Source organism: Heteronotia binoei, chromosome 4 (assembly GCF_032191835.1).
Source record: "Heteronotia binoei isolate CCM8104 ecotype False Entrance Well chromosome 4, APGP_CSIRO_Hbin_v1, whole genome shotgun sequence".
NCBI classification, from domain to species: Eukaryota; Metazoa; Chordata; class Lepidosauria; order Squamata; family Gekkonidae; genus Heteronotia; species Heteronotia binoei.
This window is the reverse complement of record NC_083226.1, coordinates 147816046-147959669: the sequence shown is the minus strand read 5'-3', so window position 1 is coordinate 147959669 and position 143624 is coordinate 147816046. Positions and strand designations below refer to the sequence as shown.

At 42.0% G+C, this 143624-nt stretch overlaps 7 protein-coding genes across 7 annotated transcripts; 4 read left to right on the top strand and 3 right to left on the bottom strand.

The window, feature by feature from the left end:
- Positions 1-2397: 2397 nt before the first annotated feature.
- Positions 2398-14844, top strand: LOC132570154 (granzyme A-like). Its single transcript, XM_060236586.1, has 5 exons — positions 2398-2458; positions 6904-7048; positions 10036-10177; positions 11776-12024; positions 14674-14844. Exons 1-5 carry the CDS (start codon positions 2398-2400, stop codon positions 14842-14844), a joined length of 768 nt encoding a protein of 255 aa, XP_060092569.1.
- A 4467-nt stretch (positions 14845-19311) lies between these two features.
- LOC132569672 (uncharacterized) lies at positions 19312-29126 on the bottom strand. Its single transcript, XM_060235985.1, has 2 exons — positions 28141-29126; positions 19312-21757 (listed from the first exon to the last, which is right to left on the bottom strand). The coding sequence occupies exons 1-2, from the start codon at positions 28487-28489 to the stop codon at positions 21156-21158; spliced, it is 951 nt and encodes a 316-aa protein (XP_060091968.1). The 5' UTR covers positions 28490-29126; the 3' UTR covers positions 19312-21155.
- A 6114-nt stretch (positions 29127-35240) lies between these two features.
- On the top strand, positions 35241-46413 carry LOC132569673 (granzyme A-like). Its single transcript, XM_060235986.1, has 5 exons — positions 35241-35348; positions 39775-39919; positions 40433-40574; positions 42801-43073; positions 46036-46413. The coding sequence occupies exons 1-5, from the start codon at positions 35288-35290 to the stop codon at positions 46189-46191; spliced, it is 777 nt and encodes a 258-aa protein (XP_060091969.1). The 5' UTR covers positions 35241-35287; the 3' UTR covers positions 46192-46413.
- A 3458-nt stretch (positions 46414-49871) lies between these two features.
- LOC132570000 (granzyme A-like) lies at positions 49872-71317 on the bottom strand. Its single transcript, XM_060236441.1, has 5 exons — positions 71240-71317; positions 64476-64620; positions 57533-57674; positions 51314-51571; positions 49872-50260 (listed from the first exon to the last, which is right to left on the bottom strand). Exons 1-5 carry the CDS (start codon positions 71298-71300, stop codon positions 50105-50107), a joined length of 762 nt encoding a protein of 253 aa, XP_060092424.1. The 5' UTR covers positions 71301-71317; the 3' UTR covers positions 49872-50104.
- Positions 71318-75079: 3762 nt separating this feature from the next.
- On the top strand, positions 75080-83859 carry LOC132569674 (granzyme A-like). The gene is made up of 5 exons (XM_060235987.1): positions 75080-75159; positions 79341-79485; positions 80138-80282; positions 82876-83142; positions 83675-83859. The coding sequence occupies exons 1-5, from the start codon at positions 75099-75101 to the stop codon at positions 83837-83839; spliced, it is 783 nt and encodes a 260-aa protein (XP_060091970.1). The 5' UTR covers positions 75080-75098; the 3' UTR covers positions 83840-83859.
- A 4084-nt stretch (positions 83860-87943) lies between these two features.
- On the bottom strand, positions 87944-126194 carry CDC20B (cell division cycle 20B). The gene is made up of 13 exons (XM_060236440.1): positions 126132-126194; positions 125289-125360; positions 119552-119614; positions 109093-109318; positions 106338-106432; positions 104434-104533; positions 98682-98801; positions 96087-96286; positions 94698-94792; positions 93299-93527; positions 92786-92911; positions 90624-90741; positions 87944-88096 (listed from the first exon to the last, which is right to left on the bottom strand). The coding sequence occupies exons 1-13, from the start codon at positions 126192-126194 to the stop codon at positions 87945-87947; spliced, it is 1659 nt and encodes a 552-aa protein (XP_060092423.1). The 3' UTR covers position 87944.
- GPX8 (glutathione peroxidase 8 (putative)) lies at positions 112339-117189 on the top strand. Its single transcript, XM_060236439.1, has 3 exons — positions 112339-112600; positions 113355-113616; positions 116098-117189. Exons 1-3 carry the CDS (start codon positions 112385-112387, stop codon positions 116259-116261), a joined length of 642 nt encoding a protein of 213 aa, XP_060092422.1. The 5' UTR covers positions 112339-112384; the 3' UTR covers positions 116262-117189.
- Positions 126195-143624: the final 17430 nt, after the last annotated feature.

The following is a 143624-nucleotide window of genomic DNA, read 5'->3' as shown; positions in this document are numbered from 1 at the left end:
GACACTTGACTGTTCTTTAGATGTGCATTAATGAATTCTTATATTATGGTCAAAACATATGCAGCTGAACAAGTGATACATATCCCACATTTATCCAGATACTGGCCCTGGCTTCATTTGTAAATTGAACGCATGTTGGCTCTTTTTATGAACAAATATATGCAGATACAGGCAGAATTTGCATGCATTCACTTTAACATATGAATAAAGCTAGAATGGGTGGCCAATCAACCTGGTTCTACCTGGAGACCATTACCTGGAGACCAAAAAGCTGAGCAGAAGGTAGGGTTGCCAAGTCCAGTTCAAGAAATATCTGGGAACTTTGGGAGTAGAGCCAGGAGACTTTGGGGGTGGAGCCAGGAGCAAAGGTGTGACAAGCATAATTGAATTCCAAAGGGAGTTCTGACCATCACATTTAAAGGGACTGCACACCTTTTAAATGCCTCGCTTCTATAGGAAATAATGAAGGATAGGGACATCTTCTTTTGGGGATCATAGAATTGGACGCCCTGGTCCAATCTTTTTGAAACTTGGGGTATTTTGGGGAGAGGTACTGGATGCTACACTGAAAATGTGGTGCCTCTACCTAAAAAAAACAGCACCCCCAGTAACCCAGATACCCATGGATCAATTCTCCATTATTTTCTATGGGAACAAGTCTCCATAGGGAATAATAGAGTTCCCAGCTGACATTTCCCTCCCCTCCCCCCACTTTCTGATGGCTCTGAAGTGGGGGGAGGGCTTCCAAACCGGGGGACCCCTGCCCCCACCTGGGGATTGGCAGCCCTAGCAGAAGGACAAATAAATTTATTTATTTATTTATTTAAAATAGTAATGCCCTGCTTTATATCTTTAGACTCAAGGTGGCTAACAAAGCAACACCAAGTTGCAAACATGTAAAACCAATATAACCATCCATCAACAAGGTAAAAAAGACAAACAGAATAAAAACAACACATAAGACAAAAACACAGGCAGGCAGGCCAAAATAGTTCACTTTCAACAAAATGTCATTTAAAATGAAGCTGTATTACATTAGATGTCTTCCTGAATGCAGTAATCTTAGAGTGATGGTATAATATTGAAATTTTAAGGAGAAACTGAGGATAGACCACAACAAACAGAAATGTTGAAATAGGAAAGCAGCTCTGGAACCATTTGCCTTTTTCCCACCAAAGTTGCAAGTGACTTTGGACTGCCTTGCCACCTCAAGGGTCCTGCATAGAATCTGACACAACAAGCAACCAGATTAACACAATTAATGCCTTGGTTATGTATTTATTTATTTATTTTGGTAAATTTATATTCCGCCCTTTCCCAGGCAGGCTCAAGGTGGATTACATCCAGGTAAAACTAGTCAAATACAATAAAACCAATAAAATGCAATTAAAACAACAAAACATAGTACTGTATATTTGTATAAATTGGCCCAGAATGTCATACTGTAGAAAGCATTGTGCACTGAGCAAGATCTTCTGTCTCTAGATCAATATCAAGGAAAAAAAAATAAAAGGTGACTGATGTTTAAGGAACGGCAAACTGATGTTCCTGGGACACAGGACAAACCTGACAGGCTTTCTTTTCTCTCTGTCATTAATACTGTTTTTTTCAACATTAGCATAGATGTCAATATTGTAAAGTGAGTTCAGTTAGCTCTTAAGTAAGCAGCAACAGTTTATTGAACTGAGCGAAGGTATGCTGTCCCCCAAGCTATACAGACCTCTAAAGGGCAATGGCAACACCTTGAATTGGGAAGCAAATTGGGAGCCAGTGCAGATGGAACAAGGCTGGAGTGATGTGCTCCCCATTCCAGGTGCAGCACTCTGTACCAACTGGCTCTTTCAGGGAATCTTGAAAGGCTATTATTTAATGTCCACAATGTTATTGCAGTAACTTAATGCTACCAGGGCATGTACAATTTTGCTAAGGTTTTTCTGCCCAGGAAGGGCAACCCAGCCACCACTGCCACCTCTTTATCTAGTTCCCATAAACTGTGATTTTTGCAGCAGTAGCAAATGGCTTAACAGTACAATAAATCTTCCTCTCTCCTCTTCCTCCTTCTCCTCCCTTGGGCAAATTGCTGAATGAGGCAAAGATCTCTCCAGTGTCTCAGGCAGAGGTCTTTCATATCATCTGGTACCAGACACTTGTCACAGGAAATGCTGGAGGCTTGAAATTGGAAATCTATCACTTAGACAGAGCCCCTCCCCTAATCAGATGATACATGTTACCTAATCAGAAATGGGACATTGTTATAGACAGTCCAAAGACCTCTTTGTGGGTGTTTCATGTAAAAATAATGCCCTTAAAAGGGAAAAAAAAACCAATGCCTACTTCCTTCATATTCTCCATATATATGAGGAATATCACTATGGGGTGGAACACAAAGCAGCAGCCATGGGCGTTCTCTTTGTCTTCTCCTTCTCTGCTGCCATCCTTTTCCTTGGAATGAACAGAGGTGAGTGTTGCCTCAGACTGAGGTCTTTTTCTCATTGTCTACCACATAGTGTCTGAAGTACAGCAAGACAGAATGATGAAATGACTGGGCAACCCAAGCTATTTTTTTTCTATTGAGCTTCATTCATTGCATGTTTATCCTGACCTTTCTCCAAGAAGCTCAGAGTGGCAGACATGGAGTTATTCCATTCCACCTCACAAGAAAGGTAAGCTAGGCATGTGAAGCAGCGAGATACTGACTTGCATCTGATTACCAAATAGGTAACATACATGAAGAGGAATTTGAACACTGTGGTTGAGCTACAGTACTCTGTTTGCTGTACAATACCCCTGCAGATATAAATTCTTCTGCATTCTCATTTTTGTGTCTTGCGGTGTCCCTACTGATTCATGGTCTTTTCTGCATATGCCTGCTCCCTCTAGTGGTCCATTCAATATTACATCACTGCATGTCTGGCACTCAAGCAATGAAAATGAAAATGCAAGACCCCAAACATGTGTTTGTATGTTGTGTGTATTTTTGCTCCACATTGAAAATGTGGACTAACAAAACCAATTAATTATTTTCAAGAATTTAAACCAGACCAAAGAGAGGGTATAAAAATACAGCCACAAAACAGCAGGTATAAGTAATCTCACATACTTGTGCCATTTTATTGGTGCTGCATGAGAGGAAATGGAGATATTCCATCTATGTGTGGGCATATTTCATCTAAATATTTCCAAATGAGGGACGGGGTAGAGAGGCTGATAGTGTTTATTTTATTTACAACATTTATATTTTTACCCACCTCAAGAACTCAAAAAAGGCATTGACCCTGCTGCTACCCTTCTGACTAGAGTGATGGGCTCCCAATTGTGCACAGAGAGCATTAAGCATGTTTACCTGAATGCCTGTAGAGTCTATTCAGACTTTCAAAGCAACATTTTGAAGTCAGGGTAGTCCACATGATTCCCCATCTCCCCCCAAAAAAATATTTAAAGAGAAAAAAAACAGGAAAATCACAAAAAGCTTTGCATACAAAGGCCAGAGAAATAAATTTCATGCTGAAATTTCAAGAGGTATAAATTCTTCTCCTGTAATGGAGGAACTCATTTTCCTTCTTTCTGCTTTGGATCAGTATGTTTCTTGTAGAGTGGCACAATTTGCTTTTGTAGCCAAGAAGATATGAGCTAGAGCAGCGTCCAACTATTTTAACCATACATAGTGAAGGTTCTCACATGTTTTTAAAGGTGTTTTTAGTAGTTTTAAACATTATTGTGTTCTTGTTCTTGCTAGATTCATGTGTGTTGGCACCTTTCAGACCAATAAGGTGTTGGAGGTATAAGTCTTGATGAGTCAAAGCTCCCTCCATCAGTTATCAAGGAGTCCCACAAGCATATACCCCCCTTGTCCAAATCTTCTTGGACTGTAAGGATCTACTGGACCCAAATCTAGATGTTTTACTAATGACCAACATGGCTATTCTCTGAAACCATCTTGTTTTTGTTGTAATTGTCCATGTCCCTTTTGTGTCTTTGACCTTATAGAATAAACATTATGCTATTGCTTCAAAAAAAGTTTTTAAATGCTTAGATGTCCAAAAGTTCTCTAAAAGGAATTTATTTTATTTATTTTATTTTATTTATATCCCACTGAAGCAGGCTCTGAATGTTTCAGAGGGTAGCTGTCCCCTCCAAATCTTGTTTGTCTCTGCTGCTACTGGGCTTAAATTAGTTCTTCTCAGCGTTTTCAAAAATTGCCACAGGACTTAGGCAAGCCAAAATTTCCCCAGGTGGCACTCTCTATTCAGATCTTTTATTTTCATTGTAGCTGCTCCTGAAAATTACGTCCACAATATCAGAGTTCCACTTAGGTCTCGATACATTTTTCCTCTCAAGAGTCTACCAACTCTCCATGGGAACAAGCCACCAAGTGCTTTGACACAGGGCCATTAAAATTCACCCTGCCAGGACAGAAGCAAGCAGTGAGGAAGAGCTGAATCCTAAAAAGACAGGTTTCCTGGGTAATTAGGAAGCCAGATCAGGAACTTCAGAAGCTGTCTGTTTTCCAACTCTCCAACTTATAAATCCACATATCATAAACAATGGTTTCCTATACTAGAGAGGCTGGATACTTTATTGGTAGACTTTCAACCTTCAGGTTCACAGTTTACTCATTTCCTTAGAACCAGTTGGTTACTTTGAAACTTGATAACTGAAAGAACTAACTATTTAGGGGGGGGGGATTGATAGAGAACTGTATATGTTGTGTAATAACTCATACTAAGTTTTACGTCACTTTGAAATGTATTTTGATTTCTCATTTGTTTTATGTTATGTGTACTATGGTAAGATTAATAGAAAAAATTAGAAAATAAAATGTATTATTTTTTTAAAAAAAGTTGCCTGTTTTCGATGGGGTTATAGTCTCAGAAAAAAACAAGTTCACAGCTTGGGAGTGCTGCTGGAGAGTGGTCACATTAGGAAAATGGAGGGCTGCCATGGTCTAGATTGCTGTGCCCAGCTTCAGCTGGGTAATTCCCCTGAGTCAGTCAGATCTAGCCTTAGTTACATCTGAACTGGACAATTGCAATGCCCTCTCCTTGAGACTGCTCTTGAAGAGTTTTCAGAAGCTGGAGCTAGTGCAAAATACTGTAGGTAAACTGCTGGTTGGGGGCAGCTATCAGGAATATGTTGACTCAAACATTATAGCAATTACACAGGCTCCCAATCCACTCCTGAGCCCAGTTCAAGGTGTACTTTTTAGTTCTATATGACCTGGGACCAGAATATCTGAAGGGCTGTCTTCTCCCATATGTTCCTGCCTGGGAATTATGATCTCAGGAGAGATGAACTCCTGATGGTCCCACCAGTTAAGGATGCTCATTTGATGAGAAGGTACACAAGAGCAGGTCTTTTCACTGGCAGCCCCATGATTATGGAACAACCTCCTCAGAGAGGTGAACCTGGTTTCCTCACTCTTGATCTTTAGGAGGCAGCTGAAAACTGTTTCTTTCAGACTGCAATGAATTAAAACAGTCCAAAATTTTAATTTTAAGTTTTGGTTGTATATTTTAAAAATTTTAATGTATTTTATTTATATTGTAAGCCCTCTTTGAGTTCCAGAGGAAGAACTAACAAACATTTTAAATAAAATAAACAATACTGCCCACAACATGTCCCTGCTCCACTCTCTGCAGCCACCAGCTGCGCCCCTGCTCCTCTCCCTTTCTGTGTTGCCTTCTCAGAAATTCACAGGCTTGAGGGCACCAGGAGCCCTCAACAGCTCTGAAACTGCTCCTTTTGCTACCAAACCTTTCTGTAATGACATGGCACAGCTCAGCACAGGAACCTTTAAAGAGTTAAGGGGGGAAACAGGATGCAGCAGTGAGTTTCCTCATTTGGAAAGCAGAGCTTAGCTCCATTACCCTTCCGTAGCGGAGACAGAGGGAATCTCCACATGGACACTCCTCTGCAGCCAGTTTGGAGATTCCCCTTTAAACTGGAGAAAAACAGGTCTCCATCTAAAAAAGGAAAACCCCAGGACAGCAACTTAGATTCAGCATAACTTCATGTGGATTTCCCCCTTGCATCATGTGGCTTGCTTTCCATACCAAAGAAAATGCCTTCAAGGATGCAATCAATCACCCCATAGCCATGTGACCCGCAAAGTGAGCTGCTGCAACATCTGGTGCTATGGTGTCTGACAAGACATTTAAACATTCTTACAGCCAGGCCTTGGAGTCAGCAGGAGCTCACAGGAGCACAGCTCCTGAACCTTTCTGAGAGTTCCCCCTCCTCCTCCCCACCTACCTTGTCCATTGATTTGATGTGATTTATTAGATTTATATCCCACTGAAGAAGGCTCAGGGCAGCTGAATAAAAGGTGCAGCTGCATAACAATCCCTGGATTAGGACAGCAAGCAGCCAGCCAGCTACCAGGAGCTTTGCCAAACCTCCAGCAGCCTTCATTAACCGCTGGAGAAGCCCGCACCACCCTTTCTCCACTTCTTATATGATTTTGGACAGCAGGTGGCTTGCTGGCCTTTTGACTGTGGAGGGGGGGGCGGCCAAGGAGAGCCCCAGGTGAGTGAGGCCTGCTTGGATTTCTAGCCAGCCCAAGCAGGCCTCACTCACTCAGGGCTCTCCTTTCTTGTGTCAGGTTGCTTTGCTAATGAGTTATGCTAATGAGCTCCACCACCTATTTTTCTACAAAACAACCCCTGTTTACAGCCACACATACTCCTGGCCACTTCTTTAATCTTCATTTTGTTCCAAATATTTGAACTTAGCCTTAGAAGAATCCAGTGAAATTCCAGTTTTCAGCAGTACTGAAAGGCTTGGAGTAGGTGTGCTTTTTTAAACCTCTTGCACATTTACATTTCCTGTACTGGAACTGACTGATTAACCTGCAGCCCAGAGCACATGAAGCCACTTGATTCACTTGGCTTATTTTTGCTTGAGGTCACTGTGCAGAAATTGTGAGAGGGCGAGAGTCGACTCCACATTCAAGACCCTATATGGCAGCCATAATGAAAGGAAAAATTCACTGGTGCGGAGGAACTTTGATTCGACCAGACTGGGTGCTAACAGCAGCTCATTGCATGATGTAAGTTTGGAGATGTACTTCTGCTTTACACAATTACTTCATGTTGACGCATCTCAAGATACTTTAAACACTATGGGTTTTGAATGATATTTTGGGTTGTTTTAACAGAGGGAGGAGGGAAACGGTGTGAACAGCAGGAACAGACAAAGGGAGAAACAAAGATAGTATAGGGATGGGGGGGCACAATGGCCAAGAGCTGTGGCCCATTGGCAGAGCATCCGGTTTGCCAGCAATTCTAGTTTAAAGGATCAGGAAGTAATGCCCCTGAGAATGTGGAGAGCAGGTGCCAGTAAGAACTGATGATACTGACTGTGACATGCAAGCAGGCCCTGCAAAGTCATGGCAGCAATCAGAGATAGGGTACAGCATGATTGGGAAGTAGGATGATCAGGCTGGAAATGATGTGCCATCAATGCTGGGAATGTGGAGGCTGGTGTGCCGGTTGGAGAGTTTAAAGGCTGGCTGTGGGGGAAGCAGGGAGGGAGGAAACTGCAGGAATCTCAGGAGATGTGGCTGAAGAGTTGGTAGAAGCAGCATTGGGCAGAAGCAATGCAGAATGTGTAGTTGTGGAGAACTGGAGACATCACAAAGGAGGTCAAGCAGGATGCTCAGGAGTGGCTTAATGACATGGGGATTGGCCAGCAGACACACAAAGCAAGGAACGAGAGGACTGAAAAGACAGCACTGGTGTGCCAAAGAGAAACTGGCTGAGCAGAAGACAAGGAAGGACTGGGGAGGAGGGACTGATGAGAATATTGGGAGAGAGAAGCATGAATGTGAGGGTGAGGGACAGAGCAACTGGATGTATGCTGTAGGCCTGCTGTAAAAGGAAGATGGGGAAGGTCTGCATGTACTAGAGTGACTGAGGAGGAAGCAGGGTGGTCCTGTAAATTTGGCAGGAACCCTGGTCTGAGGCCACTGCCAAGGCCACACTGTCCTGAACAGACTAAAGTTCTTCCAGCACAATCCAAGGCAGTTTCGTGTGTGCATCTTGGAAAGGGGATTGGTGATCATGCCTCCCTTCCAAGTCTTCATGCTTTCTCATGCATGTCCAATTTTTCCTTGGGTCATACTTCAGCCTTCATTGACTCACTGCTGAATGCATTAATTGCCAGCTTTTATGTTTTGAGTTGATCTGAAACCTGTGATCTACACTGTGGAATCATGGATGGTTCTTTCACAAAGAGAACTCATTGCTTTATGGTGCAGGCCCGAGATTATGAGCTTACTTGCGGAAGGAATATGGCAGGTGGGGGATGCAATGACATTTCTCCTTGCTTTGGTTGATCAACACTGCAACTCTATGCAGAGTTACTCCACTCTAAGCCTCTTGAATTCATTGGGTTTCGACGGGAATTGTTCAGACAGGAAATGTTTTAAATAAACATGCAAAATCCCTTCTGGTTGCATCCAAAACTCAGTGCCTCTCTGCAACCTCTTCACCAGTGCTGCCAGCCGTGGATGCAGATGGAAGCCAGCCTGACCTGGCTTACAACAGGAGGCCACCTGTTCCTGAAGCACACAAGCTAAGGGAGTGATCTAACCCAGACTAGTTGTGCTGGAGCAGCATATCTCAATCAAGTCCTTAAAAGGGCCTCAGAATGAGCACTGTCTGGGAGAGTCAGCCACATGCCATGGCTAAGTGGTCTCTCCCTCTGCTTCCATGGCACAGTGGCCACTTACCTGGTTCCAGTAGAGTACCTTCAGCAACATTCTGCACACCCTCCCTTTTCAATGCACTATGGGGAAAACAGGGGAGAGGGAATAGCAATGGGATGGGACTTCCTGAATAGAAACTGGGGACAGAATGTGAAGTCAGGACACTCTAGGAAGTTTGAGATTCCCTGATTTCACATTCTGAATGAAAACAGGAAGTGATGTCATGATGCCCCAGAAATGGCCACCTTTGTGGTTTTTACATAGATTTGAAACATTTCTAGAGTATCCTAATGTCACTTCCTTTTTAAACCAGAGACTGGAAATTCATAGTGTCAAGACGTTAGTATTGCCAGGGGTTGCCAGACAATAGCTGGCAACCTAGTCCACAGCCATCTCAAGCAGGATATTCCTCTGTTGCACCAGAAGCTCATGTATAGTGTAGGTGGAGTTTCAGTAGATGATCACTTAACTTCTGACTAGCATGCTGCGTGCTGACTAGTGCTTGTGTCTCATGCAGCAATTAGGTGGACCTCACATTACATGAGATATGACAAGTGCTATTCCTGACACAACATCTGACATTTTCCAGTATTATTGGGAATGGATATGTCAGAGAAATTATCCAGAGCATCCAATACTGCAAACTTTATTGGATCAGAAATATTTGATTGTAGATCTCTAGTAGGAATAACTGTGCATGGGATTGCACTGTAAAGCCCTTAGATAAATATGCTAGCCTGTGTCTATTCATACCAGAGCTGGTAAAGATGTTTTATCCACCAGCAAATGCCCACAGGCACACTACTCATGTGATCATCTGGTATAGGCACACTTGAAAGATAGCAGCCTCCCACACACACACACTCACCATTTCTCCTGGTGGAAATGCGATGGGAGGGAAAGTAGAGAAAACAAATGGACATATGAAGCAGCCCTATACTGAATCTGGCCCTCTGTCCATCAAAGTCAGTCTTGTCTACTCAGACTGGTAGCAACTTCCCAGGGTCTCAAGCAAAGGTCTTTCACATCACCTTCTTCCTTATCCTTTTAACTGCAGATGTTGGGACTAAACCATGACAAGCAGATCCTCTGTCACTGAGGCCCTCCGTGAGCTACGGCCCCTTCACTGCACTACCAGGCTTACTACAAATGTGTAGTCAAGAAAAAAAATTCAGACCAAGAAGATATAATGGCAAAACTCAAAATGCTACAAAACAATGTTCTACTGCAGGGAACTTGTCACAAAAAATATATATAATTACAAATGATAAATGCACTTTGGACAATACATGTTTACTTTTTAAATGTATCTATTTTTATCTTTCCAGAAATGTTGGAGACACAGTTATCCTTGGCGCTCATTCACTGACTAAATATGAGAACCAAAAGCAGGTGTTTCGAGTTGTCAGAGTGATTAATCACAAATATTATAATCCGGAAACATACGTAAATGACATTGCACTTTTGAAGGTACATTATAGAACTGAACATGAATGTCTGGGAGAGGGATCTTGGGCTGGATCCAACTAGTTTCTCTTCTGGTGGAAAAACGGAGAAGGTTGTCCCCTTTGATTACCCAAAGAAAGCAAAGCTTTCTTGTAAGGACAAAAGCATGTGAGATAGGGGATGTAATAACAATTGGGGAAGACTGAGTGCAAAAACTGTCAGGATCCAACTAGGGCCCAGTGTAAGCAAACCAGGACGGCCCAGATTATCACCAGAATAACCCCCCCCCCAAAGTGTTGTTTCTATTGGAAGTTTACTTTGTCTGTATGTAGAAGGCATTACTCATCAGAAGTAAAGTTAGGAGTCCCAAACTTGGTCACCAGTTTCAAAAATAAAGGGAACTGGGACTTCCAGGCCAGATTAGCTTCAGAAACGTTTACCCACGAAAAGCCAGGAAGGGAGAGGCAGCACAGAAAAACAAGGCAGAAGAAACCCCCTCTGTTATTGGAGGTGGATGGGGTGTTAACAACTTCCATGACCTATCACAGCCTGTGTCACGTGATAGTTAAGAGAGTCTGACTAGACTCAGATTCATATCTCCAGCTTGCCACAGAAACTTGCTGGGCGATCTTCAGTCAGTCACATCTTCTCAGCCTAGCCTACCTCACAGGGTTGTTATTCTGAAGGTAAAAAGGAAGAGAGGAGGTAACTGTGAGGTACTTTGGACCCCCACTGGGGAGAAAGGTTTGTCATAATTATAATTTGGGGTACAGTAAGCAAAAAAGTGTGATCTTTGTTGCTGTTTCTCTTCATCCAGTATTTCTGCACCTCTTTTGGCAGGAGGATGAACTACATGTTCAGTATTCAAACTGCCATTAAAAATTGCATATGAAGTAAGTTAACTATGAGGTTGGTGAGCAGAGTGAGCAGGCCCACCTCCAGGACTTCATAGATTAGATTTTAAAAAGCCCTAACAGGGCTTTTTTTGAGCAGGAACGCACAGGAATGCAGTTCTGGCTGGCTTGGTGCTGGGGGGGGGGGTGACCTAATATGCAAATGAGGTCCTGCTGAGCTTTTTCTACAAAAAGTCCTATGGGAAACAATGGTGATATCAGGGGGTGTGGCCTAATATGTAAATGAAAGCTAGCAGTGATAATAGAATGAAGCAAAGAATGAAGCAAAGAATGAAGCACTTGCTTTGGTTTCAAAGAGAAAGCCAACAATTGAAGCTCTTCCTGTGTCAATCACTACCAGCTCCAGGAAAAGAAATGCTAACAGTTTATTCAGATATACCACACTCACTGGGAGTATACCAAACATAACAAATTAAGCCAAGAATCAGAAGAGACTGTAAAATCCAAGAGAATGAAGGAGCAATGTCCTGAATAGTGCTTTGACAATTTAAAAAAATAACCTGAGAGAATGGCAGTCAGTCTCAAGCAGAGATAACACCCCTTTTAAAGCGCATTGAAGTCTGCAGGCTTAGGAGGGACCAATTCCTTTTAGGATTGTGCTGTGAATTAGGTCTGTTCCAAACTGTACGGAACAACTAGCATAGAACAACCAACATCTGGGATTGCCATTTGTTCATAAACAACTATATTTCATTCATATTTCTTCAGCTTAATAGAAGAGCATCGATCACTAGAAGTGTGAACACCATTCAGCTTCCCACAGGTTATGGAGATCTCAGAGCAGGCACACAATGTCAAGTGGCCGGATGGGGAAAAACGGAGACAAACAGGCCATCTGCAGTGCTGCGGGAAATGACTATTACTATTATGGACAGACGCATGTGCAATAATTATTATAATGGTGAAATAACAACTAACCAACTGTGTGCTGGTATCTGGTACGGAGGAACCTGTAGTGTAAGTATATTTATTTCTCAATGTAGGTTTAAGATAAGGGTTTGTTTAACTAGTTAAAATATTTCTGCAGAGGTTTCAATGAGCTTAGACTGGAGTACCTCTGCATAGAATTGCACTCAATCAGTTGCTAATTGGTTTGTCATTGCTGTGATCTATTTACATGATTACTAGCTCCTCCAAATTACCAGTTTTCCATTTTACAATAAATGTCTATCCCTTTTATTTGCAAAGACACATCTCCATGAAAAGGGCCTTGGATTTTGGCTCAGTTCCAGACTAGCCTTTCCACAAACACAAAGATTTCTGCCCATGTAGTACAAGTTTCTCTCTGGCTCCCTCCTGTGGCAGCCTTAAATACTGCTGCAGGGGGGAAGCCCAGGAACAGCATTTGGATTGCTTTCGGGGTTGCAATAGGTGTGGGAGAGAAAAGGTGAGGAAATTACCTTGGGTGGCAACAGTTGAGCCCACCAAAAGACTAGTCAGGATCCAAGCCTTACTTTGTTAGAAATGATATCTGGAAATTGAGAGGAGCAAGTAGATCATGTCAGTAGATAATTATAATGTTATTACCATGTAAGAATCGAACAGCAACTGCCATCTAAAAAACAAACCAAGCCTTTTGGTGACACAGGAGTAAAGGTACCAGCAGGTCCCAAGACTCCTAATACTTAGTTGATGCAACTATATACTAATAGCTAAGTCGGGAAATCTTTGAACACTTAAATCTGGTGCCTGGAGCAGCAAACGGTGAAAAAACAGGGACAGAGAGAAAGACTTAGCAACCAGAAAATGCCAGATATTTGCCTTGATCAAATTAAAACAATGTACTTAATTACACAAACACATGAAAAATATACAAAACGCTAGTAATGTGTATGGCAAGAAAGTAAAAATGTTGTAACATACATACCATTGTTGTAACATACATACCATTGCCAATAAATACAATTGTCAAAAATACATAAACCAAACCACCAGGTTCCAATACAATTCCAGGCTTCCAAGGAATATGTAAGCAATTATCAACACTCAAGAGCAGTATGAATATAAATTCTTCGAACGTGCTTAATGTAGGTTCTCATTTCGATCATTATACTTCCCATTCTGATAAATGTCTTTATCAAGAGATGTACATATAAACAACTTAAGCCTTTACACTGAGGTTCGCAAAACTATGCATCAAGTTCAAAATATGTTAATGTTTTTTATATCTGGAGCCTTGCAGCCTCTGTAACATTCACAACACAGTGGTACATTAATTCTATAATTGTCCTCCGGACTAGGAGAATGTACCAAATTCTGTTGCGAGAATGAGGCAGGGAACTGTGGCATCACACAACTAGACAGAGGCTGCCATGTGGGTCCAATTCTATGAGCCCCAAAAGATGGTGCCCCTATCCTTAATTATTTCCTATGGAAGAAAGGCATTTAAAAAGGCGTGCTGTCCCTTTATATGTGATGGCCAGAACTCCCTTGGAGTTCAATTATGCTTGTCACATCCTTGTTCCTGGCTCCACCCCCAAAGTCTCCTGGCTCTGCCCCCAAAGTCCCCAGATTTTTCTTTAATTGGACTTGGCAACCCAATGTATAGCGGTCAGTGTCAGCCTACTATCTGGAAAAATCTAAATTCAAGGCCCACCCACCCCACCCCCCGCCAATCAAAAGAAAATGTGAATGAAAAATTAAGGAAAATTTGCTGGGTAAACCTGGGGTGGAACATACTCTCAGCCTAAAGCAGATATTTCTCTTCTAAATAGTTCACATGCTTTCCTATTGAGAAAGACTGGAGGACATGAGTACAGTGAAAAAGAGGAGAACCCAATTACAAGCCCAACAAAACTCTCTCTCTCTCTCTCTCTCTCTAGCAAGGCAAAAGGCTCACTAAAACGCCGCTAGTCTTAAAAGCACTCTTCCTAGCTCTCCTGATGGTGGGGACTGGGCAAAGGAAGCTCTGGCTCTTTCTTTCCTTCCCCAGGGCAGAATGGGGAGGAGCCTCAGCCATTTATTAGAAGAAAGAGAGGCTTCTCTCAGTAGCTCTGCAGGGTGATTAATTGAGCCTGGCAAACAAAAACAGCAGCTATAGAGCCAACATCCCTCATTGGCTGAGGATGCTCCTCCCTCCTCCTCCCTTTGGAAAAGGGGAGGGGGAGAGGGAAAGGCTGCTTTGCTACTCTGACTTATCTGGGGAGAAACACAAAACGGCAGGCAAGGGAAAATGAATCAGATGACAGCCAGTCGCTGGAGGGCCTGATTGGAGCCCTTGATCCAGCCCGTGGGCCGTATGTTTGACACCCCTGTCTTAGCCTGTATACCTGATAATGTTTTATCAGTTGGATCTGGTTATGGACTGTAATAAAACTGAATCTGAAAGCCTACTTTTAAGTGTGAAGGAAAATAGTTTTATTACTTTTTCAAATTATTTTTGATCTAATAATGTTGTAAATATCTTTTTCAACTGCCCAAAGCATATTTGGTGAATCACTACAGCACTGAGACGGTCATGGCTGTGCTGTATTTCATATACCACTTCAGTTAAAAATGTTCAGGAAATCATTAAGTGCAAAATCTTCATTTTTATTTTCATTTGGCTGTTGTAACAGCCTGACCGAAGATAATGTTTCATCAAGTGTCTTTCTTTCTTTTCCCCAGGGTGACTCTGGCGGCCCTTTGATATGTCATGGAATACAAAGAGGCATCACTTCTTATGGTTTAGACGAATATTGTGCTGGTCCCAGGCGCACAGCCCCAGATGTCTATATTCAGCTCACAAAGAATTATATCGACTGGATTTACAGTTACATACGGGGTGACTTCAGCTGATCATTACAGTTTATGATTTGCTCCCTATATCACTGGTTATGCAGCACCTTTTTAAAAAGCTTCTTCTTTGGTCTATGCTTATTTCTGTGCCACGTCAAAACTACATTGCATTTCCATAGATGCATAAGGCCTTGTGAGGAAAAAGAGTGGGTCTCGCTAAAGTTTAGGAAAGTACAGTATTCATTCCAAGGCTGGATGACAGTTCTGCTCTAATATTCCAGACAGGCTATGACCTGAACTACTGGACTGCTTGGGACTGTGGGAGAGGAAAGTAAGCAATATCAATAGGTTGTACATGGGTTCAATTTCCAGATCAAATGCGGCAATAAGTGTGCATCCAGTTAACTTCTAGAGATGGAGCCCGAGTCAAACCCAAAATCCTGAAATGACATCTTCATTGACCTCTGTTGTTGCCTTGGAATTAAAAGGATGTGCTAGTTTCAAACAGTACTGTTAATCCCCTCTAAGTGTCATACCCAGGGCAACTGCCCCATCAGGTCAGAAATCTGAAGCATTTTAACCCTCATTCCTTTGATTACAGAATATAAATGAAATAATGAAATAATAAATACAGCTGAAGATGGAAGGGGGCAGATAAATGGTAGGGAGGTTGGTGGATGTGAAGAAGAGGAAGCAGGGAAATGTAAGGATATAGGAGTTGCCAGGAGGATGGAAAGAGGAAACAGTGTGGGGAAGGGGAAACGGGAGGAACATGAGGTGACCCATGCAGGCCCTTGTGGGTTCTCCACTGCACAGCTGGGTCCAGGCTGCTGTTACTGGGCAACTGGGCAAGACTTTTCTCAGACACATGCTGCCAGGAGGAGGGAAAGCTGAAGAAGGGAGGGGACAGATAAAAGTAGGTTACCTGGTCAGTGGGACAGAGAGAAGGATGCAAGGAAAAGGGAGAGAATAAGTGCTTTCAGGGAAGGCAAAGAGGAAATAGTGGGATGGAAGGAAATAAGATGCTCCACACAAGTCCTTGCCAGGTCCCCAGCTTATATTATATAAACTTGAGTTGTCTATATAAACATCCTTTCAAGGGGAAAGCAACATCCTTCAATTACTTTACTTGGCTTCTACCACATTAGGCATGAACTTGATATCTCTGTCCTCACAAAATGAAAAAGGGGCCAAGGCTGATGCTGCTTCCAAAGATGGATAAACATGTAACTATTAACTGTGCCAAACGTTGGTGATAGATCTAACATGATTGACAAAGGTGACTGCCCCTGTTCAGCTTCAGACAAAAATCATGTATAACTATAGCTTTCTCAATTCCAAGGCCTGAAGCCACACTGAAATTGGCCTATGCGCTATCAAAAGACCACTAGACCTGCTCTTCCACCCCACGCTCTACCACCATCCTCCCAAAAAGTAAATTGACAACCAGCATATAACTGGCAACCTCATCTATAGCCAATTTAAATCAAAGGTCTAATAACTGCTTCCTTTGAAAGGTCTAAGGAGAATCCCATCATTCAGCAAAGCATTAACAGTTTTAGCCAATGGCTCCAATACCTCTTCCCAGCATGATTTTGAAGGCCAGGACCTACATGGTTCTAGAGCGCAAGTGGGAGCTCTTGCACTCCCAAGGGCCCTTTCAGCATCCATCAGCAAGATCAACCTGAGTCAGAACAGGAGAGAGGTATCTTATCAGCAAAGAACCATGCAAAAGCATCACAGTTGGGAGTAAATGATTCTCATTTACGGAGTGAGACTTATGTATTATCAAGTCATAAACTATCTTAAACAACTGAGCTGAAAAAGAATCAGTGGATGTAAAATGGTGGAGAAAACCCCTTTCTTCACTACCATCTTATAGGCCTGTAAAAGGGATCTCTGGCATGCGTTGATTCATCCTGACCCTTCTGCCAGTGGTGTTCTAGTAATATCCCACTCTGCTTCACATCCCCCCCTCCCAAGCCAGCCCATCATTCCATGCAACTACAGGGTATTCCAGGGTCACTTGAAATGGCTCTCAAAATCCTCATTGCCTGGAAAAGAACACTATTAATCTTTGAGGATAGGCCATCTGAAATAGTTCTACAGGGAGGAGGCAGCAAGCTCAGCCATGCTTTTAGATCACAGTGATCTAAACATGACATGAGCCAGGCCTCCAGCCACCTATTCAAAGTAAACTGCCCAGCACAGACAAGGTCCATGTTATATCATTTGCCATGTACTGAGTCAATCACAAACAAGAAAACCGCAGTTATCATGGCATCTATGAAATCCTGAGCTTCACCTGATAAGGCAGCCTCAGCACGTATGCTGAAGTCTCCAGGGACAATCATCCTTGGAGTCCTCAACACCAAATTCAAGATCCAAATTTGTTCCATATCGAAACCGTGCCAAGCCACCTCAGAGTAATTTCTTGCCTTTTAAAGATCTTGATAATGAGTTCAACCTCTTATTTTCTGAGCTCATCCTTTCTACGCCCCTCCTGATAGCAACTCCTGGGAGACATATTTTGGGCTGAGAATCTGCATCAAATTGCCAAAACCTCTTCCTTTTTCCTATGCCCCTTCTGTTTTGCTTTATAACAGAGAAAGAAGCCTCTACTGTGCACATTTACAGCAGATCCATGGACTTGCATGTGCTACAGCGACCCCCTCCCATCCAAATATACAGTTAACAATATAGTGTTCTGCTTCCCTCCCCTCTTGGATTTTACTTGCCATCCAGCCACTTCACTATACCATGTACTGAAACTCAGAATTGACAGTTCTCTTCCACATGACTCACACTTTTCTTGTACTCCAGTAATGGGTACATGCTGTTGTACAATCACAAACTTATTACTTGTTTGGGTTCTCTGTGTATTTTTAAAAAAAAATCTTCAGATGCAATACTTCAGAAGGAAGACACAGCCAGACTAAAATCAAGTGTTCAGCTTTATTGACAAGGGATAAGTAAAATGACAAAAATTGTTTACAATTCATGACTTAACAGTTCACCTTATCAGCAGCAGAAATACCCAGTTGGAACCCATCCAGCAAACTCAAGCTGTATGAAAGTTGTGTGTGAAATCTAACCAAGAAAGGGGAATGAGACAAGGGGAAGCTGGTAGGAAGTCCAGAGAGACAGAGTCTCCTAAAGGGTGGGAAAGGGGAAACAAAGAAGGGCCAGAGCTTTATAAGGGAAGGGAGATCACCTTTAATGGAGAAAAGGGCAGAAAGCAAGCTGCAAAAAACCAGACCTTTAGCAGGGGTAACTGGGGAAAAGAGCAGGCAACAGGGAGAATAGAAGCTTTTGAGCAAAGTGATGCCAAAAACATGGAAGGATCAGGGATCAATTGGCAAGGAGAAAGGCTGAGAACAGCTGGGGAGCTTAAAGGGGGTGGGGGGGTGGAGAATGAGAAATACGCTAAGGAAAAGGGGGGAGAGAATGAGAAAGAAGCTAAGGTCCCACTGCATGTCTTTGGCTCACGTCCTGTGGCAACATACTGGAAGCAGTCCTTGTGGGGAAAGCAATTTAAACCTAAATCTCATAGGTTTGGTTCATATGGTTCTAAGAGGAAGGACAAGAGCTGTTATGAGGGTCACTCTGACATTAGTATTAATCTTTCTAAGGGGATGCCTCTTCATCTGGTATTCTCTTACAGGGAATTTTAATGACCCTATCTGATATAACTGGATTTGTGAATGAGTTTCCACAGTCCACAGGTACTGGGCATTCTGGTTTGAGGGGTATGATCTCAGAGGGTCGCAAGCCAAGCATCTGGCAAATGTTTCACACCTCCTTTGGGCAAGGTGATGCAATATGCCTCTGGTCTAATTCAGCTAAACGTCTGATTTAGCATAAAGTACCTTTGGCTTCCCTCTAAAAGGTTTGTGTTGTGCTCTTATAATTGTAACTATTATGACACAGATGCTTTTTTTTTTGCTACCAGCTGTTTTATCTAGGTTAACCCTTGGAATTGTCTCCTTTCTCCCTCCTTTCCTGTCCATGTGGCATAACTGGCTGCAATTCATAGTGCTGTAACCAAACTTCTTGATCCTTCCCCATCATCTGAGTCCACTCAATAAACTACATATCTGATTATATTTCAAGGTGCAACTCCTTTACCCATCCAGCAGCACTTCATCATGCAACTGCATACCTGGATCTTAACCAGCATGAGCAGTCATGCCTGAACAAGATAATTCCCCACGCCCCTCCTCTGACATCACCACCCTATTGTATTCCTGTGGGAAGCTGAGGTGGGGTAAAATGGGAATCTAAAACTGAACCACAAATATCATTCTCGTAGACCAACAGAACACAATAGGCACAGATGCTTATTTTCAGCACCAAAGTCATTGCTCTACATTTGCTATTGGCTTGTGCGTTACTTTTATATCAGCTAATGTTAAAATCCAGTGAGCAGCTCTATGAAAAACACGGAAAGGGAATGAGAAAAAAATGCAGTATGTGGGGGGGGGGGGGAAGGCTCTATTTGTAAAGTATCTTCTCACACACATGAAGTTAGGGAATAAATTTATTTGATTGAACACACAGATTAGGACACAGACAGCAACATCAAAAAGCCTTGAAGGTAGCACACATTTCTTCTGTTTTCATTCACAAAGAAAGCAACTCAGTCACCCACAAAGTTTTCTGCAGCACTGGACACTGAATCATTGGAAGAGCACTAACAAAACTCAAAAATCACAGCTTTTATTATAACAGAGGATTATAATAGAATTAAGCTGCAACAACAAAATGCATAATAAAATTCAAGTCAGGCAAAATTAAGTACATCACTTCTTCAGATGTAGGTAAATCCATGACAGCTAAATCATCCTGAAGAATGGAGGTCCACAAATGTCAAGTCTCTTTAATATGTGCTGATGGCTTCCACAGTACTATTGTTAGATGTCGAAGAAAATTAATCTTTCTCCAGGAGTCTGATTTCTGCAGAGATAGAATCATCCTCAAGCTATCGTCATTACACAGTTAACAACCTGATTCCTCTAAACACCTGTTACAATGTGCTGCCAAAAAACTAAAACTCTATTATTCTGAAACCATACCACTAATTATTTTGAAAAATATAAGCAAAATAACATTTCTTGCTCTTCTGCTGCAGCATCAATTACGGAAACAACAATAGTAGCATAATACCTTTTGGACAAACTGAAAATCACATTAGAGTATCACTGTCCTGTTTCTCAGTTCACATAAAAAAGAGGGCACTAAAGAAACAGAGAGATAGATATTGCTGGCAAAGAACATGACAACACCCTGTCTGCATATGCTAAAAATGCCAAATTATAGCTTCTTTATTTTTTCTAAAGTAGAGAGGGCCGCTGCTTCTTTGGCCTAAAAAAGCTTTGTTACAAATTGAATCTTTTGCAACTTATTCAGTGGAGAAACTCCCACCACTTTAAGATGGTCACATATTGCAAATGAGGCACTACGCTACCTTCCCAGCAGTAATCATTTCTCTCCTTTCTCTCTCCCATTTTTTTTTGTTCACCCTACAGTATGAGGAAAAGCTCCATGGCAAGATAACTTTCTTTGTGACATAAATTTATCTTAAAGCAGCCTCTACTGCTGCTTACTCAGATTTTTCCTAATGGACAAACATAGCCGCCTGCAATTATTGTTGCTATACAGGTGCTATAATCATAAGATGGGATTGACACAATCATCTAAAAACACAGCTTTTTTTGGGGGGGGGGCTAAAACTAAGCACTAATATTGGTTATTCCAATATCTGTAAAGTGGGCAAGCTTACAATGGAACTACAAGCAATAACATAAAACAAAGGAAGAAACAGCACCAAAAGAACTATCAGCTGTTGTATGGCAAAATATTTATGTTCTGCCTATGATGAATATAATAAAGACTCCTGAAGGCATATTTCTCCAAATAATTTATGGCAATAAAATTACAATTCTGCTAGTATGTGACAGAAACAGAACTGTAACCTACAATCTGCTCAAAGGAATGCAGCCACAGCCTACCATGGCCTTGACTACAAAAGAGAGAGAGGATCCACACAAATAAAAAATTCTTAAAAGCCCTGCTTTACTTTTTGAAGATATCAAATATTAAAATAAATTTTCATTGCAGTCTTGACCAGTTTTTCTTCATATATTTCATATAAAATTTAACACAAAAAAAAACCCACTTGCCAGTGTTCTTGCAAGGTATATTAGGTGGACAAACAAAGCCATCCTTGCAGATAACAAGCAGATATCTTCAATATTCCTTTTCCACCCACTGCAATCTCCACAAAACCCAGCACATCAGTGTGCATATAGGACTTGGATGTAATTAAACAGTCTTCAAAAACCTATCATCCACCAAAGGAAATAATAATTTCAGAATTGATCATGGAGCAGATAGGTATTCAAGACTTTTTTTAGGTCAGTTATAAAAATATCAGCTCCTGCAAGAGACAGCGAGCCATCAGGCAAGAACAGCCATTTATTTTCAGCAGTAAGCAATGGATGTGATAAATAGCATTTGCCTGTTTTACTACAATATTCTTCCATTTTGTAGTTGACGTTATTACGTTCAGATTCCATAACTTGTGATGACTCCTCAGATGACTTCCAAACATGTCTTGGTAACAGTGAAGACCAAATTATTACAGCATCAGGCAATGCTCTTTGAAGGATACCCAAGTCATTTTGCATTTTAGTCACAAGTGAACTGCTACTGTCCGTCAACAGATCACTTTCCCCAAGGTGTATGACTATAATAGATGGCACATGGTGTTGATGATACATTTGATGCAGAATGGGTAATAGATCATCCCACATCATTGTAGGGATACCTCGCCAATTCACAAATGCAGTAGAATAAGCAAAGCCCAATCGCAACCCATGACAGTTGAACTGGGCTCTCATCGTTGCTAGCGCAATCACAGCATTTCCACATATCCAGATCTCCTTTTTGGTCGGTTTCTGACTTCCAGTACCTAAAAGTAAAATGCCACACTATGTTGACTACTTCAGTTTGCACTCCACAGAAGTTTCATAATGTTCCACAGAAACAGTTCAATTCTTAAAAGGATCAGAAATATAAACATGTAATGATTTTAATAATCCTAGGTGATTGTGGTCGACATTCCTACAAAACTGAAGTAAAAAAAGAGTAACCAACTGAGCTTTAGAAAGTTGAACTTTATTAATGTGCATTAGAATAAAACCCTTCCAAGTCTGATAAGAAACAATGGGAAGAGCAAATTAGACAACAGGAGGTGGGAGGAATTTGTATCAGATGTGAATGGTGTAGTAGAGCCAAGACTACTAAGTGAAGGTAAGTAGGAGTGAACATGTAAGAATTCCTTTGGTTGCAAGGGCAAAAAAATGAAAGAAGAGTCCAACTGCTCCCTCCGGACCATTGGACCATAAGGAAAGCAAGGGGTTGGTCTGGAGAACTAGCCTATTCCTTCACCAGGCAATAGCATTCACCTATACAGCAGGCAAATACGGCAGGCAGTAGGAGAAGAGCTTTCTTTCTACCAGCCATCTCAAGGTCAATGTGTACATTATTACAGGACATCAATGACCAGCTCCATTTGGAGGGGGGTACAGTAGTTTCTTCTCCCACCCAAAGCCAGCTCTATAATACAGCCCATGTACTATCTAGAGCAGGAGTGGCCAAAGTGTGGCTTCTGAGCCACATGCAGCTCTTTCACGCATATTGTGTGGCTCCTGGAGGTCAAGGAAGAACTTAATGCAGGCTTACTCTCAAGTAAGTGTGCTTAATATCGGGCTCTGAGCACTTACCTATAGATAGGTGACTATTTCCGCCATGTGTGAAACCGGACAGAAGGGGGAAATAGGCAGGCTTGCATTGCAAGCTCTTTTCCTCCACCACAGAGGTTGCCTGGAGAACCAAAGCAGGGAAAGAGAGCGCAAGAGCCGAGGGACCCACTGGAAGGAGAGGTTAGATTAAGGACAGTACAGGATTCCCTCATAGTTTCATAGCTTTTGTAGGAGCTGTGTGTTTTCTAACCTTGGTGTCAAGGCAAAGAGAGATGCATAACGATGCAAATGGTGGTCAGTGATTTATATAGTACATGTGTTTCCTTTTCTCACTGGTGCCAAAAAATAATTCCCCGACTTTTCTCTATGCTGGTCATATGGGGACTGTTATTTCCAGTTTTTGTTATTTCTAAAGTCTCCTTCTAGCATGGTTGTGTTGTAAAGTCCATACATATATATTTTATCTTTCTCTGCAAAGAAAATACTAAGAGTTTTGTAATATTACTGTGTGTAATATTTGTTTATGTCTTTCAGCTCTCGAACATCTGACGTTTGTTCTATATGGCTCTTATGTTAAGCAAGTTTGGCCACCCCTGGTCTAGAGTAGCATCTGCCCACAAAGAAAGATCACCCCCAGCATGCCCATCATTGGGCCAGACCAGAAGTTCAGTGAGACTGAAATATTGAAGTTTTGAACAGTGTTTGACATATATATATTTAACTGTTTGAGAAAGAGGCAAAAACAGTACATCTGAATTCCATTTACATACTTTTTGTTAACATTTGTGCATTTTGAAATTGAAAATTTCAACTACGTGTTCGACCCAAAATGCAAAAAGAAAATAAGTCCTCCTTTCTCACAAGTGAAAATGCACTCCAAGCTATGATTTCCCTGTGTTTGAAAAATAATCACTTTTTGCAACCACATGTAATGAAATGCAAACATTCTGATCATGATTCAGCAGAACACAAGAGTACACAATGACTCACTAGGAAAGAAATAAAATTCCACTTTCATCTGCAATCAAACCAAACTAGTCTCATTCAGAACTGGGAAGAGGATATAAATCAGCAACAGCTGAGTCTGCATAGTGTAGTGATTAAGGTGTCCGATTGGAACTGGGAAGGACCGAAGTTCAAATCCCACTCAGTCATAAAGCTTACTCATTTTCTCTCAGAATAATCTACTTCACAAGGGTGTTGTGAGGACAAAATTAAGGAGGGGAAAAAAACATATGTCAACTTTAGGGGGAATGGTGGTGTAAATGTAAGACACAGGCAGACAACCTAATGAGGAGGGAGATAGGAGGAAAAAAATAAAACTACCATCTGATTGGCTGCTGGCAGGGTTGAGAACATGGGTTGAGTTTCTCCAACTATATCAGTTATGTATATAAAATGCAGCTGCCATACTCTGATTCCCTTTAACTAAATTTAACTGGCAGTCCAGCATAAAGATATTAAGGAGCACAAATCATAGCCATTAATTTAAAATTCTCCAGAGATTTTTATAGAATTGTACTTGTAGCCACACTGTCATTCAATTTCACAGAAGTCTTGAAAGAAAGCAAAAAAATCCAAAACAAATTAGAATACCACTGCTCAGTTTCAGCAAAAGGTATCTGTCTCAAATTAGCAGGTTCCTCCTTTATTTATTATTGGATTTCTAGTCCACCCTTCCCTGCACATGTCACAGAAACTGCCATCAAGTTATTACCTCAAATGCCCGTCTCCCTCAAATGCTGCTCCTGGGAAAAAGAGGCTGACAGTTACAGCATGGTCATCTTGCAGTGAGTGAGGAATCGCTAAAAAGCTACTTCTGAGCTGGGGGCGGGGGAATAGATCTTTGTGCACATTACTGACAATCACATAACAGACCTCCTCTGCATCATGTATATGCACCTATGAAAGTGAAAAAACCCAGCCCCAAGAGTACAATCTGCAAGTCCCTCATGCAAAGCAATTACCTCCTTTTCAGCCTTTCCTATATGTGAAGCAATGTCAGTTGAACAGATGGGCTGGTTTTTTTTTGGGGGGGGGGGGGAGGAGGCCACCTAAGGAAATCTCTTAAAGCTACAACCCAGTTTTCAACAGCTGATTTGAAACACATTAAAAGGAAACACACTGATGTAATAAGGAAACAGGATGGAAACATAGAACTTATAGAGGAGGAAAGCAGTATTTAAAACTTACAAGGATTAGCTTGTCCCTATAACTTCCTTGCCAGGTAGGCTGAGCATTTCAGAGTACATAGTTTATAGCTGCCCAAGGCCTCCTGCTTGCTGCCTTTGCTGGGAAGGAATAGGGCAGAAGGACATGCTGTCTCCCAAAAGCATAAACTAAGGAACTGTTTCCCCAGAATAAGGAAGGTTTTTTCCTCAACACTTCTGGGGTTGTGTGCATAGCTAGTACCAAGTACACAAGGGACAGATAGGCTGCAACACTCTGTAACAAATGTAATAGCAGGCAGTCTGTTAACAGATGGAGGGAAGTTTCCCTACAGCTGGCCATTGTGTGGATGTCTTCCCAGGAGGTGTGTTTGACAAGTCTCCTGGACTGCCATTTAAGTGTCAGATTCTTGAAACTTAAAAGTCTGCAGTATTTTCCAATCAAAGCTAAACCTATTTTGCTATTTTAACAACATAAAATGCATCTTTTATAATTTAGTTAGTATATAAACTGTATTAACTGGAATTTATTGAATGTAAAAATATAAATGTCCAAGTTTCCTACATGCAAGATTGTACATATTCCTAATACTAATGTGAGAGAGGTATAAAATCCTGCATTTATATATGTATATACACACACACACACTTTCATTCCATCACAGGATTTGTTTCAGTGCCAAAACAAAAGATGCTCAGGAGAACAAAAAAAGTGTTTTTTCTCAAAAAATTTCTGGGCCTTTACATTTTTATTTGTAGTGCTGGATTTCAAAAAAATGAGAAGGAACCCTTCCAAATATACTAATCACAGACCATAAGGAAGGGCTCAACAAACCCCATATGCCTCATCACCATAGCACCTAGAAACTTCATTGTGGCACCTAGTATTTTCAGTAATTATTTGACTGTAGTGTCTCAGTGGTCTTCATTAAAAGTACAAAACTTATTTATCACTTCACATTGGAATACGTGTTGGTGTATGGTATAAAAAAGAATGTGCATGAAGTTCTTGTCACTGCTTCCTTGTATGTTACTTTATACCATTCAGTGGCAAAAGATTATTTCATTTCTCAACCTGGTGGCTCCAATACACAACTAAATGGTGCTTTTAAAAAGAATGACATGAGGTTAGAATTAATGATTAACCTTTTGCTGGGATTAAGACAACCATGTCTACCCTGTATTTATTTATATATTACATGACTTTAGCATTTCCTGGCAACCTGTGGAAATAACATTGTACTGCACAGAGGCAGCAGCTAGGAAGGAGTAAGAGATAAAGGTGAGATTCAAGGGTTGGGGGGAGACAGAGAAAGACAGATTGTAGCAGTAGGACAGGGAGAGAAAAAAACGGAAGTGCTATGATGGCTGGGTTACTTTCCTTCTATCTGAATTCTTATTTCAGAGCAACCCATTACATTCTTCCCACCTACCAGCTCCTTTCTATCTTACAGAACACAGTTTCAGACAGAAAAACACAATAGACTATTTTGCTATACAGGGGTGTTAATTAGTATGTACATAATGCTTTCGAATGTTCAAAGCACTTCACATGCATTAGTTTTACAAAGAAGTTAACACAAACCTGAAAAAACTCTATGCCTAAATAATACCTGTTAATTAGAGAAGTGTGCTTGGTATAAAGTGAGCCAAAAAAAAAACCCTTAACAGTATTTATCAGATATTTTCTCAGCCAGTTACCGAATGCGCTACGGATCTGGATATGCAAAAATGGCCATCCTGAAAAATCCCCAAAATATTCAGGATTTTTCAGGGCCACAGGATAGTTGAATCACTAGCTGCACCAGTGGTTTGCAAAAGACTTTTAAAGAATCTCCTTAGTGCCTTTTACACCTTAGCTATGCCATGAATAAACTCCAAAGCAACAAGTTCACCTGGAAGGTATTTAATGCTTTCCCTTTAAACACCTTTTGGGTGAACTCGTCGCTTAATTCACAGCATAGTTAAGGTGCTATGCCACTAATGAACTCCAAAGCAATCCTCTTAAACACCTTCTCTAAGTCTCTCTTTAAACACCTTCTGGGTGAACTTGCTGCTTGTGAGTTCACTTGCAGTGTAGCTAAGTGCCTTCCCTCACCCCGACTCCCCCCCCCCCAAAAAAAATACTACAAGATGGCACACCTTCTTTGGGGGCTCATAGAATTGGACTCCTGGTTCAATCTTTTTGAAACTTGGTAGGAGGGTTGTTGAGGAGAGACATCAGCAACTATGCTGCAAATCTGGTACCTCTACCTCAAGAAACACCCCACCCCCAGGTACTCCTGGATTGATTCTCCATTATAGCCTAGGGAACCGTTGACTATAATAATCCCCACAGGGTATAATGGAGCCAATTCGGATTATTTCCCAAATCCCATTACTACACCGATACTAGGATGAGAGAATATCAGAAAATGCTGATTTTTTCAGGTTCAATATACCCGAACACAAAAAAAGTTGATTTTTTTTGTGCACATCCCTACTGTTAGTCATCATGGCTTCCTTTAATGCATTCAAATTCTCTTGACTTACAATTCTTCAACTTTTCTTAAGATACATCAATGTAATCAGGGAAGAAAAGCACCAGTATTAATTTTACCAGGCAAACAAAAAAAGATGAACTATAGATTCTTGTACAAATGGTATTGATGGGTCAAATCAATGGTCTATTCACCAGTTGTGTACAGAACCACCTGCTTGAAAGAAAGACTAACAATACAAGACTATCAAGTATTTCCTTCATTAATTACTTCCATCTTTAGGGAATGTATTGGCACCCTGATTATGCATTGTCTCACTATCATATCAAATAACAGTACATTAAAAAAAATCTACAGTAACAGTGGCCAACTCCACAGCCTGTGCCAAGTATTCTGGAGGTCAGGAATGTGCCATGTGAAACAGTACATTTTCATTTATCACATGTAGCAACATACCAACAGCAAATTTAGAATCATGTTTGTTTGTTTATTGCCCATCCTCTCTGTGAAGCAGGCTCAGAGCGGCTTATAGGCCATGTAATATTGTGATGAGAAACAGAAGATAAGGGTTTACAAATTCAAAAATTTAATATTCAATTCCATTTAAGCATTTCATAATTTTATATATCACTTTCAAATTCAATCTGCAGTCCTTTGTCTCCATATTTTATGGATAAATGCCTATACTCTCCTTTTCTTCCTCTTTATAATTTTGCTTGGCATGTTGAAGTCAAAGCAAATAAAACCTGCTCACTTACATATGGGTGCACAACTCACTATACTGGAAATGCATACTCTCACAATTACCTTAGCCTCACTACATAGGGAAAAGACACTCTCTAAATATGTTTAAATATATAAACACACTGTAAATATGTTTAAAATGCAGAATAAAAGCATCTGCTTGAGACAGCATACTGGAGCTTCCAATCCACAGCTTACCCTTCACTGGTGATTTGACTGTTACAACAGTATTACACTCCTTGTTTATAACATTCTCTTCTTCCTTTTCTTCTTCATTCTTTTCTTCCACAAGGGGAAGAGAACTTGGAGTTTCTTGGTCAACTTTTCCATCGCCATGCTGCAGGTCCAAGTCCGGCATGGCTTCCGCTGCTGCCATTGCTGCTGGACCAAGCAAGCCGCGTCTACCAGCTGCTACAACTGCCTCCAAGGCTTTCAAAATAGATGGCTTGTTGAAGTCATCATTAGAAACGGGCGGCTCAGGCGCCTTTTTTGCTGGAACCCCACAAAGAATGAGGTTGTTCCTATTACTTCTCTTGGTGGGCTGCATTACTGGAAAAGACTTTTTAAACTATTTTTACCGCAAGAATGAGAAAGCCCCACCTATACTACTACAGCCTCTTACACGCTGCAGTAGTCAAAAAGACTTGGGAGACATGGCTCTGCAGTCTTTACTTTTGAGATGACTGCATCACTGTCCACCCTGGAGAGTCGGGAGCCCAATATCAGAGCCGGTATAACAGACTTTAATGTAGACGGGTAACCTTACCAAGGCACAGGCAATGGTTACTTTGCAGCTAGGGACAGAGCGAAGCACCGCTCTCTTCCCCAGCCCCAAACTTTCTTTGAGAAGAGTTGTTGCAATAACTCTTATTTTGGGGGAAGGTGACTTTACGCGGCCTACTACGGGAGGTATCACTTCTCGACTTCAGCTGTTCTGAAATGGACCACTCAGCAGTAGCCGGTGCTCCGGCTTCGCGCTCAGTTGTCAAGGAAAACAGCAAAAAAGCGACGAGCCGCCGCTCTTGAAACGCATCTTAGAGCGAATCTTCCGTTTCAGACCGCGAGAGATGACCGTTAAATTACAGGGGGGAAGGGGAACCCACCAACCGCCGACTTACTCCAAACCTAGACAGCCGCCGTAGCAAACATATATCCTTCCGGGTCATTCAGGCGAATACGCATGCGTAACTAAGGCTAGTTCCGGATGCGTTCGTCTCCTTTAGCCCTCACATTATCCGGGACTATTAGACGTGGACTATTGCACCCTTCTTAGATCTTCGCTCGCGAAGCCAAGCCGAGAGAGAGATCCGGGCACTTGGAGCATTCTATTCAAGCACATGCGCAATCCATTACTTGTCGATGGACAGATCAGCAACATTTAAAAAAAAGAAAATGGAATAAACCTGTGTTGGTCTTAAACGTGCCGCTAGACTCAAACTTTGTTCTTTTTAAAACCCCAAAACTGCGCACGCGCAATAAAATGTGCTTTTTTTGGAGAGGCAGTTTTTCGGTCAGTAGTTGCCTGAGTGGGAGTCAGGGTAAATAAGTGCTTGTGCGCTATATTTTCGTCGTGTTTCACCCTGAACGTGGTAGATCGAGGATTTGGATCCTACTTCCCATTGTCTCAGTTCTAAAGGCTCCAATAAGCCAGGCAGGAACTAGCAAACGCTATAGCCATGCACGGATACTTTTATGTAATAGCCTTGTTGAGTGTTTACAGCAGTTTTTGGTTTATTTAGTGCCAAGCCTATCCCACAAGTTCATCTTTTAAAAGCACAGGCACTCTGCCAGAGAAAAAAGTTGACAACCTTACAAATCTTGAGATTTATTTTGTAATTATTATTATTGGACAGAGAGCTTGGATCTTCCAGGCCTCCGCTCTCCATGGCCTGAACATTCTTCCCCACCCCACTGGAATGAAAAGAGAAGGGACAGGAAAGTTGGCTCAGCAAAATTTCAGAATTTCACTGTTCAACATGCTTACACAAACCTATTACTTAGAATAAATATATTCTATATATCTACCCATCTTCTATCTATGCATTGTACCTTTCAAATACCAACTAAATAAAATAAAAACCTCTACTGAAGGGCATGAGAGTTAGAGTGACCTTGGGTACCAAACACCCCTGTGTTGGCCCTTCCTGTTAGTCAACTGCAGCAAAACAAAACAGAAGCCCAAAGGCACTTTCCAGACAAACATTTATTCTTGCATGAGTTCTCATGAGCTTCCTCTGAAGCAACGCAAAGAAATGAAATAATTTCTCTCCTTTTAACACAGGATATTACAGAATTTGCAGAAGGGGAGGGGGAAAAGGGAGCAGTTGAGCTAAGAGAAGCCTGGGGTGTTTGCACACCAGGGTGATTTTTCATGGCTCTCTGGTTGCTGATGAGATTTGGTATGAAATCACCCTTGCAATGGAGATTTCGCACAGCCTGTAGTAATCTGGTGGTTTCTATCCATTTTTTAGTTGTGGTTTCTCTTCAACACCTGATATGCATTGACGCTTTCCTTCCTGTGTTGTCACATAACCCTCAGGATTCTCTGTTCATCCTTTAAATTTTTAAGGAGTTTGAGTAATGTTGCATAGAAATAACACAATATCTTTTTTAAAAAAACTTATTTATAGAGACATGTCTGATGAGTTCCTTTTCCTGTTCCAAAAGGCAGGCTGTACTGAGGGTAATTCTCCTCTCAAAACAAGCAAACAAAACACTGCACAAACATGACTAACATTGAGCAGGAATTATTATTATTTCTATCCCCCCCTCCCCTCTGTCAAAAATGCAGTTGATTATTATGTTCATTGTTCTGGTAACAGTCATAACACATGAAAGAATGACTGATTAGCAGCTTTCCACCAAATGCACCAGGGTTTTCCAATGTGGTGCCTATGGGCACCATGGCAACCACTGATACCCACAGCATAAAGGATGTTTACTGAGTGACTGATGGTGTATGCCAGAAAATGTTTTTAAACAAAATATTAATTTTACAAGGCAGCCTGTTAAACTGAGCTAACTCAAGGCAGGCACTCATTCACTTCCAAATTGCCACAACAGTCCTATAAGGTAGATCAGTATTATTGTTATTATTCTCCTATTGCAGATGGGGAAAGGGCAAATTTGAACCTGAGACCTCTCAGATACTTATACATGCTCTTGAGTTCTACATTGCATCAGTTCCACATGACCAACAACATTATTTTTCAGTGCTCGTTATCTTGTAATTCCCAATAGCACCATAGCCTTCTAGATGGATCTTTGTGGGAAGGCCTTCCTGCTCCTAGTTTAATTTGTCTAGTTTACTTCTTCACACATGAAACTCACTGCCACAGGAGTGGCACTACAGGAGGTGGCTGTGGCTACAAGCATCGACAGCTTCAAGAGTGGATTGGATAAACATATGGAGCAGAGGTCCATCAGTGGCTATTGTTGGAACTCTCTGTCTGGGGCAGTGATGCTCTATATTCTTGCTCCTTTTGGGAGGGGCACAGTGGGAGGGCTTCTAGCCCCACTGGTGGACCTCCTGATGGCAGGGGTTTTTGGCCACTGTGTGACACAGAGTGTTGGACTGGATGGGCCATTGGCCTGATCCAACAACATGCCTTTTCTTATTGTTCCACTTCAGACAGCGTGTAGGGAATCATAGAGGGGCAGAGCTTTAGATGACTCCTGTGAGCTCCAAACTCCCTGCAAGTACAAACCCAGCAGACCAGTCAAATAGATGCTGTGGCGTCTTTCTTCCTGAAGTTAGTCTTCTGTGAGAAGATGAAATCCACCTTCCTGCAACCTGAAAGTGTGTGGTCCGTTCGACTACCTCCTGCTAAAGAACATTTGATCCAGGACTGCAGTCCAGCACCTCCTGAGCGGGCTATTTTTGTGCAGTCCTCCTCCTTCATCTCGGAGGAGCAGCCACGGCGAGCGGAGAAGAGGCGGCAGCTGCGCAGCGGCGTCTCCAGCTCCGAGACGGGGCGGCTCGCCATTTCCCCCCTCCGCCCAGCTCCACCCCATTGTCTCCTGGCTCCACCCCCCAAAGTCTCCTGGCTCCACCCCCAAAGTCCCCAGATATTTCTGGGGTTGGACTTGGCAACCCTACTCATCTTGCTTCACAGTTGGGCTATCTCTCAACTTCCCTCTTTCCATATACCCAATCCTTGCACCGAGTCCTTAATCCCCATGTGATAATTTAGAGCATGATTGGTGTGCCTGATGGTTTTTGCTTTGTTTTTGTGCCATTAAATCATAGCTAATTTATGGTGACCCTGTAGGGTTTTCATGGCAAGACACAAATAGAGGTGGTGGTTTGCCATTGCTTGCCCATGTGTAGCAACCCTGGACTACCTCAGTGATTTTCCATTCAAATACTAACCGGGGCCAAGCCTATTTAGTTTCCAAGATCTGATGAGATCAGTTTAGCCTGGGCTATTCAGGTCAGAGCTTTCGCTTTGTTGGCTAGATGACTGGGGAAGGCAATGGCAAACCACCCCATAAAAAGTCTGCCGTGAAAACGTTGTGAAAGCAACGTCACCCCAGAGTCGAAAACGACTGGTGCTTGCACAGGGGACTACCTTTACCTTTTTACCATATCTCTGAATTGCTCTGACTTGGGAGATCACAAAGATGGCCACTACCCTGCTTCACAGGAGGTCCTTAGCGCCCTTGACAGCTTCAGAACATGCAGAAAACCAATAGCCAGGGCTTTTTTTCAGCAGGAACGCACAGGAATGCAGTTCTGGCTGGCTTGGGGTCGGGGTGTGGCCTAATATGTAAATGAGTTCCTGCTGAGCTTTTTCTACAAAAAATCCCTGTGTGAAACAAGGATTATGTAACGGGTGTGGCCTAACATGCAAACGAGTTCCTGCTGGGCTTTTTCTACCAAAAAATCCCTGCCAATAGCTGAATACAAATTCCCATTCTGTGGAATTGCACTGGGTGAATTTCTGCCTGGTACTGCTACAAAATCAAAATTCTGATTTCTTTTATGAGCGCAAAGGATTTGACTGGAACAAGCTCCAAACTCTTAAAAAGAGGAAAACAGATTATTGTGATGTAGGGAGCAATTGGGTAAAGAAGAATTAAGAGAATTTGGAGACAAAAGGTAAGAGAGCTCATTTGTTTAGGGGAGGACTGTGCTCCCTTTGGTGCTCTGCAGGCCACACAAGCCCCTTCCCCTGTCTTCACATGAGAGGTGGTTGCAAAAGAACTACTTCACAGAAAGATTAACGGGAACCAGAGAATTCCTATTCCATCCTGGCCCAACACAGCACTAGACCAGCTCCAGTCTTCCATGATGTCACCCAAAGACTCCACTTCCACCAAAGACTCTTTAGGCTGAGCTGACATCCTGCAAGGACATCCTGCACTGATGCCTAGTGCCAAGAAGTTGGCCTGGGATTGGTTTCTGAACCTGGGCACTTGCTGAAGTAGAGGAAGCAGCATGCTGCTCACTTAGATCATGCTTTCTGACTGTAAATCACTGTGTTGTGGGAACTATAGCTATTTAATGGAAGAGACACAAATATAGACAAACCCATTTGAAAACGGCCTCTTGAGTTGGTTCTAAAGGCTGGGAGCGAATAGGACTTGTAACCTTCAAGATTAATCGGACTTTGGGACCAAGTCTCTTGGAGTAAGATGACATCAAAGTTCTTAAGGTAACTGATAAATTCTGCATCTTTGGATTTATTCCACCAACCAACCACGTTCCACGAGATTATCTTAATATCCAATAATGGAGAAATATTTGAAATTGAAGACACTGAAGAGGATCTTGGGAAAATTGGTTTGGCAAGCAGGGAGAAACAAAAATCGTACCTTCGTTTTCGAGGCCCCTAGAGATATTTTTACTAAGTTCACAGATGAAATTATCCTTAGGCTTGATGGAATTGTCCATAGACGTGGTGGGCGCTGGATGGATTTCAGCAATGACCAGCCTTTCTGAAGGCTGCCTAATTTCAGGTTGGGGGTATGTGGTTAGTGAAATCTCAGATGGAAGAGTAGAAAGTGTATTACCCACTTTTGAGTTTGTTAAAGAAGGGCAAGTGGAAATTGAAGAGTGAGGAGGATCTTGTTGATCTAGGTCGATCAAAGGCACATCTTGAAGCTCTCTCAACTCAATAGAAGAAGTCCCAGGAGAGCTCTTTTACTGCCCACTCTGCTTCAATAAGAGGCTTTCTTTCAACGTCTAGTCTTTTTAAAATGTCTTGTTGATCATAAGTCTGGAGGGATTGGAACTGATCTCTAATATTGTCTTCCAAGATGTTGGTTGCAGAAACAACCTCCATAGATTCATTAAGAGGGTAAGATTGAGGTGACAAATTTGCTGTGGTGGATGAAGTATTCACATTCAAGATGTCACCTGATCTATCTGCAACTGTTAGAGAGTTATCCTGTAGGTCTAGATATTTCTTTCGATGAATCAGGGGTAGAATGATTTAATTCTTAAGGACGTGCGTAGGGAAGATTCCTTTGGATGAGAGATATTTTTTAGATCGCAACAAAAGCTGAGGAATCTGCGCTGACCTAAATGATAAAAGCACCCTCTGTAACTGGGAACAAGCATCAAAGAATTCTATCTCATGTAGATCAATCCAAGCCGTTTCCCCTGGGAATAAAGTTCTTAGATGTCTTTTGGATAGTTGCATAGAGTTCCACAAAGGACCCCTCCCCTTGTAGTTGCAGATGGTTAAACAGATTCTGTTTGGGGTGAGGATAAGTTTATAAAGTTGCTCTCACTCATCGGATGAAGACTTTAATTTGTAACCTATTGTTGACTTTGTTACTTGCTTTGGAAAGGCAGTTTTGGGATAGCTTTTTGGAGATTCCATCTCTCCCAGTTCCTGGAGACTCTTTCCAAAGTAAGAGAGCTGCTTACTGGCATGATCAATTTTGCTATGCAGCAGTTTTAGTTGGTTATAGATGTGTTCTACTGTTATAGCAACAAGGCTGATCAAATCAGATGGGTCATTAGAATTGTTGCACTCAGTGCTGCTTAGAGGACTCAGCACTGCCCCATCCCCATTTTTTTAAATCACATTCTCAAATAGACATATGTTTTAGGATTTTTTTAACTTCTTCCAAACCACACACAAAATGGGGCAGTGTCAAATCTCTACCTCATATTCTGTCATCAGAACATTCTGTCATCAGAAATTATATTTATTTCCAGATAGAGAAATCCTTGTGAATGCTTCATGTGAAAACAATGCCCTTAAAAGGAATAAACCAAAAACCACTTATTTTGTATCACAAAGTCATTTCCTTTATGTTCTAAGACTACTTCCTTTATGTTTCCCACATATATGAGGAACTTCACTGAGGGTACAAACACAAAACAGCAACAATGGACCTTCTCTTTGTCTTGTCCTTCTTCACTGCCATTCTTTTCCTCAGCATGTACACAGGTAAGCACTGCATTATGCAACTAGGGCTGTCCTGGAATGTGTTTGGAAACTTCAGTTGCTGTAGAAAGCTGCAGCATTCCCGTCTTGGCCTATGTACACTGTTTCCCAGTCTGTTTCCTAGCACAATTGAAGGTGCTGGTGCTGAACTTTAAAGCATTGTATGGCTTCAGATCCGATTACCTGAATGATTGCTTACTCCCGATGAGCCTACCAACAGTTACAGTCATCTTTGGAGGTTCTGCTTTAGGTACCCCAAAATATGGGCAGCAACCCAGGACTGGACCTTCTCAGTCATGGCACCAAAACCTTGGAACTCCCTCCCCAGGGAGATTCATCTGTCCCCTTCTATTTTCTTTTTCTGCCAGCAGGTGAAGATATTTCCATTTTGTTTGGCATTCCCTTAGTGATCTCTCCTTCCTGCCCAATGTTTCAATTATGTTCAAGTTTTTGCATGTGTATTTTAACTTTCATTTAAATCATTCTGATAATGTGTTTTTGTTTGGTTTTAATGTTTTAAGATGTGATTTAATTAGTTTGCTGCCTTGGTGGCCCTTATAAGGGCAGGGAGGTGAGATAAAGTATACTTTCTGTTAAATAAATATATAATGTCACAGAGTGGCCAACCAGCTTCCCTCAATGGCCAACAAACAGCACAGAAACCAAGGCTTTCCTTGATGCCACCTCCTAGCACTTGGGTTTCAGAGGCTTACTCAGGTCTTTTATTGCGGAAAAAAAAGATGCTGGAATTCTCAAGGGAAATGAAGGAGAAACACACAGGTGCTCCTCATTAACTTTTAAATATTTTTTGAGAATTTTGTTTTCACAAACAGGTTTTTGAACTCCATTCCACCATGTAACCCTAGAAAAAAAGCCCTGGGCTTTCTGCCTCTGTATATGGAGCTTTCCTTTACTCACCATGGATAGTAGTCACTGATGGGTCTCTTCCTCCATGAATCTTTCTAACCCCTTTTAAAGGCATCTAAACTTATGGCCATGATGACTATGTCCACTGGCAGTGAATTCCATAATTAATATCTGGGCGTAGCCCCAGCATCCCTGTATTTACCAGCAATGAAGGGGAGATGGCCAGCTAGAGTACCACATCTGGTAACAGAATGCATACAACAGAATTTGATCCCATCTATCAAGAAGACAACGACTACAGATTTATACTCCGCCCTTCTCTCTGAATCAGAGACTCAGAGCAGCTTACAATCTCCTGTGTCTTCTCCCCCCACAACAGACACCATGTGAGGTGGGTGTGGCTGAGAGGGCTCTCGCAGCAGCTGCCCTTTCAAGGACAACTCCTGCAATAGCTATGGCTAACCCAAGGCCATTCCAGCAGCTGTAAGTGGAGGAGTGGGTAATCACACCCAGTTCTCTCAGATGAGAGTCCTCACACTTAACCACTACACCAAACTGTCTCAACACAGCTGGGTAGGCTTGTAGAAGCAGCCAATGGATAGCACTCCCTGTACAGAAGTTTCCTTTTAGTGTGGCTGCCCTAGATGTGTCAAAGCTCTACATGGCTCTTGAAATAGTTTAGAAACATGGAGGTCTTCCGGGTTATGTCGCCATGAGCTCAGTGGGGGTCTGCAGAGCTTGTCTCTAGCGGCCCCCCTGAATCAGGCGGTTGGAGAGGTGCCACAGATGTGGCATTTCCTGGGAGACCCTGAAGGGGTTTCCTTTTGGCTTGGGGCTTTGCAAGAAGCCAGGGACATAGCGGCAGCTGTTCCTGTCCTTCTTGTATGCCCCGAAGCTCCGCCACCATGATCGCCATCACGGCAGTAAGAGGTGAACACCCGACCGCTTGTTCGTTTTTCTCCTAACAAGCTTTTGATGCATCGCTTTCCTACCTCAAGCACGGCAATTCTACTCGGCAAATAAGTTTGCTTTCAATACCACTGGCTAATGGGTCATTTTACATAACAACAAATGGGACAGTTCAAAGGAAGGGAAAGAGGTGAATCCCCCCCCCTTTCCTGTGAATGAGGCTTCGAAAAGACAAATAACAACTTTAAGCATTGGCAACAATTTGAATTAGACTGCATATAGATACTCAAATCGCCCCGGATTATAATTAAATATGTGTTAATGTGACTATTATCTGGCTATAATATGGTCTGAAGAAAAAAGAGATATATTTTAGAGAGATTTGTCTTTGCCACCTGAGTGCAACTGAAATGGCAACCATCAAAACACACAGCTGGAGGAGATTTGGAGAGCAGACTAACTGGGTCTCTGAGTTACTTTTCAACTTTGATTAATAGACTGAGTTATTTAGTAGAGAAAAATGGCATTACCACGCAAAATGTTTTATAAAAAAGATATAATGGATACCATAACTTCTCTAAAGCAAGACCTTGGTTAATTAACAGTTGATAAAAAAGCAAATGAGAGCTTTTATGTTGAAAGCTAGCGAAATCTCAAATCTACATGAGCAGAGTGCTAAAGAGATCTTGGTGACGTCTGTGGAATTAGAAACAGAGAGTGATCCGCTGGGAAATGAACAGAAGAAAACCAAAATGGAACCCTATTGTGCAGTTAAAAAGAAGGACCGGAAATTGAGACTGATTGAAATTTTTTCGAGAGGAACAAGTGGTGTAGGATCCTTACTATTTTTACCGAGAGGGATGACTGCACTGAGAGAGAAGGTATATCTCAGCAAAAAAATCAAGATGTGGAAAACTTTCAAGAAGAAGGGCTTTTAAACTGTTTCTCTCTCTGTGGGTAATTGGATATGGAATTCTCAACAAGAACTGACATGCGATTTTCAAAGGCCAAGTGAGATTTTTGGGAGATATTAAGTTGTTCCTCCTAGAGTAATATGGATATAAGAGTTAAAGGACTGAAAAGTTTTGAAAAGAATTTTATATAAATAAATAGTTAACTTGGATTAATTTTTAAGAAGGCAGACAACACAATTATTCTGTAATCTGGTAGATCTGCTTTTAATATGTTTGTTTGGAGAAATTGTTTATACTGAGACAGATAAATTACTATTTTTTTTTCTGTTTATCACTTTTTTATCTCTCTACATTCTATGATATTTTAAATCTGATTTCTTTTTCTTTCCGTTTGAAATAAGTAAGTTAGAAGGATAAAGATATTTGTTTCTTATGCTCATTTTAATGACGGCATTGTTAAAATAACAAGTTAGTCTGTATTTTTAATATGGTTAAGCTTAGCCAGTTAGTTCTGTGTTGAGACTTCTCTTACTTTTTTAAACTTATATGTGCTGAAGAAGAATAGTTTAGACTTGTATTTTAAGTAATAGTTTAGTAAAAAGTGTATAATGAAAGATAAAGATGGTAAAATATAAGGGGGAAATTTAATATTTGCAGATAGAAAGAATTGGGTATTTCATTTGGAGGTAGAAATGTAACTGATATATTTGCATTTTTCTTTGTTTCAGGTCTCCCACTCTGTATCCACCCCCCCTTTAATGCTTCTGTATCTATGCTTATGCTTTTTTATATAGTTAAAATCAATTAAAAATTATAAAATCGAAACAGTTTAGAAACATGGAAATGCTTTTCCTCTCCTAAGATCTACCCAACTTTGTTGGACTTGGAAGTAACTCACTGCTTCCAATGACGAACATCAACTCCTAAGATTTTTCCTTAAACCCAACAGATTTTTTTTTCTTCCAGCTAAAAGAGAAATATCACAAGTAGTAGAATGAGCATGGCATCACGTGGATGGTCCCTTTTAATCCACAGACCTCTCGTTCTCCATATCAGGAATGATGATAATGTGACCCAGTCAACCACGCCTGGGCTGCTGTCTCTCAGGAAATATGCTGCTAGAATGTATGCAGCCTGACAGAATTATGTGGAAATAACATTTTTAAACATTCTTACAGCCACACTGACTCCTTTCAGCAATCTCCATACTGTTTTCAAAGTAAGAGAATTTAAATGGGCCCTAGAAGAAACCAGTGACAGCATCAAATCACTTTAGTAACATCTTAATATACTTTCCTATGTGAACATGTGTTCCTGTGCAAACCTGAGAGCTAGTGTGGTGTAGTGATTAAGAGCAGCAGACTCTAACCTGGAGAACTGGGTTTGATTCCCCACTTCCCCCTCCATGTGATGCCTGCTGGGTGACCTTAGGCCAGTCTCAGAATTCTCTCGGCCCCACCTACCTTACAAAGTGTCTGTTATGGGGAGAACAAAGTTTGAGTCCAGTGGCACCTTTAACACCAACATAGCTTTGTTCAAGGTGTAAGCTTTCTTGTGCAAGCACACTTCCTCAAATTATAAACTGCTTTGAGACTCCCTAGGGTAGAAAAAAGTGGGGTATAAAAACCGGCTCTTCTTCTTCCTGCCCAATGACATTTCCTGTACTGGAGCTGATGATTAATCTGTATCACAGAATGTATGATGAAGCAATTTGGTTAGCTTGGCTTTTGTCTACTTAGGTTACTGTGCAGATATCATTGGAGGGGAACATTCAGCTCGGCACGCAAGACCTTTTATGGCTGCCTTAATGAGAGGAAAGCGTTTCATGTGTGGAGGAACTTTGATCAAAAGAAACTGGGTCCTGACAGCAGGTCATTGCCATGTGTAAGTTTGGAAAAATGTTCTTTCTTTATACAAAGTTCAGGCTAGGGGCGGAGGGCACCCCCAAAGATGTTTTATCAACCAGCTACAATGCTAAGTGTCAATGTAGGGAATTTTTCACACACAAAATACCAACATAGACTGAAAAATGAATTTTGCTTAATATGTATTGGCTCTTCAGATGTATCCAATTTTTGTATCTCTCTTCAGATGTATCCTAACTGGGAGAGCCAGTTTGGTGTGGTGGTTAAGTGTGCAGACTCTTATCTGGGAGAACTGGGTTTGATTCCCCACTCCTCCACTTGCAGCTGCTGGAATGGCCTTGGGTCAGCCATAGCTCTCACAGGGCTGTCCTTGAAAGGGCAGCTTCTGCGAGAGCTCTCTCAGCCCCACCTACCTCACAGGGTCTGTTGTGGGAGAGGAAGGTAACGGAGAAAGTAAGCCACTCTGAGACTCTGAGATTCAGAGTATAGGGTGAGATATAAATCCAATATCAACTTATTTTTATCTTTCCAGAGGCAAGGGAGATGAAGTTGTCCTTGGTGTTCATTCACTGTCGAAACCTGAGAGAGAAAAACAAAACTTTCAGATTACTAACGCGTATGTTCATCCAAAATATGATAAGATAACCAAGGAAAATGACATTATGATTTTGCAGGTAAACTGAACAATGAAATGTTTTCCTTTTGGAGTTTTTTCCCTCAGTCATGTAGGATGCTTTCTCATTAAAAAGGCTATGTGAGTGACCACCATTAAAATGGGAGTGATTGATACAAACCATGAGCACAAGAAACTGACATAAGTGGATCTCCCCACATTTTCCTCTCCCCCCCCCAACAACAGCCCCCTCTTATTCCCCCCCCCCATCAAAATGGAGACTCAGGAGGTACTCATAGTGTGAAAGGAACCAATTTAGAGGACGAATATAGCAGAATCACCCCTTGCTTTTCCTTCACTAGAAGAGAGCTCTTCCAGTTCATTTGTGGTGGTATCAATATTCAATATTCCTAAACTGACGGCTAATTGAATCTTCACAGAATTCTGTCCCTTAGCCACTATGGCTACTAGCCACCAACATACCCATTCCCCATTAATGAAATTCCACTTTAAAGCTGTCTTTGCCTGTGGCCCTCACCACCTCCGCTGGCACCAAATTTCACATTTTAACCATGTGTCATATAGAAAAAGTATTATTTTTGTCTGTCCTGAATCAACTGCCCATCAACTACATTGGAATGTCCTCAAGTTCTAGTATTTGGGGAAAGGGAGAAAAAGTTCTCTGTCCTCACTCTTTGCCCTGTGAATAATTTTGTAAACATCTATCATGTTCTTCCTTTGTCAGCTCTTTTCTGAAATGAAAAGTTCCAGACTCTTCAGCCTTTTCTCACTTGAAAGGTGTTTCAACCCTTTGATCATTTGGGTGGCCCTCGTCTGTACTTTTTCTACCTCTTCAATGTCCTTTTTGAGATTTGGTAACCAGAACTGCTCACGGTATTCCAAATGAGGCCGCACCATACATCTATATAGGGGCATCATAATATCAGCTGTTGTATTTTCAATCACTTTCCTAATAATCCCTAACAAAGTTTCCTTTTGTTACTGGTGCAGCACACTGGGGTGACATTTTCATTGAGCTATCCGCTATGACCCTAAGGTCTCTTTTGAGTCTGAACAACACACTCCATTAACCTGCCCTTGAAATTGCAATTTCTTTTCTTTTTTTTGTTCCAGTATGCATCATCTTACGCTTAGATAAATTTCTCACTAGGCTTGTTCTGGTCTCGAAGCCCTTTCCCCCCCAGCACTTCTGTCCGATTTTGCACAAGTTCCCGCGGGGCTGCGACTTGCCCCACCTCTTTCCCGCGGCAAGCAGAAACCGGTTTTCAGAAGATCTTGCTTGCCATGAGAAAGAGGCAGGGCAAGTCGCAGCCCCGCAACAACTTGTGCGAAATCAGACAGAAGCACTGGGGGGAGTGGGGGAGGGCTCCAAGGCTGGAACAAGCCTAGTGAGAAACTGGTCTTACATAACATTGAACTTCATTTTCCATGTTATTACCCACTCACTCAATTTGTGGAGATCCACTTCACAGAGTTCTGGGGTTTTATTTATTTATTTATTTATTTACATTAGACTTTTATTCCACCCTCTCTGCAAGTGGACTCAGGGCTTGATGATGCAGGGCTCTTTTTGAGCAAAAACACACAGGAATGCAGTTCCGGCTGGCTTTGTGTCAGGGGTGTGTGGCCTAATATGCAAATAAGTTCCTGCTGGGCTTTTTCTTAAAAAAAAAGCCCTGCCATGATGAATAATTTTGTGTCATCTGTGGAGTTGGCCACTACAGTACTTACCCTTGGTCCCAAACCATTTGTGAACAGATTAAAGAGCAGCAACCCCAAATACCAATCATTTGTAGACCCTACTGCTTATTGTCCATGTTTTCCTACTTTCTGCTGATCATTTAATTGATTTTTAATCCATAAAAGGATCTGCCCTCTTATTTTGTTATTGCTAAACTTATGCAAGAGTCTTTGGTGAAGTACCTTGTCAAAAGCATGTGTAAAGTCTAAATACAGAATGTCTACCAGGTCACTGTTATCTTCATATTTGTTCACTTTCTCAGAGAACTTCATAAGGCTGGAGAAATAACATGCCCAGAGTAAATAAACAGAACATGACAGATTAAGATGTACACCAGAAGCTAATATAAACAGCAAGAGGGAAGGAGCAGAATTTAAAGATGCAAAACCTCTAATAAAGCCTCTTTGCTTGACAGTGAAAACTATGTGAATGAATGAGGTCCATTTCAGAAAGTGTGTTACGTTATATAGCTGGAACTGATCTTTGCTTACAAACAAACACTCTTCTTCTTTTTAATTTCTCCAGCTTAATAGAAAAGCAGATCTTAATCGATACGTTCAAACCATTCAGCTTCCAAAAACTTATGAAGATGTCAGAGCAGGCACACAGTGTCTGGTGACTGGATGGGGAATTACTGAAAACGAGGGGCAGGTATCTGATACACTGAGTGAAGTTAACGTTGCTGTTATCGACAGACACATCTGCAATGACAGAAATCACTATGACTCCCAACCTGTCGTGACAAAGAGCATGGTGTGTGCTGGTGGTGTCAACAACCAAAGGAACGATACCTGTAATGTAAGAGCATTTGTTGAGTAATCCTGTTTTCCTATAGGCTAAAGATTAGTATATGTATTAATAATGTTTGAAACCAAGGGAGGAAATACCAGTTAAGATGGAAGGTATTATTTTGTAGAGCAGCAATTATTTTATTAATTATTTTGAAGATCAATATAAATTCCTGTCTGGTGGTAAAATTTCCATGTGGGCTGCTATTTATATAAGTCACTAATAAGTCACCAGGTCCGGATGGCATACATCCAAGAGTTCTGAAAGAACTCAAAGTTGAACTTGTGGATCTTCTGTCAAAAATATGTAATCTTTCACTGAAATCTGCCTCCGTTCCTGAGGACTGGAAGGTAGCAAATGTCACCCTCATCTTTAAAAAGGGTTCCAGAGCAGATCCGGGAAACTACAGGCCAGTCAGTCTGACTTCAATACCGGGAAAGTTGGTAGAAACCATTATTAAGGACAGAATGAGTAGGCACATTGATGAACACGAGTTATTGAGGAAGACTCAGCATGGATTCTGTAAGGGAAGATCTTGCCTCACTAACCTGTTACATTTCTTTGAGGGGTGAACAAACATGTGGACAAAGGAGACCTGATAGATATTGTTTACCTTGACTTCCAGAAAGCTTTTGATAAAGTTCCTCATCAAAGGCTCCTTAGTAAGCTTGAGAGTCATGGAGTAAAAGGACAGGTCCTCTTATGGATCAAAAACTGGCTAATTAATAGGAAGCAGAGAGTGAGTATAAATGGGCAGTCTTCGCAGTGGAGGACGGTAAGCAGTGGAGTGCCGCACGGCTCAGTACTGGGTCCCATGCTCTTTAACTTGTTCATAAATGATTTGGAGTTGAGAGTAAGCAGTGAAGTGGCCAAGTTTGCAGATGACACTAAATTGTTCAGGGTGGTGAGAACCAGATGTCAGACGCTGGAGCTCAAAGTAAACGGACCATCATTTGTTGCAAAAGTAGTAACGTTTATTTGATATCTCAAAGTTCTGGACAGGCAGTCATTGGAACTGATAGTGAGCATTGAAACATGGTTTTTAAGGCCTTACATCAAAGCATTCATAAACAATCCTACATTCTCACACTCTAATGTCAGAAGTAACACTTTCCCTACTCCTGCTGGCTCTCCTTGAGACTTGCTGTCTTCAAAGGGCTATTGCTTTGTTAGTGTTATGCAGAGGAGTTCACAGCATGGGTTAGTAACATTTCTAAGACCGTTTGATATGCAAGGTCTTCTGCTTCACAGTTAGTATTAGGAATTCAAAATGGTGTTAGTCATGTCAAGGAACAAGTTACAGAATACATTTAGCATAATAACACAGTGATACTATCCAATGTCTGACACCAGAGAGGATTGTGAGGAATTCCAAAGGGATCTGTTGAGGCTGGGTGAGTGGGCGTCAACGTGGCAGATGAGGTTCAATGTGGCCAAGTGCAAAGTAATGCACATTGGGGCCAAAAATCCCAGCTACAAATACAAGTTGATGGGGTGTGAACTGGCAGAGACTGACCAAGAGAGAGATCTTGGGGTCGTGGTAGATAACTCACTGAAAATGTCAAGACAGTGTGCGTTTGCAATAAAAAAGGCCAACGCCATGCTGGGAATTATTAGGAAGGGAATTGAAAACAAATCAGCCAGTATCAAAATGCCCCTGTATAAATCGATGGTGCGGTCTCATTTGGAGTGCTGTGTGCAGTTCTGGTCGCCGCACCTCAAAAAGGATGTTATAGCATTGGAGAAAGTCCAGAAAAGGGCAAATAGAATGATTAAAGGTTTGGAACACTTTCCCTATGAAGAAAGGTTAAAATGCTTGGGGCTCTTTAGCTTGGAAAAACGTCGACTGCGAGGTGACATGATAGAGGTTTACAAGATTATGCATGGGATGGAGAAGGTAGAGAAAGAAGTACTTTTCTCCCTTTCTCACAATACAAGAACTCGTGGGCATTCAATGAAATTGCTGAGCAGTCGGGTAAGAACGGATAAAAGGAGGTACTTCTTCACCCAAAGGGTGATTAACATGTGGAATTCACTGCCACAGGAGGTGGTGGCGGCCACAAGCATAGCCAGCTTCAAGAGAGGGTTAGATAAAAATATGGAGCAGAGGTCCATCAGTGGCTATTAGCCACAGTATGTGTGTGTATATGTGTGTGTATATATATTTGGCCACTGTGTGACACAGAGTGTTGGACTGGATGGGCCATTGGCCTGATCCGACATGGCTTCTCTTATGTTCTTATATACCAGGTCTTCATTAAGACCTGCATATTGGTGGTGGTGGTGGTGGTAGAAAGTGCAACCAACTAAGTTTTCAAGGCAAGAAACATTCAGAAGTGGTTTGCCATTGCCAGCCTCTGTGTGGCTACCCTGGACTCTCTTAGTGTTTTCCCATACAAATATTAACCAGGGCTTACCCTGCTTAGCCTCCTGGAGCTGATCAGATTGGACTAGTCTGGACCATCCGTGCATTTCAGTAACAACCTTCAGTGCTAATTTATGCACTTCTTATAGCACCTAATAATGTAGTTTTAAATTGTTTATATATATTTTTATTCTTTTATTATTGTAATTTGAATTGTTTTTACCATGATAGTTAGCCGCCCAGAGTCTGCTCATGGAGTGGGTGGCATATAAATCTAAAGTAAATAAATAAATAAAACAAATAAATGCAGTCAAATGATTTATGTAATCAAGTGTATTGTTGCATGTGCATGTAATGATTGAGGGGGGATGCTTCCAAGCAATCCAAGCAGCCACTTGGATCCCCAGATTGGCAAAGCATGACAGTGTGGATGGAGGTAACAGACATTTCTTTTGCCTGTGTAAAAACCTTTCCATTGCCCAACTGTGCATCACAATGGCACTTAGAACTTCATTTTTTTCTAATTTTCCTTGTACCAGTCTGACCAAAGGAGACTACATTTCATCTTTAGTGGTTGATGATGTCAAGTGTCTCTCTTTTCCCCAGGGTGACTCCGGTGGTCCTTTGATATGTGGAGGAATACAAAGAGGCATCACTTCCTTTGGTCGAGAGGGAAGATGTGGTGATCCCCAGTTCCCCGGTGTCTATGCTCGTCTCACAAAGAACAATATTGAATGGATTAAGAAAATTGTATTCTGGTGACTTCAGTAGGTTATTGGATTGGTGCTCTCTATGTCCATAATGCTTCTGTGTGTGTGTGTGTATACATACATACATTAATGTACCACTTTTTAAAATTTTGTTCAGTAATTTACGCTTATCTCATTAACCACTATTTCAGATGTCGCAACTGCATTCTATGTTTATTGATGCACAAGGAAATATGTGTGTGAGAGAGTGTTTCATTAAAATCTAGAATCCTTGTAAGAATTCCCTCACAAATCTTTATGTACTCAGGGTTAGACTGGAAATTCTAGGTTAGAGAGGTGAACAGTCTCAATGCAAGATAAAGGTTTTTTGTCTCCCATTTCAATGGTGCTTCAAGTCGCATGCAGTAGAACCAGTTGCCTTGTATAAATGCAAATTGTCCATTAAATGACAATCCAGTGTCACGTGTACAGGCTCACATTAATCAATTAAGACATATATAACCCATGTAGGACAGAATCCAGTAGAGCTGCCAGCTCTGCGTTGGGAAATACCTGGAAATTTGGGGAGTGGAGCCTAAGGAGGCTGGGGTTTTAGAAGAGGGATCTCGCCAAGGTATAATGCCATAGAGTTCACCCTCCAAAGTAGCCATTTTTTTCCAGAGGAACTGATCATGGTAATCTGGATAACTTTTGTAATAGCAGGAGATCTCCAGGTGTCATCTGGAGATTGGCAACCCTCGTTAGAGGCACCTAAATTTCATTTACTTCCATGGAGCCTGCCTCTTTCTGAAATGTAGTGTGAAATTTCATTTGAGTTTTCCCCAGGGCCTATCATAGTAGGGGAATAGAAGGCCGTTTAACCCAGGCCTCACATTCACAGAGGGCTTCAAATTTAGAATTTTGACATTATCTCCAAATTAGGTTATGCATGCAGTCACAGAGATACACTGACAGGATTGGAAAATGATGTTCATTGTGCAACTTTAAACTTGTGTTCAATTTCCAGGCCATACCACCTGTAATGCACGCTATGAAACAATAACCTCCTCAGAGGATTGCCAAGCCCACGTTCAGAAATACCTGGAGTATGGTTGCCAGACCCTTGCCAGGGGTGGGGGAACTCCTATTTTTGCAGCGTGCTTCCCCACCACTGGCCAGCTGGGACATCCTGCCCCCAACTGGCCTGAAAGGCAACATGACATCACCTGGAAAGGACATAATCATATCACCAGTGGGCAAAACTATGGTAAAATCAGCTACAAACCATAGAGTTTTGCAAAAAAACCCAAACCCCTACAGTGTCACACACACACACACACGCCCCATCATCGGTGACATGATGATATAACTTCTAGGTGACATCTTCACATGTTCGGCAGAAGATCCCAGAAAGGACCAAGGATCCCCCTGCCAGCTGCCAGGTAAGACCTGGTGGGTTGAGGGCAGAGACTTAGAGATGTGACAATATCATGCAACATCACTTTTGGAAGTGACATAGGGTAGCTCTAGGAATCACCAGAAACACTATTGTAAAACCATAGAGTTTTCAGTAATTCCTAGAGCTTCCCTATGTCACTTCCAGGTTTTCTTCAGAAGTGATGTAGTGGTGCCCAAGATGCTGATTTAAAAAAAAAATTTAAAAATCTCCCACCGACCCTGGACTGGTAGTGGGTAAAGATAGCTGTCACAGGGAACTTAAATCCCACTCTTCTTTCAAGGAGATCAGGCTGATATACAGTGTTATGTGTTTCTCCATTTTGTATCCATAACAACCCTGTGAGGAATGTTAGGCTGAGAAAGAATGACTAGCCAAAGGCCACCCAGAGATTCATGCCCTGGCCTAACTGATACTATTGCCATTTCTTGACTCCTGTTTACTGATCAGATTATGCAGGCTTCCTTTTTCCTAGTATATAATCTAAAACTAAATTCTAGATTTATTGATATAATGACTACTGTATATTGCCTCTGCTCTCAACCTTTTAAGAGAACTCTGAGTTCCATTTGACCATACAGAAACTTTTGATCGGCTACTGTTGTTAATATTTTCAGGGGGAGGCTGCCAATTTTTCCTTCCTCCCAGAAGACCACAGGTGTACCTTGACAATGGTTCTTCCCAGCATCATTTCATCTGTGCAAACCTGCTATGCAGGATTCAAAGAAGAAGCCTGAAGATCATGCTCTGAAACAATGTTTTTCTCTCCCCGCCTCTTTGAATGTCCAGTCTAATTAAGAGTTCTGGGGGCCACAAAAGCTTGCATACTTTTGGTTGGTCCTAATAAAAGTTATTACGTGGTTTTGTTTTTTGCAAAAGAAAAAAAAAGTATACAGCTTGACGTTCACTGGAAAACTCTTGCGAAGTTTAATTGAGTTCTGCTTCAGGAAAAGAGTAGTGAGAGCTCTGGTCTGGCTCAGGAAAAGAGCAGACGGATGGAAGTACAATGTCTCTGGTAATGAGTAGACCTTGTAGTCTTCAGTCTGACTCTTGGGGAAAGGGCAGGCTAGTGTGGGTGGAATGTTGAGTGTGAGAGAGGATCCATCCTAGTGGCTCGTCAGTAAAAGCATGTTTATGCCTGAAAGCATTCGAAAAAATTCATACTACTCTCTGGAGCCATAACTAGTTTAAATTAATGTGCTTCACCTCTGCTTTGTCTATGTGGAGACCTGTACTGCTTATCTGTTCTTTGAAACCAACTTGTATGTGAATAAACCTGTGTTGTTAATATTCCTGCCTCAGTGATCTCCATATTTTATTTGCTAACCACAAAACCTGCCTCACAGCAACAAACCCATTCTTAGTAGAATTGCCAGGTCCCCACTGGCAGAGGATGGGGGTGGGTAGGGTGGCCAAATCCAGGTTAGGAAACTCTTGGAGATTTGAGTCTGGGGAGGACAGGGACCTCACTGGAATATAATGCCATAGAGTCCATCCTCCAAAACATCCATTTTCTGCCAGGAATTGGTCTCTATAGTCTGAGAATGAGCTGTAATTTCAGGGGATCAATTCCCAGGTCTCACCTGGAGGCTGGCATCCCTAATTCCTATACACTTGCTACCTTAAGAACGCCTGATAACTGAGGGGAAGGTTTATATTTTACAAAATAGATAGATAAAAATATGGAGCAGAGGTCCATCAATGGCTATTAGCCACAGTGTATGTGTGTATATAAAATTTTTGGCCACTGTGTGACACAGAGTGTTGGACTGGATGGGCCGTTGGCCTGATCCAACATGGCTTCTCTTATGTTCTTAACAAACTGGGTTTCCCAAAAATCATAGGAGACTCTGTGGGTCCCCTCACTTGATAAAAATGGCCTGTCACAGCAGTATGGCCAGCATTTTTAAAAATGAGATTCCCGCTAACTAATGAACATATGAAGCTGCCTTGTACTGAATCAGACCTTTTGTCCATCAAAGTCAGTATTGTCTTCTCAGACTGGCAGCGGCTCTCCAGGGTCTCAAGCTGAGGATTTTCACACCGATTTGCCTGGACCCTTTTTTGGAGATGCCAGGGATTGAACCTGGGATTGAACCTTATTTCCACAACTCATTAAGCAGTTGGTGTATCCTGTCTGCGGAACAAATTCTAACAAATCAAAGTATTTTTCTTTGTATCTTTCAGTTGTAGATACTGAGATTTTTCACACTACTCTTGACAAATATGCAATTCTTTTTTTTTTAATTAAGAAAAAAGTGTCAGACAGGATTCAGCTAGAAGATGACAACAAAAAGGAGAGTTTATTTATGCATTTATTTAAAGCATTTCACCTTTCAACCCAAATTTACCCCTTGGCCTATCAAAAAAGGGCAGATGCAATTGAATATAGTGACTATAGCTTTTTCTAGATTACGCCCTACATGGTCATTGAGTCACATAGCATATGTTTTAGCAGAAAATCAGATCAAAGGCATTATATCTACAGGCATCAAGAGAGCAAAGCATAAAATCTAACGATCTGCCTAGGTTAACCTCTCACAGTTTTCTTAATCCAGCGGAGATATTTCTTTGTGAGACGAGTATAGACACCTGGGTATTTGCGAGAACCACATTTCTCTGATTCACCAAAAGAAGTGATGCCTCTTTGTATTCTCCCACATATCAAAGGGCCACCAGAGTCACCCTGGGGAAAAGAAAAACACGTGCTATTATCCAGAAAAATTAAAACCTGCCTCTATTCAGTAAGGCTACTGTAATGGGAATTATGACCTACAACATGTGTTATGAAAATGAAGTTCTGGCATTTAGTGACTTGCTGAAACTACATGAAATACAGAATAGCCATGACATTCTAATGGCTGTACTGATCCACTGAATACATATATTTTCAGCAGCTGAAAATATTTTTAGGAAGTTGAAAATTAATTCAAAAAACAAACATAATTTCTGTACTGATTAAAAAGAAATTAACATGGCACTTACAAATACACTTGCATTCCCATTGAAAAACACTTCTCTGCATCTATGAAAAGTGGATATCAGACTTAAAACTACCTCCCTGTCAAGCTAAATTTTATTTGCAAAGAAATTTTGGGACAAAGGAGCATTTCAGCATTCAAGCATTAACAGTAATTCTGCAAGATACAAAGTTTTGGGATGCTGATTTTTATGTAACGAAGTGCAGCTTTTAAGAGCCAATGTATGCAGTGAACATAATCAGACTGAAGCTCTTCCTTCCAAAATTCCCAGCCCAGGGTCAGTTCATTTTGCTGCTTCGTTTGCACTGTTCTGGCCCAAAGGCAGTCATGGATCTAGGCAGCAGTGGCATGGATCTGGGAGGCAAGATTGGTCCAATCTGTCATGTCCTCCTACACTGCTACCTTCTGCCAGTTGAGTGTCCAAGCTAGGGTTCCTTACATGGCAACCCACCCCCTTAATTGCATAAACTCAGGTATCACTTAACTGCATAAATTTAATTATCACTAGCTCTCATGTGATTGATAGGCAGGTCTCTTTATGGAGCAAAACTGCCAGCAAAAGCCTCAATGGAAATCTTCCAAACAATCAGGTATTTGTAGATAAATTCTTATGAGTGTTGCAGCTGTATAAAACAATATTGTCCATCTTGAGCCACCTTACATCTCAATCAGCACTTCTTCCTTGGCTTCAATATTAATTAAAAAGATGTTTTCTACTAATCTTAGACCTACAAGGAGAACAGAATTGGTATTCTTACATTACATGTATCCTTGACACCTCCAGCACACAGCATGTTGAAGGTCACATATCTGCCATCATAGTGCTTCTTGTTATTGCAAATGCGTCTCTCCACGACACTGACATTAACTTCACGCAGAATATCAGATACACTCCCACCATTTTTTGTGAATCCCCATCCAACCACCAGGCACTGTGTTTGTGCCACGACATCCTCACACGTTGTGGGAAGCATAATGGGTTTTACAGCTTCAGTAATATTTGCTTCTTTATTAAGCTGAAGAAACAAAGAACAGTGGATGCTTATAAACATAGGGCAGTCTCAGGTATTTGTTGTTTCCAAGCCAGCTGATCCACACACTTCCACAGAGTCTGGAAGAGACCTCATTCATTGACTTTGTTTTTGGTGGCAAAGAGTTTTTGAGGGCTTCCATTACATTGAGCTGTTCTGTTTCTGCACAGTGGCCATAGAATTTCTGAATGAATCATTCTCAGTTCTTTTCCTGTGTGGGAGTAGATGACTGAATAAGAGAGTCTGAATTACAGTTTTCCTTTTGGTAGCCAAAGTGACAGTTCATTAATTATTTTACTTTTTTACTATATTATTGTGTTCTTACAACATTATGATCTTGGGGGGAACAAAGGGAAAAAATGGCATTTGCATTTGCTGCAAGCAGTGATTAAGCCCCATCACCACTCCACCAGAGTTGATTAAGGATAAAATTTTGAATTGTTGATTTAGAAGAATACAACCCAACGATTAAAGAGGGGTTCTCTCTCAATTTCCCCAATGTCCAACATAACTGGGGACTAAAGGAACAGAATTGTCTATGTCCCATGGGTGTTCACTTCCATATCCCTGAGAACTGGTTGGGGAAAGTGTGCCCAAATGTTGGAAATAAAAACAACAACAAAATAAGAGAAGTTCACTTCTGCTAGCAGAGGAGACTTGACAGAGTAAGCTCTCCGCTAGTGAAGAGAGGGTGCAATCCCACCAGATTTTCTCTCTGCGTGGCAACCCTTCATGATGGGTGGAACTTCGCTGAATAAGTTACCCTGACCTTCAGCTCTGGCTTTCAGGGGAAAACAAGAGGTCTGCAGCTGGCAGCCTTCTTGCTCTCGTGGTTTATAATATTCAGCAATAATAGAAACAAGAACCCGACACTAGGCAATCAATTAATAATGAATTCCACACTGCAGTTTATCTCAGCCAAAAGTCCATACGAAGACCCCAGGTTTTATTCACTCCGTTTCAGTTATTTCAATCTTCCACAGTGGTGTGGACTTGAATCATGTAATATCCCTACGTCAAATTAATTAACACATAACTCTCAAGTATTCCTTACTCAACTCATTCATGTAGACTTATATTTACTGGGTATCACAATCAATTTTTGTAGAGCCTCCAGAAATAACATCTTCCTTATTATCCACAATCACCAATCCAGTACAATTAATACATAATGGAATCAAGCCAACATTCACTCATACGGATGTTTGATTGAAGCTGTTTTGGATTGGTGATTGCGAATTTTCAGAGAGCTCTGAGAGAGAGCAGATAAGAAGTGCTATAAGGGTGAGGTTTGGCTTTCTAAACAGCTGGGGGAGTTGCTGAGAATTTCTGAGTTTGTGTGACTGTGCGATTGCTGAAAATTCTGAGTTTGTGGTTGCTGGGGAACTGCTGTTTGTTTGGTTTGAGTGGGCTGAAGGTGATTGTTGCTGATTGATTAGGAGTGGCTGTGTTCCTTGGGCAGACTGAGGCCCCACCCCCTTTGAATTATTAAGCTGAGCTCTTGGTCTGTGGCTCTTACCTGGGGGCTGTGTAAGGACCAGGAACCCAGATCCCTATTTTCCTTGTGTTCCCAATAAGGTAAGTAGACCCTCCAGAAGGAGAGTCACATAAACAAACAGGATTTAAAAGGGGACTGTATATTTTTAAAAAGCTATCATGAAGGTAGAATGCCAGCAGGGGGGTGGGGGCTTTCCAGTGTTTTGCACTGAGAGTCACATGTATGACTATCTGTCCACAGAACAGAAGTCTTGGGTGTGTACTCGATGCAAGGAGCTCCTGGTACTCAGGGAACGAGTTCGTACCCTTGAGGCCGAGGTGACTGACCTGGAGAAGCAGAGACAGCCAGTTAGGCACTCGGAGAAGACTCTCGGGGATGTATTAGATGAGCCCCACTCTGAACGTGGCAGCCCCGTTGCTGCCAGGGAGCATGAGGGTCAAGAGGGAACAGGGCACCATGCTGAGGATAAGGGGAATGTGCCCTCAGAAGGGACCTCTTCCTCAGTTGGTGAGCGGGTATCCTTTCGTGCCAAGGAACCATCCCTGGGCAGGGAGAGGGGGGGGTCTTGGTAGTTGGTGATTCGATCCTTAGGCAAGTAGACAGCTGGGTGGCAAAACCGCGTATTAAACGTATGGTGACTTGCCTGCCTGGTGCGAAGGTAGCGGACATTACGCATGTTGTAGATAGGCTGATAAACAGTGCTGGGGAAGAGCCAGTGGTCGTGGTGCATGTTGGCACCAACGATGTGGGGAAATGCAGTCGTGAGGTCCTGGAGGAAAAATTTAGGCTGCTAGGCAGGAGACTTAAGGCCAGGACCTCCAAGGTAGCCTTCTCAGAAGTGCTACCTGTTCCACGTGCAGGGCTGGAGAGACAGGCACAAATTAGAAGTCTCAATGTGTGGCTGAGACAATGGTGTAGGGAGGAAGGGTTTAAGTTTGGTAGGCACTGGGATGCTTTCTGGAACAAGTGGGAGCTGTGCAAAAGAGACGGTCTCCACTTGTCCCCAGATGGAACCAAGCTGCTGGCGCTTAAAATCAAAAAGATGGCAGAGCAGTTTTTAAACTAAATCTTGGGGGAAAGCTGACAGGAGATGAAATGTCTCTTTCGGGAGGACTCATCTCAAAGAGATGAAGGGTTAGCTGTTACTTTTCTACCAGGTAATGAATCAGAGTTGTCCACTGAGATGGTGAGAAACAGTATGGAGTGTCTGCCAAAGTCTCAAGGCAGCAGGAGGAAGGTTGCATGCCTAACTTGCCTGGGAAATTATAGATGTTTGTATACAAATGCTAGAAGTGTTCGAAGTAAAATTGATGAGTTGGAATGTTTAGTGTTGGGGGGAAACATAGACATTGTGAGAATTTCAGAAACTTGGTGGAATGAGGAGAATCAGTGGGACATGGTGATTCCTTGATATAAGTTATATCGGAAGGATAGGGAGGGAAGGGTTGGAGATGGGGTGTCTCTGTATGTCAGAGAGGGTATACAGTCCAGTAAGACTGAGGTCAAAGAATTAGATTCCCTTCTAGAAATGCTTTGGGTCGAAATAGAGGGCCCAAAAGGAAATTTAACTATGGGAGTTTGTTATCGCTCACCAAATCAAAAGATAGATGATTATAATATGATGGAAGGATTAAAGATAGTGGCTAAATGTAAAAACTATGTCATAATACGTGATTTTAACTACTCGCAGATTGATTGGGTCAATATGTGTTCAGGTCGAGAGAAAGAGATTGAGTTTCTAGATGGTCTCAATGACTGTGCTATGGAGCAGATGGTCACAGAACCTACCAAGGGTGGGGCGATCCTGGATTTGGTCCTAAGTAATGCCCAAGACTTGGTGAGAGATGTAAAAGTGATCGCACCGCTTGGGAGCAGTGACCATAACATTATTGATTTCACCATTTGTATAAATAGGGAGTTGCCCCAAAAGACCAGCACAACCGCATTTAACTTTAAAAGGGGTAAATTCTCTGAGATGAGGAGGCATGTGAAGAGGAAACTGAAAGGAAAGGTAAATACAGTCGAAACCCTTGGGGAAGCTTGGAGGCTATTTAAAACTACAATCCTAGAAGCTCAGATGAAATATATACAAGAAGTTAGGAAAGGCACAAACAGGTATAAGAAAAGGCCTGCATGGTTAACAAACAAAGTAATGGAAGCTGTAAAAGGTAAGAAGGACTCCTTTAAGTGGTGGAAAGCTAGTCCAAGTGAGATTAATAAAAGGGAACACAGGCTGTCGCAAATCAAATGCAGGACTGTAATCAGGCAGGCAAAAAGGGACTATGAGGAGCATATTGCAAAAAACATAAAGACCAACAATAAAAATTTCTTCAAATATATTAGAAGCAGGAAACCAGCCAGGGAGGCAGTGGGGCCCTTGGATGACCAAGGGGTCAAAGGAGTACTGAAGAAGGATAGGGAAATGGCTGAGAAGCTGAAAGCATTTTTTGCCTCCGTCTTCATTGTGAGAGACAAGAAGTGTTTACCCGCTCCAGAACCACTAATTTTGGAAGGGGTGTTGAAAGACCTGAGTCAAATTGAGGTGACAAGAGAGGACAACTTATTGACGAATTAAAAACTAATAAGTCACCAGGTCTGGATGGCATACATCCAAGAGTTCTGAAAGAACTCAAAGTTGAATGTGTGGATCATCTGACAAAAATAGGTAATCTTTCATTGAAATCTGCCTCCGTTCCTGAGGACTGGAAGGTAGCAAATGTCACCCCCATCTTTAAAAATGGTTCCAGAGGAGATCCGGGAAATTACAGGCCAATCAGTCTGACTTCAATACCGGGAAAGTTGGTAGAAAGCATTATCAAAGACAGAATGAGTAGGCACATTGATGAACACAAGTTATTGAGGAAGACTCAGCACGGGTTCTGTAAGGGAAGATCTTGCCTCACTAACCTGTTACAGTTCTTTGAGAGGGTGAACAAACATGTGGACAAAGGAGACCCAATAGATGTTGTTTACCTTGACTTCCAGAAAGCTTTTGATAAAGTTCCTCATCAAAGGCTCCTTAGTAAGCTCAAGAGTCATGGAGTAAAAGGACAGGTCCTTTTGTGGTTCAAAAACTGGCTAATTAATAGGAAGCAGAAAGTGAGTATAAATGGGCAGTCTTCTGTTGAGGCTGGGTGAGTGGGCATCAATGTGGCAGATGAGGTTCAATGTGTACAAGAGCAAAGTAATGCACATTGGGGCCAAGAATCCCAGCTACAAATACAAATTGATGGGTTGTGAACTGGCAGAGATGACCAAGAGAGAGATCTTGGGGTCGTGGTAGATAACTCACTGAAAATGTCAAGTCAGTGTGCAATTGCAATAAAAAAGGCCAACGCCATGCTGGGAATTATTAGGAAGGGAACTGAAAACAAATCAGCCAATATCATAGTGACCTTGTATAAATCTATGGTGCGGTCTCATTTGGAATACTGTGTACAATTCTGGTCACCGCATCTCAAAAAAGATATTATGGCATTGGAAAAAGTGCAAAAAAGGGCAACTAGAATGATTAAAGGTTTGGAACACTTTCCCTATGAAGAAAGGTTAAAACGCTTGGGGCTCTTTAGCTTGGAGGAACGTCGATTGCGGGGTGACATGATAGAGGTTTACAAGATTATGCATGGGATTGAGAAAGAAGTACTTTTCTCCCTTTCTCACAATACAAGAACTCGTGGGCGTTCAATGAAATTATTGATCGGTCAGGTTAAAACTGATAAAAGGAAGTACTTCTTCACCTAAAGGGTGATTAACATGTGGAATTCACTGCCACAGGAGGTGGTAGCGGCTACAAGCATAGCCAGCTTTAAGAGGGAACTGGTTAAAAATATGGAGCAGAGGTTCATCAGTGGGTATTAGTCACAGTATATATATGTGTGTGTTTGTGTTTTTGTATTTATGTGTGTGTGTGTATGCATACATATATTGGCCACTGTGTGACACAAAGTGTTGGACTGGATGGGCTATTGGTCTGATCCAACATGGCTTCTCTTATGTTCTTATGATTGCCTAAGTGTCGGGTTCTTGTTCCTATTATTGTTACTACCATCACTCCTATACTGTTCTATTATAATATTCAGCCCCATTTGAATGAAGTTCTCCCTCATAACTGTTTTTAGTGGAAGAGCTTCCTAATTAACTGATGGGGAAAATATTCAGCAAGATATATACAATGAACTGGATCCAGAGAAGTTTCTTCATTCCACCTTCTCATAGTCTTCTTCTTACAATAGCCTCTGTCTCAAGTGTCCTCCATGACCATCCATGTGTGCCCCATGATTTCCTTTGTGGGGGTAGTGAAAGGAGACATACCCTCTTTTTAATAGCAACAACATTGGATGGATCCAACCCATCAAAAGGAAAGGCAAGGTATAACTATATTTTAATAAAGAAAACTCCAGAATTCCATACACACACTCCAGTCATTCATGTTTGCTTTTTAAATGTACCTTCAAAAGCATAATGTCATTTTCATAAGTTTCTCTGTTAAACATCTGGTGACGGAATCTTTTAGTAACTTGAAACTCCTGTTTTTCTTTCTCAAATTTAGTTAGTGAATGAGCACCAAGAATAACTTTGTCACTTCTCTTTCTGAAAAGATAAAAAATAGATACATTTAAAGAATGAATAGCATTAATCACAGTCCATTCATAGTCTGTACTGATATCCCGTTTGTAACAAATTCCCCATATTTTATTTATCATTTTATTGCACTTTATTGTTTTATTGTTCTTATTTTGTCAATTTTAATGCATTGTTTTAGCTCTGAATTGTAGGTTTTTTATTGTTGTCAGTTTATGTTGTGATCCGCCCTGAAGGGGCAGAATGTAAGCCTACTAAATAAATAAATAAATAAAATTAATTAATATGTTGTCTTGTATTGTTCTGAGTTCTTGCTGTTACAGTTTTTCAGTCAGGATTTTCTTTTACTATCTGCATAGACTTAAAACTGCACATTCAACATAGAATAGGGCCTGATGTCCCAGTGTTTTGTTTTCTTCTGAGTTGAATTTAGCATCATTAGATTTAGCACAGTAGTTACAGGTCTAATTTTCTGGTTCCAGAAACTAAATGCTTCATATGTTGCATGTATTACCTGGAAAACAGCAGAATACCCACTAGGAACAGAAACCAAAACAGACAAAACATCTGCTGTCAGAGCACGCCAAGTAAACTACATGCATGTGTAACTTGCCAGTTGTCTCTTACCGATTTCCCACTAGCCTTATGCCGCTCTCACTTCCCTCTTCTCTATGGGGCTTCTGTCAGATTTCACACTATCTGCCCTATGGCTGCAACTAGCTTTGCCTTTTTCACGCGGCAAACAGAAACTGGTTTTTAGAGGATCTTGTTTGCTGTATGAAAGAGGCAGAGCAAGTTGCAGCCTCAGGGCAGCTTGTGCAAAATCCGACGGGAAGCCCTGCTGAGAAGGAGCGGGGGGGGGGGGGTAAGGCTAGTGGGAAATCAGGCTCTGTCTTCTCTTGAGTTCTCTGGTTTCCTGCAAGAATGCTTTCTATACCTCATGTCCAAATTATCACAACTATTTCCAGGCCCTCTTCTTAGACTCTACCTTACACCACTGATTTTTAATCTATTCTGGACTTTTGGCAAAGTTCCAGAGTACTTGTATTTGTACTCTTTCCTGTCATATCTAACAATCTGAAATCAGTATCATATCCCTAGCCCAAACTATTTTGAAGTGAGTAGAATTGATTTCAATAGGATTTACTTCCAGGAAACAAGCCTAGAGCTGCATTCGTACAGCAATTTCACAACTGAAGCATAAACCAGGATCTAACTATATGTTAGGTATCTCAGGGATAATGTTTAGTAGAATAAATACTCAATAAGATTTCTTCATATTTAGTATATTTCCTGCAAACAGGAACCAGTGAGTTGGAAGAAAGACAGAGCATGCTGAAGGTAATGTCCCAAGTTTCCTTTATCAAACATTTCTAGGAAGATGCATGAGAGGGTCACATGAGTTAGGGATAGCTCCATGTGGTAGAAAGGGCTGTCAAGTTGCAGCCAACTTGCTTTTTCAAGGCAAGGGAAGTTCAGAGGTGGTTTTCCATTGCCATCCCTGGACTTCCTTTGTGATCTCCCACTGAAGTACTAACCCGGGCCAATCCCATGTAGCTTCTGAGATCTGACAAGATCAGGCTAGCTTGTACCATCCAGGTTAGGCTCATGACAGCTATATGTCCTTCCCAGAAACTGTCATTACCTTTTCTATTTTTCTTCTATTTAGTCCATAACAAATGGTGAACTATACAGACTCATAAAGGTAAAGGTAATCTCCTGTGCAAGCACCAGTCGTTTCCGACTCTGGGGTGATGTTGCTTTCACAATGTTTTCATGGCAGACTTTTTATGGGGTGGTTTGCCATTGCCTTTCCCAGTCATTTACACTTTAACCCCAGTCATTTACACTTTAACCCCAGTCATTTACACTTTAACCCCATTTACACTTTAACTCATTTTACTGTCCTCGGAAGGATGGAAGGCTGAGTCAACCATGAGCCAGCCACCTGAACCCAGCTTCTGCCGGGATCGAACTCAGGTCATAAGCAGAGCTTGGACTGCAGTACTGCAGCTTACCACTCTGTGCCACAGGGCTCTTAGCATAAAGACTCATAGGGGAGGTGGACTTCCAGGGTAGGAAAATGCCGAGCTCAGCTGCTTCTCATAAAGGGAGCAGGCTGGAACTTCTGTTCGGGGTAGTGGAAGGCAAATTAATGCCTACTGCCTACTTTTCTCAGTCAGAGATTAGTCCAAGATATGCACAGGAAACTTTGAGGAGATTTACCTTGGCTAAAAGGGAGTCGGGGGGGGGGGGGCTCCTTTGAGGCTTTGAGTGGTCTCTGGAGAAGAGTTGCATTTTCATCATCTGCAGAAGTTTCCAGAGTCATTTATTTGACATAAGCTCGACAGAATCCTAACCTTCTTGGACATTACTAAACATCTAAAGCTACACAAAACAGGTGTGGATCTGGATAATTTGCAGAAAAGGTACAGATTATTATCTTTCATTCCAGGACTATTTAAAGTTAAACAGAAAAAATTCAGAAGGTGGGAAATGGAAATCTAGAAAGCTTGGAAGAAGAAGGGATGAAGAGATGAAATTTGGACTTTTTTAAATTTAAAGGACAGTGCTAAAAAGTGAGAAGGAATTTATTGTTTGGTCTACTTGCGGTTTTGAAAAAAGAGCATCATCGTCACAAACCTGCAGCATACACAGTCAACACAGGAAGTACGTCAAGTATCATGAGATCTCTCTACCAGCGAAAACGGGATTTGGTGGCAAGTAAAGCAGGAAGTATTAGATGAAAAGCCTACTCTAGGACTATAACACCATAGAAAAATATTGGCGGCCATTGCAAGGAGGTCAAAATTAAAATAATATTTTTAAGGTGTTCGGGACATTAATAATTGTTGGAAACAATTGAGGTGGTGATGAAAAGATAAATACTATTGGACATTATTGTTAATAATGGATTTTAGAAGCTTTTAAAGGAAAAAAGAATTTTTTTAAAGAGAAGTAGAAAGTCGTGACCGCCATTTTGAAAGAAATAAAAACTTTAAAAATTAATATCTCAGCCTAGGAGGCTCTGAGGATGGTGAAATTAGGCTTGTTGGAAAAAGCAAGCTCTAATTTTTGAATCTGATAGTTAAATTTTAAATTGGTGAGAATAAAATTTTCGGTGTTTTTAAATGTCAGAGCATAAGCAAACCCGTACAAGGGCCACTTCTCTGGAGAAAATGCAGAAACAATTAGAGGCAATGGAGGCTAGAATGATGAAAGGTATGAAAGAGATGATAACTGCCTCTAAAAAAGAAATTATAGAAGAGATTTAAAAACATATTGATGATCTCAGAAATGAGACTGAGAAAACATCTAAGAAAGTGCAGGAGGTAGAAGGGAGAATGAAAGTACATGATTCCACCTTTTTTGAAAATACAAGAAAAAGTGGCAATCCATGACTGCAAATTCTTGGAGACTCAGATACATCTGAGAGGTGTACCTGAAAAAGAAGAAAGTTACTTGAAAGAATATATAATAAAAATAATTGCAGAATTTTTGGAGGAAGATCCTGAAGAGACTAAAAATATGTATGACTATATGTATAGAGTGAATTCATTTTATGCGGGGAAAAAAATAATCTACCAAGAGATGTGGTCATAAGATATATGACAAAGGAAATGGTGGGAAAGATCATGAACAAAAATTTTGAAAAGACATTGGTAGTGGGAGGTAGTAGAGTAAGAATCATGAAGGAGTTAACCAAGGCAAGTGATAAATGACAGAAGAACATACAAAAAACTGACAGAGAAATTACGGGACAATGAAATGAGGTATAGATGGATAATACCTGAAGGTTTGAGTTTTGAACTTCAGGGAAAAAGAATTACAATTACAAATGAACAGAAACTGCGTAGATTTTATGAAGAACATAAAGAATTGCACCATGATGGATTACAAATTATTATCTTGGAATGTAAATGGACTAAATTCACCACAAAAAAGAAGGGCAACATTTCATTGGATTAAAAAAGCAAAATTGTAATATAGTTTGTCTACAAGAAGTACATATAAAACAGAAGGACTATAAATTTTTATGGAATAAACAATTGGGATTAGAATTTTATTTCCTGGCTGAGCAGAAGAAAAGGGGAGTGATTTTTTTATGTTAAACAGGAATTGGATCTGAAATTAGTTCTTAAAGATAAAAATGGAAGATTTGTAGCAGTAGAAATAAATTTGAATCAGAAAAAAAGTATGCGCCAAATGGAGCGAAAGATGTATTTTTTAATGATATTACACAACAACTTGATGAATTGACATATGATCAAATTTTGATAATGGGGGACTTTAATGGAACAATTCAGAATGCATTAGATAGATCTGGACAAAAAAAAATAATAAAGAAGGAAAATTGCCAAAATCTTTTTTTTGAATTGGTTAAACAAGAAAATCTGGAAGATATATGGAGGAAATTTAATCCTGATGTACGGGACTATACCTTCTTTTCAGCAAGACATAATTCTTTTTCTAGAATTGACATGTTGTGAAGCACTAAAGATTTGGGCCTTATAACAAAGAAAATTGAGTTTTTGCCTAAAATAGGAGCTGATCATAACCCAATAATGCGGATTACAAATTTGTTGAAAAAATCAAGAAGATGGAGATTAAATGAAGATTTACTACAGAATAAAGAAATAGTGACATCTCTAGAAAACGAAACCAAAGCTTTCTTCCAAATAAATGACAGAGAAGATATTGAATTCCAGACAGTGTGGGATGCCTATAAGGCAGTAATGAGAGGAATATTGATAACATTGAACAATAAAGATAAGAGGGCAAAAGATAAAGATGTTGGACATTCAAAATGAAATAAAGAAAAAAGAAGGTGAATTAAGGAAAAGGCCAGGGGAAAAGAAAATTGTGAGGGAGATTACAATATTACAAACACAAATAGACATTTGTTAAATAAAGAACTAGAATGGAATTTGAAAAAATTACAGCAAAAGTCTTTTGAGGGAGCAAATAAACCTGGAAAGTATCTGGCCTGGCAGTTGAAAAAAGAGAGAGAAAGTAAAATTATTAGTAAGATTGTGGTTGATGGAAGAGAGATGGTGGATCAAGAAGGAATAAAAAGCGAATTACTGTAATGCCCTCTACATGGGGCTGCCCCTGTGCCGAACTCGAAAACTGCAGCTAGTGCAGAATGCAGCAGCCAGACTGCTATTGGGCCTACCTCGGTGGGAACATGTGCAGCCTAGGCTGCGGGAGCTGCATTGGCTGCCAATTGTTTACCGAGTTCGTTACAAGGTGCTGGTTATTACCTTTAAAGCCCTATATGGCCGAGGACCTGCCTACCTTAGGGACCGCCTCTCTCCATATGTTCCCCAGAGAGCACTACGATCCAGTTCACAAAACCTTCTGGAAGTACCTGGGCCTAAAAAGGCCAAACTAAATTTCCAAAAGAAGATAGAACTATAATTTGGTACTTGCTCTCAGCTGCTAGGACGTTGTATGCGCAGTTGTGGAAGCAAGAAAGAATACCAGAGAAATGGGATTGGATTATAAAAGTTATAACATGGAGTGAAATGGACAAATTGACAAGAATTTTAAGAGACTATGATCTAGAAACTTTTAAGTTGGAGTGGAAGAAGTTTAGAAGTTATATAGAAAAAGAGTGGAAAATAAAAGGACGTTGGACAATTTTTGATAATGATTAAGCCTTAAAAGAATGAAAAATAGAAATTTTTGTTTTATTAGTTAAGGGTACCTTTAAATATTAGTATTTTAAGTATATAACACCGGCAGGGGTCAAGTAACGGGGAGGGGGGTTAGAAAAGTAATATATGGGATAGATAAAAAGAAGTAATTAATAATGCAAAGAAATGATTGTTACCATATGTTACTGGAATAAAATTGTTTTAAACACAAGACTCATAGGGGGGGAGAAATCTCAGTGTCCTCCACACACATCCCTTCCCCCTGCTTGCTCCCACTTTTTCAATCCTTGGTTCTGCTTCATACCAGCCACACAACAGCAAAAAAAGGAAGCAAAGGAGATACGGGTGGGGGAGAAGTAAGAAACCCGACAATAGGCAATTATGAATAAAAATTCCACGCAGTAGTCTCAGGTCAAGGTCTGTTCCAGACAAAGACCCCAGAATTTATTGTTTCAATTTCATAACATCTTCATCAGTGGAATGAGCGTCAATGAATAATTCTGGACCCCAATGCTCATGGAAATTAAACATGCCTGTTACATAGAATGAAGGAATGAAGGCCTGTTACATAGAATGAAGGATTGGGGGCATGTGTTACATAGAATGAAGGATTGATTCCTATGAAATAAACTTTACTAAAAATGAGAAAAGACTGAAATTGGGTGGATATCACCATAAAATAATTATTGGAATTTTCACAGATACTTAGAAATAATCAGGAGTAATTTCCATGAAGATTGGGGTCCAGAATTATTCATTGAAGCTCATTCCACTGTTGAAGATGTTATGAATTGAAACAGAGATAATAAATCCTGGGGTCCTTGTCTGGAATGGACCTTGAGCTGAGACTACATGGAACTTTTATTCATAATCGCCTAGCGTCGGGTTGCTGTTCATTTTGATCTTTACCGTCACTCCAGTTATTTTTTGGGAGAAGTAAGAAAAGCATCATTCACCCACATTTTCTACCTTTTTATCTTCAGGAAGCAACAAGAGATTCATATAAGCCTCATAATCATAAATGCACAAAAAATTTATTCTCTCTGTACAATTTTCCCCACTGCACAAAAAGTGCTCTGGGTTGCCTAAACCATTGAAAGAAATTACTCCAAGCAAGACTTTGTATAAAGAAAAAAATATTCAAACTTACATCCTGCAATGAGCTGCTGTGAGCACCCAATCTGCCCTGATCAAAGTTCCTCCACATTCAAAAACATTTTCACGCATTAAGGCTGCCATAAAGGGTCGGGAATGTGGAACTGACTTTTCCCCTCCGATGATATCTGCACAGTCACCTAAGTAGGAAGAAGCAAAGATAACCAAGTTTCTTCATACACACTCTGGTGCAGCAGATTAATTAGTCAGCTGCAATACAGGAAATGTAATTTGGTAAGAAGTAAGCATACACTGAAGTAAGAAGTAAAAGTACTTGGAGGGGTTATTGAAAGCTAATCAACACTGGTGAAAGGTGGACCATTGCTGGATGCTGCCAAGGGCGAATTCAAATATTCTGGGTTTTGGAATGAAATGGATGCTGCTGAAAAATGGTCAGGGCTCCATGAAGCTGTATGAATGTTCTTCCCACATAATTCTGCTAGACTACATGGGAAGCATACATTCCAGCAGAATTATTTCTGAGAGACAGTAGCTTAGGAATGGTTGCTTCGCAGGAGGTTTTGTTTTGTTTTTAAAGACCCATGAAAGGAAGAACATTCACATATTCAGTCACTGAGAGCCCTAACATTGTGGACACACTTTTCAGGATAGCTACACTGATCATAAAAGATCTGAATAGAGTGTGCAAGAAAGATAAAGCTGAGCTTGCCTACATCATGTGGAAATCAGAAGGCACACAGATTATACTTAAACACTATTTATTATAGAGAATCTTTGCATGGCTTTAACCTTCTATTAGGTCTGAACAGGGTATACTCATAGAATTCTGACTGCAGCTACAGATGACAAAGTTCTCATCTTTGTTGGGCAACAACACAAGGACTGTACATCCCACATGCAACTGGAGTTTTGTGCCTCCGAGATACACACCAACTCTTTTCTGTTTATGACTGCAGCCAGCAGGGAGAAGTTGCTGCAGCCTCCTTCACCTCCAGACTACTCCATGAAGCTGCTATAGGCTCTGGTGTGAAACATACATGGAGCCATGTAAAGTAATGGGATCTTTTTTAACAACTCCACCAATAGTGGCTCCAGGAGGCACAAAACTCCCACTACACATGAGGTGCAACGTTGATCTTCCAACAGACATAACGACTTTGTAATAGATAGCTGGAGCCATTATATTTCTGTACACAATTTGGAGCTCTGGAAATCATACTGCTGATAGTCCACAGAACCCACTGTTGTAGCTACAACTTCAAATGAATGTCCAAATGCCAGTAGCAATTCCCCTCTTGTGCACTATGCATTGAAATAACTTGTGACAGGACTTCTCTGGTTCCAGAGTTGTATACAAGAGTTCATTCTTGTAGCAAAGGGTTTTCTTTTCAAGGCAACTTTTCACAAAACCTCATGGGTGAGAAAGAATTGTGTCAAGTGTGGGAGCTGGAACTGGAACAGTTTGTCAGCTGACAAGAGACCTGCAGCTGATTTTTTTTAATTGCCATGTTGGGGGGGGGGGGGGAGGAAGGGATAAGTGATTGTAAGGCATGTTGAGGCTCCTTAAAGTAGAGAAAAGCAGGGTCTAAAAACCAACTCTTCTGCTTTACAGAAGAGTGGGGCTGTGTTTTATCCTATGTGTGGGTAAATATGCTTAGGAAGGAGAGGAAACAAGAATCACAATTAAGGTACTGGTAGGCAGAGGATGGTACAGTGGTCGGAGGAGGATGAACCAGGAGACGAGAAGGAAGTTGTTGGCAGGTTACCCCCATCTTTCTGCCTGGTTCTTCTGTCAACTGTGCTGGAGCCTGCTGCTAAACGTCTGTTACCCAAATCAGTCCCTGTGTAAGGCCTATCACACAATGCATTTCCCCGCACTCTAATTTCCTAAGAGTTATTAGGGCACTGTGCTCCCAACCTCTTGATACCTAAAAACCCAGCTTTGTATAAGATACTGGATTTACTAGTGGATGAGAACATTGACCTGGTATGCATCATGAGTACCAGGGAGGGGACCACAGGGATTCATCATGTCCCCTGTGCTGTTTAACATCTATATGAAACTGATGGGAGAGATTCTCAAGGGATTTGGAGTGAAGTGCCACCAATTTGTGGATGACATCCAGCTCTGTTTCTCCTTAACAGTTCAGTCAGGTGGATCTTGGGAAGTCATGTATAGAAGCTTGAAGAGGTAATGGTATGTATGGATGAGGGCCAATAAACTGAAGTTCAGTACAGACTACACTGAGGTACTGTTGACTGAACGACAAAGCAGCTCAAGAACCAAGGAATCAGCCTGTACAGGAGATGGTTGCAATCCCCCTGAAGGAAAAAAAATCATAATCTGGAGGGGCAACCAGATTCTGGCCTCAGTTTGAAGGCATAGTCTGCCGGTGCTGATATGCTAACTACAACCATTCCCCATGGAATCACCAAGGAAATGGGCGGGGGGGGGGGGGACTTTGAATAACTTGTTTGTTACTAACTAGTTCCCACCTTTACCTACTGAAAAATCACCAGCTAAAGATCCTAGAAAATTTGTGCTACCTCTTCAGAATACGTGCTATTTTTCAACAGGCAGAATATGTGCTATTTTCAACATATAGAATCATAGAGTTGAAAGGGACCTCCGAGGTCATCTAGTCCAACCCCCTGCAGGAAACTCACAAATATCTCCCCCCCACACACACGCACAGTGACCCCCACTCCATGCCCAGAAGATGGCAAAAGAATTCCAGGATCCCTGGCCAAACTGGCCTGGAGAAAAATTGCTTCCTGACCCCAAAGTGGTGATCAGCATTTTCCTGGGCGTGTAAGAAAGGGTCACAACAACTAAGCACTGATGCAACCCTTTCTGCCCTCCTTCTCATGATCTGCCTAAATTCACAGATTCAACATTGCTGTCAGATGGCCATCTACCCTCTGTTTAAAAACCTCCAAAGAAGGAGAGCCCACCATCTCCTGAGGAAGCCTGTTCCACTGAGGAACTGTTCTTTCAGAAAGTTCTTCCTAATGTTTAGTCAAAAACTCTTCTGATTTAATTTCAACCTGTTGGTTCTGGTCTGACCTTCTAGGGCAGTGATGGTGAACCTTTTAGAGACCGAGTGCCCAAACTGCAACCCAAAACCCACTTATTTACCGCTAAGTGCCAACAGGGCAATTTAACCTGAATACTGAAGTTTTAGTTTAGAAAACAACTCCTAGTGAAATTAACAAACTGAAAGAACATTTGGTTTGGATAGCATTTGCTTAGGAAACCAACAAAATAGTAACATGTCAGAATGGGAGAATGATGGTGAGAGTGTCATAAGCAATAAATAGAGGCTGTTCATTGCTTGCAGGTCTGGGTTAAACTGAGAACATGCCTTTCCCAGAGGTGTTCCTGTCCACCTAATTTACTTTTGAACATATAACATACATTATAAACATCATTCTAGTTTGCCATTAGGAAAAAAGAATACATTAAAATATAGTGTGTTTAGTAGGAGCTGGTGGTTAGGATGTCCAAATCAGATCTGGGAGGTCCTGATTCATATGCCCACACTGCCCTGGCAGCTTCCTGGGAAATCTTGGACCGGTAATATACTCTGAGTTAACCCGCCTCATAGGTTCGTTGTGAGGATAAAAGAGAAGGGGAGAGTGTGTCAAACCACTTCAGTGTCCTTTTGAGGGAGGAAGGCAGGGGACACATGATGTTAGAATAAATTAAGTTAATGAAAAGAGTCCACTGATTTATCTGAGTCCAGCAGCACCTTAGAGAACAAGATTTTTGAGAGTCAAAGCTCCTTTTATCTAATTGAGGGAGCTCTAATGCTGGCAAGTTTGTGCCCCCTCCCCTAAATCTTGTTGGTCTCTAAGATGCTCCTGGACTCGAATCTAGTTGTTCTACTATGGACCAGCAGCTACCCTTGGAAGCTTCAGGGATAGTCTGAATTGTATTAGTTAGAAAGTCTGATGTGAGAAAGGAGGGCCAGTTTGGTGTAGGGGTTAAGTGTGTGGACTCTTATCTGGGAGAACCGGGTTTGATTCCTCACTCCTCCACTTTCAGCTGCTGGAATGGCCTTGGGTCAGCCATAGCTATCACAGAGCTGTCCTTGAAGGTCAGCTTCTGGAAGAGCCCCACCTACCTCACGGGGTGTCTGTTGTGGAAGATAAAGGAGATTGTGAGCTGCTCTGAGACCGAGATTCAGAGTGAAGGGCGGGATATAAATCCAATATCTTCTTCTTTCTTTAAACTAAAACTGCAATTCTGTGCATGTGTAGAGAGTAGGTGCCACAGTGCTCACTGAAGATTTCTTTCGAGTAACCATGGAGAGCAAGTCCAATGAGGAAAGACTAAGGGATTTGGGGATATTCAGTCTGGAGAAGAGGAGGTTGAGGGGGGAGACATGACTGCTCTTTTGAAGTATTAGAAGGGCTGCCACTTTGAGGAGGGCAGGGAGCTGTTCCTGCTGGCAGCAGAGGAGAGGACTGGCATAGGAAAACTTTTTAACAGTAAGAGTTGTTCAACAGTGCAATCAACCCCCTCACTGGCAGTCTTTAAGCAGCAGCTGGACAAAGATTTGTCAGGGATGCTCTGGATAACCAGAACAGCAGTGCAACAGTTCAAAAACAGCTTATCAACAATTTGTCTTATGGTCCATGTAGCTTGGAAGAGATCTGCTCAGATACTGCTAACAGAAGCATCATATTTGAAAGCAAGGAAGCCTGCAGTTCCTCCCTTTCCACGCCTAAACCAGAGGCGATCCTGGCCACTGTTTCTGCTAGATTAGTGGGATTCAACATTTCCTGTAATAAACCCATATCCCTTCAAAAAATGTGCTTGATTCAAGATCCTGATCTCCCCCCTCCCCCAATTCCCATACACCCATGCTCTTCTTCCCTTCGGCTTGGACCGTGCCACAACAGATTTGAAATATGAAATGCAACCAGGTCTGGGCCACATGAAAACGTGAAGCTGCCTTATACCCATCTCTCTAGAGCAGGGGTGGCCAAACTGTGGCTCTTTCACACACATCGTGTGGCTCTTGAAGCTCCTATCAGAGAAGGGATTTGTCTCTTTAAACCACTTATTCAAGCCAAGCCAGCCAGTAGCTTGGAGAATGCGTTTAAAGTTCAAGTTGCTTTCTTTACACCTCTCTCTCCCCTTCCCCACCTATTTTCCTTCCTTCCTCTCAGACATCTGACGTTCGTGTCTCTCACACATCTGACATGTATTCTATGTGGCTCTTATGTCAAGCAAGTTTGGCCACCCCTGCCCTAGTGGGCCCCATCTAACCCCCTCCCTAAAACTGCAGGAACTCCTGAAAGGAATTTTCCTCTGTATGTTGTGCTTGGGGGCTGCATTGTGGCTGCACTCACCCCCCCATGTCAGAATTCCAAAGGTGCCCACGAGCTCAAAAAGGTTAGAGTGCCCTGTTGTCTCTCTGAAGGAGGCCCAGTTAGGGTTGCCAGGTTTGGGCAGGGAAATACCTGGAGATTTGGGGGAAGGAGCCTGAGTTTGGGGAGAGGAGGAGCTTCAATGAGATATGACTCCAGAGCCTTGTGCACGGGGGGGGGGCGGGCGAGGGAGTGTGCGTGCCCACAGAGAGGGCTCCGAGTGCCTCCTCTGGCACCCATGCCATAGGTTCGCCACCACTGTTTTAGGGCAACAGAAAACAAAGCTGCACCATCCTTCAAGGACTTGAAGATGGTGAGCAAATCACCCCTCATTTGTCTCCTCTTCAGGCTAAACATACCCAGTTCCTTCAACCTTTCCTCATAGGACTTGGTCTCTAGAACCCTCACCATCTTCATTGCCCTCCTCTGGACATGTTCATTCTTGTCTATACCCTTCTTTTATTGTGGTTTCCAATACTCTAGGTGAGGTATCATCAGAGCAGAGTAGAGCAATACCATCACTTTGCATGATCTGGACACTATACCTCTGTTGATACTATATCAATTGGGATTCTGCTAACTCTACAGAAGGAAATTTAGGAGAAAAACTAATCCAGCAACTTCTGACTATGCACATTTAGATATGCCTCTGAGCAATCACATGGTGCAAATTCAATATTCACCTTACAGTGTAGTACATTTCTACACTGCAGGTGCTTGGAGTGAAGTGCAAATATTTAGATAAAATACACACACATAGCTGACTGGGGAACAGTGCAATCCTAAGAAGAATTTCATCCTACTAAGCTCATTGACTTCCATATATCTAGAAAAATGTAACTCTGGTTAGGTATGCCCTGAAAATCTCCTCCAGTGCAACATTTACATACATTTATGTGTGTGATAGTATCTGTGCTAAGCTAAAAATGTTGTGCTTTAAAAATATTTCAACTTTTTTTTTGCAGTTTTACCATTTGTGCTGCTTCTGCATCTCTGGAAGCCAGTAACTACCTCTGAGCCTAACATACCTTGCAGATTTTTTGTGAGAATGGAAAGTGATAACTCCATGTCTGCTACCCTGAGCCCTTTGGAGGAAGGAGGGGGAGGTGTACACATGTGATGGCTAAAGGCCAATATAATAACATGAGATAGCTTAGGTTGTCCAGTAAATTCATTATATAGTTCTGTGTAAACCTCATAATGCACACATGAGCACAACACACATGCCTATGTACAAAAGACAATGCACCACAGTGAATAGATTATTGTAGTTTGACAACAGGTCTAAATCACTGTTAGTTTATGAAACCAACTGGATGTTCAGATAGTTGGTGAGTCATCATATCACATTGTACTCGGCACACTAATACCACAGAGCTCAACAGTGAGAAAAGTCAGTTAACATAATGTGACACTTACCTCTGTGCATTCTGAGGAAAATAATGGCTGAGGAGAAGGACAAGACAAGCCAAAGGTCCATTGTTGCTGCTTTGTGTTCCCCCTAAGTAAATTATCAATTATATATGTGGGGAATACAGAGGAAGTGGTTGTCATTTCTTAGGGGTGTTATTTTAGTGTGAAACAATGAGGTCTCTGGGCCTTCTGGAAACAGATGTCCTTTCTGATTATACTTTGGTGATTACAGTTTCTGATTACAGTTCTGATACAGTTCTGAGAGTCAGTTTGGTGTAGTGGTTAAAAGCAGCAGACTCTAATCTAGAGAACTGGATCTGATTCCCCATTCCTTCACATGCAGCAGCTGGGTGACCTTGGGTCAGTCACAAGTTCTCTCAAAGCTGTTCTTTCAGAACTACAGCTCCAAGCATAGGAAAGAGAGAGAAGAGAGGTTCCATATAAGATAAAAATAGAAGACAAGCAACACCCAAAGATAGCTCAACATCTAACCAGTGAGAGAGTGGGACCAGCTGCCAAGTATACCGTAGTAAGAGAGAATTTTCTTAACTTTTTCCCTCCCATATCCTCTTGTAACCAGTTACAATATTCAATATGCCTTCTTAACATAGCATGCAAGAGTTCTCAAGTTTCAGTTTATCTTATAGTTTTTCAAATCTGTCTCTTCACAGAAACTTGGTCAAGAAGGTGACCACCATCTCTTCTACTGCATCTCTATTATGCTCTTCTCAGTTAGGTCACACACTAAGTGAAACTTCACAGCAATATGCTTAGTGCATACAGCCATTTTTTTCTGATTGAGAAATCTTAATGCAGCTCTAGTTTTCTTCTTTAACTTGAACTGGTCTACCCACAACCGTTCTCTGTATGCTTCAGCAGAAGCTATATATTCAGACTGTGGAAGGCAAACTTACTATAGTTTGCTTTCTACTGGTCCAGGAGATTTGTCCACCTCCATATAGGAACAAGTACCCACTTGTGGATTTATAGTCTAAGCTGTCTCCTGCCCAATCTGCTGCATCCATGTCACAAACTAATTTTGCTTTACTGGTGGATGGCAATTTTGGTTTCATAACTAAAGTTCCTTTTAGATATCTAGCCACCCTTTTTATTGCAGCCCACTCTTTCTTGCTAGGTACACTTGTTTTCTGTTTAGGGGAGGGACGGTGGCTCAGTGGTAGAGCATCTGCTTGGGAAGCAGAAGGTCCCAGGTTCAATCCCTGACATCTCCAAAAAAAGGGTCCAGGCAAATAGGTGTGAAAAACCTCAGCTTGAGACCCTGGAGAGCCGCTGCCAGTCTGAGAAGACAATACTGACTTTGATGGACCAAAGGTCTGATTCAGTATAAGGCAGCTTCATATGTTCATATGTTAAGGGTCCCAACAGTGGCTGCAATATCGGGTCTACTAGTGGTGCTTAGGTATAGAAGTTTTCCTATGGCGTTTCTATACTGATTGTCTTTAGGTAAAAGCTCACTTATTTTGGCGTTCTTAAGAAGCTCAGTTTCCATAGGTGTTACCATTGTATTGGCATTTTCTAGACGTAGGCTGAGATCACACATGTTAAACAATGTAGTTTCCACCCACTTTTAGTGTACTTTCCAACACTGGATTTTACTGTGTGAGCTGGCAAAATCCAATTTGTAAGTGGATTGAAATAGCATTATTTAGCATGTGTGATCGCAGCCCTAATGTCTTCTAAAGTTCAATTATTTTCTGTCTCTGGTTTGTAATTTCTAAAGGGAAAACGCTGTTCAAACAAATTACAAAGATGACCTGACTCCAATGGCAACAAGAGAAATTTTAGTGACAAAAATAGAAGCACATCTCACATAAAATATTCATGTAGGTGCATTTAACTTACTGTGAACAGATTAACTTCAAAAAGATTAAGTTGTGACAACTATAAACCCAGCTTCAAGCTGACTGAGAAATTATTCTATTTGAATTCCAGTACAAGGGAAGTCTTAGTGATTCTGGGGATCTGGACAAATGTCCAGAATGGGGCTCAGAATCATTGCCACCACCCCATACACATCTAGGCCCACCCTACCCACCATACCTGGTAGGGTTGCCAACTCTGCATTGGGAAATTCCTGGAGAGGGTGGAGTCTGGGAAGGGCAGGTTTTGGGGAGGGACCCTAGCAGGGTATAATGCCATAGAGTCCACCAGACAAAGCTGCCATTTTCTCCAGGGGAGCTGATCTTTGTTGGCTGGAGATCAGCTGGAATTCCTGGAGACCTCCAGGCCCCAGTTGGAGCTTGGCAAGCCTGGGCCATCCCAGCCTCAAGGAAGGTGATCAGGCACATGAGCCGGCCACTGCCTGAACCCATGAAGGTGCAAACACATGTATGATGCCACCAAGTTGGCCAGACACTGACTGAGCCACTGAGTGGGGCAGGTGGATGCATCTGCCCTGGGGGTAACAGATTGCATCTGCCCTGGGGGTAAAAGGCTGCCAAACCAGCCAGCTTCTATGAGCTCCCAAGGGAGCAACTGAGCTGGCCAATGCTGCCTGAGCCTCAGAAGATTAGGTGGGTGCAGCTTGCCCAGAGGCTGCTTTCCCCTTCAATGCAGGAAGATTGTGTGATAAGGGGCCTGCTGAGCCCAAGGCCAGGGCAGCTGTTCTAGATATCCTGTGGCTAAGACTCCCCCTTTTTTAGGAAAAAATGGAAGATAGATTGTAGTAATCAGAAAATCAAACCTGCAGCCAATTAGCTTTTTTTCCAGTCAAAGTTACAGGGAACTTTGAGCTTCCATTACCATTTTTTTTTTTTTGCTGTCCAATCACAGCTGACTTCTGGCAACCCCTTAGAATTTCGAAGGCAAGAGACATTCCAGAGGAGGCTTGCCATTGCCTGCCTCCACATAGCAATCCTGGTATTCATTGGTAATCTCCCTTCCAAATACTAGGCAGGGCTGACCCTGTTTAGTTTCCAATATCTGATGAGATTGGGCAGCCTGGACGATCCAGGCCAGGACTGTTAGCATCTAAAAGGTAAAGGTAGTCCCCTGTGCAAGCACCAGTCATTTCCGACTTTGGGGTGACGTCGCATCATGACATTTTCAAGGCAGACTTTTTTACAGGGTGGTTTGCCGTAACCTTCCCCAGTCATCTACACTTTCCCACCAGCAAGCTGGGTACTCCTTTTACTGACCTTGGAAGGATGGAAGGCTGAGACAACCTTGAGCCAGCTACCTTAACCCAGCTTCCACTGGGATTGAACTCGGGTCGTGAGCAGAGAGCTCAGACTGCAGTACTGCAGCTTTACGACTCTGAGCTACAGGGCTCCTTTGTTAGCATCTACTTCTCCACAAAATTTCACATGAAAAACAATCAGATAGACAATAAATGCCTTGGCTATTTTGTATGATTTTTTTACAAAGGCACAATTGAACAAGATTGTTCTCTGAGATCAATATGAAGGGGAAAGATTGATGCTTGAGAGTTGCAGAATTGGGTTTTTTTGGACATGGAGCATCCTATAGACCTTACTTTCTTCCTGCACTTTGTTGGTGCCTTTCTCTGCACTGCCTTAGGTGATGAGACACCAAGAACTGTAGTCTCAAATGTTGCAACAAATAGTGTTACTTTTATCAAACCATGCAGAAAGTGACGCAGATTCAACCTTGAGAATGCAAGTCAGGTCTCTTTCTTTCTCTTCCCTTCCTCTTACTTGTTTGGTTGGGTTAATTATATGACACTCTGATCAGAAATGATACCTCTTTCCAGAAAGCCCAGAGAACAGTTTGTGGCTGTTTCATGCGGAAACGATGCCCCTAAAGAGGTGAAACCAAAGACCACTTCCTCTGTATTCCCCATATATAGGAGATATTTCACTAGAGTGAACACAAAGCAGCAACAATGGGCCTTTGGTTTGTGTTGTCATTCTTTGCTGCCATTCTTTTCTCCCCAATGCAGAGAGGTAAGTGTTGCTTTATATTAATATATTTTTCTCACAATTGAACTTCACAGCTTTACTGTGTGGAGTACAATACTGTGTTGAGTGCAATGTGATACAATGAAATGACTCATCCATGGTCTGACATCCCAGTATTTTTTCATAGATGAACAATGATTTAAACCTGTTGCCAAATATAAAAATATGAAAGCAATAAATTCTTCAGGGACAAATTTAAAGCAGAGCAACAGGAAGGATTGAAAATACATCAAAAAGCATCAGGGAAACTGCTAAAAACAGTGTAAACATTAAATAATAGTAAAGTAGTCTTTACAGGGCAGTCTCTCTGTCACACCACTATATTGGAGTTGCACTAGAGGAAGTTTATGCATTCATCTCTGCATGTGGGTGTGTATTTTATCTAAATATATGCAAAGCAGGGGACACTGTAGAGAAACATAAGGAATATTATTGTTTGCTATAGCTTTGCTTTCCTAAAGAAATCTCAGAAGGGATATAAGCAGATAAGGCTTCTTGTCTTGTTTTTCCATAGGCTTGTTCTTCTGCAAGACAATCAGGCAGTTTTTAGTCATTTGCAGAGAGGGATGAGAATCAGATGTCTTCTGCTAAGCTAATGCAGAATTTCTTGCTAGAATGCCACATGTTCTCTCCACTCAAATTACAGTATTTAGATGTTGGAGACATGCAGTTCTCCATCAGCCATTTTTAATTTTCAGTTCTGATTGTAGCATGCTGTATCCAAGTGCTTCATTTTAGTGAACCTGCCTCAGAACATTGCATCCATAATGTCAGGCCTACATGTGACTTTTCAAACATTAAAAAGATTCTTCTTTCATGAGTCTCTCACATCTCTGGGAAGCAACTGGCTGCTTCCTTACAGAAGTTTTTTTTTAAAAAAAATCACCCCCTACCAAGTCACACTGATGCTGCAGCACATCTTGGAAGGGAAAGTGAAGCAAAGCCCTTTAAAGCGAAAAGCGGTATGGAGCAGCAAACTGCCCCATGTTAGTCTGAAAGCAGAGCTTACTTCCCTCCATTGTGAGAACTGTTCATTTATTCCAACTCTTTGCTTCCTGTCATTTAATTGGGTTTTTATTCCATAAGATAATCCATCTTCTTATCCCATGAATGCTAAGTTTACTCAGAATTCTTTGGTGAAAGCCTTTTGTTAAAAGTCTTGTTAAAAGCCTTGTGAAAGTCCAGCTATATAATGTCTACCAAGTTACTGTTGTCTATATGTTTTTTCACTTTGTCATCACCAAGCCTTTCCTTTTCCCGAAGCCATGCTAACTTTCCCTCAGCAGGTTTTGTCCCTCTATGTGCCCAACAATTCTATCTTTGATTACAATTTCTACTAATTTGCCTGGGACAGATGTTAGGCTGACTGACCTGTAATTTCCTGGTTCCCCTCTGGATTCCTTTTAAAAAATTGCTTTAGAATTTGTTCCTCTTCAGTCTTCTGGTAAGAACATAAGAGAAGCCATGTTGGATCAGGCCAATGGCCCATCCAGTCCAACACTCTGTGTCACACAGTGGCCAAAAAAAATTATATATATACACACACACACACACTGTGGCTAATAGCCACTGATGGACCTCTGCTCCATATTTTTTATCTAAACCCCTCTTGAAGGTGGCTATTCTTGTGGCTGCCACCACCTCCTGTGGCAGTAAATTCCACATGTTAATCACCCTTTGGGTGAAGAAGTACTTCTTTTTATCCGTTTTAACCTGTCTGCTCAGCAATTTCATCGAATGCCCACGAGTTCTTGTATTATGAGAAAGGGAGAAAAGGACTTATTTCTCTACTTTCTCCATCCCATGCATTATCTTGTAAACCTCTATCATGCCACCCCGCAGTCGACGTTTCTCCAAGATAAAGAGTCCCAAGCGTTTCAGCCTTTCTTCATAGGGAAAGTGTTCCAGCCCTTTAATCATTCTAGTTGCCCTTTTCTGGACTTTCTCCAATGCTATAATATCCTTTTTGAGGTGCGGTGACCAGAACTGCACACAGTACTACAAATGAGACCGCACCATCGATTTATACAGGGGCATTATGATACTGGCTGATTTGTTTTCAATTCCCTTCCTAATAATTCCCAGCATGCCGTTGGCCTTTTTTATTGCAAACGCACACTGTCTTGACATTTTCAGTGAGTTATCTACCACGACCCCAAGATCTCTCTCTTGGTCAGTCTCTGCCAGTTCACACCCCATCAACTTGTATTTGTAGCTGGGATTCTTGGCCCCAATGTGCATTACTTTGCACTTGGCCACATTGAACCGCATCTGCCATGTTGATGCCCGCTCACCCAGCCTCAACAGATCCCTTTGGAGTTCCTCACAATCCTCTCTGGTTCTCACTACCCTGAACAATTTAGTGTTATCCGCAAACTTGGCCACTTCACAGCTCACTCCCAACTCTAAATCATTTATGAACAAGTTAAAGAGCATGGGACCCAGTACCGAGCCCTGCGGCACCCCACTGCTTACTGTCCTCCACTGCGAAGACTGCCCATTTATACTCACTCTCTGCTTCCTATTACTCAGCCAGTTTTTGATCCACAAGAGGACCTGTCCTTTTACTCCATGACTCTCAAGCTTTCTAAGGAGCCTTTGATGAGGAACTTTATCAAAAGTTTTCTGGAAGTCAAGGCAAACAACATCTATCAGGTCTCCTTTGTCCACAACATACAGGAGTGTTACAATATTTGCTGTTTTATTTTCCTAGTTATCCCTAATATCGAGTTTACAGTGACTGAATTTAGTGATAGGTTACATATATGGATTATTAGATCAACTATCTCATACCTGAGTTCCTTAAGCACTCTTGGGTGTATGCCACTGAAAGGGGAAAAGATCTTGGGGTCATAGAGGATAGCTCAATGAAAGTGTCAACTCAGTGTGCTGCAGCAGTGAAAAATGCAAACTCGATATTAGGGATAACTAGGAAAATAAAACAGCCAATATTGTAACACTCCTGTATGGTGTGGCCTTATTTGGAATACTGTATGCAGTTCTGGTCACAACTCCAAAACGACATTGCAGAGCTGGGAAAAGCACAGAAAAAGGCAACCAAGATTATTTGGGGATTGGAGCACCTTAACTATGAGGAAAGGCTGAAGAGATTACTAAAGTGGGACATGATTGGGGGGGTTTAAATTACGCATGTGGTGGAGAGAGTTGACAAAAATAATTTTTTCTTCCTCTCCCAAAATACTAGAACTCAAGTGTATCCAATTAAGCTGATGGACTGTAGATTCAGGATAAACAAAAGGAAATGCTACTTTACACAGAGTATGATTAAAACATGGAATTCACTGCCAGAGGATGTAGTGGTGGCTACAGGAATAAATAGCTTTAAAGGGGGATTAGATAGATTAATGGAGAATAAGTCTATCAATGGCTATTAGCCATGGTGACTGAGGGGAACATCCACATTCGGAGGCACTAAACTTCTGAATCTCAGAGCCAGGAGGCAACATCATGAGAAGGTCTCTATGCCTTGTTGCTGGCCATCCAGAGGAACTGGCTGGCCACTGTGTGCAACAGGATGCTGGACTAGACAGACTACTGGTCTGATCTTCCTATGTTCTTAACGTCAAACCAAACAATTCCAGTAGAACTGATCCAACATGGCTTCTCTTATGTTCTTAACTAACCTGGTAAGCTCCCCCTAAAGCATGATCCCATTTTATTGTAAGTGTTGCTTTCTTTCCCATTACTGTTGCCAAGGAAACCAGCCAAAAGCAAAACACACACACAACAAAAAACCCCAGAGTCTGATGCTTTCAAACACTGGCCTCCACAAATAATCGGGATCAGAATAGTGTCATTTGTGCAATTCTCGAATATCTACTCAGATCCAGAATATCCCCCCGTAATACCAAGATATTTTTCAGATATATTTTCAGACCAGACACATTTGAACAAACATCCCTACAGACCTCTTTTCAGCAGCCTCCCATCCATTCCCAAAGCCATAATATATGACTTGGCCTTTAGAAGAATCAATTGATGTTCCACCTTTCAGCAACATTAAATATCTTTAAAATATCTTATGTGAATATATGTGCCTGCATTAACCTCTTGCCCAGATATATTTCCTGCACTGGAACTGGCTGATTAATCTACATGACAGTGTGTACAAAGCAGCTGGGTTACCTTGGCTTCTTTCTACTTAGGTCATTGTGCAAGTATCATTGGAGGGAAAGAATCAGCTCCACATTCAAGACCCTATATGGCTGCCTTAATGAAAAGGAACCATTCATTCTGTGGAGGAACTTTGATCCAAGGAAACTGGGTGCTAACTGCAGCTCATTGTTCTACGTAAGTTTGGAGAAAGATTTCATTTTTATATGCAGTTCTGCCTGAAGTTGCACAACCTATGACATGAGAACGAGGGGGACAGTAGTTGGCAACAGCTCAAAAACCAAGGGAAACCTGGAAGTGAAGTCACGCCTCTCCAGAAATCTCCAGAAACTCTATGGTAAAATAGCTATGTAAGGTATGATATAATGGCTGTTGGGCCAACAGTATGACCTCACTTCTGGGGAAACTGGTTTTCCCCAGAAATGATGACATGCCATTGACTCAACAGTTCCCCCCCACCCCCAGCCTTTCTGAGTGGTGGCAAGAAAAAGGAGCTAGGACTGCAGGACAGGCAACCCTAGTCCAATCATATATGTGCAGCATATTATGTGTGGTTCTAAATGTGAATAAGTATAGAGAGAGAGTACTGAATGAAAGGAAACCCTGATGAAAGCACATGCAAAGGCAAAATTCAAGATACTTAAATATCAGTGCAGGGAATTGGTTATACATGAGTATCAGTTCAGATTAGAAATGAACTTTGGTTAATGCATTTGGTTTTGTGTGTACTTTTAGTAAGTCACTTGGGTTTCCCATCAGGAGAAAATCTGGATAAAAATATACTAATTAATGTACATTCACTTTTCAAATCCATTTCTTATCTTTCCAGAGAGAAGGAAACAACAACTGTTGTTCTTGGTGCTCACTCACTATCTAACAATGAGAAAGAAAAACAGTTTTTTCAAATTATCAACATGGTTGCCCACCCGAAATACAATGGGAGAACAAATGAAAATGACATTAAGCTTTTGCAGGTACATTTTAAAACTGAACTTGAAGGAATGCTCTGCAAAGTTGGTGGGATGAATGTTGTATTTATCTTCACGAGCCTTTTCACGTAAATAGCAGGATACTTTTCCACCAAAAAGATTGTAATAGTGAACTTTATTAACAATGGGTTAAATACTGCCAACTACAAACATAAGTTAACAGGAGCAGATTTCCCCCACTTTCACTTTTGCCTAGCAGCCGCCTGTTATTCCTGAAAGGCCTGTGCTTCTTTAACAAAATGTCACACATACAGAAAGACTCAGTAAGGAGGAAGAATCTGGTGGAATCCTCCCCTCCCTCATCCACCAATAGCAGAGAGCTTGCTCAGCCAGGTTTCCCTCCATTAGAAGTGGGCTTCTGGTATTATGTTGCTATTGTTGATTTGCAACATGTGAATACACTTTTCTCAAGAACCCTAGTTTTCTTTAGGGCTGTGGGACTGCACAAACATAGGATTACAGCAGTTTTCCTTATTGTTCCTGGCCTAGATAGACAATAGGGAAATTGGAAACATTCTTCTTTCCATCTTGGGTCCTGTTCCTTAAAATTCCATGAAATATGACAGGAGTGAAAACACCAGATTAAAGACAAAACCTCTCTTAATGAGCGTGGAATCAGAGGAATCCACTGATCTGTAGGTACTTCACATTCATTTGTGGAGGTTGTAGCATTTCTGATTTGACCATTAATTAGTTCTGGGGAGAGGGCTTGATTTTTTTTTTCCTCTTTGCAGCAAAATTGATTGTGATTTTTTCTTTTATTTTCCATTATTATTTTGTAAAGACTCCATTATAATAATAAAAAGAAAAGGAGTAACTCCAGTGTGCAGTGGTCTGAGATTCAGGGTTGTGAAAAAATTGTAAAAAAAATTTACACATTGTAAAAAAAATGCAGTTGTACAGCATGAGACATCCAACAAACCACACAATAGGTCTAAGATTAAAAAATGAGAAACAAAAAAAATTATGCAAAAAGGAATGAAATTGCAAAAATAGAAAGTAAGGCAGTAAGGGAAAGTTAGTACATATGGTGTAGCAGGTAAATAATGAAGCCCCACACATTGCTTGGTTTGAAGTGAGGTATTTTACTTTGACATCAAAGTAGAACTTGTCAGCATAAGCTCAAAATGACTAAGTTAAAATCATCATCCTTCTGACCATTTTTATTCATCCCCAAAACAAGCAGACAAACCCCCTCTTATCTAATTCAAATGCTCCACCTCCTGCTTTCCTTCCAGTAATTTCTTGTAGTTTTCCCCTGCTCTGTCCCTCTGTGTTATCAGCAAGAAGCTCCTTCTCTGCGGGGCCTCTGTCATCTTGGATTCACACCCTTAGCCTGTCTGGTTTTAACAGTTTAGCAGAAGCTCCTCTTAGGGGCCTCTTAACAGTCACTCTAAATGTTGCATCAGACATTCTCTTTTGAAGGCACAACCATATTTTCAATTATTATTATTATTGAGGTATTCATTAATTATTCAGGGGTCCCTCTTCAATGGTAAACAGTGGAATACATTATGATCTTTTTTCTTTCTTTTTTTGCAATCAAGTTGCAGCATTCTTATGGCAGCCCCATAGGATTTTCAAGACAAGAGACGTTTGGTGGTGGTTTGCCATTGCCTGCCTCTGCTTAGCAACCCTGGTTTTCCTTGGTCTCCTAACCAAATACTAAGCTTCCAAGATGTGATGAGATCAGGCTAGCCTGGGACCATACAAGTCAGGGCAGATGACCACCGTGCTCCCTTTATAGAAGCCCTCAATTTTATGTAGAAATTATCTACTGGGAGTATATAGAATAGCAAAATGTAATGCAACAGTACCTCTGGCAAGTCTCAATAGTGCTTTGCCAGTAAAAACTGAGTACATTGAATACTGTCTTATACTGAATCAGACCCTTGGCCAATCAAAGTCAGTATTGTCTATTCAGACTGGCAGCAGTTGTCCAAGTCATCTGGCAGAGGGTCTTTCACATCACCTACTGCCAAATCTTTTAATTGGAGATACTGGGAACTGAACCTGGGACCTTCTGCATGCCAAGCAGATCCTCTACCATGGAGCCATAGCCCCTCCCAAATTGTCTACTCAGACTGGCAGCAGCTCTCCAGAGTCTCAGGCAGAGGTCTTTCACATCACCTACCATCAGATCTTTTAACTGGAGATAACAGGGATTGAATCTGGGGACCTTCTGCATGTCAAGCAAATGCTCTACCACTGAGCCACAGCCCCTCCCTAAACATAGAATATCCACACTGGCATCTTGTTTTAGCCACATAAACACATGAAGCTTCCTTATACTTAATCAGACCCTTGACCTATCAAAGTCATTATTGTCTACTCAGACCAGCAGTGGCTCTGTCTCCAGCGTCTCAAACTGAGGTCTTTCACATCATTTCCTACTCAGTCCTTTTACCTGGAGATGCTAGGGATTGAACCTGGGACCTTCTGTATATCAAACAGATGCTCTGTCAGTGTGCCATAGCCCCTCCCAATGATAAGATTTGCATGGAGCAGACTACATGGAATAATGTACATTGAAACAACAAACTTCTGATATCATTGTGGCTTATTATTATTTCTTCAGCTTGACAGAAAAGCAAAGATTACTCGAGCTGTAAAAAGCATCCCAATGCCCAAAACTTATGATGATATCAAGGCAAGAACTCAGTGTCTAGTCACTGGATGGGGAATTACTGAAAACAGAGGGAAACCATCTGATACACTGCGTGAAGTTGACGTCATGGTTATTGACAGACACATCTGCAAGAAGCTGTATAATTCCAAAGCTCTTGTGACTCCAAACATGGTGTGTGCTGGTGGTACAAAAAAACCAAGGAAAGATACATGCAAGGTAAGAGGAGTTATTTGCTAATCAAAGGGAAAAATTATATTGAGATGGATGGTATTACTTTGAACAGCAGCAATACCCACAATTACTTTATCCATAAATTACTGATCAATGGGAAGGTTTGTAGTTAGGGGTTACAGTTACATTGTAGTGCTGCTACAAGACCTGCACATAGCTAGCTTATGGAATCAAGTATTGCATACCGCATATGCATGTAATGGCTGTAGAGATGGTTGGCCATCAGAGCAGCCCCGTCAGCCACTGGAGGTGCCATATTGACCCATTCCCAGTTCCTACCACCAAGAAAAAAAATTAAAATGGCCATTGGGCCAACAGTTGGATGTCACTTTCAGAGGAAATCCAGCACTTAGAACATCAGTCCATCTTCTATTTCATGTACTGCTTTAGTTAAAATATTTCAGGAAATCATTAAATGCAAGAGTTTCATGTTTCCTAATGCCCCTTTCAGTTTGTTAAAGCCTGACTGGACAGTTTAATTTTGCTGGATGTCAAGCATGTATCTTTCTTTTTCCAGGGTGACTCTGGTGGCCCTTTAATATGTGAAGGAATACAAAGAGGCATCACTTCTTTTGGTCTACCAGGAAAATGTGGTGATCCAAAATATCCTGGTGTCTACACTCGTCTCACAAAGGACTATCTCGAATGGATTAAGAAAACCATAGGGCGAAATCTAGACTGATCACTGGATTTTATGCTTCATACTCTCTTGATACCTATTGATGCAGTGTCTTTTTTAAAAAGCTTGTTCATTGATTTATGCTCATCTTATTCATCTATGTGTCAGACCCCATTACAATATTCCATTTTTATAGATGCACAAAAGAAAAGGACAGAGAGAATCTCAACAAGCTATATCAACACCCAGTATTCATTTGTTTGGGATATAAAGTTCCATCATTTTCTATGAAAACCTTGTATTTTTTTAGAATTCCTGGAGAAATTCCTGGGGAGGGACAGTGGCTCAGTGGTAGAGCATCTGCTTGGTAAGCAGAAGGTCCCAGGTTCAATCCCTGGCATCTCCAAAAAAGGGTCCAGGCAAAGAGGTGTGAAAAACCTCAGCTTGAGTCCCTGGAGAGCCGCTGCCAGTCTGAGTAGACAATACTGTCTTTGATGGACCGAGGGGGGTCTGATTCAGTATGGCAGCTTCATATGTCCATGTCCATATGTCCAAATTGAAAGCTTATTATTCATATTATGGGCATAATTGAGGAGTGAAACATAAATAATAAAGAACTATGCATAACTGTTTATATAAGGCCTGAACTATTTGATGTAGGTAAATAACAGGAAAAATGTGAGAGAATATACTCGATAGAATTTATTCAATATTTCTTGTCTAACAAGTTTATCCTCTTAATATAGTTTGTATGATCTAGATCTACAGAGCAAAGTATGATCAGTGTTATGTTAAAATCAAATGTAATACTTGGAAATTATTTCTTGCTAATATTAATATTGGAATTCCTAATTCCCTTTATTAATTCCCTTTATTCAGGAAGGGGTTTCCTATCTCTTTCCTCCTAACAGTTTTGGTACAGTTTACGAAAACAAAAAAAACCCTCTTCTTTTCTCCCACCATATAATACGTAAAGGTAAAAAGTGGAACGCAGGAGTTGTCCAACTTTCCCTAGGATGAGCAGAAACGGCACTGGAGACATTAGAAACTCAAATAAAATAACAAAATGTATTGGCTTAACAGGGTGGGAATAAGCATACATTTTTAGGACTTTCAGGTTGATATTGTGTTGGTAACTGAAAGGCAGGACTGCTGTGTTCAGAAAAGGAACTCAATCTATATAGTCTTTTTGGATGTGCCTATAAATCAAGCCTTCAGGTGTTTATTAGAGGAAACAGCCATTAGAACATACCTTCCTTTGACTTCCAATAGTATGTGAGGTGATTTCTTCCCTTCCCTTCCAATTTGTTTATCTTCTTCAGATACCTCAGCTTACAGATTTCATTGAACTGAGGTTTTTAAACAGAAACCCACTTTTTATTTGAACCAGGTTGTATCCACACCAACTCCTTTCTCTGGCCAGACCATGATTCCTCTAATACTCAGAAAGCCATCACACATTTCTGCCTTCCAGATATCCCTGCCCATATACAGCTGTTACTTTTGCCTCTAGACTGAGATCCCTTCTCCCTCTATCACTGGCATAGGTAACTGTACAATGTGTATTTCTTTTCCCTTAATGTGTTTCTGCACCACACTCATTCTCTTTGGCACTCTCCTAGAGACCTTCTCTGTAACACCTCTTTTCTGTGCCACCTTCCCAGGAATAATTTTTCTTCACCAACCACCACAACTGTCAAAACCCAGCTCCCTCTTTAGAATTCTGTGGGCTTGTTCCAACCAATGTGAGAGCTAAGAAAAGAGCTGTTGATCATAGCCACTCTTCTCTCTCTGCCCCTTTTCAAACGATTCTGCCATTTTGCAAAATCAACTTTTTGTTCCAGTTTGTCACATATGGCTAATACATTTCTGTTACTGTTTGCTTCACCATATGGCTGGGCCTTGACCTTTTCATTTTCTCCTTCGTCCCCCGCACTCTTGTTAATTCACTGAACAGTCACATACTTGTTAATTTTGGATTGTTGCATTGGAAGCTGCAATTTCTCCCTTCTTCCTGGAAGGCTTAGTGTATCCTGACAAAAGCTCACTGGTGGCACCATGTTATCTGCACAAGCCTTGCTAGGCATTCTATGCAAGATACAGACAAGAAACTTTAATATCAGGGTCTGATGTATGGTTTTCCTGCCCCCTCTGCCCCACCCCCCTGTCTTTAACATCCAGCCTAATGCAGAAGAGTTCTGGAGACCTCAAATGCTTGTAGACTGTTGCATGTTATTTTGGGCACATCCTAATAAAATTATTACATAGCTTTAGTTTTCGGATTTGCTTTGGGTGAATGCAGCTACCTGCAACTTGTAAGTTTGTCTGTACATTTCTATACAGTGCACAATCATTTGCCTACAAAACTGTGAATCTGAAACATCTTAAGCCTTAGTCCTTTTATGGCATTGTGCTATATTCCTCAAATACTTAAAAAGCCAAGAAAGCACACAGCTTGATGCAACCTGGAAAACTCCAGTCATGCACTAAAGAAACTGGCTTTATTTTAGAACTTTTTCATGAGAAAATGATGCTCTAACCAACATCACACTCATTATCAGAATAGAAACTGAACGAGTATCCTCCTCCTCTTAGACATCAGCTTCTTTGTGACTTATTTTGGTACTCATCATCAAAGCCTTTTGGCTTTTTTTTTAAAATCCACTTTGAATTAGAACCACAAAGGAAACCCAGAAACCAACTTTTTCTAATCATCACAGGTGTCATCACCTCACCACACCAAACATGAAAAGTGACATCTAGCATGCCTTCCAACTAGGTAGGTGAAATCCCGTTGGTGGGAAATAAAACAGCATGCACAAACCCATATGAGGTTAATATAGTGGGTTAGAATATAATTTGGATATGTCATATATTTGGAGTATGTGGTTAATGGTTCATGAGCAACAGCAAGCTTGTGACAGTGGCCTAGAAGAACATATTTTAAATAGAGTTAACTATTGTTCTTATCTTTTGGAAAAGACGTTTCCCACTCTGAAATACACATTTTGACTCTAAGCACTTCATCTCTTCCTTCTCGTTTTAGAATAGATAAAGATTTCAGATTGATGGATATCTGTTTCCCAGGAAGGATGCCCTGATGCTATCTCTGAAATCATATCTCTTTCTTTCACATGCTTGAGCCCTTATGTAACTTATGGTCAATGTTCCTTCTAAGCTGAGTTAGTGTGAGCTAGCTCACAGATTTTGAGCCTCCAGTTCATACATTTTTGTCTTAGCTCAGGAAGGATGACCCCAGAGCACAATACTTTATGCAGTAGCTCACAACTTTAATGCCAGTAGCTTACAAAGAAGTATTTTTGCTCACAAGACTCGGCGGCTTAGAGGGAACATTGCTTATGGTGCTAGGCAGTATAGAATTCAGAATACCATTTGAGAAGGATTGGGAGTGAAATCCTAGTTTCACTGAAATCAAAACAAATTCAAGTTTGGGGAACCCAAATCTTAACTTTCAGCTAATTAAACAAAATATTTGTGGGCTGAAAACTTGTACAATCTTTCCTAAGCTACCTATAAACAGGCTATTTTTTTTCTTTTAGAACAAATTGGTCATTATGTATTTAATTCTGAGATGTGTCATCAGTCTCACAACAGCCCTGTGAGGTGGGTCAAACAGAAAGACACAAGGCGAGGGGGGTGGATCAATTGTAGAACATCTGCTTGGTAAGCAGGAGGTCACAGGTTCAATCCCTGGCATCTCCAACTAAAAAGAGTCCATGCAAGTAGGCTTGAAAAAACTCAGCTTGAGACCCTGGAGAGCCGCTGCCGGTCTGAGTAGACAATACTGGCTTTGATGGACCAAAGCCATGTATGTCAGCCTCATATGTTCATATATGTTCAAGGTGAAAATTCATGCTTTATGGTGGTGGAAAGTGCTGTCAAGTAATAGCTGACTACGGCCACCACTCAGGGATTTCAAAGCAAGAGATGAACAGAGGTGCTTTGCCATTGCCTGTCCCTCCAGAGCAACCATGGACTTCCCTGGGAGCCTTCCATCCAAATACTCACCAGGGCTAACCCTGCTTAGCTTCTAAGATCTGAGGAAATTGGGCTAGCCTGGCAAACAGGTCAAGGGAAATATTAACCTGGGTTTCCCAAATCCAACTATGCCTGAACTTGACTTAAGAGTAAATAGCGAGGAAAATGCTCATTGACTGAAACAATTCTCTTCCTGGAAGTACGCTGTGTTTGGTGTCATCCTTCTGTACTTCCATACATATGCTGTGTCATCAGCTCCAGCAGAAAAGATCTTATTTCCTTCTGGACTCAGTGACATATGCAAAATTCTTCCTTTGTGATCTACATTTAAAGAAAAATATCCATATTAAATTGCCATTTTCAGGGCTTGTGTTCATTAAGGCCTAGTCAGCTATAAGCAAAGCACAGATGGATAAGTCTATGTTTGGAGCACAACAGCCTGAAAGCATGTTTTAGTATCCATGTGGCTTGATCCTCCTGCATTTTGTAGGCTTCCTCCCAGATCATCCATTAAAGCAGGGGTCCCCAACATGATGGCCATGGGTGCCATGGCACCTGCCAACACCTTTTCTCATGCCCATCAAGTGGGATTTTTTGGATGTGGGTGGGGCTTTTGTCCAGCAAGACAACTGATTGGCCACTGGAGATGTGGTTATTTAAAATGTTACTTTGTTAACAGCTATCAGCACAGCATTGCATGACTGAAGGTAAGTCACAGCAGCCATTTTGTGGCTGGCTGTGACTCATATGGCAACTAGGGTTGCCAGGTCCCAACAGCGCACCGGAGGGGAGTGGTAGAGACCTTTCCAGTAGTGAGGAGGAGCATCACGACATGACTACATCATCTGGAAGTGATGCAGGCACATCAGGGATGTTGGGTGGCGATGCTCTTGTTTGGGAGCAAAACTCTATGGTAGAATTAGCTACCAATCATAAAGTTTTGCCCAAAAACTAGAGTGGTGCTGCCTGACACTCCCAACATGCCTACATCACTCTCAGGTTGTATAGGTATGTCACGGTTATTTCTGGTTTCTCAGAGGTAAGAAGGGGTAATTGTGGGGAGGAGGAGACGAATGCCCAAAAGCGAGAGACCCCCATGCAGACCATGGGATCTGACAACCTTAATACCAGCAATATTGTGACACCATTTTGTTGCTGTGTCCAACACATTGTGTCAGAATTCAAAGGTGCTCCAAGCTTTAAAAGGCATTTGGAAAACCTCTCCATGAATGTGGTTGCAATTTTTAAGAAACCAAACCCAGAAGGTCACTGGCAAGGGCTTCCTGCAGGACTGACTTTTCTGCTCACAATCCCATATACTATACTGAAGGCTCTTCCAAAAAAAATCCTCTGAATTTCTGGAGTGGCTTGCCCATCTGTGTGGGAAAATGCTTTGGAGGCTAAGGTAGCTTGAGTCATACATAAAATCATGGCCACTGTACAACTGACATTTTTTCCCCTCAACTCTACAGCGGAAACAAACTATAGTTCCACAAAAGTAAACTATGGTTCTTTATCTTTTCTGATGATTTAAAAACAGTTGAAAATTACAAGAAACAAACATTAAATATTGGTGGCAAATGACCAAGGTACCTTCTTCTGTAGGAAGATGCGTTAAATGTAACAGGTTCTCTGAATTCTCAGATTTCATTTTTTTTAAAGAAGAGTTGGCTTTCATACCTCCCTTTCTCTATCCTAAGGAGTCTCAAAGCTAGGGTTGCCAAGTCCAATTCAAGAAATATCTGGGGACTTTGGAGGTAGAGCCAGGAGACTTTGGGGGTGGAGCCAGGAGACATTGGGGTGGAGCCAGGAGCAAGGGTGTGACAAGCATCATTGAACTCCAAAGGGAGTTTTGGCCATCACACTTCAAGGGACCACACACTTTTTAAATGCCTTTCTTCCATAGGATATAATGAAGGACAGCGGCACCTTCTTTGGGGGCTCACAGAATTGGACCCCTGGTCCAATCTTTTTGAAACTTAGGGAGTATTTTGAGGAGAGCCACTGGATGCTATACTGAAAATATGGTGCCTCTACCTCAAAAAACAGCCCTCAGAGCCCAATACCCACAGATCAATTCTTCATTATTTTCTATGAGAATAATTCTCCATAGGGAATCATGAGTACCCAGCAGACATTTCCCTCTCCTTCCCCCCCCCCCGGCTTTCTGATTACCCTGAAGCGGGGGGAGGGCCTCTAAACCCGGGGATCCCCTGCCCCCACCTGGGGATAGGCAACCCTACTCAAAGTGGTTTTTATATGCATGCACACTTCTTCTGAAGGTACTCTGAAGAAGTGTACATGCACACAAAAACTTATACCTAGAATTAAACTTTGTTGGTCGTAAAGGTGCCACTGGACTCAAACTTTGTTCTTTTGCTTCAAACTAACACAGCTACCCAGCTAAATCAATCCTAAACAGTTACGTCTTGCTAGGCCCATTGATTTCAATATGTTCAAAAGGGTGTAATTATCTTTAGGACCGACTGCGCTATAAATAATTTTCTAGTGTCCTGCTGTAACTGGAATATTCTATTTGCCAAACTCCCAGAATGGAAAATAAAATATTTTCCTTTTCGCAAGTTTGAAATGTACACAGTGATATTGTTCAATAATCTTAAGACCACCAGTGGTTTAGGAGAGAAACAAAAATATCTCATTGCTCTTTTTTCCCTTCCAACAATCAATGAAACATTAGCTTTCATACTTCTGTGGTTAATGTCAGCTGCAAGAAAACCTCCCTAGATTATCTAAAACAAAACTGAAAACATATTCACTACACCTATGACGAAGGCACTGAGCAAACATGAAATTAGATCAAACTGTTTGCAGCTATCAACATGCTTACCATAATGTTCTGCCGAATTTGAAAGCCTGGGATATCTCCAGACAGTCATCTTATTCCAAGGATAGCCTTCTCCAGTGATTAATTCTTTGGTGCTGGGTAACCAAAGCAAGGAACATATCTGAAATAATTTTTCAGAAGGTGGTTTTGTTTTTGTAGAATGAAAATTATGTTCTGACTTATTTTGGACCAAAATAAAATTTACAATTAAATTTTGAATTGATAGTTGAAACACAGTGGAATAGTGTAACATAGCAGACATAAGGTATAGTTCATCCTGGGTTTATAGCAAGTTATCATTGTATATAGGCAGTAGCTTCAGATTCTGTAATTAGGAATGAACAACTAAGGCCTACAAATTTTATTTTGTTTGTTGTCTAATTTACTGCCCATCTTTCTCTCCTGATCAGGGCCAGCAAGATGACCAACAGATTAAAAACATACAAAAGAAAAACACATTTCAAAAAGCTATTAGTTCTTTATTATCTACAAACCAATATGTAAATATACCCAAACTGTACTATGATCTTTAAAAGGTCAATACAAAATTATCGATTTGCACTAATACAGTAGTCTCTAACATTTCTAGACCTGGGATCCAGCTTTGATTCTCAGATGGCAGCATAAAACTCACTGAGCTGCAAGCACATGACAAGAAGTCAGTGGCGGACTGGCCAGGGTGTCAGCTTGCCCAATGGCAAGTGGTCCCCTGATGAAGTGGCCTCCCTTAAACTTCAGACAATATGTTAAAAATGTTAATGACCTTTTAGTAGTTTGAAATATAATAGACGTTCCAATATTATTACTGTAATGCAACTAAAATTTATGTGGTATTTAGGTTGGCAGCCTCCAGGTGGGGCCTGGGGATCTCCCATTTTTATAACTGATCTCCAGTTGGCAGAGATCAACTCTCCTGGAGAAAATGCAATCTGCATTTACATTTAGTATCTACTAAATACTGACAATAATATATACAATATATGTACACTGCAATTACTAATATACACACACACACACAGATTTATTTCGTAAAAGTTTTAATTGTAGCTTTTTTCCACTTATGTATTTTTGAAACTTTTATTTATTTCTTATAAAAATTAAATGATTGCCTTATAGTTGTGGGTGGGCCCCCTTTGTCTCCTGGCAACCAATATTTTCAGACCCAATCCACCACTGCAAGAAGTCACAGAGGGTTCCCATTGCCCATCTTATGGTGGGAGACCTTCAGGTAATTGGGGCCTTTGCCTGCTAATACTTGCTCAAAGCAGATGGAACCTGAGCTGGAGGGAGGGATTGTCCTGGGGAGGGAAAAAGAAAAATAAGGCCTTATCTACTTATGGGAGGAGTCAATGGTAGCTCTAGGAATCACCAGGAGCTCTACAGCCAGAGTTTCCTGTAAGTAAACAAGAGCTTATTCTACTTTTTAATTGTTTTCCCAAGACACTGCCTTTGCACAACCTTCCTATCAGTTTCCTGGAAACTCTAATAGTCACATGATGAGAAGAAGCAGATCTAGGATTATAAGCACATCAGCAGAGAGAGGAACAACTTGCTGCGAGTCCCCACAGAATATAAGAGAAATGACTGGTGGGGTGTGGGAACAAAATGGGTCAAGGGAAGACGAAGAAGTCAGTGGAGAGTTTTTGCAGAGAGGAGGGCTGTCTTAGGATCTGCATGTGTTAAGAATCCTCTCCAGTGTTATATGATATCACCTCTCTGTTTTGCTGCTTTTTCTCAGTGTGTTTCTCAAAAGGGAGGCAGGAGGGATAGTGCTCTTACTCTTTAGAGGCTCATAATCCAGCAGGGGGGCTCTAGGACATACCTGAGGGTTCCAACCCATGAGTTGAAGACCGCTGCTCTAACAGAGACACAAATATGGAATTCAGATCAATTTTCTTCTATGCTGGACAAGAACAAAAGTAAAAACAAAACCCTTGCAGATGTTTAGGTATTTTTTCTTAATTCTCAGATGAATGCATGTATATGTTGAATAGTCTGGGAGACAACCTGCAGAACCTCACAGCATAAACACCATGGGGCTGAGAAGCAGTCCTTCAGCACCACCATCTGGAAACACCAAGCCATATAAGAGAGGATACCTCAGCCCATGGTGCCCTCTTATAGGAGAGGAGCACAGTCTAAAATGCAGTCTTGTTATGATTTACCTGAGATCCCGTATGTGCTGTTTCAAGGCTTTTCACGCTGCTTATATTCCAGATGTACAACATTCTGTCCTTTATTCCACCTCCTGTGGCAATCACATCAGGTTGCCACGGGCACCACATCATTGCCTAATGAGAAACAGAAGCATCATGAATTTTAAAATCATAGTTTTCTGGTACCGGGAAACTGCAGTAGACAACTAACAATTCGGGGTGTGGGTTATTACAGCTGAAATAGATATGAAAGGAAGAAAAGTTAGATAAGTAATAAGTACATTGCTCTTCTGCTTTGAACAACAGACAATTTCCAGTTACTCATCCTAACATGGCATCGGCCTCTCTTCTGAACTATTAATCTTATGAAGGGATTTTTGTGTCTGATGAAGGCAGCTTTGATTATCAAAAGATTTCCAAAATCTTATTGGCCTCTATGGTTCTACTGGACTCAGATCTAGCTATCTGAAACTATTCTTCATGAATTTATCATTTAGAATAAAAGTTCTTCCCCCATCCTACCTTCACAGCTGAAGGATGAGGTATGGAGGTCATCGGTCTACCCTGCCCTGTCACACCTGGATCATTAGCCCAAATATTCAGCAGACCATCACTAGAACCACTTGCCAAGAGCTTCTGGCCTGGGGACCACTGGAGGCTACAAACACTCTGCCTGCTTTGCTGAACCGTTCCAATATGATGCTGAGCTGCTCGAATATCATGATGGTGAATATAGCCTAGCCTTGAACCACTATGGACAAAAGGAAGACAAAACTATTCAACATGAAATAATTTCAGAAGTGGGCACACTTTTTGTAGTGATATCACAGGTAAGCATGGTCTTAGCAATGATGTTTCTTTCCTACTCCAGGACTAAGTGCTGAAACAAAAAAGCCCCTTTGAGCAAGTACAATCAACTCTGAATGACCATTTATAGAGGGGAAACCCTCCACTCTTCTGCTTATGCCCTCCATGTTACTAACTCAACCACTTGAAAAACAAACTTGCATTTTTAAAAGAATACAGGGAACAACAAAGATTCCAATTCCAAAAATGTTTATTGGCATAATGAACAAAGATTGATATTGATTGTGATGCTTTATCAATAAATTAAACAGTATGTAGAAGTTTGGAGAGAAAAAAATCCTTTCCTTAGCAGTGAAATAAGAGAAACAAGGAGAAGAACAGCTGCCCTTGTTCTAGACAGTATTCCTCTCACCATGGTATCCCAAGAAACCACTCATGTCTCTTGGACAGTCTTATGAGCGACCAAAACTGAAATGGAGTCCACCTGAACTGAGACCCTATTATAAATTGAGGACGGAACAAGACAAAGTTCTGGCAAGACAGAGTTCAGTATACAACAGACCCCATGCAAGGTTGCCAGCTCTGGTTTGGAAAATATCTGGGGATTTTCAGGGTGGAGACAAGGGAAGGTAGAGTTTCAGGAGGGGAGGGACCTCAGCAGGCTACAATGTTGTAGGGTCCACCTCCAAAGCAGCCATTTTTTCCAGGGGAACAGATCTCTGTAGAATGGAGATCAATTTTAATACTAGGAGATTCCAAGCCCGATATGAAGGTTGGCATCCCTAACCCATCCCTAAGGCCCTAGTGTGCCAAGAGCAGGGAGACATAGGTCCATGTTAACCCCCTCCCCTTCTGATCTGAAGCTCTGATAGGATATTTCAGACTTGTCAGAGCTCCTTGCTGTTTGCTTTTCTTCAGGCTGAAGGTCTCCCCTCTTTGAGACAAGGGCTTTAAGGGAGCAAACCAGTTGACATAGATCTTTGAGACATCCTCACACAAAGCATATATATTTTCCACAGGTGTCCACAGATACAGCACAATCTACCTAATTCCATGAGAGTTTAAATAAGGTGATGATATGCCACACATGGATGTTATTTAACTGCTTGCTCACCTGCTAAGTATATGACCATTCCAACTCAGGGCACCAACTACGGACAGGTGTCCAAACATGCTTCTCAGCTTCTTTTGAGTTTCAATGTCCCACAGCTGACAAAAAAAGAAAGAATTTTGTAAAGTAGTCCTCACTGACACATCAAGTTCTGAATTTTATTCCAAGTTGATTATTTGTCAGCAATTCCAGTTTTTTTGCTCTAATATGAATATGTTAACCTCTGTTGCTGAGGTGCATAAATAATAAAAATATTAAAGCAAATTGGTGGTAGAAAATACTATCAAGTCACAAGTGACTTATGGCAATCCCATAGAGATTTCAAGGCAAGAGTCAAACAGAGGTGATGTGCCATTGCCTGCCTCTTTAATGTGTTACTAATTTCAAAAAAATAATAGTCACATTTTGAGAACAATTCCACATACTGAGTCACATTCTTTTATTCCTAAACATTTACACACAATTAGATACAGTTTATAACAATAATTGATTCTTCAGATCAGCCTTCTTCTTAGGATGTTCATAGGACAACGTCCCAGCAATGTGTGCTATGATCTCATAAGGGAAGCCAGTGCATAAAATCACCATGTGATTGCCTTGCTGGATGGCATGCAGCCCAAAGCATCTGATATGATCGCCATTCATACAGTCAAGGATACATGTGCTTGCTTGTTTCTACTTCTTTTGCAATGAAAACACAAACTTTCCAAAGAAGAAGAAGAAGAAGAAGAAGAAGAAGAAGATGATATTGGATTTATATCCCGCCCTCCACTCCAAAGAGTCTCAGAGCGGCTCACAATCTCCTTTACCTTCCTCCCCCACAACAAACACCCTGTGAGGTGGGTGGGGCTGGAGAGGGCTCTCACAGCAGCTGCCCTTTCAAGGACAACTTCTGCCAGAGCTATGGCTGACCCAAGGCCATTCCAGCAGGTGCAAGTGGAGGAGTGGGGAATCAAACCCGGTTCTCCCAGATAAGAGTCCGCACACTTAACCACTACACCAAACTGGCTCTCTCAGACTTTCTCAGACTTCTAGCTACACATATCAGCTTTGTTTCATGCAGCTGTGTCTCAGGGGCAGAGCATCACCTTGGCATGCAGAAGGCCCCAGGTTCAATCCCCAGCATCTCCAGTTAAAAATATCAGGTAGTAAGAGATGCAAAAGACCTCTGCCTAAGACCTAGTTAAAGATCAGCTGGAAAGTTAGATCTCTGGCTAAGACCTTAGACAGCCACTGTTGGTTTGAATGGAGAATACTGACCTTGATAGAACAATAGTTTGATTCAGTACAAGGCAGTTTCATATGTTCATAACTCCCAATTAACTTGTAATTTATTTCTATTAAACATTATTTTTACTATTATTGCTGGTTTATAGAAGTATCACTCAGTACTTGCACTTCTCCATCACTCGTTGCAAAAGCAAGCCAAGGATTCTCTCTTATCCATGCTATGGAGGCAATGTAATGTTTGCAGCTGGAACATAAGTCTATGCTTTTGACATTTTGATTGGTTTTTCCATTCCAAATGTATACAACAGACCCTAGCGCAAGTGCAATAAGATTCTTGTGGCTCCAGTCCAATAAGTTTAGATCTAGAGGAAATTGAGTCAAAATTAGTGTTTGAGTTAAACAATGCAAGAATTAGTTTCAACAGGTGATATCTCCATAAACAGCTGTCCAAACAGGTACAGCACCACGTAATGGTTTTAAATTGTAACTATGTTTTATTAGTTTTAACTTGTAAATATGAATGATGTTTGCTGCCCTGAGTCCGCTTGCGGAAAGGGCGGGATAGAAATTTAAAGTAAAGAAACAAACAAATAAATAAATAAATATTCAGGGCTCTTTTTTTTGTAGAAAAAGCCCAGCAGGAATTCATTTACATATTAGGTCACACCCCCTGAAATCTCCATTGTTTCGCTCAGGACTTGTTATAGAAGAAGCCCAGCAGGAACTCATTTGCATATTAGGCCACACACCCTGACACCAAGCCAACCAGAAATGCGTTCCTGCTCAAAAAAGCCCTGACAATATTCATAATAATCTGAATTAATACAAACTAAAGTGTGACAAAATGACTATTTCAAATTCAATACATTATTTTTGTAAAAGTAACATATTATATTACAATGAACTACTTGTATCTAGTGACAACAGTATGTAGCTGAACATTGCAGGGAAATGTTCAAGGGAGAATGAATTTATTTATTTACTAGGAGTAAGGCCCATTGTGAAGAAAAATACAACGGGCTCTAGAAGGAGACTCTAGGCAAGTGTCTGCCACCCTTGCTGTCTTCCCACCCACCCAGTGAAGGCATTGACCCCTCATATACTTCAAGGGGAGCTGATCTCTGCCATCTAGAGAGCAGTTGTAAATCTGAGTGATCTTCAGTGGTTCTCCAGTAGGAAATGGCATTGAGGTCCTATCCCTCCTCAAACCTCACCCTCTCCAGGCTCCACCCCTTAAATCTACAAGAATTTCCTAACCTGGAGTTAGCAACCCTATCTCCTTCCATTTATCTGCCCTTCTGACTTCAAGTTTCCATTGGCTTCCCCCTGTCTGCAGCCTCTATATAGGGAAAGGACAGCCTTTCTTCACAGTGTGGGGGAACGAAAGCAGTTTACATAATTTTCCTCTCCCCCCTTTGATCTAAACAACAACCCCATGAGGCAGGTTGGGCTGAAAGTCTGTGACTGGTCCGAAATCACCCAGTCAGCTTCCACAGCCCTCACCTGGAGACTGGCAACAGTGGTTCTCCAGGAGGAAAGGCCTGTAGTGATACCTTAGGAATCTCCCACCAACCTGGAAAGGTATCACTAAAGGCCTCTGGGTAGTGTCCCCCCCCCCCCCAGCCTTGCTGTCTTCACACCCACCCAAGTTAAGGGATTCACTCCCCCCCAAGGGGCACTGATATCTGGAAAGGGAGCAGCCTGTTTATCTGCTGCTGTGGGACTGGCCCCTCCCTGCTGTGAATGAACATTCTTGTTGTGTCAATTGAAGAGAAGGAACAGCTACTGTTTTGTCTCATGAACATGCTTCTCACAGTTTACTGTTTGCTTCATTGTTTGCATTGTGACAGCGTTGTTTGGGGCGGGGGGGAGACGGGCTGTCCTGGACAGGAGCTGAGGAGAGGCAGTAGTGATCAGTAAGCCCCCAGGAGAACCTGTCAGCAGAGAACTGTTTCTCAAAGGTCAGTGACCTTCTGGTGGGGTTCTGATGGGATCAGCAGTGGGTGGAGGAGAGCAGAATCAGCCGATGACATGCCAGAGACAGAGTGCAAGCTAATCCTGCATAGACCACATCCAACCAATGAAAATTCTCAGATTTGCTACCACAGTTGGGCTTTTATTTATTACTGATGATGATTTCACTCAAAAAACTTTCTTCTTTTGAGGAATACAAAGAGGCTCCTATTTAGCATTTCAAGATAATTTCCCATTCAGGCACCTACAGGTTAGTTCAAGCTTTGTACAATTGCATCACAAACAATCGTATCATTCTCTAAACCACAATTGGATTCCCAGATGCAAAAAGGATGTTGTGGAATTTAAATTAGATTTGGGGAGGGGGAGCAATTAGGGAAACAGCATGGAGTTGGGGGAGAATTAAGCTTTGTCATGCCCAGCACCATGGCCCTAATTCATAAGAAAGAAATGAAAGAGAGAGAAAGATGCTTTTTGCAGCTAAAACACACATCTGGCAATCCAGTAATGGATTCTCAGCTCATATAGTTTGATGCTGAACCTAATACTAGTTCTGACTGTACAGGAAACCAGTTCTTAAACCTATGGAGGTCTTTCCAAGAAGATGGGCTTACACTGACATTTCAGCCTTCCTACACTATTGGTTAGCCAATGTCCTGCATTTACAGGAAAGGACCATGATGACCTTTACAGTGCAAGAAGACAGTTTTAAAACAAGTTTTTAAAGGTCCATTTTCATATATAAATGTAGCATTGTATGCCAACAAACAAAACTAAACTTACAGTAGTCATTGCGCAAACCACTGATATGAAACTTCACTTCTGGCTCCAGCAGCAGAGGTTTTCCTGTGCCCACTGAAATGCTGTCAGCTTCATGTTCAGTCTTGGTTCCATCCTTACAATCTGAAAGTATTGATTAAGAGGTTAAAAATTCATTTGCTCAGATTGCATAATAAGCAATCATATACTTTTAAATGCTTATTTACAATACTCAGAAAGGTTGAAGGAAAGCACATGTTTAAAGAGCAGGCCAAGTTCATAACTGCCAGCATTCCTGACAGATTGTATTTACTATGGCGTTCCCGCTGTTATGCGTGAAAATAAGAGAAAGCTAGGAATTCAGGACTGACATGGTTGATGACTGAATATTTTCGGCACTATTGGATCTAGAAAATTGTACAAAATTCACAAGATTGGTCCTTAGAAGAAGGAATTGTCTACACTGACTTGCAGTAGCTCTCCAGGGTTCAACGTAGAGGTCTTTCATATCACCTACACCAGATTGAATCTGGGTCCTTCTTCATGGAGAGGGGGTGCTTTACCACTGAGCCACAGCACCTTTCAGTCTGGCTTTGTGACAGACAGCAAGCAGATGCATGCTTATATAGGCAGTGCTGCCTGGGAGAGAGTGAGCTAACTGAACTGACTGACAGCTCATGGAACTCACTCTGATTGGAGGACTGCAGCTAACTGTAGAGGGAAGTATGACTGTTAGGCAGTTGGAGAGGTTGTTGGAGAAAACAGAGTGGCCTGGGAGACTCTCTGGTATGACAGAAGTTTGAAAAATGGAGTGTGCTTCAGAGCCAGTGTTGTGTGGCTTTGGGAAAAGGAGAGACTCTGGAGGAGACTGCTCAAATAGTGCCCATTATATCAGTTGCTGGGGTGCTTCTGGTACTCAGTGCCAAGTACTGCTGTTAACTTTTATGGCCCTTCCTAAATGGTTTAAAGTCCAAGTCAGATACCTAGTGTGCTCTTGGGTCAGTCAAGGAAACTTCATTGAGGAAGCCCCCATTCAAGGAAACCAGTTGGTGGGAGCTCACATGAAGACCTCTTTGGCAGCTAACCCTTGATTTAGAACTTTTTTATACTTCACTGCAGACCATTGCTTATTTAGAAGTCATTTTAGTTAAACCTGCCCCTGGTACTTGTAACAATTTCTGATTGGATTTAACTCATCTGTATGGATTTTAACATTGTGAGTTACTGTGAATATTAACTTTTAAATGTAAATGCAGGTGTATCTATTGTAATAAATAAATGTTGACTAGATTACTATGCAAAAAAAAGTGTGGACAGATTGCAGAGCAGAGGCTGTGTGAAGGAGGCAGCTTGGCTTGTGAAACCACAAGAGTGAGATTTTATCTGTCAAGATGAGTTGCATATCAAAGAGTACCCCTACATCTATCAGTTTAAACTCAGACACAGGTTGCTGTGCAACCAAACTGCAAAAGCCACAAAGAAGATGTGGAAGCAGTACTGGTCTTATGCCTGATACTTATTTAACTAACTGATGCATTAATATTCTGGCTTTCTAAAATAAGTACTCAAGGCAGCAGAGTAGAACATAGAAATGTAGAAAGATTACCAGAAAATGAACAGTTCCAAAAATAAAAGTCTGTCTTCCTGCTTTAGACCTCAAACTACCCCTCTCCATATTGCTCCTGTCCCCCCAGGAGAAACATTTCAGGGGTCATTTTTGGCTGCATTTAGAGGGGGGAACTGTGAACATTCCATTCCACTCATGAAAATTCCTTCTGTCAGCAAACATTCCATCAGCTTGAGAGCCAAGCTGCAACCTTTTGGGTTGGGAGAGTTAAATGACTCTTCTTGTCACTGTATGTACACCAAAGCTTAATTTTTAATGCAAACTCAAAGGTCAGGTTTTGACATCATAGAATTTTAAAATCAGTAAAATTTCAGCTGTCTTCCCTTCACTTTGTACAAATCTATTAAAAATTAAATCCAATAAATATGTTCACATTTTCACAAGTTGTAGAGTGTTTGACAGTCTGCTTCTCATTTCAATTGGTTCAATGTCTTTCAGAGCATTTGTACATTCATGAGGTTTCTTAAGGTATCACTGGAACCTCAAAACCACAATAGACGCTTGAAAAGTTCTACTGCTAAATAGATGCAGCTGTTGGTTTAAGTTCCCACCAAAAAGCCCCCCAAATGTAGAACCCCCAGGAAATGGCTTCCCACATTACACCCACCTTTCACGTCTTTGATCAACACAGTCTATGAAGATAATAGCATGACTAACTGGAAAAAAGGGCATATGACCAAGGTTGCAGAACAGCATGCAGAATAGTCAGCAGAACAATAGCTAATTGGGAAAAATAGGCCTAACATACTCTTAGTCTTTTGGAGATAGCTTCAGAGTTCTTTGGATCCTAACCAAAGGGAGCTATCCAATGTTTTGCACTAAGTGTAACATGTATGGCTATCTGCAAATTGGACAGAAGTCATGCATGTGTGCTAGTTGCAAGGAGCTCCTGGTTCTCAGGGAATGAGTTCACACCCTTGAGGCCAAGATGACTAACCTAGAGAAGCAGAGGCAGTCAATCTGCCACACAAACAAGACTTTCAGGGGCTTATTAGATGTGTCCCACTCTGAGTATAGCAGCCCCGCTTCTGTCAGGGAGAAATATTCCCTGAAAAGTTACCCCTTCTACAGTTGGTGAACAGGTATCCTTTTGCACCAGTGAACCATCCCTGAGCAATGAGGGAGAGGATCTCTTAGTAGTTGGTGATTCCATCCTTAGGCATATAGATAGATAGGTTGCAAACTCATGTACTGAAAGTATGATGACTTGCTTGCATGGTGCAAAGGCTGTGGACATTACACATGGCCTAGATAGGCCAGTAGACAGTGCTTGGGAGGAACCAGTGGTCGTGCTGGCACCAATGTTGAGGGGGAAAATGTGGTTCTGGAGGAAAAATTTAGGCTGCTAGGCAGGAGACTCAAGGTCAAGTTAGACGAACATACTGGCAATGGCTCATGCTCAGCCCCCAAGATTACAAACACCATAGAGCAGGTCAGATAGATAGGTTCATATCAGTCACCTTCCTGTCTGGTTCTGCTTTCACTCACCCTCTCTAACCAATAGAATGTAAACTCAGGGAACTTCCTTCCTGTTTGTTCTCTCCTCCTCTTTCTACTTCTTCCCTGCATACATCAGGAGGAAGATCATGGTGTCTCTCCCCTTGCTCTGAACTAAGCAGATAGCCTATCAAAATCCAAAGCCATCCAGTTAGCTAGAATAGTTTATACACTCTTTCTCTCCATAACACTTCTATGTTATGTTTCTCTAAATAAATCCACCAGTATTGGTTTCTTAACTTAAAGCAAAGGCTCTTTGTGCAATTTGTGAGATAGTGTGGAAACCATTAGACTAGGCCACGCTGCTGCACTGAAGCTCAGAAGGAGCACTCTGCTCAGTGAAGGTAAGGATGGCTGCCTGACCAGTCCAACGATCCTAAACCAGACCCAACAGATCAGGACCTTCAAGGTAGTCTTCTCAGAAGTGCTACCTGTTCCATGTGCAGGACCTGTTGGGCAGGCACAAATTAGGAGTCTCAATGAATGGATAAGATTATTATTTAGGGAGGAAGGGTTTAAGTTTGTTAGGCACTGTGATGCTTTTTTGGAACAAACAGGACTAGAGAGAAGGTCTGGGGAAAAAACAGAAAAATTTGGGGGGGAAACGTTTGTTTTCTGTTTTTTTCCTTTAGTAATTTTTGTTTTTTTCCAAAAAATTGGAAAAATTGAAAAGAAGAAAAGATAATATTGATTATGGAACGTTTTATTTTAACATGATGAATAAAATATTTTAAGACAAGGCATTCAAATATTTTCCAGATCATTTCTAAAAAATATGTATGGCATCAGATTATTCTAATTTCTGTGCACTGAGGGAAAGCAAGTCCTAGGTCATGCCCATTCATTGAAACTTAGTCCTACACTCCCTTCTATACACATCCTCCCTCTTCAGTTCTTTTGATTTGAATAAGTTTTTTATTTTTATTTAACACTGTGAAGAGGAAATAGGAATAACTGTTACTTCTGAATTTTTAAAAATTGTTTTGTGGAGGATTTTTTGTCTGTACCACATAAACTAGTAAACAGTTCATTCTTTTTGCAATAATTGTTTGGATACACTATATTTTTAATATGCTAGTTGTGATAATTTCATGACAAGTAAAATTGTCCATAGTCATATTTTATGCTACTAAAGTAACAGAATGACTTTCAATCTGGAAAAGGAAAAAAAGTGCTAATGTAGCATTTTTTTTTCAATTTTCCCCCAAATTTCCGTTTTTTCCCGGAAAAAAATGGGAAAGAACTGGGGTTTTTTTCAAGCTTCAAAATTTCAGGAAATTTTACATCTCTAAGCAGGACATGTACAAAAGAGAGAACCTCCACTTGTCTCTAGAAGGAACCAGGCTGTTGACACTTAAAATTAAAAAGGTGGCAGAACAGTTTTTAAACTAAATCTTGAGGAAGAGCCAACAGGATATTAGATGTCTCTGGTTTGGGATGGCTCATCTCTAAGAGGTGATGGAGTAACTGTTACTGTTCTAGAGAGAAAAGGATTAGGACTGCAAACAATATTGACTGCCTGACGAGGTCTAAAAGCCACAGAAGGAAGGCTGCAGGCCTAATGTGTCTGTGAAATTATAGATGTTTATATATAAATGCTAGAAGTCTCCGAGATAAAATGGAAGAACTGGAATGCTTAGTGTCAGAGAAGAACATAGACACTGTGGGCATTTCAGAAACTTGGTGGGATGAGGATAAACAGTGAGATACAGCGTTTCCTGGATATAAATTATATTGGAAGGATAGGGGTGGAAGGGTCAGAGATGGAGTGGCTCTGTATGTCAGAGAGGGTATACAGTCCAGTAAGACTGAGAATGTAAGAGAAATAGTTTCACTAACAGAAATGTTATGAGTGGAAATAGTGTGCCCCAAAAGAAGCTTAATTCTTGGAGTTTGTTATTACCTACAAGGTCAAAGGTTAGAGGATGGTTTTAAACAGTAAAAGAATTGAGGAAAGTAGCTAGATTAAATAACTGTGCCATAATAGGTGATTTTTAACTACCCACACATTGATTGGGTCAATATGTGTTCAAGTCAGGAGAAAGAGATTGGGTTTCTAGATATTCTCAATTATTGTGCCCTGGAGCAAATGATCACTGAACTTACCAGGGGGCAGGAGATCGTGGGTTTGGTCCTAAGTAAAACCCAAAACCTGGTGAGAGATGTAAATGTTATAGCACTGGTTGGAAACAGTGACCATAATGCTATTAAGTTTAAAAATTTGTAAATAGGGTGATGTCCCAAAAGACCAACACATATAACTTTAGAAGGGGTAACTTCTCTCAAATGAGAGGACTTGTGAAGAAGAAACTGAAAGGAAAAGTAAGGAGAGTCAAATCCCTTCAGGAAGCCTGGAGACTATTTAAAACTATAATCCTAGATAAAATGTATATCATAGGTTAGGAAAGGTAAAAATCAGTATTTTTAAAAGACCTGCACAGTTAACAAACAAAGTAATGGAAGCAGTAAAACTTAAGGATTCCTTCAAGCCATGGAAGGCTAGTCTGAATGAGGTAAATAAAAAGGAAGCACAGGCTGTGTCAAATAAAATGCAAGTTGGTGATCAGACAGGTAAAAAAGGGACTATGAGAAACATTGCAAAAAACATAAAGACCAATAATAAAAATAGCAAATGCACATCCCTAACCATACCTTTCCAAAGGCATTCAGGTTTCTCACAAATCCTTAAGCTCTCTTTTTCTGAGAGAATATGCCTGTTCTCTTTGGCAATCATTGTCTGTTGAAGACATTGCTGTAAGGAAGTATATATGAAAATATTACTTGGGGGGGGATACAGGTTTTTTCTGCAGCCCCATCCCCCATGTAGCTAGAGCTGCTTCTACCAACAGGCCCTTTCCAGATGTTGTAATTTAAAGAGTGACTGCCATGCTGATTCAGAGTCAATGTGAGCCCACAGAAAGGCATGCAGGTGGGGAAAAGATTAAAATCGCCTCTGGTTCACATGGACAAATGGCAAAGGTGATAGAGTTGTTTTGTTGTTATTTTGTCATGAAGTTACAATTGACTTATGATGACCCCATAGGGTTTTCGAGACAAGAGAAGGCCTGAGGTGGTTTGCCATTGCCTGCCTCACTGTCACTACTCAAGTATTCTTGGGGTGTGGTCACACTCACCATTAAATCCATCTGCAACGCGCCTCTATTACAATCCGCACAACCAATTTCCCGATCAGACAACAGCCAAGCTCCCATTCTATCCCATGTGGGTCCCATCACTGGTCGATCAGAGTGGTCTACCGGACCTCGTTTCATGAGACGTCAATCTGCATTAGCGCAGGCGCAGTGATGCCCGCTATCTGCACAATCAAGCAGATCCAGTGTCTCCTCCCTTCTCCACGAGAGACCTCGCACACCCACCATGACCTCGTTCTTGAGGGCGGGGATGCGCATCGCTTTTAAATAGGTCGGATCACTAACAGTTTTGCTAGTCCGTTGGCACTACTTTTCCAGCACGAGCACTACGCGTGCAGAAAAAAAGCCCAGGAATTCAAATCAGTTCACATCTAGGTCACATCTAGTTTCAAAAGTGAGGCCGTTTTCCCACTTGCCTTACCCCGGAGCGACGTCCCTCTTCACCGCGCTGCGTCTGCGCAGATTTCGCACAAACTGCTGCGCAGCACCAGGAAGAGCCGCGTAGTCCCGGGGCTTTTGCGTTGCAAATGTAAACCTGCTTTTTGGCGGTTTACATTTGCGACGCAAAAGCCCCGGGACTACGCGGCTCTTCCTGGTGCTGCGCAGCAGTTTGTGAAAAATCCGCACAGACGCAGCGCGGTGAAGAGGGACGTCGCTCCGGGGTAAGGTAAGTGGGAAAACGGCCTGAGTTTTGTTTTCGGACATAGCGGCAGGTAAACGATTTATCAAGCCAACATTCGCTCGCTCATTCACTGGCACAGTGATATCACTTGCAGGGGGCTTTGGACGGGAAGTGGTGGTGCGCTTCCGACGAGTCGCCAACGATGGAGCGTTCAAACAGAGAAATTCCGCTCAGGAACCATCAGAAGAATTTTGTTCCAGATTTAAAGCAGTATCAAATTAGTCTGTGTCCCAGTCATCTCAATGCAGGACTCGAACGAGCTAACCACCATTTGCAGATGCTGACATTTGGACAACCGCTTAAAATCCGACATGCTTCCGGACTCCACTCATGCCCGTAGCGGGATTTTCTGAACGTCTGACCTCACCCTTGGAGATCTCCCTTCCAAATACTAACCAGGGCCGACCCTGCTTAGCTTCCAAGATCTGACGAGATTGGGCTAGCCTGGGCTATCCAGGTTAGGACATGAAAGATTATAGCTGTACTTAACAGCAATGGTATCTTGTAACTCACACAATAAGAAATATCTTTTTAGAGATGCTATTTGCTGTTTACTTCTAGAGATACTATTTGCTGTTTTTAGAGATGCTATTTACTTCTGGTTTGTTGTTACTTCTAGTAGCAGGATCTAAAAACCTCCTAATTCTTCTTGGAGGAGAAACTGGAGATTCATACTTATCCAAAAGGGAGCTTAATTCTCACTGGAATATTTTGTTACCTACCTGTTTCTTTGTTTCACTTTCTTCATTCACATTTCTGGTATGAGTAAATATAATGGGTTCACCAACAGTGGTTTCAGTAAACCTCTTAGAAGACACTGGAAAGACAGGTATATATTTAATTGGCATATACCCTCTTGAAAATGCTGTTGGTTGATATATGCTTGGAAATACACAATCCTAAACATGTTCCCATAGACATTTAGTGCCTTTGATTATTAAAGTCACTTTCATGGAAAAAGAAAACCTGAATTCAGAGACTGAGTACTGCAAGCACTGTCATGGGCTTTACAACTGTCACTTACAAAAAAGGCTGTCAGTTACCTGACATGCCTTATAACCAGCACCAAAACCTCAATGTATTTCATATTTTCCTCATGAGACACTTGGCTGAATAACTGTCAGATCATCATCCAAGATGATGACTACCCCTTTAAAAGCTCTCAGGAAGTGATTGAGGTCACAATAGTAGTACCTCCCACCTCACTGTTCCACCAGCCTCCCTCCCCTACCTCTTGCCTTTGAAATCCTACAAGAGTCACTATAAGTCCACTGCAACTTGATAGCAGAAATGAAATCAATAAATCTTTAGAACATAAGAGAAGCCATGTTAGATCAGGCCAATGGCCCATCCAGTCCAACATTCTGTGTCACACAGCGGCCAAATATATATATATATACACACTGTGGCTAATAGCCACTGATGGACCTCTGCTCCATATTTTTATCTAACCCCCTCTTGAAGGTGGCCATGCTTGTGGCCGCCACCACCTCCTGTGGCAGTGAATTCCACATGTTAATCACCCTTTGGGTGAAGAAGTACTTCCTTTTATCCGTTTTAACCTGTCTGCTCAGCAATTTCATCGAATGCCCACGAGTTCTCGTATTGTGAGAAAGGGAGAAAAGTACTTCTTTCTCTACTTTCTCCATCCCATGCATTATCTTGTAAACCTCTATCATGTCACCCCTCAGTCGACGTTTCTCCAAGCTAAAGAGTCCCAAGCGTTTCAACCTTTCTTCATAGGGAAAGTGCTCCAGCCCTTTAATCATTCTAGTTGCCCTTTTCTGAACTTTCTCCAATGCTATAATATCCTTTTTGAGGTGCGGCGACCAGAACTGCACACAGTACTCCCAATGAGACCGCACCATCGATTTATACAGGGGCATTATGATACTGGCTGATTTGTTTTCAATTCCCTTCCTAATAATTTATAATGGCTTTGTAGTAAAACCTGAATTTGGTCTCAAAAAACCTCTGTCAACCCACGTTTCCTATAATGGGATGTACATATATACCTTAATTTGGTTTTGTTTTTTTGCTTTCCTATATTGTTCTTGTGAAATTTTCCATTTCACTAATCTTTCATACCATCATAGCAGGTTTCCCAACATTTTCTTTGCTCTGGCACCCTGCAGCTACCATTCCTCCCTGCACCACTAGATAGGCTTTCCAATCCCCAGGTCCCAGAGGGGGATCCCCTGGTTTTACAGGCTTCCCCCCTCCCCCAGCCAGCTGGCCGGCAGGGGAAGCCCCGCCCCCAGAGCCATCATGCACCTCCATGAACGATTCCCATAGGGAATGATGGGGAATTGATCTGTGGGTATCGGGGGCTCTGGGGGAGCTGTTTTTTGAGATAGAAGCACCAAATTTTCAGTATAGCATCTAGTGCCTCTCCCCAAAATACCTCCCAAGTTTCAAAAAGATTGGAGCAGGGGGTCCAATTCTATGAGCCCCAAAAGAAGGTGCCCCTATCCTTATTTCCTATGGAAGGAAGGCATTTTAAAATTTGTGCAGTCCTTTTAAATGTGATGGCCAGAACTCCCTTGAAGTTCAATTGTGCTTGTCACACCCTTGCTCTCGGCTCTGCCCCCAATGTCTCCTGGCTCCACCCCCAAAGACTCCTGGCTCCACCCCCAAAGTCCCCAGATATTTCTTAAATTGGACTTGGCAACCCTACCACTAGAAGACTATTTATGGCTTTTTTAAAAAATAAACCGTTAGCTCTCTTCCCACTATCTGCTAGTTTTCCTGAATTCCCAACTTTCATTTTTTTAAAAAGTCTGCAGTCCTTGTTGAGACATAAGGGGTGTTCTTTTTTCATCCAACAGGTGGGAATTGAAGAAAAAGCAGAAGAAAAAGCAGGAGGAGGAGGAGGAAAATCAGAAGAAGAAAAAGAAGAATCCCAAAAAAAAGCACTCTAGTGGTTCAGGAGGAAATGACCGGAGGGCGGGGGGGAGCTGAGGCAAGGGAAAAGTCACTGATATGGGCAGGAACTTTAAAAACATTAGTATCTTCCCATTCACATGGTATGCAAAAGCTCTTGATTTTTCCAAAAAGATCAGTTCAGATTTGAGAAAGACTGCAGTAAAACAGGAAAAATCTCAGGAAATGGACAATTAGGGACCATTCTGTGAATAATAATTATTATCATATGGCAGTGTGTGTAGAATAGCCAGGAGATCTGAAGATTGTCTGCCAGCTGCAAGTTCGAGATCTCAGCATTATGCTAGCAGTGAGCTAGACTTATTTTTAAGGGCTGAGGGAACTTTGGGAGAACTGTGACTGGTGACAAAACAAGCCATGGCAGTTTGGATACCAAACTAGAGCAAAAACCCCATGTCAAAGCAACCATTATCAAACTTCAAATGCAAAAAATAATAATTTTTTTTTTGGGGGGGGTGGTATTTGTTAATTTTGAGCTAACAGCTTATGATGAGTTATTTGCTTGAGATCCACCAGTTACCATTGTTCACTGACCTGGAATTCTTGTGATCTTCCCAAATGACTCTGTGAAATCAGATCTGTCCTCTAAACTAGAAAATTCAGTTGGACCGCCTTCTGAGAAACGCTGCTCCACTTGGTTTCTGGTGCACTCCTGCTGCCACCTTGTGGCAATTGGGCTACTAGCAACAGGACTTTGGGATGCCAGCAGTTTCTTCACAATGCAACTTTTAAATTGTGAGTATGAGGTCTTGCTTGGTGTCTGTTTTATAAAAAAAATACATTTTTGTTTTGATATTTAAGACTTTAAAGATTTTTATATTCTTAAAACACATTACAAACTGCGGGTGGAGGCAAATATGTTTCCAACAAAAACGTTATCATCAAACTAAATCCAGGTGGGTAGCTGTGTTGGTCTGAAATAATAGAACAAAGTTAGAATCCGGTGGCATCTTTGGACTAGTCATTTCTTCTCATTCTAACCCATGAGCAAATGAAGCTGCCTCATAGTGAATCAGGCCCTTGATCAATGAAGGTCCGTACTGTCTACTTAGACTGACAGCAGCTCTCCAGGTTCTCAAGAACAGCTCTTTCACATCACCTGTTACCTGATACTTTTAACTAGAGGTGCCAGAGATTGAACTTGGGACCTTCTACATGCTCTGCCACTGAGCTGCAATGCCTTATTTCCCCTCTCATCTTTCTCATAGGGTAGTTGAGAGGAGAAGATGGAGGCGAGGAGAACAATGTCATGATCAACTTGGGTCCCCACTTGGTGGGGAGGGAAGCAGGGCATAAATACAGGGGTGGAATTCTAGCAGGAGCTCCTTTGCATATTAGGCCACACCTCTCTGATGTAGCCAATCCTCTAAGAGCTTACTAAAAAGAGCCTTGTAAGCTTTGGACAATTGGCTGCACCAGGGAGGTGTGGCCTAATATGCAAAGGAGCTCCTGCTAGAATTCCACCTCTGCATAAATATCTAAATAAATCACTTGTCTGGAGTGTGTACTCCAATCCATTACTCTATAGAGTTGAACTGTAGCTTTTCTGTAACAAGGGCAACCAGATCCATTGTGAGTGTAAATCATCTCAATTTTTTAAAGGAAGCTTTAGTGTTGTTTTCTAACCCAAGGAGTTCAGAAGCTAGTGCAGAACAGACTATATAGAACATGCAGTGAGTCCGAAGGACCCATCATGTGAAAACAGGGGTATTAAAAACACACAAAAATATCACTGTTTTTATATATGAAAAGATGAAGGATCTCTAATGGCATAAAAGTTGGGGGGCTTTTAAAAAAGCTGGGGGGCACCCTTTCCCATCCATGTGGGGCATGCCACTTCTCAGAAGCATTCTGGAATAGGGGCAAAAGCTGGAAGCTCTGAAAGCAGCTAAGTCAAGGCAGCCAACCCTAAAACTTTGGAGTCAAGAAGGGACTGCACCTCCTTCTCCCCCACCCTGGCATTTGCAGTCAGCAGCTCCATCCATCCCTCCCCCCTTCTCCAGCCCATTCCATGCAGCTTCCTCTGCCTCCCACTCCTCTGCCTCCCTTCTCTCCGCCTGCTGCTTTTGCAGCTGGAGCGCACTGTGTCCTGATTAGCTCTCCCAGCTCTGGCTGCTATTGATGACGCTTCACCAGCTCAACCATGACAGAAAGAGAAGCATGATGAGCCCCAGAGGGCCCCCTGGAAGTTGGGAGCAGAGGGCTCCCTGGAAGTGTCCCCACAGGCTCTCTGTTGCTATGGGCCTGATTGGTGCCTTGTCCATAACACTCCTTCCTCTGCCCGCTTGCTGCAGTAAGCGATGGCTATTTATTTATTTGGATTTATATTACGCCCTCCCTGCCAAAGCAGGCTCAGGGAGGCTCAAAACACATGGCATACAATAAAACATTTACATTAAAAAGCATTAAGAACAGTTTAAGAACAATTTGGTGCTAGTTTCAGTACAGATTAAGATGGCGTTCAATGATCTTAAGCATTCACTAGATCTAACGTCTCGGTAATGGAGGTCAGCATCTCAGTTAAATGCTAATTTAAATTTAAAGTCAAGTTCTCACAGAGACAGTAAACCTGTACCTAGGCTGTATCTAGGGTTGCCTACCTCCAGGTAGGCTGGGAGTTCTCCAGAAATTATGACTGATCTCTGGACTACAGAGATCATTTACTCTGGAGAAAATGGCAGCTTTGGTGGGTGGACTCTATGGCATCACATACCCAAGTTACATCTTCTACCACAACCTCATCCTCCACAATCTCCAACCCCAAATTTCCAGGAACTTCCCAAGCTGGAGTTCGCAACCTTAGCGGTGTTATTTCAAACAACAATGATGGTTCTGCGATTGCCAGCTCTGGAATGGGAAATTCCTAAAGATTTGGGGGTGAACTTTAGAGGGGTGAAGTCTGGGGAGCCTACCCTCCAAAGCAGCCATTTTCTCCAGCAGAACTGATCTCTGTTGTCTGGAGAGCAGTTGTAATTCCAAGAGTCTACCTGAAGGTTGGCAATCCTATATGGGCCATATAACTGTAAATTCCTTCATACCAAAAAAACTGTCATGCACACAGAAGACTAAATCTGGGGGAGGAACCCTGGCGGCTTTTTTTTTTAATGAGCAAATTGTGTTTTGAATGAAAATACATTCAGTCATGTATTCCTCTCTGAGCAGCTTGGAAGCTAGAGATGGTAACCTCCAGACTTGGAGATCCCCTGGAATTCAGGGGAGAGACTGATCTCAGACTACAGAAATCAGTCCCTCCCCCCATCCACCGGCTCAAACCCACCCCCCTATCTCCAGGCACTTCCCAATCTGGACACGGCATCCCTATGGGCCCCCCCATCCCCCACCGGTGGTCACAGGGGGAGGGGGGCCTGGCAACCCTATTGGAGGCAGACTTCAATAAAATCAATTAAAGTGTTGAAAGTATAGAAGTACATTAAATGGCTTGTGAGGTGTACAGTGTTAGTATAAAAGAGGGAAAGAAAGAAACAAACAGCCTGCTTTTCTACTGTACTCAACAAACAACAGAGGCTGTCTGCAGTTGGTATTTATGCTAATTCAGTGTCCAAAAAATTCTTGTAAAGCAATATATGTATTTTCACATGCTGATATCTAGAAATCATATTATTGCCACTAGGATATCTGCAAAATGATAAGATATTATAATAACAGCTTTCTGTCCCTAGAACGCTAAGCAAAATATAGACTGGGACGGAAGGAGGGAGCAGCCAGTAAGTTGGGTTTTTTTTAAATTCTGGATTGCTGTGGGTTTCAAGTTTCAGCTCCTCCTCACATTCCAGGCCTGCTGAGACTTCCCCTAAAATCCTTCAAAATGGAGCTGCCTCTACCTCATACAGCAGTGTACTCTTTCAAAAGCTCCATGCTAAAACCCCGAATTTTAATAGTTTTCCTCTCTATGGTTTTGTTCACAACCATGCTGGGCCTGCTGCAGCTGAAATTCTTAAAAGCCAAAGTCAAAGACTTTTATTCTTTCGAAGTGAAAGATATAAAGGGGAGAACTATTTCCTTGGAGAAGTACAGAGGCAAAGTAAGTAGCATCTTTTGTTTCTGAAACCCTTTAGGCCACATAGCAAATTGTTTCTTTTGTATCTTCATAATGTTCCATATATTGCAAGGTAGAGGGAGAAAGTTCTAAAATTGTTATACTACAGACACTGAACATGGGCATTTTGCCTTTGGGGGGAGGGAAGAGGATGTGGACTCACAGGTTTCGAAAGCAAAATAAATCACTTCATAATTTTTGCTAATGTAAACTGAAAAAGTCTTGACAAAAGAGTTGCTTGGCAGTAGGGCATCCACCAGGGGTGGACTGTTATTAGTTAGACTGCCAGAAGCATGTCATGGTTAGGTTGGCCTTTGGCCCGTTCCAGCAGCCACGTTTGTTCATAATTCTGTACGCTAACTATTCTGCAATTGATTTACAGATGCAGGAGAAGGGTGTGTGATCTGATAGACTTCTGTTGTGAAATGTGCATAATTAATGCATTGGATTCTTTGACTTTTTGCCATAAGCCACAATAGTTTCACCCTTCAACAACTGCAAACACCAGAAATTGGAGACTGTTATTATTGGGTTCAGTCCAGTTCACTAAACAATTTTCAGTCATATTTATTTCAATGAGAAAGGCATAGTTGTATGCTGAAACTGGACAAATAAAAGTGCATTGAGGGGAAGGGGAGTTCGTTCAAACAGCTGAGATGAACAGCATGAGGGGTTCTACCGTTGCTATCTTGTTACCGAACTGCAGCTAACCCATTCTTTCCAATGGTTCTGTCTGAAGGCATCTCTGGTTGTAAACGTGGCTAGTCGCTGTCAGCACACAGACAAAAATTACATCATGCTGCAGGAACTGCACAGAGAGTTTGGGCCCTCTCACTTCACAGTGCTGGCCTTCCCATGCAATCAGTTTGGGGAGTCGGAGCCCGGCACAAACCAAGAAATCAGTGCATTTGCCAAAGCGAATTATGGAGTCACTTTCCCCATTTTCAACAAAATAAAGGTTCTGGGATCGGAAGCATTGCCAGCATTTAAATTTGTAATAGGTAAGCATGGTAACCATTCCCATCTGCTGTATGTCGTGTACAGACTTTCTGCAATGTTGCTTTTTTTAGGAAGACATTCCCAGGAAAAAAAGAGATTTCCAGTGCTTGTAGAGTTTCACCCTTCTAAGTCCATTGAAATCAGCAGGAATGCACAGGAATGCAGTTCCAGCTGGCGTGGCATCAGGGCATGTGGCCTAATATGCAAATAAGTTCCTGCTAGGCTTTTCCTACAAAAAAGCCTGGTGTGAAACAACTGTGGTACCAGGGGGGTGTGGCCTAATATGCAAATGAGTTCCTGTTGAGCATTTTCTTTTTTAAAAAAACCCTGGATCTATATATGTTCAAGTGTATATTTGTTCAAGTATATAGGCTGTGAAAAGCAAGGTCACCATCACATCTGCAACATCTTGTTCATTTATATCCTGCTCTCCCCACCCTGAGCCTGCTTTCGAGGGGAGGGCAGGATATAAATCGAAATAAATAAATAAATAAATTTGTAATCACATAGGGCTTCCTGGAAACAGCTGCCTGTATATGTGGATGTCTAGGGATAAGGCTAGAGAAAATAATCCTACTCACCTTCATGCATATTGTATACACATTTTGAACAACTGAACAGAACAACAAGAATTTTCTAAAGCAAAAAACAGAAAAACTTATTGTCAACTTCAGATTGTTTCTACCATTTGCCATCTTGTGTTTTCTGTATGTATTTTAGTGCTAGTTTTTAATTGACTTTATGATGTCTTTTTCTTACACTTGTTTTAATTGTTGCCTTTTTTTGGAAAAAGGCATAAACATCATCAAACAAATAAGTAATGTTTGTCACACTATGCAACTTCTAACATGCACATAATTATGCAAATAGAATTAGCAAAATGTACATACTAAATATCCTCTGGATTAAAATATGGTGCTCTATAGAGAGCTAACAAATGAAGGGGAGGGGAAATTACACAATTACCTCCTTGTGTGTCTAGCTTCACACAGATCCACATTAGTAAATGACACCTGCATGTCAGATTTTCTTTAAAGACTTCCTTGGATTTTCTGAGATGAATAAGCAAAGCATGAGACTAGCCATGCTGGACCAAACCAGCAATTCATTAGTCCAGCATCCCCTTTCCCACAGCAGCCAGCCAGCTACCACAAGGCAGTCTGGGCTCACAGACGGCAGTACTCACTTTCTCACTACACACCAGCATCTGATAATCTGAGGCATTTTGCCTCTGAACTCATTTGGCTGTCTTGGTTAATGGCCAAGGATAGGACTGTTGTCATAAATCTGTCCAACCGCTTCCCCTCATTTTTCAAAATCTATAAAATTGTACTTCTTCTCATATCTACAACACTTCCAGGATTTTTACTTCTCTGGTACAGGGAAGCAATCATTCTGTGGAATTTCTTCCTTTGAATTATGGGTGGGATAGTTATAATAAACTGGATTAGTGATTGTAGCTATAGGTCCAGTCCAGGGAACTATGCACAGGAATTGCACGCTGGTGAAGAAGCTTCTGGGTGTTCACTGCTGCCTTATTGTCACAGAGGTTTAATGAACTGATTAGGAAAAGCAGAAGTGATTTGAACCGCTGTTGGCTGAGTTTCTGACATCCAAGAGAGGGACAAGACTGGCAGATGTCTTTAAGGAAGGAGGAGACCAGGGTCTAGGAAAGAAGTAGGCAGCAGATCCGGAGAAGCAGGACAGGCTAGGAATGCAGGGCAAGAAAACAGAATTGTCACAAGAAAGGAAGGGAAGAGGGAAAAGCTTGATAAGGAGAGCTAGGTTCTAGTCCAGTAGCATTTTAGAGGTCAACATATCTGACCTTCTTCAGATACTGACGAAGGGAGCTTCGACTCTTGAAAGTTTATTTTCAAATCTGGCTGTTCTCTAAGATGTTACTGGACTCAGATCTAGCTCTTCAGCTCCACACCAACACAGCTGCTCTCCTGAAAGTATCTTGTTAGGAAGAAATAGTGGAGAATGAGGAAAGAGTTGAGCAGTTTCAGAGGCAAGAAAAACCAAACTTCGATTTGAAATTATCTTTATTTGTAGACCTCTTGTTTCATGTTAATTCATGTAAAGGCACTAATGGGATTGGGGAGTTGATTTCTGTTGATTTCAGTGGACCTTGGTCAAATGTAAACTCTTCATGAACTGTGCTCCTTCCATGTGGCCTAAAATTCTGCTGGTTCTCCTGTACAGATTGTATTGTATTTGGGGTATTTTGTAAGTCCAGCCATAGCCAGGACTGTCTGGCACCCTAGGCGAGGCTAACTTTTGGCACGCACACACACCCCGCACTGATAACGTCACGAGTCACATGGGGGGGTCACCCAATTTAGTGCCCCCAGAAGGTCAGCGCCCTAGGCAATTGCCTAGTTTGCCTAGTGGCAGGGCTGGCCCTGCCAAGAAATATATTTTATGATATATCATGTAAATAAATTTAAATAAACAAATAGCATTTTACATCATTCTTTCAGAGTCCTCCAAGAAACAGCCTAGGTGGAACTTCTGGAAGTATCTCATCAGCCCGGAAGGTAAAGTTGTGAAATTCTGGAGACCTGAGGAGCCCATAGAAAGCATCAAGCCAGAAGTAGCCGCCCTGATTAGGCAGATCATTGTGAAAAAGAGAGAAGACCTGTGAAAAGCCAGCGTGCTGCCTGGCAAAGTCTCTTATCACTACATCTCCACATGGCTTCAGTACCTTGCTGCTCAATAATGGCACAATCTAGAGAATCTGGATCTTTTCTGGTGAGGACGTTTCAATGCCACCTTGGATATACAACTGCAACTTGTTATGCTGTGCAAGAACTGAGACCAGAATATGGCTCATTCCCTGTTTAAAAGTGCATAACTAAGGGAGCACTAGCCGTGATTCATTCCTGCAAAACATGAGAGGCAGGCAAAGGACTACAACGTGCCTTCCGCCACACATGAACAGCAGAGGAGGCAGTGCAGAGTCCTTCCTTATGCATTTCATCTGCTACACTAATAGAATTTCAGCTACTGTTTACAAGATAAAAGAGTTAGAGAACCTCACTTGTTTTTTTGAAGTCAGAAGGAAAAAGTAGGTAAGGGGTGAGCCCTACCTAGGCCTATGTGTTGCCTGCGCCCCAGTTCCATTCGTCAGTGGAATTATTCCAAGCTTTATAGAGAGTGGGGGATTCCTATAATTCTTTGACCATGTCTTGGCTCACAAAACAAGGAATAATAATAATAATAATAATAAACTTTAATTTGCATCCCGCCCTCCCTGCCGAAGCAGGCTCAGGAAGCAGCTGAGGTGCATAGGGAAGGACTCCTTGGAATGAAGACTATGCAGAGGCCCAGATCTCGGGTACCATGTTGAATCCTAAGGCCACCAGGTGCCTATCTCTAAGGTAATTGCAAGAAGTACCCTTCATTTTGTCAAGTTATTTAAAAATGCTATTTGCCAAACTTGAAGTAAGACCAGAAATTTTCCAGCCAATCACTCTGTTTAACAACGGCAGTAAATGGGCACATTGTGAAAAACGCCTTCAAAATGTAAATATTGTTATTAAGATGTCTTACTTTAAAATGGAAAAAGCAAATCCCAGTCTATTCTGTGTGTATTTTTCATATGTACCATTGGTTTCTACTGAAAGGAAAGGTAAATATGGTCAAAACCTTTGGGGAAGCTTGGAGACTATTTAAAACTATAATCCTAGAAGCGCAGATAAAATACATACCACAAGTTAGGAAAGGCACAAACAGGCATAAGAAAAGGCCTGCATGGTTAACAAACAAAGTAATGGAAGCTGTAAAAGGTAAGAAGGACTCCTTTAAGCGGTGGAAAACCAGTCCAAGTGAGATTAATAAAAGGGAACACAGGCTGTGGCAAATCAAATGCAAGACTGTGATCAGGCAGGCAAAAAGGGACTATGAGGAGCATATTGCAAAAAACATAAAGACCAACAATAAAAATTTCTTCAAATATATTAGAAGCAGAAAACCAGCCAGGGAGGCAGTGGGGCCCTTGGATGACCATGGGGTAAAAGGATTACTGAAGGAGGATAGGGAAATGGCTGAGAAGCTGAATGCATTTTTTGCCTCCATCTTCACTGTGGAAGATGAGAACTTTTTGCCCGCCCCAGAACCACTAATTTTGGAAGGGGTGTTGAAAGACCTGAGTCAGATTGAGGTGACAAAAGAGGAGGTCCTACAACTGATAGACGAATTAAAAACTAATAAGTCACCGGGTCCGGATGGCATACATCCAAGAGTTCTGAAAAAACTCAAAGTTGAACTTGTGGATCTTCTAACAAAAATCTGTAAACTTTCATTGAAATCTGCCTCCGTTCCTGAGGACTGGAAGGTAGCAAATGCCACCCCCATCTTTAAAAAGGGTTCCAGAGGAGATCCAGGAAATTACAGGCCAGTCAGTCTGACTTCAATACTGGGAAAGTTGGTAGAAACCATTATCAAGGACAGAATGAGTAGGCACATTGATGAACACGGGTTATTGAGGAAGACTCAGCATGGGTTCTGTAAGGGAAGATCTTGCCTCACTAACCTGTTACATTTCTTTGAGGGGGTGAACAAATATGTGGACAAAGGAGACCCAATAGATGTTGTTTACCTTGACCTCCAGAAAGCTTTTGATAAAAGTTCCTCATCAAAGGCTCCTTAGAAAGCTTGAGAGTCATGGAGTAAAAGGACAGGTCCTCTTGTGGATCAAAAACTGGCTGAGTAATAGGAAGCAGAGAGTGAGTATAAATGGGCAGTCTTCGCAGTGGAGGATGGTAAGCAGTGGGGTGCCGCAGGGCTCGGTACTGGGTCCCATGCTCTTTAACTTGTTCATAAATGATTTAGAGTTGGGAGTGAGCAATGAAGTGGCCAGGTTTACGGATGACACTAAATTGTTCAGGGTGGTGAGAACCAGAGAGGATTGTGAGGAACTCCAAAGGGATCTGTTGAAGCTGGGTGAGTGGGCGTCAACATGGCAGATGCGGTTCAGTGTGGCCAAGTGCAAAGTAATGCACATTGGGGCCAAGAATCCCAGCTACAAATACAAGTTGATGGGGTGTGAACTGGCAAAGACTGACCAAGAGAGAGATCTTGGGGTCATGGTAGATAACTCACTGAAAATGTCAAGACAGTGTGCGTTTGCGATAAAAAAGGCCAACGCCATGCTGGGAATTATTAGGAAGGGAATTGAAAACAAATCAGCCAGTATCATAATGCCCCTGTATAAATCGATGGTGCGGTCTCATTTGGAGTACTGTGTGCAGTTCTGGTCGCCGCACCTCAAAAAGGATATTATAGCATTGGAGAAAGTCCAGAAAAGGGTAACTAGAAAGATTAAAGGGCTGAAACACTTTCCCTATGAAGAAAGGTTGAAACGCTTGGGGCTCTTTAGCTTGGAGAAACGTCGACTGTGGGGTGACATGATAGAGGTTTACAAGATAATGCATGGCATGGAGAAAGTAGAGAGAAAAGTACTTTTCTCCCATTCTCACTATACAAGAACTCATGGGCATTCGATGAAATTGCTGAGCAGACAGGTTAAAACGGATAGAAGGAAGTACTTCTTCATCCAAAGGGTCATTAACATGTGGAATTCACTGCCACAGGAGGTGGTGGCAGCCACAAGCATAGCCACCTTCAAGAGGGGGTTAGATAAAAATATGGAACAGAGGTCCATCCGTGGCTATTAGCCACAGTGTGTGTGTATATTTTTTTTGGCCAGTGTGACACAGAGTGTTGGACTGGATGGGCCATTGGCCTGATCTAACATGGCTTCTCTTATGTTCTTATTACATTCCATTACTCTCCAGTGTGACCAGGAAATGGACCCCTTCTCCCAAAACTTAAAATAGTAATTCTCCATTTTATTTTGTGTAGAAGTGAGATGGTTGCTCAGAAGTCACACTTCTGTGTGCACAATACAAAGAACCCCCTTTTTTCAGTTACCTGAAACTCTCGATTCTCCACATGTGAAGTGTGTCCATCAGGCAGCTTCTTATCAGGGTAGCCCTGTGTAAATAAATTTGATTGAGCTTCTGGTTAACCCAGTTTCTTGAGTATTCCTCTCCCCACATACTCTGCAAACATATTGTCCAGTGCCACAGCACAATATGATTGGGACAAAATTTATCTGACCTGGATGACCCAGGCTGGCCTGATCTCATCAGATCTTGAATGCTAAACAGGGTGGTAGGCCTTGGTTGGGAGACCACAAAGGAAGTCCAGGGCTGCTAGCAATGGCAAACTGCCTCTGAATGTCTCTTGCCTTGAAAACTACAGGGTTGCCATAAGTCAACTGCAACTTGACAGCACTTTCCACCACCAAAGTTTGTCACTATTCTGCACTCTCCAAGTTTTGAATTTAAAAAAACATACTAGAAGAAACAGTCTGTTAAAGATCCAGGTATGCAGTTGTGTTGGTATGAAGCAATAGAACAAAGTAGGAGTCCAGTAGCACCTTTAAGACCAGCAAAATTTTATTTAGAACGTAAGCTTTCATATGCATACACACTTCTTCAGACAAGGAATGAGGTACAATGAGCAGAGCTACATATAGCTGGTGGGCAGTGGTTAAGAATGCAAAGTGGTGCAAAATTAGAATAGTGAAATTAACAAGTTGAAAGAACATTTGGTCTGGATAGCACTTGCATGGGAAACCAATAAAAGGTAATAAAAGCTGACTGTTAATTACCCTATTGCTAGCAAGTAGGGTTAAACTAAGGATACGTTTTTTTCTTAAAAGTGGACAATGATGCCAAGTCATGTGATAATGTGGAAGTGTATTTAGTTGCTGGAATATGGATAACAGCTAACTTAAGTACACTGCCAAACCATCCCACAAGACAATGCTGATGGTCCCTTGGACAAAAGTTCTGTTGCCAAAAAAAGTTTATAAGAAGCAGGGGGGAATCCATAGTAATTGGAGTTTTGTTTAACATAAATAGAGACTGTCCAGGAAACTTGAGTACTTTTTCTCTTGATTTCATTTTTTCCTGTTTGAAAAATTGTCTTCCAGGGCACTTAAATTATATCTCAGTTGAAGAACTGCCAGCAGGAACTTTATGACCAAATGTATAACAAAAAGAAAGAACTGGATGGCCCAGGATAACCCAATCTCATCAGGGCTTGGAAGCTAAGCAGAGTCAGCCATGGTTAGAATTTGGATGAGAGACCACCAAAGTCCAGGGCCTTATCATAAAGGAAGGCAATGACAAACCACCTCTGAAAGTCTCTTGTCTTGAAAACCTTATGGGGTTGCCATAGGTCAGTTGTAACTTGACAGCTCTTTCCACACCATCAGGAAGAACTCACTTAGAAATTGGAAATTCTGTTATGATCCTTATAATGCAATGTATTTTCTGTTTTCTGATGTGGGTTTATTATAGCATACTGCACTTTCCACCTTACATTCACATCTGTACAAAAAGGTTAAAAGGTGCTTTGGGTGTCATATGTAAAAACACCTGGGAAATGGAAGTAAATAAATCATCTACCCTCACCCAAAAACATGTATGACCTGAAGGTATACTGACTCGTCCAGTTTGATCTTTTCCTCCATGGTAAATGGATGAATGCATGGTATCACTTTGGGAATTAGCCCAGTGGAAGCATTTAAAAAGATTACTCCTGAATTTCTCATACACATTTTGAATGGAACTGTCACGGGAACAAAAGCCCTTATTGTACTAACATTGCTTAAGGTCCAGAGGTCCGTAAACAAGGGGATGCGTGAAGGATTCATCCATCAGAATTTATGAAACACTAGTTGGGCTCAGTGGAGTTTTTGTGAACACACCTGTGCTCCTTCATCAGCAACAGATGACTAGATATAGCTGAAGTATTGGTCCAGATAAAAGTAATAAAACTATGTAGAGCAAGTCAGGGTAGCTGTAGCCATATTAGCATGAAAGATTCTACATGAAATAACCAAAATTGACCAAATAAAACCTTCCTATAGGTGACTGCTACAGAAGTAACGCAATGTAAAAGTTTATCTTTCAATATACAAATAGGCAGTAAACTACATTTACTTTTTATGCAACCATTCCTTGGTCAGGTGGGTTAATCAATAATAGTGTTAGCTGCTTTCATATAGAACTTTGTGGAACTCTTATAGGCATCAGAAGACCCACACAACAGTTTTGCCCTGCATTTTCTGTGGGGAGGGCCTGTGGTTGAGGGGTAGAGCACCTGTTTTGCATGTAGAAAATTCCAGGTTCAATCCCCTTCATCATCTCCAGTTAAAAGGATCAAGTAGTAGGTGATGGGAAAGGGACCCTACAGAACCACTGCCAGACAAAGTAGACAATACTATCCTTGAGGGACCAATGGTTTGGTTCAGTATAAGGCAGCTTCATTCATTCATGTGACTCAATTTCCCTGCAACTGCCATTCCTGTTTGCCCAATGTCACCAAATGACTATGTGGTTTCCCCCCCCCCCCCCCGCAAAAAAATCTGCAATTGCTATAGTGATATAGTAATTACTCTTTTTAAGCTAGGGAAAAGTCCTCGAGTGGCACAGAGAAATGTTTGTTGTAATGGGGAAAGGCTAGGATAATAGCACCAAGGTAAGGGCAACCAGCAAAAATGCACTTTCCCACCTGCACCATGTAGAAACATGCACTGACTACAGTCTTTCAAAAAAAATTGTATAAAAACCAAAGTTGGAAAAGATGGAAGCAAAGCAGGGAAAACCTAATTTAATTATTTTCTTTTTACTATTGCTTTGATTACATAAGTCGCTTGTGAACACCTAAGAATCTTGTGAAGTTCAGAAGCCTGCAACACAATAAAAAAAGGTAAAGGTAGTCCCCCTGTGCAAGCCCCAGTCATTTCCAACTCTGGGGTGACGTCGCATCACGACGTTTTCACAGCAGACTTTTAATGGGGTGGTTTGTCATTGCCTTCCCCAATGCAACGCAATACCAGTCAACAAAAAAAAAAATCTGAATAGTAACAAGCCTCCTTGAATAACCACAGAAAGTGTTGACCATCTCATTATATACAAGCCTCAATGTTGGCCCGAATGGTGATTAAAATATGTGCCGTAGGCTGGCAGCTGAATGTCAGCTGGTGTCCTTCCAATGTCCAGCCAGCTAACAATACACTGCCATTCCACCACACACACACAGCTTCACGGCCTTCTTGTTCAGAAACTACACCTGCAGCAAGTAACAGTGCAGTAGTGACTGCTGTAGTCAAAGCAAAGCAGCCAGCTAATTCTGCACTGCCTACCAGACACAGGCAGCAAAAGTGTGAAATCCAAGTAATTCATCTGAACTGTTAAAAAGTAAATGCTTTCTTGATTAAACCGCTGATCTTCTTGATTAAATGATGAGACTTTTGGCACTTCAAAGACTAACACATATATGGTGGGATAAGCTTTCAAGAGCCAAAGCCCACTTTGTCAGATACAAGCAGGATCTGGCTTACAAAAGCATACACCACAGTACATGTGTAAGTCCTTAAAGTGAGAGCTCACTTGCAACATGTTAGTTAGTTTATTTGATTTATATCCCAGCCTCCCCGCCGAAGCAGGCTCAACATGCAATGCTGATTCTGTGAATTAGGCAGATCATGAGAAAGATGGCAGGAATGGTTGCAGTTCTTGTGGTCCTTTCTTACATGCCCTGGGAAATGCTAATTGCCACTTTGGGGTCAGTCAGCAATTTTTCTCCAGACCAGTTTGTCAAGGGATCCTGGAGGCTTTTTTCCATCTTCTGGGCATGGAGCAAGGGGGTGTATGTTTGTGGGGGTGGTATTTGTGAAGTTCCTGCATTGTGTGGGTGGGGGAGTTGGACTAAATGACACTTGAGGGCCCTTCCAACTCTGTGATTCTATGATTTTTGGAATATGAGTTTTCAAGAGTCAAAACTCCCTTCATCAGGTTGCCTTTGATCAGATAAAGTGACACAAGATTCTTATTTCATCTGCGACAGACCAGCATGGATTTATTTCCTAGACTGCCATGACAGTACTGTTCACAAGGTGGCGCTCTTCCATTACTTTTTGGGCACTATCGAATGCAACCCTGTGGAGTGCAGCTAGTGACTGTTATACCCAAACAGCCAGCTAATACTGCACTGCCAAAGTGACACATTCTTGGGACGGCTTTCAGCGCTTGCTCCTTCCTGTAGGCAGACTTCCATCAGTGCACTTTTCAAAAGCGACCCTTCATGTATTTCAGCAGTCATAAATAAACCAGCCCATTGGTACCTGGTGTTTTTAGCTGCCATTAGCCCCCTTGGTTTAATGTTGGCTCAGAGTAATCCTTTACTTTGATCCCCCACACAAATGACTTTGGGAAAGAAATGTGGAAAGCAGTGGGAGTGAAAGTGATTGTAGTAATGAAAGCATTTGATGGTCAAATATACCTTGCACATTACCTAATACACTGTGACAAATGATGTTATACCTTCATTCATTGAAATATCTTTCTCGAAGCATCGATTGAACATATTGGCCCATTTTGCACCTGCTCAGGTGACCACAGCCTGTTCCATCATTTCCTTAATTTATTTATTTTAAAAACTCTTTAAGGAAATATTCTATTTTGAAATATATTACTTTATTCACATAAAATATATGCTGCTTCTCTGCACCCAAGATAGTTTACAACATTCTGTATTTACAATGAACAGGCCCCATCACTCTGTGATGAAAAAGATAAAACAAGTTTGCCCCCAAATCATTAATATAAATTGCATTTCTCATACCTAATAATCAAGAAAATTCTAGTTCTTTTGAGCTAGTGGTGTTTTCAGAATTGCTAGAGTTGCAATGATACTTAGGATTGATACAGGATTGTGTCCTGTGATTCCCTCTGGCTAATGGCAGAGCCTTCCTCCAGTTTCCACAAGCAGAAGTGTATCCCACTGGATACCCACATAATCTTTGGGGAGGGGCTGTGGCTCAGTGTTCAAGCATCTGCTTGGCATGCAAAAGGTCTCAAATTCAATCCTTGCCATTTCCAGTTAAAGGATCTGGGAACAGGTAATGTGAAAGACCCTGGAGACCCACTACTGGGCTGTGTAGACAACACTGACTTCGACAGACCAAAGGTCTGATTCAGTTAAGGCAGCTCCATGTGAACAGCCCCTTGTGCAGAAGGAAGCCTCTGCCATTAATGGAATCATGACCATTTGACCCACTTTTGAGTGTTCAAAGACTTTCACAGTAGAGATGCCAAAGCCTGCCTTAGTTTTGTGCCTTTAATGGATGCTTGGTGTGTGAAAACCAGCAAGTAAAATTTGAGTTTTCTGTTTTTGATTTGTGTGTGTGTGTTTTAACCAAAGCACAGAAATATACTGGCTGGCTGCTGCAGATCAAGCATCAGTTAAAAGTACAGATAAAGAGACAGCTGGCAGATGGGTGGCTCTGCTTTACATACATTAGCTCAGCATTCTTCACAACAATCACGTAACCCATAGTCAATACCCCCATGTTACAGATGGATAGGTCTGGCCTGAAGTGCAATCCTAAAGAGTTACACCATTCAAAGTCCACAGTGGATTTAGAAGGGTAGGACTGGTTTTAGGATTGTGTTGTTGATCATCTAGAAGAGAGGTGAAAGCCACTATGAAAGCCACTCACTCCTTTCCCCATTCTCCTCTTTCTCTTCATAAGCACGGAGTTTTTGCAGAAAAAGGTAAAACAATCTTGTAAAAACACACAAACACTTGCCTTGGTTAGCATTCGTAAACTTTGTTTTCTGGTCTGTCTGAGGTCCATTCCAAGAGCCTTCATGATTTTTCCCTGTAAACAAAAAGACAAGATGGAGAACACTGCTGTTTATTTTCAGACCTCAGATCTCAGCAATATAAAAGTCCATCTGTGGACTTCCTTAACAACCTGTTATGATAAATCAGATTTTTAAAAAAATTATTCAAATCTAGAGGTCACCAGTCCAGTGGCAGCTGATCAAATTTTAAGTATAGGCCTTTTGTAATATTACATAAATATACCTTCTACTTAAACTGAAATCCTATAAAAACTCACTCACTAGAGACCCACTGAACACAGTGAAGTTTACTTCTGAATAAACACACTTAGGATCAAATGGTGACTTAAACTGGGGCCTGGAGGAAAGCAAGAATTTCTTTTAGGTGGCAGTGTAACATACAATAAAGTCAGTACATGCCTCTTAAATGATGGGAAGGTTTTTATTGTGAAGGCACTGACACCCACCCATCCCCCATGACAAACTGATAGTCAGAAGGGTTGGCTAACCCCTTGTTTTCTGATCTCCAAAGGGCCTATTGATGCTTGCAATTTTAACCTACCCTCACTAAACCGAGCCAAGAGCACCCTGATAACAACCACCAGCACAATTTTCTTCCAGCATCGGCGTTCATGGACCAGAGCCCAGGTCTTGAGGTGCAATGCAGCGGCTTCTCACTGCATTGCATCTCAGGAAGCCAAGCCAACTTTTTTTTTTTTTTACCGTGCTGACACTCAGGCCAACTTCTGCGGAGCCCGGCAAAGCTATGAGGAGTCAGGCTGGACTGAAGGAAATAAGAGATTTACCCACAACACCTCTTCATCCGTCTTGACCTTGCGACCAGCAGATCTTTCTAATTTCCATTCCATCTGGGAAGATGGGATTCCTGGCTGGCTAGTTTCGCTACTTCGCTGGGGCTGAGCGTTTCCTTCCCGATCTAGTCCTTGCTGGAGTGCAAGGCACGAATCTCCCCTAGCAGCTGCTGGAGCCTGTGTGTAAGTCCCCCTTCTGTTCTTCTCCTTGAGCTATACTAAGGCGCCTTTTTCTCTTCTCCCCCGCTACATTTCCGCAGTTTCCGAAGTGGGTCCCCTACTGCGCTTCCCCCACTCCCCACTGAAGTCCCCACTGGACGGAACCATTTAAAGAGACTGAGCAAGCGGCAAGAGGCGCGGGAATCCCTGCTCCTGGCGCCCCATTGGCTGCCTGGCCCTGTGACGCGAGGAGGTTCCCTTCTTTGGCACGTGGTGGCGCGGGGCGTGGGCAGCCGGCGGGGCTGTTCCCGTGGCCTCCCTCCTTGGGCGCCGGGGGCGCTGCAAATCCCGGGCAAAGCCCCGCTCCGGCTGAATCGCGGTGGAAAGGCCGCCATTGTGTGCCGCGGGGCAGGGCGGGCTGAGCGGTTCCTAGCAGCGCCAAAGAGCGCCAGGGCGGGCGCAGAAGCGGGGAAGAGCGTGGCTCGGCCCTTCCTTAACAGATCCCGGAGAAATGGCTTTCTCTGCAGTCTGGCGGTGCGTTTCAGATGGGCGGGGGCGCTATCCAGAAAGGGCAGTCTTCGCACTTTTTAATCTTAGTTTTTTGTGGTGCTTTTTTTCCCCTCTGTGTTTCTTTTCAAGACAAGTAGATGAGGTCGTTTTCTGCATGTTCCTGTCTCGTATAATATAAAATCAAGACCACCAACAAACTCTGAAGCAGGATATATGAGATTGATTGAAGCGACAGGATCAGTGCTTTTATCCAAAAACCTTTATTGGCATAATAACTTTTTTTTAAAAAGATAGCGGTACAAATCAGCCTATATGCCAGCAAAGAAAAACAAAATACAACTATTTGTAACATTATATATCAAGGGTGACCAAACTAGAATAAGTGCATAGAATAAGTGTCAGTTGCTTGAGAGCTGTAAGACATGAACATCAGCTGTCTGAGTGCAGGCAGGCAGGAAAAGTTTTTGGGGAGAGAGGTGGAAAGAAAGCAACTTTAATTTTAAATGCATTCTCCAAGCCACTGGCTGGCTTGGCTTGGAGAAGTGATTTAAAGAGACAAATGATTTCTTCAAGGTGGTGGAAGTTTCAAGAACCACACAATATGTGTGAAAGAGCCACATGTGGCTCCCAAGCCACAGTTTGGCCACCCCTGTTATATATACTAATAATAATAGGGCGAAATGATACAACTTTGGAACAGTAATATCAAGCATTACAGTAATGAAAGGGATACAGTAAAAAGCTTAACTATCTGAAGAGGAATCATAGATGATTCCTTTGCCTTTATCATGCACATGTCGCAGTGCTGCACTGAAAGGAAAGGTCCCCTGTGCAAGCATCAGTCGTTTCCGACTGGGGTGACGTTGCTTTCACAACATTTTCACAGCAGATTTTTTATGGGGTGGTTTGCCATTGCCTTCCCCAGTCATCTGGGGAACCAAGCCAACCTTTGGGGCAAAGCAAGAACTACTTCAAATACCAATTTTCTGGCTCTGCTACATAGCAGCAAATGGCCCTGTAGTTAAACCTTATTTGGGAGAGGGTCTTTAGATTTTCCATCCTCTGGTATTCGAAAGCTGTTGGTCAGTCTAGCTAGCACAGATCCAGTTAGCTGTAACAGAAACCAAAGAACAGAGTTGGAGTCCAGTAGCACCTTTAAGACCAATGAAGTTTTATTCAGAATGTAAGCTTTTCTGTGCTAAAAGCACGGTTCATCAGACATTAATTAATAGGCATAAAGGTAAGATAAGGTGTGACATCAAGTCACAATCAACTCAGAGCAGCCCCATGGGGGGTTTAAGGCAAGAGAGGAGCAGAGGTGGTTTGTCTTTGCCTTCCTCTGCATAGCTACCCCAGTCTTCCTGTTCCGGGGTGGTTTCCATCCATGTATTAATCAGGGCAAATCTAACCTGCTCAGAGGCATAAACTTCCAAATAGCAGCACTAGGTGGCAACATCAGGGGAAACTTCAGCATCTGTGCCCTGTCGTTGGCCCTACAGAGGAATTAGTTGGCCACTGTGTAAGACAGGATGTTGGACTGATCCAGCAGGGCTCTTCTTAAGTTCTTATTCCTGCTTAACATCTGAGATCTGACAGCACAAGAACATAAGAAAAGCCATGTTGGATCAGGCCAGTGGCCCATGCAGCCCAACGCTCTTTGTCACACAGTGGCCGGAAAACACAGGTGCCATCAGGAGGTCCATCAATGGAGCCAGGACATGAGGTTATAAGGACACCCTGGAGGCTGAAGGTTATAAGGACATGAGGTTATAAGCATTGCTAAAGGCCAAAAAATATGGGCACACCTACTGATTTTCATGTGGCCTCAAACATTTAGTATGAGAAGAGCAAGAAATACTCCTTGTCCATCCCTTGCTCTGGTCATGTTATTCAAGTGCCTTATCGAAGAAAGAATAGCACTCCCAAGAACAATTCTCCTGGTGACCAATTCAGTTTAAAAGCAGTCCTGTTTTAATAATTATTAAAATTATGCTGAAGTAAATTTTGTTAAGGTAGCACTAGACTCCTGTTTTATTTGACAATTATCAGCAAGAACTCATTTACATATTAGGCCACATCCCATGATTCCAAGCCAGGTGGAACTGTGTTCCTGTGCATTCCCGCTTAAAAAAAAAAAGCCCTGGCAATAATCAAAGGACTTAAATTAGCCATTGGTTGGTGCTTAGTGTAGTTCACATCATTCTGCGTACTGTTTTTATTTGACTGAAACAGATTCCTGGAACCACTAGAAAAAAATGAATTTCATATATTTCCTCACTCTGAAAAATCCATTTGAATATTTAACTGAATATCTGTCATAAAATAAACTTAGTTTATTCATTTTATGATGCAGAAATCTTTCATTTGCAAACATTTTGCCAAAATTCATAATTAATCCAACACCAGTCCAAACCCACCAGAATGTATCCACTGAATGTGGAACAATTCTCCAAATATTCCAATAGGTTCAGAAGGTTGAACTAGCTTTTTGGCTAAGAGTTACATCAGGCCTGGCATTTTGGGGTCTCTAAACCAGGGATGTCAAACATGCGGCGCGGGGGCCAAATTAGGCCCCCAAGCAACTGGCTGTCGTCTGCTTCCTTCTCCTTCTCTCTTGCTTCCTTCTGTATCTCATCTTGCTTTGCAAGGCTTGCTCAATTGCATAGGAGCTACAAAGCAAAACCTCGATTTTCTCCATTGGCTGGTCCCCTGGAGGGAGGGAAAGAGCCAGAGCTTCCTTTGCCCCATCTCCTGGATCCCATGGGAGAAATAAAAAAAAAGCACCTTTAAGACCAACACGTGCTAATGTTTTAGGCGTGTTTTATTTTAAAAAAAATCTTTAGTTGTGTTTGTCTGTGTCCTTTAAAAAGTTTACATCTCTGCTACCTAATCTTAAATAGGTACACACATGGCCCAGCCCAACAAGGTCGCATTTAGGTCATATCCGGCTGTCATAACAAATGAGTTTGACACCCCTGCCCTAAACAATGTTGGTGCCTCTAAATTCTCACTGACTTCTAGATATCAATGTGAAAAGAATCTGCTCTGTGAATGAACAGTGAACCCACATAGGCTGCCACATAGATTTACACATAAATTGTACTTTACTCTTTATTTCCCTTCCCCTTACAAGCAGAAACGCCTGAAAATAACTAGAAGATTTTGGTCTACCAGTTCTCTGATATTCTCCAAAAAAAGCCAGACTTACAGGGAAGTCAACTCAGGGAGAGAATCTGTTTAAACTATTTTTATTTATCTATCTTTTTATTTACCTATTTATTTATTTCATCTATACTACACATTTGTGTGGAACCAAAGCAGCTTGCTTACATTGTTCTCCATTTTAACTCACAACAATCCTGTGAGGTAGGTTATGCTGAGAGTGTATGATTGGCTACAGACCACTAATGAACTTCCATGGCAGAGCAGAGATTCGAACCTGGATCTCCCATATCCCAGTCTGATACTTTATGCCTCTCTGGTTTGAATTATTTTAAGGTGAAGATTGTAGATAGGATGTGCGTGTGCTGAGTTTAATAGCACAACTCCCACTGTCAAATGACTCTTCCCCACAAGAGGTGAGACTGTCTTTTTGCATGTTTCAGTGTCCTCACATCTGCCATGGTCCTTTCACACATGCACTGGGGAATTCTGTGCATGGGACTTAATTCACAGATGTGTACAAGATCTATCAGACGAGGACTGTAGCTAGGCCTACCAGTCTGCAGAGGCCCAGAGTTCTCCTGAAATTACAGCTGATTTCCAGATGACGTAGATCAGTTTTCCTGGAGAGAATGGCAGCTTCAGAGAGCAAACTCTATGGTATACCATAGAGCTAGGAAGTCACTCTCCTGGTACTGCCACCAAATTTCTAGAAATTTCACAAGCCAGAACTGGCAACCTTAACTATAGCTCATAAACAGACTACTTAAGCCCCTCTGTATTGCTCTGGAGTACTTTACTGCTCCAGGGAGCTATTATTTGCTCTGCTGGAGGACCTTCCATGAACGAATGGGCTGCATATATGTTTTCTAATGAGGGCCATCACAGGGAAGAAAGGTTAACCCCCTTTCCCTGTGTCCAACATTTCTGATCTGACTGAAGCCTGCACTTGCTTGAGAACAAAGTTCCAAACAAAATTCCCAAAAGACATGTGAGGGACACATGGAATTTATAAGACGTGAATCAGTAGTAGGAACAGCAGCTCGGTCTGGTGGGCCAGTCCAGGCAACTCAAGTCTGCAGTCCATTCAGAGCAAACCACGAGAAGGAAGCCCAGGCTGCCGCCAGATGGGGCATGGAGATCTCCTGGAATTAGAACTGATATCCAGACTACAGAAATGACTGCTTTGAAAGGTGGCAGGTATGGCATTATACCTCACTTAGGTCCCTCTCCTCTCCAAATCCCACCCCAAGCTCTCTGGGAATTTCCCAACCCTGGGATGGCAACCTAAAAGGCCAGGCTTGTTGCTTCCTTCTGTCTATGGTATTAAATGTACTGTGGAAGTATTTATCATATTTTCTAAATTATCATCAATAATTGATGTGTAGTCAATAGTTAGTGGGAAAGAATTTGCAACTTTTAGTTTATACAAAGATCTTTATTTTTTTTTCTTCCTTTTTTCATAGTTTATAGACCAAAAAGTAGATGCTAGGAGAAGGGAAGATGGAGTTGCAGATAAATATGTTATGGATGCAGTTTTTGAAATAATGTGTTTGCTTTATACATGCAGATAGGGTGGGGGGAGAAGAGCAGATCAATAAGGTGCCCTGTTTGGGGGGCCCATATGTTGTACCTCTGCCATTGATGAGGACTGGGTTCTATAGCCAGATAAAGAATAGGGAAATTTATAAAAAGCCACACCTGCAATAATTTCTTAGGAACCAATTATTTTAATGGACAAGGTTATCTTGATCATATTAAAGCCCCACAGATTAATCTGTAATAGTTGACTCAACACTGTTCCCAAATAATGATATAAAGACAGGAATGGCCATGCTGAGTTTCTTGCACGGTGATGAAATATGCATTTCTTTGTTCTTAAAAGAATGACAATTGTTTATTATGTGGGTAGTGTACAGTTTATTATGCCCCTTAGGTTCTTGTTTCCGTGTTTTAACTACTTGGCTCTTTGTAAGTGGTGTGACACCTCAATTTAACCTTGTCGCTGAGGAACCTTAACCGGTTTTTGGAACAAAGTGGTGACAGTTTGAGGTTTGGAGAATAGGAGACTGCACACAATAGAACAGCACATATCCCTGGCCCTTGCTAACAGTGAATGCAGTGCTATGGGATGGCTGTTCTTTTTGACAGATACTGTAATGTACTGAGTGATGAGACGTGTTGAAGGCAACATGCTTTATTAGCGAGTACATCACAAAGCAAGGCAACATACCCCGGAACAAACCCTCAGTCTGGCCAGGTCCAATCCTGGCCAGTTAAACTTCCCGCCACAGATCTTGATTGGCAGAGCGTATTTTCGGAGCTACATCTGGGGACCAGTGGACTTCCACTGGTCACCTCCATAGCGTCCGCTGTGTTGTAATTTCAGGACTGAAATGCAAGACACAACACTCCTCCCCCCCCCTAAGTCTTTCAAGTAGGCTGGCACCCTGTGTTCCCAGGTTGACCTCCTCGGGGTTATTTGGGGAGTTGGAGTGACTGCCGTGGCTGGCAGGGCGGCTGGTTCCTCGTGGTGGGGTGACGCCAGAAAAGGGCTGTCCATTACCTGTTGCTGTTCTGAAATCTCCTCTCGGGGGGGGGGGTGCTCCCTCCGCTGTGGTGCTCTTTCGCCCGCATAGTCGGTGCGGCCGGCATAGGCTGGGTAGCTTCCGGGGGTGTTGCTGTTAGTACTCCCCTGCTTCCCGCTCCCCCGATCACTGTCGGTTCTTCCGGCAATGTGTGATGGAGCAGCTGGTCAATATGCCTCCTTAGGATCTGGCCCCCCTCCGACGAGACCTCGTAGGAGTGGGACCCGGTGACCCGCAGCACCCGGGCGGCTAACCACTCCGGCCCGTTTGCAAAGTTCTTTGCGTATACCGGATCCCTTGGAAAGAATCCCCTAGCGGCTTCCCTGGTTTCGGGGGAACTGCAGAGGTCCATAGCCCAGTCAGGATGCAACCTGTCTAGCCTCGTGATCAACTTCCTCCCCATTAGTAACTCGGCATGGCTTAACCCGGTGACGGGGTTGGAGGTAATTCTGTTATCAAATAGGGAGGCTCCCAGGCGGTGATCCCAATCTCCCTGTACAATGTGACCCAGGGCCTCTTTAGTGGTGCGCACCATGCGCTCTGCTTAGCCGTTGGTGGCTGGATGGAAAGGGGCGGACCGAATGTGCTGGATGAGGTACCGATTCAAGAACTCCTGGAATTCCCGGGAGGTGAAAGCGGTCCCATTGTCCATGACAAGGGTCTCGGGAATCCTATGAGTGCAAAAGACCCTTCGCAAGGCTCTGACCGCCGCCGCGGTGGAGGTTGAAGCTACAGGAATCACTTCCAACCACTTGGTGTATGCATCGACTAAGATAAAGAATATTTGTTCCTGGTATGGCCCTGCAAAGTCTAGGTGTAACCGGGACCACGGCCTCCTGTTGGACTCCCAGCGGTGGACAGGGGCACTGGGTGGATCAGGTCGGGACTCTTGGCAGGGTTGGCACCTTCGAACCCACCCTTCTATCTCCTCGTCCATCCCCGGCCACCATACATAGCTACGTGCCAGGGCCTTCATGCGCACTATCCCCGAGTGTGTTTCGTGTAGGACTTTCAGCACTTGCTTCCGCAATGGGGGGGGAACCACCACCCTGATACCCCAGAGAAGGAACCCCTTGTGCATGGACAGTTCTTCTCTGTGTGATGCGAATGCCCTGAATTCTGCGTCCAGTTTGCCCATGGGCCACCCCCTTCCCACCCAGTCTAGATTAGATAGATTAGATAATTTTATTTATATCCCGCCCTCCCCGCCGGGGCAGGCTCAGGGCGGCTAACAGTCTAAAATGCGTGCGAGGATGTGGTCTCTACCTGTGGCCCTAGCTACCTCAGCGGTGTGGAGGGGCCTCTCTGGTAGAGTCTCTATAAGCATCACATGGTGGACGGGGGCGGGATCCGGGTCCATAGAGGGCAGCGGCAGGTGGCTAAGGGCGTCCACGTGTCCCATAGCTTTGCCGGGGTGGTGGACCAGGGCATATGTGTATGAGCTGAGAAACTGGTTCCACCGCAGGATGCGCTGTGATAGAATTTGTGGTGTCTGGCAGTCTGGGGCGAGGAGGCCCAGTAGCGGGTTATGGTCCGTGGCGATCGTGAAACGCCTACCGTACAGGTAGTCGTTGAATTTATAAACACCCGCCACTATTGCCAAGACCTCCTTGTTTATCTGGGCTTAGTTGCGCTCCGCGGGGGTCAGGGTCCTCAAATAATAGGCCATGGGAACCTCCCTCCCATCCAGGAGTTGGTGCCCCAGAATGGTGCCCACCCCGTATGGGGAAGCATCGCAAGCCAGAATCACTGGTAAGGATTCGTCAAAATGGTGGAGCACATCATTGAAAACTAGGAGGTCCTTGTCTGCCTGAAAAGCGGCAGCCTGCTTCTTTTCCCAGACCCACAGGGCGTTTTTATCAAGGAGCTTATGAAGGGGTTCTGCGATGGCCGCTTTGTGGGGCAAAAATGAATGATAAAAATTTAATAATCCCAAGAAACTTTGTAACTCCATCTTGCCCGTGGGGGCCGGGGCATGGACAAAAGCCCTGGTCTTGTCGGCCGTCGGGTGGATTCCCGCGGCGTCTACTGCAAACCCCAAGAACTCTACCCTCGACACCCCGAGGGAACACTTCTCCCGCTTTACTTTAAGTCCCAGCGCCTGGAAACGGCGGAGTACCTCACGCAGACAGCTGCTGAACTCCTCAGTGTCCAGGGCAGCAATCAAAAAGTCATCAAAAAACTGTTGCAGTCCGGGAATCCTTTTGAGAATAGCAAATGGTCACAATGGTCTGGGCTTCTGAAGGCAACAAGCTTTATTAGCGAGTACATCACAAAGCAAGGCAACGCGGGCCGGGTCCCGATTATATACATACTCCGGAACAACCCTCAGTCTGGCCAGGTCCAATCCTGGCCAGTTAAACTTCCCGCCACAGATCTTGATTGGCGGAGCATATTTGCGGAGCTACATCTGGGGACCAGTAGACTTCCACTGTAAGGAAAATTAGTAAGTAAAATTTTATTTGTATCCCGCCCTCCCCCCCACAGCAGGTTCAGGGCGGCTAACAGCATTCAAAAATAAATAGTACAGTAATAAAAAATTTGAATTAACTTTAAAACATTAAAACATTAAACCAATCAATACTTAATTAGAACAATCCTAAATCTAACAATACATCTGGCGGTAACCTTATTGTTTGACGCTATCTCTGTCGGTTGGCATATCAATAGCAGATCCCTGAGCCAGACCATTTTAGCGTGTTGTACACTTATAGTTCAGCTGTTCATAAACGCTAACTTAAAGAGGGTAGTCTTGCAGGCCCTGCGGAACTGATCAAGGCTCCGCAGGGCCCGCACCTCCTCTGGGAGCTGATTCCAAAGGTATGGGGCCGCGGCAGAAAAGGCCCGTGTGCGAGTATTTCGAAGTTTAACTTCTTTTGGCCCAGGGATGGTCAGTCTATTTTTCCCTACTGACCTCAGTGCTCTCTGGGGCTCGTACGGGGAGAGACGGTCCCTCAGGTAGGTCGGTCCTCGGCCATATAGGGCTTTAAAGGTAATGACCAGCACTTTGTACTGGACCCGGTATACAATCGGCAGCCAGTGCAGTTCGCGTAGCCCCGGGCCGTATATGCTCCCATTTTGGGAGACCAAGCAACAGCCTGGCCGCCGCATTCTGCACTAGCTGCAACTTCCAGGTCCGGCACAGAGGCAGCCCCATGTAGAGGGCGTTACAGTAGTCCAGTCTTGAGGTGACCATTGCATGGATCACCGTTGCTAGGTCCCGACGCTCTAGGAAAGGTCACCTCCATAGTCACCTCCGTAGCGTTTGCTGTGTTGTAATTTCAGGACTGAAATGCAAGACACAACAGATACCATCCTGGCATGCATGTATTAAGAACAAAGAGCAGATATTGGCCCCTGTCCTCTTCCTGTCTCCATAAGAACATAAAAGAAGCCATGTTGGATCAGGCCAATGGCCCATCCAGTCCAACACTCTGTGTCACACAGTGGCCAAAAAAACCAAGTGCCATCAAGAGATCCACCAGTGGGGCTAGAAGCCCTTCCACTGTGCCCCCCCCCAAACACAAGAATATAGAGCATCACTGCCCCAGACAGAGAGTTCCAACAATAGCCACTGATGGACCTCTGCGCCATATGTTTATCCATTCCCCTCTTGAAGCTATCTATGATTGTAGCCGCCACCACCTCCTGTGGCAGTGAATTCCACATGTTAATCACCCTTTGGATGAAGAAGTACTTCCTTCTATCCATTTTAACCTGACTGCTCAGCAATTTCATTGAATGCCCACGAGTTCTTGTATTGTGAGAAAGAGAAAAAAGTACTTCTTTCTCTACTTGCTCCATCCCATGCATAATCTTGTAAACCTCTATCATGTCACCCCGCAGTTGACGTTTCTCCAAGCTAAAGAGCCCAAAGCATTTTAACCTTTCTTCATAGGGAAAGTGTTCCAAACCTTTAATCATTCTAGTTGCCCTTTTCTGCACTTTTTCCAATGCTATAATATCCTTTTTGAGATGCGGTGACCAGAATTGCACACAATATTCTAAATGAGACCGCACCATCGATTTATACAGGGGATTATGATACTGGCTGATTTGTTTTCAATTCCCTTCCTAATAATTCCCAGCATGGCGTTGGCCTTTTTTACTGCAATCGTACACTGTCTTGACATTTTCAATGAGTTATCTACCATGACCCCAAGATCTCTCTCTTGGTCAATCCAGTTCACAACCCATCAACTTGTATATGTAGCTGGGATTCTTGGCCCCAATGTGCATTACTTTGCATTTGGCCACATTGAACCACATCTGCCACGTTGACGCCCACTCACCCAGCCTCGACAGATCCCTTTGGAGTGCCTCACAATCCTCTCCGATTTTCACCACCCTGAACAATTTAGTGTCATCCGCAAACTTAATCACTTCACTGCTTACTCCCAACTCCAAATCATTAATGAACAAGTTAAAAAGCATCGGACCCAGTACTGAGCCCTGCGGCACCCCAAACTCCCTTTGCCATTAAAGGTGAGTCAGGCTAATTCTGCAGAGTCTCTTCTTGTATCCCCAAGAGACAAAGCTCTAACTGGGTAAAACTGATATTGCCCCTCCAGCACTGCTGGAGTTTCTCCAAAGAAAGTCAATGTATGCAATGGGAGCTCAGTGCTTCTTTATCCAAACTTAGTCCATTTGTTTAGGATATCAGCTGAGCTCACCCAGGACCCTATGCAACTGGAACAGTGCATTTAGTAAAGTCAAGGCAAGAATGCATGCAGCAAAGATATCTCAGACATCTGTCAAGGACAGTTATTATGCTACTTTTTGTATTCTGACACACCAGTCTTGAGTTTAGAAAGGAAAACTGACTACTATGACATCCATTATCGCCATCACTTGCCATCAATGCCCTTTTGCACCTGAAAATCATCCAGCTAGGGCAATCCCTACAAAAGAGACTAACTAGGTAGGGGGAGATCAGACACTGAGATGGAAGTGTCCCAATGAGCCTCCTGTTCTGATTCCTTTAATCTCCAGTCTACTGATCAAATTACTTGATACATGTACTGTGTAGCACATTGTTCTGGGATGTGCTAAATCAAATTCAAAACTATCTCCATGTGGAAGACCCACCACTGCTCTGATCTACAGTGCCTGCAGGAATCCCCTACTCAGTTCAGTGGTGATGCAACTTTGAGCATCCCTTCACTGAAACATCCAGAGGCTCCAGACATACAGCAGCATCCTCATGCCCATGTCAAATTTCTGGATCAAGGGCATAAGAACTGAACTTTTATGTCGCATGCAAGCACAACTGCTTCTTGTAATGAAAAGCAGCTTCAGGGAGGAGATGAGCTTAAAGATGTTTTCCTGGACTTAAGCCCTCACTGGATGATGAAAAAGTGCCATCAAGCCACAGCCAATTTATAGCAATTCCGTAGGTTTTCAAAGGAAGAAATTAATAGAGGTGGCTTGCTATTGCCCGCCTCTGCACAGCAAACTTGGACATCCTTGATAATATACCATTCAAGTATGAACCAGAGACTGGTCCAGGGCCAGCTCTGCTTAGCTTCTGATATATGATGAGATCAGGCTAGCCTGGGCCAAAAGCCCTAATTTAGTCAGTGCAATTATCTAAAACTGCACTTACTTTCAAGTAGAACTGCTTACAATTGCTCCCTAAGAACACAGAAGTATCAGGGAAGTCAATGCTTAATTCTGTCTGCATCTGTTACTTTCCCATTGCTCTCCAGCAGGGAATGAAATCTAAACTGTGTAATTGTGACCTGTCTCTAGAACTCTCCTGCTTCTTTGCTACAAATCATCCTCTCTTAAAACTGTTTTACAGTTCAAGAAGAAACTACCTAGGCTTGAGCTCTCTTTTATAGTTTGACTCCAAGTCTCAACTGCAATGACTCTTCTTGCTACTGCTGACAAACAGCACCGTTCTGTAGCTCCACATGTGGCTCTACTGGCACTAGGTGGTGCTGATTCTTTGTAATGTGTAATGTGGAACATAATACAACCACCAAAGGGAAACTCTTCAAAGTCACTGTTTGCAAATACAGATTCACTGCTCCAACAGATTTCAGTATCAAACACATAGAACACCCTTTGCCATTGCAGGAAAATTTGTAAGATGACACAACAATGAACACTGAACGTTACAATGTGTAATGAATTCCTTCCATAACAAGTATTTATAACAGTGAAATACAAGTCAGCAGACAATACTTAACCAGAAATCCATTTTAATTTAGCAGGCGTTTGAGCTGAGTACAAAAAAGTACTTTGTATGGGGACAAGTTGTCCTTCCTTGGTTTCATTCCGCTTAATCAATGAGTTCTGCTTTAACATTGGGAGGGGGGGGGTCCTCAGCCCATGTCTTAGGGGAACTGGAGCCCCTCTGTACCCTGATTCTGGGGTCCATGTCCTTGCTCAATAATTTCCGAAACATGTATTTATGAAGCCAATAAATAGAACTTTGTTTCAACTGACAGCTGAACTGTGGAAGCACCACAGCTACACACCAGCCCCTACAGTGTCTCCCTACAGAGTTGATCTGTAATGGTTGGTGAAGTCTGTTTTAATATATCTGAAGAAGTGTGCATGTGTACAAAAGCTTATACCCAGAATTAAACTTTTTTGGTCTTAAAGGTGCCACTGGACTCAAACAGAGACATAACAAGACAGGGTGGTCTGCTCCCTTTTCATAATTACCTCATATTCAGTCACTGCACAGTTATTGGTGCTGAGGACTCTATGAAGAAATGCAAACCTCCTCTTGGCATTTTAAAAGCTTTTTTTTATTTTCTTTGGACCAGCACTCCCTCCCTACCAGCAGAAATGGGGAGAGGAAAGTCCGTTCGATCCTACCTCAGGCTACCGTCTTACAAATGCCTTCTTACAAGATCTAGCAGGAAAGACAATGGAATGGTCAAGCTTCTCCCCTCTTCCCCAAGTAGGGAATACAGTTTGGAGGGCTTTAGTCTAGAACAGCTCCAGGAATAATCTCCAGGAAGGAGCTGGAGGAAACACTTCTTTGACCTGGCCTGAATGGGGTCAGTGGGAGGATGAACAGATGTGATAAAACCTCCTTGGAGGAGGAAGTAGCTCTCTCACTTTGGGATGCTGCATGCATGAGAATTCTTAACTGAGGACTACAAGCAGGGGGCCACTGACTATGTGTGCACCTGGGAGAGTGGGAGCAATCTTTAAGGTAATGAAAACTCTGTAGCGAACTAGAACATCTAAGCTAAAGAGCCTGCCCTATATTTTAACAAAAGATAAGGCATGTTTAGATAAAGGGAGAGAGAATTTGCCCTTTTACCAAGTTCTTTTGTATTCCTTGCTCAGTTTAGTGGTGCAATAAAGGTATTTTAATACCTTTTTAATAAATACTTTGTAACTTTTGATGTTGGGAGCAGTTCTCTACACCATGTAGACCACAGTCTAAGGTAAGTCAGCTAAGTCACACTATCTGCAAAGGGGAGCTAGCAGGGAGGCAGGCAGTTGGCAAGTGGCTATTTCTCCAAGGGCACAGAAGGTATTAATCTGTCCCCATGGTGACCAGGCACTGGGCAGTGGGAGACACTGAGGTAAGGCCTCTGAATAGGGAAGGAAAGCTGGGAATCTTGATCCTCCCAGTGAGAAATCCCAACAATGATCAGAAGGTGGTAGCAGGCTACCCAAGAGTGGAAGAAAAGCCCCTCCAAGGAGTTAGGAAGCCCAAGGAGGGCAGGGCAGAATAGAGTCTGCAGGCCAGAGCAGGCACGTTCTGCACAGACTCAAACACTGCTTTACTCATACACCATTTATTTATCTCATATTCATATATATTTATACATCTTGTGTGGGTGTAAGCAGTATGTTTCCCAAGACCATTAATATCATTAATATCCATTCCTCAGGGTTAAACAAACAAGGTGTTTATGGTGTGAACATAAGAGTGGAGAAATATCTGGTAGAGGTTACCAAGTGTCAAACACTTGTCAGGGATGCCCTAGGCTGATCCTGCATTGAGCAGGGGTTGGTCCAGATGGCCTGTATGGCCCCTTCCAACTCTGATTCTATGATTCTAAGATTCTTTTCAATTGACTTTTTGAACTAGTTCCCTATTGAGACATTTGGGTTTTAATACAATTTTGAATTTTTCTAAGTCACCCTTAAGTTACTCTGCCACAGCTTCACTCAGCCAGACTAACTGCTGTTTTCAGCTCTCCCTCTCACCAACTTTCCATCAGCTCCCACTAGCCACTCTTAAGTTAGGGAGAGGTGGAACCTAACCTGTCAGTCACACCAAGATGCTAAAATTGCCATAGTTGCTTACGCATTCTTCTCTTGTGCAACACTTGTGTATAGTTTGTCTGTTAGGTTTTTTTGCAAATTGATACTTATTCTGTAAATTGCTTTGGGTCCTTTTGGGGGAGAAACATGGGCTTTAAAAATGCCCCCAAAGAAAGAAAGAATAGAAATAATTGAAAAAAAGTGACAGATTAGCACAGTCTTTCCCATGAAGCATCTGACCTGTGTTCATAGCCTAAGAAGCTAGCAGCCAAGATAGGCAGTACCAAGGCTGGGACTTTGTTCTGCACGTGCTCTATTGTGCTTTTAAGGAAATATACCTCTTAAATACATATGTTACATTAACTGGGTACAAATAAGCAAGCAGATGAAGTTTTGTCCTTCACTTCTTCAGACTTTTGTCATCTTTTTGGAAAACACTTGTAACATTGGCTAATCAACCTTCTCTTCATCTGACAGATGCATCTTGTGGATTAAGCAAAGGGAGTCTAATAGGCCAAGGAGTGCTTTGGCAAAGGACAGCATTTGTATCAGTTGTCACTCTGTGCCTTGTAAATGGAGTTTTATTTGCTCAAAAACTGCAATGAAAAGAAAAGTAAAGCAGTGGAAGAATAATAGAACAAGTCGCTTCAGTATTTACATACCAAATTATTATTACCTAGAGGATGGGTTTCAATAAAAAGTTCTCTGTTACAACAAGCGTTATTACTTTATTCATGTTTATCTATTTATTTATGTTTATACCCTGCTTTGCTCCCCAATGGAGTCCCAAGGAGCTTACAACATTGTTCTCTGCACCTTCATTTTATTCTCACAACTCCTTGTGAGGCTGTTTAGGCCAAGAGAAAAATTGTCCAAGGTCACCCAGCAAGTTTCCATGACGAGTGTGGGGATTCCAATCTGGGTCTCCCAGATCCTAGAACAATCCAGTAACGGCTGTACTATGCTATCTCACCAGATAGTATCATATGCCAGTGTCTTCAATATTGTTTTCTGGAATGGCCATGACTATTGATTTAGAGTTGTCAACCTGCAGGTGGAGTCTGGAGATCTCCCAGAATTACAACAGATCTCCAGATTACAAAGATCAGTTCCCCTGGAGGAAATGGCAGCTTTGGAAGATGAATTCTGTGGCATCACATCCCTGCTGAAGTCCCTCCCCTCCCCAAGACCCTCCCTTCCCAGGGTCTACCTCCAAAATCTCCAGGAATTTTCCAATCCAGAGTTGGATACCCTATTTATCACATTTGTATCTTGGCCTACACAGGGCTTTTTTTGTAGCAAGAACTCCTTTGCATATTAGGCCACACACCCCTGATGTAGACTATCCTTCAAGAGCTTACAGGGCTCTTGTACAGGGCCTACTGAAAGCTCCAGGAGGATTGGCTACATCCAGGTGTATGGTCTAATATGCTAAGGAGGTCCTACTACAAAAAAAGCCCTGGGCCTATGTCTACAGATATTGGGCTGGCACACTTTGCAACTGTTCCTTTTTTAAGCTATAAGGACCTTGTAAGGTAGGTTAAGACAGAGAAATAGTAACTGACCAAAAGGAAACAGCAAGTTTTCTATCTTAGCAATGATCAGAACCTTAGTATCTATAGTCTGAATCCTTGGCCTAGGCTTGTTTGTTTTGGACCCAACAAGATGCACGAACCAACCAGCTATGAATGGTGTCATGCCTCTTATTTTTTATAATTTGTCTTGGGCCGTTACCTGTTCAGCACAGAGGCTGTACAGGTGACACTTCTCTTTTTCAGGCCTGTTCTCCAGAATGTCTGAGTTCGGCTTCTGTTCAGGAAAATCAACTGAACTGGCTATGAAAGCTAGATTTCCGAGCAGCCACAGGGTACCCAAAATTACCAGTGGAGGGGAGAAGGGCTGCTTAAATTAACTGGGTTGCCTGGACTCTAAAAAAAGATAATTTGATCTAACTGTATCTATAAATTCCACCCTTGATGAGGATCCCTTGATAGCAAGGCCCTCAGTATTGATAGGGTTGCCAGCTCTAGGTTGGGAAATATCTGGAGATTTGGGTGGGTGGCACCTGAGGAGGGGAAGGACTTCAATGGGGTATAATGCCATTAACTCCACCTTCCAAAGCTGCCATTTTCTTCAGGTAAACGGATCTCTGTTGCCTAGAAGTCTGTTGTAACCCCAGGAGATTTCTGTTGTAATCCCAGGAGATCTCTATTGGGTTAAATCTAAAGCACAGAAGCTTTATTCACTATCCCTGATCCTCCATGTTTCCCAGTTAAGGGGTGGGGGGAAATGCTGTTCTAACAAATGACAAAGATGATACAACTCCAATGGGTAACAAGAGAAATAAATTTTACTTACAAAAATAGAAGCACATCTTACATGACATATTCATGTAGTACGTTTAACTTATTGTGAACAGATGAACTTCAAACCCTTGTAAGACAGAGAAGAAGAGAGGTCCTATATAAGATGAAACAGAAAGCAAGCAACGGCCAACGCAGCTCAATATCTAACTGATGAGAGGATGGGGCAAACTGCCAAGTATGCATGAGTGAATTTTCTTAACTGTTTCCCTCTCAGATCCTCTAGCATGCAGAGTTACAATATTCAACAATCTCCAGCTATGACTGGGAGGCTGTCAACCTGATGGATGCCTAGTGTTCCTCCGCCAGATAAGATGATGCAGCATTTTCTGCCAGGAATTTGTTCCCAAGGGATAAAGTAGCCCTGATGAGCCAAGACTCATGCTTTTAGTGCTTAGACCACCGCTAAATAACTTTAAAGGAGGAATTTAAAATATAGAAACTGCCACCAGTAGGGTGAGTTG

Coding starts and splice junctions, on each gene's coding strand:
- LOC132570154 (XM_060236586.1), top strand. CDS start 2,398: ATGGGCGTTCTCTTTGTCTTCTCCTTCTCTGCTGCCATCCTTTTCCTT. Junction 10,178..11,775: donor ATGACATTGCACTTTTGAAG/GTACATTATAGA, acceptor ATATTTCTTCAG/CTTAATAGAAGAGCATCGAT. Junction 12,025..14,673: donor GGTACGGAGGAACCTGTAGT/GTAAGTATATTT, acceptor TCTTTTCCCCAG/GGTGACTCTGGCGGCCCTTT.
- LOC132569672 (XM_060235985.1), bottom strand. CDS start 28,489: ATGCAGCCCACCAAGAGAAGTAATAGGAACAACCTCATTCTTTGTGGG. Junction 21,758..28,140: donor AGTCAAATCACCAGTGAAGG/GTAAGCTGTGGA, acceptor TTTTACTTTTAG/GTACTGGAAGTCAGAAACCG.
- LOC132569673 (XM_060235986.1), top strand. CDS start 35,288: ATGGACCTTCTCTTTGTCTTGTCCTTCTTCACTGCCATTCTTTTCCTC. Junction 39,920..40,432: donor ACAGCAGGTCATTGCCATGT/GTAAGTTTGGAA, acceptor TTATCTTTCCAG/AGGCAAGGGAGATGAAGTTG. Junction 43,074..46,035: donor AAAGGAACGATACCTGTAAT/GTAAGAGCATTT, acceptor TCTTTTCCCCAG/GGTGACTCCGGTGGTCCTTT.
- LOC132570000 (XM_060236441.1), bottom strand. CDS start 71,300: ATGGACCTTTGGCTTGTCTTGTCCTTCTCCTCAGCCATTATTTTCCTC. Junction 64,621..71,239: donor TTTCCTCAGAATGCACAGAG/GTAAGTGTCACA, acceptor CTTCCTACTTAG/GTGACTGTGCAGATATCATC. Junction 50,261..51,313: donor GTGTCAAGGATACATGTAAT/GTAAGAATACCA, acceptor TCTTTTCCCCAG/GGTGACTCTGGTGGCCCTTT.
- LOC132569674 (XM_060235987.1), top strand. CDS start 75,099: ATGGGCCTTTGGTTTGTGTTGTCATTCTTTGCTGCCATTCTTTTCTCC. Junction 79,486..80,137: donor ACTGCAGCTCATTGTTCTAC/GTAAGTTTGGAG, acceptor TTATCTTTCCAG/AGAGAAGGAAACAACAACTG. Junction 83,143..83,674: donor CAAGGAAAGATACATGCAAG/GTAAGAGGAGTT, acceptor TTCTTTTTCCAG/GGTGACTCTGGTGGCCCTTT.
- GPX8 (XM_060236439.1), top strand. CDS start 112,385: ATGGAGCTGCCTCTACCTCATACAGCAGTGTACTCTTTCAAAAGCTCC. Junction 112,601..113,354: donor TGGAGAAGTACAGAGGCAAA/GTAAGTAGCATC, acceptor TTCTGTCTGAAG/GCATCTCTGGTTGTAAACGT. Junction 113,617..116,097: donor AGCATTTAAATTTGTAATAG/GTAAGCATGGTA, acceptor TCATTCTTTCAG/AGTCCTCCAAGAAACAGCCT.
- CDC20B (XM_060236440.1), bottom strand. CDS start 126,194: ATGGAATGGAAATTAGAAAGATCTGCTGGTCGCAAGGTCAAGACGGAT. Junction 109,319..119,551: donor TGGAGAATCGAGAGTTTCAG/GTAACTGAAAAA, acceptor TTTATAAAACAG/ACACCAAGCAAGACCTCATA. Junction 94,793..96,086: donor CGAGTGATGGAGAAGTGCAA/GTACTGAGTGAT, acceptor TTTTTTTGTCAG/CTGTGGGACATTGAAACTCA.